The 144,179-nt window shown below is 32.8% G+C and overlaps 3 protein-coding genes and 1 long non-coding RNA gene across 6 annotated transcripts in view; 2 read left to right on the top strand and 2 right to left on the bottom strand.

Annotated features, from left to right (window-relative positions):
• LOC148309312 (uncharacterized) overlaps positions 1-10,337 on the bottom strand; it is a 46,963-nt gene extending 36,626 nt beyond the window's left edge. The window contains exons 1-2 of the mRNA XM_088260350.1: positions 9,997-10,337; positions 6,619-6,777 (exon numbers count right to left, since the gene is read on the bottom strand). The gene's annotated coding sequence lies outside the window, so the exon portion shown is untranslated. The remainder of the gene's footprint in view (positions 1-6,618; positions 6,778-9,996) is intronic.
• LOC148309310 (uncharacterized) overlaps positions 1-35,428 on the top strand; it is a 39,715-nt gene extending 4,287 nt beyond the window's left edge. Inside the window, exons 2-17 of the mRNA XM_088260352.1 lie at positions 5,333-5,497; positions 6,208-6,386; positions 7,268-7,368; positions 7,868-7,939; positions 22,648-22,807; positions 23,240-23,334; positions 23,943-24,118; positions 24,719-24,776; positions 25,495-25,650; positions 26,338-26,447; positions 27,509-27,667; positions 28,967-29,132; positions 30,408-30,577; positions 31,033-31,181; positions 32,169-32,253; positions 33,373-35,428. Coding sequence (XP_088116478.1) covers positions 5,351-5,497; positions 6,208-6,386; positions 7,268-7,368; positions 7,868-7,939; positions 22,648-22,807; positions 23,240-23,334; positions 23,943-24,118; positions 24,719-24,776; positions 25,495-25,650; positions 26,338-26,447; positions 27,509-27,667; positions 28,967-29,132; positions 30,408-30,577; positions 31,033-31,181; positions 32,169-32,253; positions 33,373-33,375 — 1,986 coding nt within the window. The 5' untranslated portion in view covers positions 5,333-5,350 and the 3' untranslated portion in view covers positions 33,376-35,428. The remainder of the gene's footprint in view (positions 1-5,332; positions 5,498-6,207; positions 6,387-7,267; positions 7,369-7,867; positions 7,940-22,647; positions 22,808-23,239; positions 23,335-23,942; positions 24,119-24,718; positions 24,777-25,494; positions 25,651-26,337; positions 26,448-27,508; positions 27,668-28,966; positions 29,133-30,407; positions 30,578-31,032; positions 31,182-32,168; positions 32,254-33,372) is intronic.
• Positions 10,389-22,047, bottom strand: LOC148309311 (uncharacterized). The gene is made up of 4 exons (XR_015837566.1): positions 21,924-22,047; positions 19,000-20,086; positions 16,938-18,766; positions 10,389-16,009 (listed from the first exon to the last, which is right to left on the bottom strand). It is a non-coding gene; the product is annotated as an uncharacterized LOC148309311 (long non-coding RNA).
• A 15,046-nt stretch (positions 35,429-50,474) lies between the features above and the next one.
• On the top strand, positions 50,475-128,779 carry LOC148309309 (solute carrier family 41 member 1). Of its 3 annotated transcripts, XM_088260274.1 has the most exons (12): positions 50,475-51,000; positions 69,393-69,497; positions 92,066-92,187; positions 103,494-103,598; positions 105,575-105,641; positions 114,973-115,085; positions 119,774-119,918; positions 120,600-120,746; positions 121,972-122,119; positions 125,054-125,259; positions 126,715-126,863; positions 127,030-128,779. In XM_088260274.1, exons 1-12 carry the CDS (start codon positions 50,979-50,981, stop codon positions 127,216-127,218), a joined length of 1,518 nt encoding a protein of 505 aa, XP_088116400.1. In that variant the 5' UTR covers positions 50,475-50,978; the 3' UTR covers positions 127,219-128,779. The 3 variants fall into 3 exon arrangements, with proteins under 3 accessions (XP_088116400.1, XP_088116402.1, XP_088116401.1); XM_088260276.1 differs by lacking the exons at positions 50,475-51,000; positions 92,066-92,187 and having other exon boundaries at positions 69,401-69,497; XM_088260275.1 differs by lacking the exons at positions 50,475-51,000; positions 69,393-69,497; positions 92,066-92,187 and adding an exon at positions 97,870-98,015.
• The last annotated feature ends 15,400 nt before the right edge of the window (positions 128,780-144,179 follow it).

Raw genomic sequence — 144,179 nt, 5'->3', positions numbered from 1 at the left:
GAAATACACAGTACGTTACCAAATTTGTGCACTGATTGGCATGATTAGTTTTAAAGGAAGGAATTCAAAAAATATATATATTTGATTTCTTGTGTCTACTTTGTACCTTATTAAAATTTATGAAAAAGGTGCTAATAAATATGATAATAAAAAAATATGCATTTCGGAAAAGGAGTACTAAGAAGAAAGGTAAGAATAAAGAAAAATGTTAATGAACAATAAGAAAATAATCATCATTCATCATAACCCTTATCTGCACCCAATGGTGCATAGGGCACTACATCGAATTGACGCAGTGTTATCTTGATCATTATTTACATGAAGGCAAGGTGATCACTCTTGCCCTTCAGGAACCAGTCCAGGGTAATATTAAATAAATATTACAGTGTAAAATCACTAATATTTGTTTTCACCTCCCCTGGGAATCGAACCCGGGACCTCCAGCACGGTAGCTAAACACGCTGACTGTTACACCACGGAGGCGGACATGAAGGACCAAAGGAAGTAATAGGAAAATAGTAATTGAGAGATTTAAAATCAATATTAGTTCATGGAATGGTTAGTTCATTCCATACTTATGGACAACAACAGTGCACATATTGCAAATTGACATTAAATTTATAATGGTGACATTCTTTCTTCTACCTCTGACACTTCCGAGCAGTGCATAGGGCACCGCGACATATAAATATGTTGTTAACTTGACAGCTCATATTAATTGAGAGCAAGGTGATTAATCCTGAGCTCCAGACTAAGTGGAGTTCCGGATGAAGAACAAGACTGGTTTATGGGAAATAAAATCTAATCTGGGACTCGAACCTGGGATCTCTAGCATGGTGGCCTTACGTGCTTACCGCTACACTACAGAGTTGAATATAGAAGAAGGTATACGGATACACCCAGTGATGGGATTCAAAATTTTCAAGAACCGGTTCACCCTTTAGGTACTACCCCTACCCTATAAAAAAATTGTTTTTACATTTATTCATTTACTTGTTTTTTATTTTGCACATAAACGGAACATTCACATAACAACTGAGAATGCTCCTATTATAATAGTAAGTATAGATTTAAAGTAATGTAACAATGTTGTAGAACATAAATCATAATATATATATCGTAGTCATACAGGAGAAAGTGACCAAGCGCATTTTTGACAGAAACGTGATAATTGATTATTTGATATCTTACTAGCTTAATATTGCCCTGAAAAAAATCCCAAAGAATTTTAAACTTGGATGCATAATATATTGACTTATTAAAAATGAGCAACTACATTGCCGTTTATTTTCTTGCCAAGCAAAAGTGACTTAAATGGCTCTCCTGGACATTTTAAGTTTTGTTAGTTGGTCACTTTCTCCTGTACGCCAACAATATACAAGCTCTATAACAAAGTAGGTATCTACATCCTACATGAAATACCAAAAAAAGAAAATTATGAACAGAGTATATAAAAGAAAGTAACTAAAAATAATTCAGTCAGTTTTATTTAAATACTTCCAAATTGACTTTTGGTTGTCGTCTAAATGCTTTGATTTTCCTTTTAATCCTAGTGTCATCAGCTGTGTGGTTACATTTTTTTAAACCAAGTTTGTACTGATGGAACTGGGTCCCTGGTCTCTCGTTGGAGACCTATCAAATCAATTGTCATCAAATTAGCTACATTATTAATATTAAGGCGACTTCTTTTACCTGTATAAATAATATTCATTGCAGAAAATCCTCTTTCTGCCTCTGCAGAATTAACCGCAACAGTACTGATTATATTTTTTTTGGATAGATCTTGGAATCTCGTGATAATGTTGATTTCTTTCACAATATTCTTTTTACTAAGTGCAATAACTTAACTGAATTTTCCCACTATTTTTCTCTGATCTCAATCGGAATATAGTGTGACAGCAAAGGGTTAAGAACCGGTTCGGCAAACTCTAAAAATTTTAGACACCCACCATGGTGAATCCCACCACTGGATACACCCACGACTGCGTCCTGATTAATAGTGAAAAATGTACTCCAGCGTTTAGTCAATATTTAAAAATAAAACTGAATCCGAATAAAACAATGTTCTGCGAGGAAGCAGACGATATCACAAACTAATAGATACATTGTTGTGCTTCTTCCTCAATATACATTTCGCTCACTCCTTTCAAGAACGCCATAAATAAAAAATTGTCAATTTTCAGTTGTGCATGTTTTCGGGATGCCCAAGAAATGTACTATATTCTAGCAAAAGAGACATATTTTTAACTTAATATTCACCCGCTACAGGGCAGAAAGTGTTGTTTTTGCATTTTGAAGAAAAAGTATCGTTTAATTATTATTATTTTTTTAAAACCCTTATCCGCACCCGAATGGTGCATAGGGCACTGTCATATAAACGCAGTGTTATCTTGATCGTTTATACATGAAGGAAAGGTGATCAGCCCTCCGCTTCAGGTACCAGTCCATGGTAATTTTGAATAAATATTGCAGTGAAAAAATCACTAATATTTATTTTACCCCCCTTGGGAATCGAACCTGGAACCTCCAGAACGGTAGCCGAGCATGCTGACCATTACACTACGGAGGCGGACTTTTTTATTTTTTTTTTTAATTATTAATTAAAAATAAACTAGTTATTTTTCAAATGGAGAAAAAACCTTCAAGTTTAACCTAAAAAGATCTGTTGTACAGTAAAAAGTTCAATAAGTGGCTTGATATTCATTTTTAATACATTTTATTATATTTTTAAACATTAAAAATGTTCTCCTGAAAAATCAGGTTTTTTGATTTATGACGTTCTTGAAAGGAGTGAGCGATATGCTTCATTCTGCTGCAGTGGGTTATTTTTGACCCGGATAATTTCTAGTGCTAAGAGCTAAAGGTGTAAATGTGAACTATGTCGATTTGGCTAGCAGAGTTAATTTAGACCGGTAACCGAGTGAATGAAAATATAATAAACTTGTGGTTTTGTTTTTAAACTAACTGAACATGCTACTGCAACCCTTTATGAAAATGGATGTGTTCATTTTGCCGTGAATGATGGAATATTGTGATGACAATTTTTAATGAATGGTAAGTACTTATGGGTGTGCAATAAATATTTATTAATATAACTAAAAACACTAACTGTTATTAACCTTTTAACTGCCGGCAGGTACATGTATGGCGGTACCCAGCACGCCGCAAATTTCACGATAAAAATAAAACCTTCTTAACATATCATAATTGAAAGTGTAATAATGTTTATTTATAAAACTTACCAAATAAATGAAGAGCGCGTCAGTCATGCAGTCATTTATCCATAATCATAAAATTAATTGTTCATGGTGCAGGGTTGTCACAAAATTTGTCATAGAAAATATGAAAAGTAAATTTTATGTCAAAAGTAATTGCTTATGTTAGTTTAATATTAAAAGTATACACACACACACTGTTTTTAAAAAATTAAAAATCATCAGAATTGACGCTAAAATCACCATCAACAGATTCGGCAGTGACGGCAGCTCGGGGATTATTGGACAACCCTGAGCGCCATCAGTTGTTCGGACGACAAAGCTCTCTTTAATTTAGGTCTAAAATGGTGAAAACAAGTTCTGTTTCAATTCTAAGTAGGTATGCAAAGATATTCTCAATAGATACTATGCGTTATATATATTTCTACATTTTGAATAATTGATTTTCTTTACTAAAAGCCCATATAAAACGACGCGTCTTAAGATGTAATTTTTGTATGAGCGGCGCTCCGTTCACAGAAAATTATGCGTCTTAAGACGCTTTTGGCAGTTAACCGGTCAACAGATGATAAGGATATTTATTTTTTAAAAATACCATTATGTGTGTTTCTTAAATGAAACATAAAAATAGTTATATTTTTTTTTTCCACGATGTTAAATTAATTTTCTAAACGCTTTGTGGATATTTCAAATTGTCTATCAATTATTTTTCAAGTATGCGAGTTATTATTATTATATTATTAAACCATATCCGCTCCCTAGGTGGAGCATATGGAGTCCACAAACTGTTTCCAGACTTTTCTGTCGGCTGCCAGCTCCCTTGCATCCTCCCAAGTCCGTTCCGCGTCCCGAAGTTCCGACGAAAACTGAATTGTCAGCAGTGGCCGTCCTGGGCGGCGCGAACCTGATGCCTTTTAAGAGAAGAAAGCTTGATTAAGGCTCTCAAGAGGCATGCGGAGTACATGGCCAAGCCAACTGAATCGCCTTTTCTTGACGACAGTTGTGACCAAGATTTGCTGCGTCCTACGCCTTATCTCTTCACTCCTCACAAAGTCAAACCACCGCACGCCTAAAATTCTCTGCAGGCACTTATTCTCAAAGCTCAGTACACGGCTCGGCTGTCCAAATTTAAAACACAGTAAGGGACATTTTTTTTGTAGTACGTTTTTTTTGCATTTATGGACTAAGTAGACTCTACTTAGTCCAAAAATGCAAAAAAAACCTACTACAAAAAAAAATGTCCCTTACTGTGTTTTAAATTTGGACAGCCGGGCTGCTCTGGGCCCTTGTAAGGTGCCATGTTTTACAGCCGTAAAAGAGAACAGGAGCAATGCAGGCATTGTATAGGCGGCATTTGGTCTCCACCAAGTATAAATCCGATCTCCAGACAGCCTTCATACTGTTATTTTTACAGTATATTTTCCTGTTTTTGTGGAAGGAGAAATAACATTACAAAAGCAAATATTCTTAAACATGGACCACATTGACATGACTAAAAATAAATCAACAAATTTAGATGCATTTTACACATTCACAAATATAGTGAATGATTTTTTATTATTTAAGTTTTACTTGGTAAATACAACTGTTTCTTAAAATCGAATGTAATGCGTGTTTCGATACATTCTGCATCATTTTCAAACACCATACAGTCTTTGAAAATGATGCGGAATGCATAGAAATACGTGTCACATTAGATTTTATGAAATAATAGTATTTACCAAGTAAAATTTAAATTAAAAATGGATAGATATTACCACAAAGTGACTGCCGAATCTATTAATGAATGAAAGAATTTTAAGCATTGCCTCTTTTAAGGCAAATTTTAGAAATGAATACATTTCGGATTGGTATTTTTTACACCTGCGGACTGCTGGCGATGGGATTTGATAATTATGTACATATAGTCAAGACAAAGAGATTGGTACATAATATTCAAATAAAAACATTGGATAATTCCTTCTTTTCTGTCTTTGAAATGAGGTCAGTGCAGAAGATAAAAATACTCTTCCCATCCCCAAGCATCAATCAAACAAATGGGTAGAAATACCTTTCCCGCCCGAAGTGTGTTAAGTTACATTTTATGATTTTAAAATATATCCCTGTATGGTTTGTAGCATAGCCAAGAGTAAGAAATGGAGTCTACCCAGATGGTAATGGAGTCATCAGCCATGAGGATGGAGACCTTCACGGAAGTGAAGACCAGCTCTTCCGTGTCGGTGAAGAAGTCACACTCGCTGCATCGCAAGAAGTCCAAGAGAGATGATAAAAACATCTCTGTTGTGAGTATATTCCACTTTTTTCATCATACACATATTTGCAATTTTTAATTTAAAACAAGTCATTCAAAAACTAAAGTATTTATGCTAAGAACTATTAACCCTTACCAGTCCAATGTCAAATGTCAGTCCACATTTTTTTCATCATACTAATGACGCATTTGTTAAGACACATACCTACTTTACACATTCCATTGATAATACTAATTATCAATGGAATGTGTAACTGTCTATTTGGAATTTTTACATTTTTTGGGGACCAGAAAGGAAATGCATACCATTCGTTTGATAATGCCCTAACAAGGCGAAACAATTGTCACAATATAATTTTTTTATGTGCTTTTGTTAATAAAATACAACTTAGTAGACTCAAAAAATCTGTTTGATTTAAAATTAACCTGTTAACCGGGCGGTCCGCTGTCCAATTACGCAACTTGTAACGGGTGCGAATACTGATTCACTCCGTGTCTTAAATTCATGTCGAGATATGTATGGATGACTAATACCTTTGTTGTTCAATAAATATACGTCCATATAAATAATATAATAAACATATATTTCAAGGACGTATTCATATGTCCTACCCGTACCCGATATTGTTTACGTTTAACGTATTTATAGGTCCCGCCCGGTTAACAGGTCAATACATAAATTAAAATGGAGTTCTACAAATTAAACGCCAAATCAATAAATAAATGAATATTTTCTTGCAGAAATCCAGCAGCGAGAAGGTCCAGAAGAAGATCAAGAACGAGGGTACGGTTAGCAATGACAGCAACCCTAACTGCCAGTCCTGCGGAAAGGCCGTGTACGCCATGGAGCGTATCAAGGCCGAGAAGCTATCATGGCATCGCGACTGCTTCCGTTGCAAAGAGTGCAACAAACCGCTGAGGTAAAACAACACAATCTCTCTCTCTTGCTAATTTCATTGCTGTGGAAGTAGACTCTAGAATGGTTCAGTTGATAAATCCATTTGTATTACCTAGAGTTGATCAGTACTAACCCGGAATGTATTATGTAGTATGCTGCCTCGATGGACCATGATTTTTTTTTCAAAAATAAAAAGTATAACATACATCAAAAAACACAACTTTTTCGCAAAATAAATAATAATATCAACTTACAATGCATGGAGAGATATTGATCTGTTCCATGTGTCTGAGGGGGTATTCCGAACCCGGATTCTTCCAAATCTTTAACAAAAGTGTTCTTGCTTACTTTATAATTTTTGTGTTAATATATACGCTTTAAATTTTGGTTCATAATGTATATGTTAATTATCACTGAAAAAAGTTAATTGAATTGAATTAATGACTGAAGTACAAAAAATAAAACCTTATCCGCACCCGATGGTGCATAGAGCACTGCATCGTACTGACGCAGTGTTTTCTTGATCATAACTTACATGAAGGCAAGGTGATCACTCTTGCGCTTCAGTGACCAGTCCAGGGTAATATTAAATACATATTAGAGTGTAAAATCACCAATGTTTATTTTTACCCCCCTGGGAATGAAACCCGGGACCTCCAGCACGGTAGCTAAACACGCTGACCATTACACCACTAATTTATTAAACTGGCTGCAAACAGTGATGGAAGGATACGGAAGGGGCCTATATCCAGCAATGGAGGACACAAGGCTAGAAGAAGAAGAAGAGCATTCAGTGGGTGACTTGATCCACAAGTCCGGCCAGACAGTCACTATCACCCATTGCCTTCTGACAATCCTCGTATGCTTCATACACTCATTGATTTTTTTCTATGCCATTTACAGTGTGGAGTCTTTCCAAAGCCACTCCAGCAGCTTGTATTGCAAACCGCATTTCAAGCTGCTGTTCGCTCCCAAGGCGGTCGAAGAGGATGAACAAGAAAAAAGTTAGTCGAATCTTTTAGTATTTTTTTTTTAAACTGCACAAAATAAAACTAGAACCTTGTTTTTAACCACTTTTTTATTGTCCGCCTCCATAGTGTAGTGGTTTGCGCGCTAGGCTACCATGCTGGAGGTCCCGGGTTCGAATTCCAAGAGGGTCAAAATAAATATTAGTGATTTTTCAGTCTAATATTTATTTAATATGACCCTGGACTGGTTGGTACCTGAAGCGGAAGGCTGATCACCTTCCTTTGTGTATTTAACAATCAAGATAACACTGCTTCTTTATGATGCAGTGCCCTATGCACCATTGGGGTGCAGATAAGGGTTAGAAGATTTTGTTGGCACTTTTCTCCAACTGGTTGTGACGAGAACCTCGTCATCTTCAGGGATAAACATGTACACGTTCTAGTTTTGTTTTATAAAATGTGCCACAAAGTATCCGCGAAAAATATCAAGATTTTTTTTTAAGTTAGTGGCTCATAATCTTTTTTTTTTATACAGGAAGACCGAAAAAACATCAGATGATCATCTGTGAGAGCAACCCCAAGGAACTTCCCCCGGATGTAGTGAGAGGTAAGATTTTATAAATATACCTATAGCATATTATTTTTTGACATTTCATCGAAGATGAAGAAAAATAAGTTTTTATTTCTATTTTTTTCTCTCTTTTTTGTGTGTATATTAGGTTAAAATATACACACAAAACTATAAACTATTAACTATTCATATTATTTTTTGACATCTCATTAAAGATGAAGTAGAATATGGAAGTCTGGGCATTTACGGGGCTGACGACCGTCATAGGCTGGTTTAAGTGATCACTTTACACACGTGTAACATTCACCAATTCTACCCATTATTGACAACCACACTACTCAAATTCTTGGAAGTTCTATATATATGAACCAATTTAGAAACCTTGTTCTTGAATCACTAGAACTTCACTAGACATCTATTGGTGAGATGTAAAGAAGCTTTTTTATTAAGCAGAAACTCTTATATTATACTCTGTAATTGGAGATAATCCAGATTTTGTGAACAAGTATTTGGACACACTCAAAATGTTGTAAATACCTATAGCATTTGAAATTTGAACTACCGATTAATTTGTTTGAAAAGTATAATGACATTTAAAGATTAGACAGAAAATTAGTTGACACATTGTTGGCGGGCCATTTTTCTTCAACCCCACACTAATTATGTAGTATACCGTAGAACGGGGCTACTTGAACTTTGGTATGTTACTTGAGCCCAATACAAAAAAAAAATATTTAGATCTGTATTTGGTCTACAATAATGAACATATCGACATGATTCATTGTTTCCCTGACAGGTGACACTTATTGTCACGATATTGTAGACAAAAAACAGATTTAATTTTTTTTGGTACTGGGCTCAAGTAATACATCTAAGTTCAATTAGCCCCATTCTACGGTATACTAATTAGTATGGGGTTGAAGAAAAATCTCCCGCCAACAATATGTCAACTAATTTTCTGTCTTATTTGTGAATGTCATTTTACCTTTCAAGATTTAAATCTGTTTTTTGTCTACAATAATGAATGTATCATGATAATAAGTGTCACCTGTCAGGGACACAATGAATCATATCGATATGTTCATTATTGTAGACCAAATACAGATCTAAATAAATAAAAAATTGTATTGGGCTCAAGTAACACATCAAAGTCCAAGTAGCCCCGTTCTATGGTACTAATTACGACCCTAATTAGGGTCATATACTAATCACCATAAACTGCAAACCCAACTCTGATCCGTAGTTTTTTGACGTCTCTGTACTGAAAGAAAACAAATCGAACACTTGTGAGTCTCCCGTTCTCAACTATCAGTATGTTAAAGACCCATAACACATTGTTTGTTTCCCGCAAACAATGTGTTGATAAAAATATAGCATGTTGATTTTCATTTGCTCGCGTCTTCAATCAACAATGTTATCAAGACTCTGTAAATGATCAATTAATTTTGATATATCGCTCACTCCTTTCAAGAACGTCATAAATCAAAATTCGTCAATTTTCAGTTGTGCATGTTTTCGGAATGCCCAGAAAATGTACTTTATCCCAGCAAAAGTGGCATATTTTTAACTTAATATTTACTCGCTACAGGGCAGAAAGTGTTGTTTTTGCATTTTGAAGAAAAGGTTTTGTTTAATTATTTTTTTAAATAAACTAAATATTTTTCAAATGGAGAAAAAACCTTCAGGTCTTACCTAAAAAGATTTGTTGCACAGTAAAAAGTTCAAGAAGTGGCTTGATATTTATTTTTTATACATTGTATTATATTTTTAAACTTAAAAAACGTTCTCCTGAGAAATCAAGTTTTTTGATTTATGACGTTCTTGAAAGGAGTGAGCGATATATACTTGCATTTTTTACTTTTATTTTTAAAAAGAGAAATACATAAATATTTAAATTTCATACTTTTTGTGAGCCTAAATGGCTCATTATAAAAAATATATATCAAATTGTGATTCAGTGGGTTCGAACCGAAAAACTCTGACTCAGAGACTGCGACACTAACCACAGGACCACAACCTAACAAAAATGTATAATATTTAAAACAGATAACTATTTAAAAATATATTTTTTTGATTGTTGCATTAAAACATACCAAACGGATACTCCCATTGTAAAAACTCACACGGAAACAGTTTTACATCGTAAGTTTCAAATTCTCTAGTTGAACCACATTTTCAGGAATTTAGTCATTTTTATATCAGAGATTTACTTTTATTCTCAAGTTATGTGACAACTTAAAAAAAATATGTCTTACAATATTAGTCTTAAAATACTCGTGCCACTCTGTAAAACAAAGAAACCATATTTAAGTTTTTCAAGTCCTTCTCAAAACGGACGTGATGTCGCCATATTGTTTTTCTCTATTGCACACTGTTTTATCAGCAGAACACTTTGTAAATTAATATATTTCTTTACATATACATACATTATGTTGCATATTAAATAAATTAATAATAGTATGGGCACAGACAACAACAAAATAAATTTCTTTTGGATTTTTTTTATTGTAACAAAATGAATTTATATAATTCAAAAAATTCAGTTCACCGGCTATTAAATAACTCAACCAAAACACAAAATATCCTGAAATATCTTTAGCAACATGCTCCATTATTTAATTAATTGCAATAGAATAAGATAACAAAATTATTGACAGAGAGATGCAAGAATAATGCTGTACAAAACTTTCAAATATTCCAGATTAGGTAATCCATACGATCAAACTGTCAAATACTGAGACCAAAAAATGTAACAACAAATATCACATTGAGATCGATCAATGCAGAAGACAAAAGAAAAAATTGTTTGTATGACCAATTTTATAGAGGACGCAATAAATCACCAGTCCAAAATATATGGAATATTGTATTTTCTGCCCCAATACATAGTTGTTCTCATAAAAAAATATCTATTAATTTGATACTTTCTAGTTCTGTACTTATCGTAACAATACTTTTGCATTGTAGTGATCAAATTAATGTATTTGATCATACACAACTTTTTAAAAATGAACTGACTTTGATAAATTTTCATGTGCAGTGGGTATTTTTTTTCTCAATTCATACTACACTGAACGAAAAAAAGAGATAGTTGCCTACCAGGTGCGTGTATAAAGAAGATGGCACGATGATTAGTATGTCGTATATCAGAAAAATAATCCCTTACGGAAGCAAATGCGGGAAATTGTTTTTTGCGACGATATGAGGGGTGCATTCGGGGAAGTCACAGTTAATTACGATTATTTAATTTATGATAGTTTTCGTTTCGGTGAAATCTTATCTTTCAAACTTGATGTTTAAAATTTTCGATAAAGTGGTAACGTCGGTAAATGATAGAGGCGGGTCTAGAAAAATCTTTCATGACTGGGAGTATTTGTATAAAATCTTTGCCTAATAAAGTGGTTTTACTTTAAAAAGGAAGTTCTGGTGATTATCGGAAAATAAAGACAGATTTTCAAAAACAAAGAAGTTCCCATAAATCTTAAGACAAAAGTGTATGCAACATGTATTCTTCCTGTGATGACATATGGGTTTTTGAAACACGTCATATTGACAGTCAAGATCATACATAAACTGAGGTGTGGCAAATGTCGGGTCTAAAATAACTCCACAGTGTATGTAGCCTTCGGTGTTCCAAATATGTATATGTAATTCTTTTAATTATTAGTCTGATTTTAAACTAAAAGAGCGTATCAAGGAGCTATCTGAAAGAGGCTGCTAGGCAAAGACGCTGTAATAATGTATGAGGTCATGTTATGATTAAATCCGGCATAATAAATTCGATTCTATTAACGATGCATCTTGTAATTGTTTCTTAAAATATCTACTTCCTTCTGCGTATGTGGGTGGAAGTATGAATGATTTGATTGTGTTGCTAATGGGCAGGTCATGTGGCTAGGGAGGGAACTGACAGATGGACCATCCAGAATCTTAAAATGGAGAGCGTATCAAGGAGCTATGTGAAAGAGGCTGCTAGGCAAAGACGCTGTAATAATGTATGAGGTCATGTTATGATTAAATCCGGCATAATAAATTCGATTCTATTAACGATGCATCTTGTAATTGTTTCTAAAAATATCTACTTTCTTCTGCGTATATGGATGGAAGTATGAATGATTTGATTGTGTTGCTAATGGGCAGGTCATGTGGCTAGGGAGGGAACTAGATGGACATCCAGAATCCTAAAAATGGAGAGCGTATCAAGGAGCTAATAGTTAATTACGATTATTTAATTAATGATAGTTTTCATTTCGGTGAAATTTTATATTTTCAAAAGGGAGGAAGTCCTGGTGAATATCTTTACAAAAAAGTACGGAAAATAAAGACAGATTTTCAAAAACAAAGAAGTCCCCATAAATCTTAAGACAAAAGTCTATAAAACACGTATTCGTTCTGTGATGACATATGGGTTTGAAATACATCATACTGACAGTCAAGATCATACATAAACTGAGATATGAATGGCAAATGTCGGGTCTAAAATAACTAACAGAGCATGTAGCAGACCTCTTTTTTTCGGAACTTCTATTTGTGTAAAAGCAGAGTACAACAAATGGAGTACAGGAGCAATTTTTAAACCCCAAAACACACCAAGTTGTTGGGAATGCCCATCAATGCCTCCAGTGACAACAAGAAGACCAGCATCACCCCCGTCATCTGCAGTTGAATATCCATAATGACGGGACCTTAATAACGATGCATCTTGTAATTGTTTCTAAAAATATCTACTTTCTTCTGCGTATATGGATGGAAGTATAAATGATTTGATTGTGTTGCTAATGGGCAGGTCATGTGGCTAGGGAGGGAACTAGATGGGACATCCAGAATCCTAAAAATGGAGAGCGTATCAAGGAGCTATCTGTAAGAGGCTGACTAGGCAAAGACGCTGTAATAATGTATGAGGTCATGTTATCAATGTTATAAATCCGGAATGATAAATTCGATTCTATTAACGATGCATCTTGTAATTGTTTCTAAAAATATCTACTTCCTACTGCTTATGTGCGTGGAAGTATGAATGATTTGATTGTGTTACAAAGTCAATGTGCCAATGGGCAGGTCATGTGGCTAGGGAGGGAACTGACAGATAGACCATGCAGAATCTTAAAATAGAGACCTTGAAAAAAAAGAGCAGATCAACCTCAAAAAAGATGGGGGGATGACATAATTCTACAAACTTAGTTAGTCATGGTTATAATTAAATTCGGCATAATAAATTTGATTCTACCAAAGTTAGTTAGTTAGTCATGGTTATAATTAAATCCGGCATAATAAATTCGATTCTACTAAAGTTAGTTAGTTAGTCATGGTTATAATTAAATCCGGCATAATAAATTCGATTCTATCAACGATGCATCTTGTAATTGTTTCTAAAAATATCTACTTTCTTCTGCGTATGTGGATGGAAGTATGAATGATTTGATTGTGTTGCTAATGGACAGGTCATGTGGCTAGGGAGGGAACTAGATGGACATCCAGAATCCTAAAATGGAGAGCGTATTAAGGAGCTACCTAAAAGAGGCTGACTAGGCAACGATGTTGTAATAATGTATGAGGTCATGGTTATAATTAAATCCGGGATAATAAATTCGATTCTATCAAGGATGCATCTTGTAACTGTTTCTACAAATAACTACTGCCTTCTGCGTATGTGGGTGGAAGAACGAATGATTTGATTGTGTTGCTAATGGGCAGGTCATGTGGCTAGGGAGGGAACTAGATGGACATCCAGAATCCTAAAAATGGAGAGCATATCAAGGAGCTATATGAAAGGGCTGACTAGGTAAAGACGCTGTAATAATGTATGAGGTCATGGTTATAATTAAATCCGGCATAATAAATTTGATTCTATTAACGATGCATCTTGTAATTGTTTCTTAAAATATCTACTTCCTTCTGCGTATGTGGGTGGAAGTATGAATGATTTGATTGTGTTGCTAATGGGCAGGTCATGTGGCTAGGGAGGGAACTAGATGGACATCCAGAATCCTAAAATAGAGAGCGTATCAAGGAGCTAATAGTTAATTACGATTATTTAATTAATGATAGTTTTCATTTCGGTGAATTTTTAAATATAAAACTTGACGTTTAAAATTTTCGATATAGTGATAACGTCGGTAAATGATAGAGACGGGTCTAGAAAAATCTTTCATGACTGGGAGTATTTGTATAAAATCTTTGCCTAAAAAAGTGGTTTAACTTCCAAAAGGGAAGAAGTTCTGGTGAATATCTTTACAAAAAAGTACGGAAAAGAAAGACAGATTTTCAAAAACAAAGAAGTTCCCATAAATCTTAAGACAAAAGTCTATGAAACACGTATTCTTTCTGTGATGACATATGGGTTTGAAACAGATCATATTAAGAGTCAAGATCATACATAAACTGAGATATGAATGGCAAATGTCGGGTCTAAAATAACAGAGTATGTGGCAGACCTCTTTTTTTTGGAACTCCACAGTGTATGTAGCCTCCGGCGTTCCAAATACAATATATGTAGTTCTTTTAATTATTAGTCTGATTTTAAACTAAAAGAGGCAAAGACGCTGTAAGAATGTATGAAGTCATGTATAAATTTGATTCTATCAACGATGCATCTTGTAATTGTTTCTACAAATATCTACTTCCTTCTGCGTATGTGGATGGAAGTATGAATGATTTGATTGTGTTACAAAGTCAATGTGCTAGGGAGGGAACTGACAGATGGACCATCCAGAATCTTAAAATGGAAACCCCGAAAAAAAGGGCAGATCAACCTCAAAAAAGATGGGGGGGATGACATAATTCCTGTCGCCACCAAAAATTGGACAAGAGCGGCCATAAGAAAGAGAAGCGTGGAAAATATGGAAGAAGCCAGCAGTGAAGAGATGGCTGAAGAGAATCTTTATAAAGTCTATCTACAACATCAATGGCATGCTGATGCTCCATCGGAGATTCGTCCCAATAATTATAAACAATTCTTTAATGCTGCAGCCAGTACGCTTTGTACATGAAGTTGTGATGACAATTATGAACTTATTTCTATAGGTATCTTAATGCCGAGTGTGCTGTTTGTTAATTTTTTTACTTCTTCCACTAAGACGTCGGCAGTTCTCGTCAGAACTCCGGGACGCGGATCTGACTTGAGAGGATGCAAGGGACAGAAAAGCCTGGAGACAGTTTGCGGACTCCATATGCTCCACCTAGGGAGCGGATATGGTTTAATAACAATATACTAAGATGTCAATCAAAAGATTGTACAAAAAAGTTTTTCCCGTTCCAATGGGGTACATTGGGGAAGCTGACGCAGTTCTCACTGGCGTCAATACGACTCCCATGGCAGCATGTTTAAGGGCATTGAGAGAAGTCTGGATATTGGAAACTACTACCAGTCTCGGTTAGTTCTCCATTTCCATATCGATTTGGCAGTCCGAAACCCGCATTACAGCTCTGGCGTTCTTCTGATTGGTGAATAATTATTATCAATGCCATATTAGAGACTGCTTCGATTAGACAGAAATCTTGTGTAAAAAAAAAAAGACTTTAAAATTCCCCCACTTACTGATTGCCGAAAAAGTTAAAATAAAAGGTTCCCGTAATTATTTCGGCATTTGAAAATTTTACACTTTTATAGTCAATTGTCAATTCTCAGTTTTCTAAGTATGTATTCTGATAGGGAATTCATGGGATATGCTTCATACATCGTATTGGATCATTTGAGAAGATGGTCTTTATTTTGGAAGTTTTGCACAGACAATATTATTGATATCATTACCACCATCTCGAATTTCACCACATTATCTAAAATAACTAAGAAATGAGCATGTGGCAGACCTCTTTTTTAGAAGCCCACAGTATGTAAAGGCTTTTATTGTTCCAAATATATGTTTATTATATTAATTACTAGTCTAATTTGAAACTAAAGGAGCGTATCAAAGAGCTGTCTGAAGGAAACTGACTAGGCAACAAGGCTGTAATGATTTCAGGTGACTTTGTATGGGGTCATGGTTACAAATAGATCCGGCTTACCGAATCCCATTCTATTAACGATGCATCTTGTAATTGTTTCTGAAAATATCTACTTCCTTCTAAGTATGTGGATGGAAGTATCGTCAGCTTTGCATGAGGTCTCTGAAAACAAAACAAATAAGTAGATTGCTAAAAAAAATCTAGATGTAGACAATTGAAATGTACACGTTATTTTCAATTCAATTCAATTCAATTTATTTAATAAAAAAATAATATATACATAACAAACAATATTCAAGGCGTATATATTATAATATAAGTAAGCAATAAGACTTAAAGGTGTAGAAGAATCCCGCTTCGGAAAACTCCTTCAGACACGTGGAACAGATCAATATCCAATGTGATATTGTTCAACATAGCGGTAGCTCTTCCTACAGGCATAACTGTTAGAGTGCAGAGAATCAATATTGACGCTATTGAGGTTGCTGAGAGGTTCTTCAAGCTGAGAGGTTAGGTAGTCGATAATATTCACAAATAAACAAATTCAACAAATTTTTTGTGAAAAATATAAATACATATTTTTTATAAAAACTTATTGTTTTCGCCCTTATAATATCTACCGAATTTGAAGTCTTTTAGCAAACATTTAAGAAAAAATCTCAGCACTAAAATGGTCTAATTGCATCATATTTATTTTAATTAACCCTTGGAGTGCGAACCGTCTATAGATCGACTCTCTCGACTACGTATAAAGTGCGGAGCGTCGGAATACCGACTTCGGAGTACGGACGTGTCTTAGCGCGCGCATGTATAACGTTTTTAATAAGTTAATAATATTTATAAATAACCATTTCACATTATTTTGCTGTGAATTTAACATTGATTTTTGTATTTTTTTTAAGTAAAAGTTTTTTATTTCTACCTACAAAATGTCAAATTCGTCAAGTAGTGATGATGAAAAGCAATTAGCAAGTTATGCGAAATATGTGAAAATAAGCTCAGCACTATAAGGGTTAAGAAAGGTTTTAATGTATGTAAACTTAGTTGACGTATTGTACAAAAAATAAGAAAAATGTCAAGTAAATCTTACCTCGCTGTATCCATTGAGGCTTTTCATCTTCATCTCTCCAGGCATCTCTATCTTGCAGGCCCAAGTAGTGGTCGACCCGAAGTTCATTTTAATAAAATTTTGTCAATTTTTCTACTTTTCAATAAATATCAAACAAATTTTGTTGTAAGTCGTGAGCCTCGCGGTAATATATTATCTGTATAGGGACGGAACGCTAGCGGTATGCGTAATATTCTCTTGTGGAAATATAGGTACGCTTCAGCCCCCACCAGTTGTTAAATGGCATACGAAATGTGTCTGTGCGGAAACTAAAGAGGATAAAGAAGAGGTATGATAGAAGGATAATGAACGATAATGCCCCTAGAAGAAAAGGACTTCACCGCCATGCGTTTCTAAGTGCAATCGCAATAGTTGGTAAATTGTGGATACCCAAATAGGCAGTGCTTGTCCAGCAACCCTGAGATTCTTATTCTGCATGCTGGCGGAGAATGCATTCGTAAATAAATGAGAGCAAATTAATTATTCTTCTGAAGGAATGTGAAAAACTACCGTATGAATGTGGGTGAGAGGTCACTCGGCTTTCCAAACTCAAAACACAGTAAGGGACATTTTTTTTGCAGTACGTTTTTTTGCATTAGACTAAGTAGATTCTACTTAGTCCAAAAATGCAAAAAAAAAGTCCCTTACTGTGTTTTAAGTTTGGACAGCTGCACTATGTCTGGGAAAATTTATTAGCTCTCTGCGTACGAGGTTTTCGTCTAAAATGTAGTCAAGCGAATGCCGGACAATAGTTTAGTGACTAGAAGACAGATTATGAGAAACATTTCCATGGATCTCGCAAAGCATAAGGTACATCTGCCGATTCGGCAGATCCTTATATTTTTGCGTGTATGGCTCGGTACATCAGCTAATTGTGCATCCCTATATTTTTTTGTCCATGGCATGGTACATTAGCTGATAGAAAATCCTTATATTTTTGTGTCCATGGCTTCGTACATCAGTTGATTGTACACCCACTGTATTTTATATTTATTTAAAAACATTTTTAATCCAGGGGTGTCGCCAGCAAACAGAACTTTTGAGGAAATCCAGTTGGGTTCATACATATGGGGGCTGAGTTTTACTTTTGCCGCAGCGTTCCGTCCCTTTGGATTATCCTTGAAAGCGCCTTTTCAATAGTTATAGAAATTTACTTACTACGCGCTTTCTACACGATGAGAAATCCTCCCAACTTTATACGTTCTAGAGGCTCAAGTTATATCTGCTGTTGACGAGAGATACTTCTACAAATTCATTCTTAAGGAGTTTCAAACGGATCAATATTGGAAATAAGATTGGGAGTTTGAAGGGAAATAGCAGAAATTTGTTGGAAAAGATAGCCAGTGCAGAATGGCATATTTCCGGTGAAGTGAAGGTCTGGGAGGAGAGAATTTGATAGAAAATGCCCGTGGACGTAGATGGTTGGAGAGAAGGAATTTGATGGTGTGAAGAGAATACGTATGAGAATAAAAATAAAATATCAGAGAGAGATATTCCAGAGAGATAGAGAGATGCATCTGGGAGATTTGAGATGAGATCAATGATTTGAGATGAGATCAATGATCAAGAGGCTGAAGTTATGATGATGTTGTTGGATGGCGCAGGATGTTGAAGAATTTTATTTTCGAGTAATGCTTAATGTTTTCTCTTTTTTCAAAAATGCGGTATTTTAAGTTTAGTTTCTTCAAATAAGCTTGTTTGTCAAGACATCTCTATTTTGCCTTTCTCCGTCAATAACTATTTCTTCTTCGGTACTGTTATGCTTAACTAATTTTCTTTCTGCCAATTTTTTTAATAAGTTTTCCATTTCACTGAAATATATGTGCGAATTAATAAATTTATATAAAATAAAATAAATTATAATTATAATAAATGGAGGATTAAATATAACTCTATCGTTTATTTTTCTATTTGATATAATTTATACTTTGTAATTAAAATATAACATTGTTTTAAAATCACTATAAATCTATAGTGATTTCAATTATAATTTTATATTTTCTATATGAATTTAACAAAATATTTAATATATGGATTTACTTACATCCGTTTTAAGTTTGAAGTTCTTTTAAAATTTTCTTTCTGCTTGGATTCCAAAAACATTCCCTCCGAGTCTTTTATTCCTTGGAAAAAATATCTGTAAATTTTCATATTATAAATGGTGGTCCAACCATAATGCATGAAGAAGTATGGCCCAATGATGTCAGACCCTTCTCGGACTTCAGGAAGAGTTTTGAAGCGGTTGGTGGTTTCTGTAAGTGCACAGCGGAATGGCGTTTGTCTGCACATCCTGGAGATGTTCCCCTTGTCTGATATAACTTCTTGGTGCATCATTATAAATTCATACGGAATCACGAAGAAGCGGTTGTCCGTAGTGGTGAGAATACCCCGGTGGGTTTGTTCCACGGTAAGCAGAGGAGATTTGGGCCAAGTTTGTGGTTTCACTTATTATATTAAAAAGTATTCCTGAAAAGGACCTTTTTTATTTGGGATCAGCAATGAACCGACTCAAATCGCTGTTTACTGCGCACACTGCAAGGGACGAGTACGGAGCAGACGTCCGTATGCGAACACTCGCAAACGAGAGCTCCCGTCTTCTTGTCTGAGCAATGCTTGTTAACAAATCCACTGAGATGAAATTGTGCTTCATCGCTGAAGATGATTTCATTCCTAAAGTCACTATTCACTTCTGTGTGTTGAACCAACCTTTCAGCATATTGACGACGCTTGAAATGGTTATCAGGCTTCAGCTCTCGATTCAATTGGACCTTGCAAGCTTGTAAATTCAAGTCTTTATTCAAAATTCGCATCAGTGATGTCCGTGTGATGTTCAATTGTTGAACACGACGGCGAGTTGAGGTTAACGGCTCTTCTACCACACTGCGAACACTAGCAATGTTTGCCGCAGAACGAACTGGGCAAGCAAGCACAGGTGTTCTCACATCTCCTACAGATGCGGCTCGCTGAAATTTGCGCAAATTTCTCTTGATTTTGGACATATTTGGTCGATTATGCTGACCAAAAAATTCAACAAGTGCATTTTGATTTGAATATCCATTTTTATAAAATGCTGTAACAGTCTTTACGCGCTGCTCAATTGTGTAGCTCTCCATGGTTGAATTTGTCAAAGACTGTAACAAAGAAATGTCCAATAAAGTCGGGCAAAAAACTCAACATTAAGGCGTGACTCACAATTAAGTAGTCTACTTGCAAAACACGTGATGTTAAAACATTGTACTTTGATAATAATACAATATTAATAAATAATAAATGCAGCATTTCCAAGGGCACAATTGTGTAGAATGTACATTACAATACAATAGGCTATCAGTGATTCACGATTTGTGCAGTACAAAAATATATGGTCAATTTAGTAGTCCTCTTGCAAACCACGTTATGTTTTAGTTTTTTTAGCCAATAGCGACAACCGGTAGAATATCGGATCTTCTACCGATTTGAGAGATTTTATAACGTGAACTGTTGATCGGCATAGCGAGTTTTGCAAGAGTATTGATTTTTCTATCCCATTTTATTCCTAACTGAACGAGATTTGGCAGATTATTATATGGATGTTAATATTTTTAATTTTTATGATTGGAGCCAAAAAACTGAATTTTTTTACACAACGTGATTTGCATGTCGACTACTCAATTAACATCGTGCGTTAAGTTTGGACCACCTTTATATGGGAAAAAAATATCTTAGGGTGAAGACTGACCGGAGCATTTCGTCGTAACGTAACATGTTACGATCCGAGCATTCAGGCAGTCAGTACAGCGAGCTGAGCGCTCTATCCCTAGTTTCTAATGCTCGCCGCGAGCGATGTTAGGACGAAATGCTCCGGTCAGTCTCCACCTTTACAGAAGACACTAAAAGAACGCTTGTGCACCTTTTTTGATAAAAAGGATGATTGGCTCGGATTAGCTTATGCTTTTGTCCATCATTCTACGGATCTTGATCGGTACGTAAACATGTTGCGCGTAAATTCGATCACGCTAAACTGTCATAGTCGCTTTCATCATTCAAAACCGGACTGCCGGACAGTGAAATTCCAAGTAGTGCATAAGTGGCTTTACACTGCTATTTTTTTTTTAAATATCTAATTTTTCATGCTTACCGACGAAAATTTAATATAAGAAAGTGCCAACATCATACAGATAGATTTTTTTAAATTGAAATTATTTGAAGGAACATAAGTAACATTTTATTTAAATTATTAAAAATCAAAATAATGGTTTAACTTCCATAAGTTATTACGAAAATTCTGTATAAGATTTTTCCATAGATTCTTAAAATTCTCTTACAAGAATCTTCCAATAGCTCAAGAAATTATATGGAAACTATAAATATTTTAGTTAAAACTCCATTACATAGAATATTCTTATAGAGAAAATACTGAATTGTATCATTGAATGAGATTACATTTGATTGTATACGTAAGAAATATATTCAAACATATTCTGCTACTTCTTTGTTTTCTTCATTTCCAAGAGCAAACGAAGTACTAAAACTTAACACGTGTGTGACGCCTTTATTTTTACCCATTTAGAATTCGAGAATCGAATCAGAAAAAAAACATGTAAAACAGAAATGATTTTTGTTATAATACGCATAATTGTAAGGCATAAAAATTGAATAAACTTCATAAAAAATCATCATAAACCATTCTTACGATGTACTAAAATTAAACACGTGCGTGACGCCTTAATTTTTACCCATCTAGAATCCGAGAAACAAATCATAAAAAACGTGTAAAACAGAAATAATTTTTGTTATAATACATGTGTCAGGCATAATAATTTAATAAACTTCATAAAAAAATCATCATAAACCATTCTTCATAAAGAATCAGAATGAAAATTGTATGTGATATTGCAATTTGTATTTGTCGTTAGATACAAAAATAACAAAAACGGGTATTAGTAAACATTGATCCATAGAATAGGTTATAATAATACATATCCTCACCTTTATGTCACGCTGAATTTTCCTCTAGCATTTGACGAACGCCAATTTACGATTTTTAATTTAAATTTCACTTAAACGACAAAAAAAAACATACGGATTGACATGGCGATGCAAAATTCATGACGATGCGCAAATTTTCGTTTATTTGGAGGTAAATTCGTACATTGCAAGAGTCGCCAATTCTCGCTATTTTTCAACGTATCCGCGGCTCGCATTCGGTGTTAGTGCTACCACTCGAAGAAATTTGCATATAAAATAAATCGTGAATAAGTACCTACTTTTATTGTAAGTATTTATTTGATGCATATAAGATCGTTTTTCTTCTCGCATTTCACAATTTAATAATTATAATAATAAATTAATTAATATGCCGACTTAAAATTATTTTTCAAATTTATACTTTATGTTGTTAGAACTAAGTTATTTTTATTGCCATCCTGATTGTACTCTTGCAGAGGTCTTCCATCTTCCTCATACAGATACATAATTTACTACAATTTTTTTTTATTTATTTAGAAAAAACACCTTCATATAATATTTCAGGGAAAAAAAAAAAACTTTATACAATTTATAATATACTATTGTTAATCCAAAATCAAGTCCCTGCGAGCAGGCTTCTAAGAATGGATGAGATATGAAAAAATACCCTAAGTAGAAAAAAACAAACGTTTTTATAGCTGAATAAGATGAATACATACAAAGTTTTATATTTAAATAATTGTAGCTTCTGAGAAGCCAGATTTGGGTCTAGAAGAACTGGCTTCTCTGGATGTCAAGTCCCGCTTCCAAATGTTCGAGCAAAGGCGCCAGGAGCCCGAACTGAAGCCCCTGGAACACCCGCTATCCAGGGACAAGAGCTCCACCCTTCTCTCTAAGCTAGCCAAGTAAGTGAATCAATTCTTTTTTTTTTCTATATGTGCCAGAAATTGGCATCCAACATCCCTGACTAAAGCCTTCTGGAACTGCTTCTTATCTCCAATCACACACATTTCCACACCAAGATATTTGGCTTTTGCAAATGCCACATATTCACCCTATTTCGCTGCTGAGAATTCAAAAGAGTACAGTACGACCCCGCTCAACACTACTCCACTTAATGCTGTTTCAGAACTACACAGTATTTGTATTCCCCGAACACAAACACAATATGTTGCTTTGATATCCTCAAACAGTTTTACATCTTTATAAATATTTTATTGAACAAATACTATGAGATGATATTGTAATTCCTATTTTTTTTCTCAATATTAAAATTAAGAACATATTTTCAGTGCCAGTGTCACTTTGATAAATATATTTTTATTACTGAATTACAGGTTCAAAGCAAAGGGAATGGATATTGGAGTCACTGATGAATACCTGAATGGGATTCCCATCGAACCTAGTTCCAGTGAAGGAGAGGATAATGATGGTATGATATTAAAAATATCACTTTCTATAATGCTACAATCACTCAAATTAGGTTGTTAGATTCTTCACGATTCCGGTGGTCCAAATATCTTTCTGAGAACATTATCATACCATCTTCTCACACATCTGATAACCTTTGAGATACATCTGGAACATTATTAGTATTATTATAACCCTAATTGTCTACCACATCACTTATACCTTTTTGGATTTTCTTCCTGTCAACTCATTATATTATCCTGCTTCTTGTGCCTTCCTTATTCTATAATATTAAAAGGCCACTATAAATTTCTTTAATTAATAAATTTCTTTAAAAATAAATAAATTGTCAGTGATTTCCCACTCATGGTAGACGACTCCCGGGCAGACCACCAAAGAGATGGGTCGATAGCTGGGAATCGACATCGCAGGAGGCTATCCCTCTTAAAAATAGGCCGCAAGGCCTACAATAAGAAGAAAATTTTTCACTGCTATATATATTTAATAAAATGCTGGACCAATCAGCTTAGCTTCAAGCTTTTAACGATCAAGATAATAGAATGTCGCTATGATGCAGAGCCCAACAAAACTGAAAAAGAATCAGTTTAAAAATTACAATTAACTATGCAGAAGATGGAGATGCCACTCTCCGCAAGGCCCAGAAGGCCACCGCCCAGAAGGAGCAGCCAGTTTCCTTCTGCAACATGTCGGAGATACTTGGCAAGTTTGAGTCCGGGGATGTGCAGAAGGACAGAAACAGCGAGAGGAAGCAGGAGATACAGTCCATCAGGAGCCGACTCTTCATGGTGGGTGATCTTTGTTCTTTTAGTGTATAACATATTATTGTCAACACTTTCTATTGTAGAAACCTCTTCCATGGCCGTGTATTGTCTTCCAGACACTCAAGAATGTCTATATTAACTGCATCTTTCTTTCCTTATTTAGTCTACTTCATTGTTTTACAAAGTGTAGAAATTTCAGAGGTGCATATTTACCAAAATATGGTAAATATGCACCTCTGAAATTTTTAAATTTGCTATGGTTTACCTTGAATAGAAAAAGTTTGCGGAACACTGGTCTACTTCAAGGTCTGGCACAAAGAGGCTTCTGACACAATGCTATTTGTGGAATGCCTTTGTATAAACATCGTAATCGGCTAATTTTCAGAGTGGAACCTATATCTAGTTCATTGTGTAAGATCTACAGCTGCCACATGACTCTCTAATGAGTATACTAAGATATTGGTCAAGAGATTAATTTTGCTGTGTGGATATTTTTAATTTTCATCTCATATAATCAATTATTTAATAATTGATCTCTAGGGACTGATGTGGTGCCCTATGGGTCATCTGGGTGCGGACAAGGCTCAAAGAAATATATTATATGTATTTAAATATCTTTTTCAGGGAAAGCAAGCTAAGATCAAGGAAATGTACCAGCAATCCGTGGCACAGAGTGAACAAAGTAAGTTCCACTATTTACCTTAGATTATGGGACATTTGTAAAATTGAGCACCAAAGCAACAAATGTTAATTGTTATAAAGAATTTATCGACACCTTGCATGTTACTTAATTTAAAAAAAAAATTTTTATCTATGTATTGTATTTAACATTCTCAAAAAATATGCTGCAATTATTTTAAATTATTTTTGGTAAAATGTGAGATTTTCTTATCTTCATACATTATACGATAGTCCCGTATTAAGGTGCATTGAAACAAATCCTATGACCTGGGGCTAAAATAAAAATAAAAGATGTTAATTATTTTTTTATAATTAAATACTTGTGAAACCAATTAATGATTAACTGGTTATCCAAGTGTTTAATTATTAAAAAAATACATGTCATTTCATTTCATGTCAACATGTCATTTCACAAAGTTAATGCTGAATTAATAAATAAAATAAAAGATGTAATTGCACGGCATTGTGGAAATGTCTCAACTGGTTTAAAATGCAGTGTTTTGGTTAAAAATGCAAATATTGTTTATGGTTTCATCACTTACTTCTTGCTTCTACTTTTCCTCTCATTTATCATCAGTGACACATTATCAAATATGAACTGTGATATGGTAAAGTTGTTACCATGTCGGTAACAACTTTAATAATAAAGATAGGTTAAATTGTACTTCACTCTATTATATATCAATGTACAATTCATTAAAAATATTGTTTTTTTTCAGGCGTAACTTCTGCAGAGAAGATAGCCAAGGAACTCCAACTGGATAGTGAGAAGGCCAGCTCCATCAAAGAGAAGTTTGAGAATGGCAAGATCTTCAAGGAAGATGATGGGCATCAGAAGTCCAGGGACATTCATGACGAGGGTTTGTTCAATGCAGGTGAGAAGTTTTCCTTCATTCAAATATTCGGTAGTTGCTTTGTAGCACACACCGGTAATCTATTACTTTTTGATATTAGATATATTGTTATAATTTTCTTCATTCCTACCTCTTTTCCTCTAACTCAACTAATACAGATAGAATGAGAGAGAATACAGATAGAAGGATATTTCAAAGAGAAATCCTTCACTCAAACCCTTGTCCGCAGCCCAATGGTGCAAAAGGCACTGCATCATGTAAATGCAGTGTTATCTTGATTGTTAACACACGAAGGAAAGGTGATCAGCCCTCCGCTTCAGGTACCAGTCTAGGGTAATAATATTGAATAAATATTAGAGTGAAATAATCACTCTAATATTTGTCCCCTGGGAATTGAACCTGGGACCTCCAGAACGGTAGCAGAGCGTGCTGACCTTATTACACTACAGAGAGGCGGACAATTTCCAAAGAGAAATAGTACATTAAATACAAATTTTTCTGTAATGTAAATAATACAGATAAAATGAGACGGAACGCAGATAGAAAGACACCTCAAAGAAAAATAAAATAGACAATAAAGATAGCGGCTGTCATATGTAAAATCTTTTTTCATATTTATCCACCTGGACCCAAATGGTGCGTAGGGCAGCTCATTGTATCAATGCAGTTTTGACTCTATGATTAATTTAAAAAACAATGTATTTCCAGGAATCAGTAAGCAGTCCAGGTCCATATTTGAAGAAATAGATGCCAACATCATGAACGCCGGCCCACAGTCTCCTCCACCTAAAAATATTGAGCCAAAACGCAAGGAGAAGGTATTAAATTAAAATATTTGAAAATGCCGTAAGAAATTATTACCTTCTACTACTAATACTACCATCACACTGTTTCACCACAGGGTTAGGCAGAGACGATGGAACACCGCACTTTTCTGCCCTGACATTCACTCCTAGCTTCTTGCACATCTATAGAGCATGAATGATACATGCTCTACGAGTACGCAGACTTTTGACACCACCAGATTTTAGGTTCTCATTAATCTGATCATACCTTACGTCTTTTTCGACCGTCCTCGTTCTGTTCTCCCGCTCACATTTGCCAAATATACTTTGTTAGTCATTCTATTACTATCACATTTTCAAACCACCTTAAAGCATTCTTCTTAATCTTTTCAATTATCGCTACTTCAGCCTTAAATTCCTGTCTTCATTTTTTATTCTGTCACACAACAATTTTCCACACGCTGAGGGAACGTATTTCAACTGCATTCTTTCTGCTTTCATCCTTCCTTTGCCAGTTCCATGTTTCGCTTCTATATAACAAGTATATAATATAATATCGTGGGAATACTGGCAAAAAAACGTTAACTCTAAAATCCCTGTTTGAATAATCCCTGTTATTTAAAGCTTTTAGCCTGAATAAAATCTTCTTCTAACCCTTATCCGCACCCAATGGTGCATAGGGCACTGCATCATATAAACGCAGTATTATCTTGATTGTTAACGCATGAAGGAAAGGTGATCAGCCCTCCGCTTCAGGTACCAGTCCAAGGTAATATGTATTGAATAAATATAAGAGTGAGAAAATCACTTATATTTATTTGACCCCCCCTGGGAATCGAACCCGGGACCTCCAGTACGGTAGTCGAGCGTACTGACCATTACACTACAGAGGCGGACAAACTACCCTCTTTTTAACTAAAAGTTGAAGTATATATGACATTTCAAACTACTTAGTGTATTTTGCCAGTTTATAGAACGTTGAAAAGTTTATACATAATATGCATCACTATGTTAAAATTGCATATTTTCAAGTTAATGTTTTTTGCCAGTACACCCACGATATAATATAACCAAATACTGTTCCTCTGTTTCAGCCGTTTGTTCCGAAAGATGTAGTTCGTTCGGCTGATCGTGTCGATGACGTGAAGATCGAGACGAGCGACATATCCAACAAGTTCAAGTTCTTCGAGACCTACAAACCCAAAGAAGAGAAGAAGCAGTTCCGGATGACTCCGCCGCGCTCCACCGACAAGGTATTTTACACACTTCGACGTCAGACAGGCGCCGTGGCATAGTTGGGTAGACGCTCGACTGCGAAACTGACGCCCCGGGTTCGATTCCTGCCAAGTGCAAAATAAATTTAAGAAAGATTTATTTTCAATTGGTCTGGGTGTTTGTAATGTATCTTTCACATTTACCATCCCTATTCTTACTATCCTACCTGCAGACAAGCTTCTAATTGAGGTTTTGCAGGTTATTCTTTTTTTTTTAAAAGACACTTTTCTTTTTCCATAAAATTATTAAATATATTAGATATTTTTCTTCATCCGCCTCCATAGTGTAATGGTCAGCGAGCTTGGCTACCGTACTGGATGTCCCGGGTTCGATTCTCAGGGTGAGGTCAACTAAATATGAGTGATTTTTCACTACAATATTTATTCAATATTACCCTGGACTGGTGATTCACAGTAAAATCAGGATACAATTTTATATTGTTTCACATTTTCAATAAATTTCGCAACTAAGTTTGAAAAAAAAATTGCTTAGCAAGAGCAGATCTGTCAGAAAGCCTAGAAGTATCAGATCTGGGCATGCGGTGGGACAGATTTCAAATACCCTGGACTGGTACCTGAAGAGGAGGGCTGATCACCTTTCCTTCATGTGTCTAGATATGTGTGGTCACATGTCGCTCACTCCTTTCAAGAACGTCTTAAAAAAAAAATCGTCAATTTTCAGTTATGCACGTTTTCGGAATGCCCAGAAAATGTACTATATCCCAGCAAAAGCGGCATATTTTTAACTTAATATTTACCCGCTACAGGGCAGACAGTGTTGTTTCTGCATTTTGAAGAAAAGGTATTGTTTAGTTATTTTTTAAACATACTAAATATTTTTCAAATGGAGAAAAAACCTTCAGGTTTAACCTAGAAAGATCTGTTGCACAGTAAAAACTTCAATAAGCGGCTTGATATTTATTTTTAATACATTGTATGTATTTTATTTTTGAACTTTAAAAACGCTCTCCTGAAAAATCAAGTTTTTTGATTTATGACGTTCTTGAAAGGAGTGAGCGGTGTGTGGTCTAGATAACACTGCATTTATATTATGCAGTGCCCAAGCATACCGACAATTACACTACCGAGGCGGATAAAATAATTTAAGGAATAGGCTTGCAAAATCATATCTATAAGTTTGATTAAAGCACCCTTATAGTATTTTATATTATTTATTTTATTTTGATAGTATTTTATGAATACTACCCATCAAATGTAGCAGTATGTTTAAAATGTGAGGTAATGTTGTCAGTTGGTAATGTAATATTTTGGCTACAGCGCGACTCTCCAGAGATGGAGGTCTACCGCGATCCGACTATCGTCCGGGAGGAAGACGACACCGGACTGAGCGATTCCACCATCGCCCAGCAGCGCCACACCGCGTCTCGCATGATCTCCGTCTTCAAGCAGATGGAGTCGGAGTCGCAGAAGGACCAGAACCAGGGTCAGTAGCACCCTCATCCTTCTCTCCATCTTTCTAATGTTTTCTATGTCTAATTCATAATTCTAAATTCTAAATCTCCGTAGTGTAATGGTCAGCACGCTCGGCTACCATTCCCGGGTTCGATTCCCAGTGGGGGGTAACATAAAAATTAGTAATTTTTTCACTGTACTATTTATTCAATATTACCATGGACTGGTACCTGAAGCGGAGGGCTAATCACCTTTCCTTCATGTGTAAACGATCAAAATTACACTGCGTTTGTATTACGCAGTGCCCTATGCACCATTGGGGTGCAGATAGGGTTTTATTATTATTAATTCATAATTATTGGAAAAGTGGAAAATTTTAGGTTTCTTCTCTTTGAGCAGCCATTATATTGCACATACTATGACTACAAAATATAAAATCGTCTTTCGAATATGTTATTTTTGCCACAATCGCGGATATATCACTCACTCCTTTCAAGAACGTCATATATCAAAAATCGTCAATTTTCAGTTGTGCATGTTTTCGGAATGCCCAGAAAATGTACTAAATCCCAGCAAAAGCAGCATCTTTTTAACTTAATATTTACCCGCTACAGGGCAGAAAGTGTTGTTTTTGCATTTTGAAGAAAAGGTATTGTTTAATTATTTTTTTAAATATGTATACTAAATACTTTTCAGATGGAGAAAAACATTAAGGTTTTACCTAAAAAGATCTGTTGCACAGTAAAAAGTTCAATAAGTGGCTTGATATTCACTTTTATTACATTTATTATATTTTTAAACTTTAAAAACGATCTCCGGAATTTTTTTTTTAAATATGACGTTGTTGAAAGGAGTGAGCGATATATTGTACTATACCTATCATGATGAAATTCAATCTGCTTTCTGAGACTTCTTCAAACCCTTATCTGTACCCCAATGGTGCATAGGGCACTGCATCATATAAACACAGTGCTATGTTGATTGTTAACACATGAAGGAAAGGTGATCAGCCCTCCACTTCAGGTATCAGTCCAGGTTGATATTGAATAAATATAAGAGAGTACTTATTTGACCCCCCTGGGAATCGAACCTGGGACCTCCAGATCGGTAGCCGAGCTGAGTGCTGACCGTTAAACTACGGAGGTGGACTTAAACTATGGAAGTGGAGATTAAACTTATATTATTAGATTTAAAAATATGAGATTTCTTATTGAATTCTATTCTTGCTTGTTTTATCCAGCTGACAATTTGAATATCTTAAAAATATGAGCTGATGAAATATCAACTAATTTTTTTATTCTTCCAGGTCCCAAGCCCTTGAAATGCTTCACACCTCCGCCCCCAGGAGCGGACTATCACGCCCCGTCATCTTCAGAGGGAGAAGACTACACCAGCGGCGAGGAGTACTCTGATGAGGAAGAAGAGGAAGAGGAACAGCCACGGAGATACAGCAATGAGGATGAGGTCCTCAAACAGGTATAAATATATTTCTGCACATTTTCTAAGCAGTAAATGGATAAGGAAAAAAGCTAAAGTTGGTGACATCACCCAGACATATGCCAGGGAAATATGCCAGGATATGCCAGACATATGTCAGGGAAATATGCCAGGATCAGGGATATGTAGGGAAGGCAACGAAGGAGACAATGGTATACGCATGTGGGGAGAATGGAACCATCCAGACTCCCCCACATCGCTCTATACAGCCAACTTCATGGTAGACGACTCCCGGAAAGACCACTAAAGAGATAGATTGACACTTGGGAAACGACATCACAGGAGGCTAATCCCTCTTAAAAACAGACCAAAAGGCCTACACCAAGCAGAAGAAGAAGATTATTTAGATTCAAATGTACCACTGCCAGGAAACTTTTAATAAGTCTTTAAAAACATATATATTACTCAATTATTTGGTGGTCTTTGTTTTCCAGACGCAAGCGGCTGCCAGGGCCAAGAGTCTTCGCAGCAGATTTGAGAACTGGGCCGACCACGAACCCAAAATCAACCAGTCTTCCTCTGTCATTTTCGAGCACCAGTCCAACGGGCAAGATGACGAATCACAAATCGAATCTGCCAAGAGGTCTTTATGCTTTGATTCCTTCTTCTGTCTCTTATCCTGATTCGTCAAGATCAACATGTCTGAATTTTATATTGCAGTTTTTGCCAACTATTTTTTTTTAATTGATTTGGCAGTCACCCAGTGAAAGAATGTTTCTGCCAATGTAAAAGTATTATTTTAATTTACATTAATTAATTATAGTAGACAGATTATAATAGAAAATAATAATAACACTTGATACAAAATTTCACAGTTTAAATGCATTTAGCTTTATCGTTTTAGAAATTATGACTGCAACTTAGGATTAGGTTTAGAAAGAAGGATGGATACTTGGGTGGGGAGTTTACATGTTAAAATTAGACATGCTGATCTTCACAACTCCCATACTTCAACAAAATATGTAGGTACCTATATCAGCATCACTCATGCCATGTACCATGATAGGACTAATAGAATTTTGATTCTTTTGCTTGAAAATGAGAGAGACCTATAGACAAAATGCTTATTTTGTAGTTGTAATAAATATCTAATCACATAGTAGCAGGTAGACTAGTTTAAATAATGTAAATGATTTAAATAATAAATTATTAAATAAATTCCTCGATGCGGGCTGATTTCAGTGAAGATTTCATATTGTAAAAACAAAAACAATTTGTAAAATATGAAGTAAATAAATAAGTAATATTAAAAAAAGAACAAAAAGTCCCTCTTCAAGCACAAGAGATTATTCTCTTATTTGGAGAGGCTCATCGCAACTAAAATTATACAATTTAATTATGTTGAAATGTACAGAAATTGTACAATAAAATATAACTATAATAAATAAATAAATTTTCTATGTTGTTTATAAATATCCCATAACCATGGATAGCTTACTATTTAAATAGTTTGGTACTTGACAACAGTTTTTATAGTAGGAAAAAATATAGTTTTCTAGAAAATAAGTGTTTAATATTAATTATGGGACATTCACAATACTATTAAAGTTATTCTTTTTTTTTTTTACAGCCTGCGGAACAAGTTTGAGTCGATGCGTACTACGACGAGTAGCATGGTTAAAAATCTAACTCAAGCTAAAGTCAACAGATTTGTTGTAAGTATTTAGTTTATATTAAAAAAGAACTTAAATTACAATATTTAGTTTTATGAATTTGTCATTTATCAAGATTTTTGTTCAAATATCATCGAAGATGAACAAGTATGTATATTGCACATTGTAAGATAATATCACTTTTTACACTGTAAAATTCTCCATTCTACCCATGATTGACATTTTGCTAAATTTGGAACATTTATGCTAGATAAAGTTTTTCGCAAAAATATGAATTGTCGTAAATTTAAGTATACATACTAATTTTTTAAAATTTTATTAATTATACCTAAGTAGAGCATAATCATGGCACTACTTAGGCTTCAACTTTTTGAGTTTTATGGTCTATTCCTTCTTGTGAATGGATTTACTCTTTATAATAGAAATGTTATAATAGACTCATAGTTGACTGTTATATGCGTTGGTATCCTATTGGGGTGGTATTTGTTACTTTTTTGCGGTACATATATTTTTGTTTTCAGCTTAAGTTTTTAATGTCAAATGTATTAGTAGCAAGAAATATGAAGTAAGAACCAAATTTGGGCTGATTGGCGTGATTAACTTTAAGTGATTAAATCCAAAAACCGAGTCAAGTGATGAGTTATTTTAGAGAAATCAATATTTAATTGTTTTTTCATTCGATCGCCCATTTTTTTTTGTATGAAAAAATCACTAAAAAACCAGTGACTAGTTGTAAGCCCTGTTAATTTTCGGACCTCTACATTCCCATCCATATAAAAACTTCTTCATTTACCACATCGCACATTTGGTGCAACAATGGCATAATTACACTTTTAGAAATATTACAGGAGATGCCATTCAGACGTTGTAGCAATAGAAATTGCGCCATTTTACTTAATTCCACAATGACACTCACGCCATCTCGTAGCATTTCACCATGAAATCAATTCTGTTGATGTTTCTCCCGATGTAAATAGTCTTTGTGGACATTTTGACATATTTAATTTGTTATTAAAAAAAAGTGTAATTACGTGGTTGTTGCATCAATTACAATAAATATTAAATGGATAAAACACTTAAAAATACCGTGAAATAACTAAAAGTTCTTACCTGAAATTTTTCCAAAATAGTAATATTTATTTATGTTTTTTCTTCTTCCAGTAATCCAACCAAACAACTCAGCAACAGTCAACCAATTGAAAGTCTGAATATTAGACCAAAAATATGATTTTTTTACTACTCAACCCTTTAATGGACATAGATTTCTATTTGGAATAATCTATATATCTGGTTAAATTATTATTCTAGTATATTTAACTTCTTCTTCTTCTTCTTCAACCCTTATCCGCACCCAATGATGTATAGGGCACTGCGGCATAGAGACACAGTGTTATCTTGTTGTTAACATACGAAGGAAAGGTGATCAGCCCTCCACTTTAGTACCAGTCCAGAGTAATATTTAATAAATATTAAAGTGAAATAATCACTTATATTTGTTTAACCCCCCCCTCCTGTGGATCGAACCCAGGATCTCCAGTAAGGTAACCGGAATGCTGACCATTACACTACGGTGGCGGACATTTAACTGGTTAAGGATGATTTACTTACCACCCATGATTTGTTTCTTTCTTTTTAGTATCTATGACAAAATTTATATTAGAATACATTTAGAAAAATTGTCATATAAGTTCAAAGGTAAATAACGCTTAGTCTCTATAAGGAGCCCATTCTACGGCTCTCATTTTTTAATTGAATAGCTACAAACATAATATGTATATTTCATTCATATAACTGACTCTACGTATTCATGACAACAATTTTTTAAAAGCATAAACCTTATTAAAAGCAAACTGAGAAATCGTCTTTTTATTTTCAGTACATTACTAACAATATGTATCGCTCACTCCTTTCAACAACGTCATAAATCAAAAAACTTGATTTTTCAGGAGAATGTTTTTAAAGTTTAAAAATATTATACAATGTATTAAAAATTAATATCAAGCCACTTATTGAACTGTTTACTGTGCAACAGATCTTTTTAGGTAAAACCTGAAGGTTATTTCTCCATTTGAAAAATATTTAGTATATTTAGAAAAATAATTAAACAATACCTTTTCTTCAAAAATGCAAAAACAACACTTTGTGCCCTGTAGCGGGTAAATATTAAGTTGAAAATATGCCGCTTTTGCTGGGTTATAGTACATTTTCTGGACATTCCGAAAACATGCACAACTGAACATTGATGATTTTTGATTTTTGATGTTCTTGAAAGGAGTGAGCGGTATGTACATTTCATCCAAGCGTTTTATTAATATAAGCATCAGAATTTGTACTGAAGGCTTATTTTTCTAATTTTTTGTATAAATAAGTACAATATACATTTCATCCAAACATTTTATTCACATAACCTTCAGAACTCGTACTGGACAAAAAATGTCTAAAAGCCATATTTCGACATGATGGAAAGAAAAAATTAAACATCAATTTACTGATCTAAAAATTGCCAAAGATTTTCTAGTCTGTAATATACATATTGCTATGCCAATGCCAACTTCTTCTTTTAACCCTTATCCACACCCAACGGTCCATAGGGCACTGCATTGTATTGACGCAGTCTTATCTTGATTGTTACTTACATGAAGGCAAAGTGATCACTCCTGCCCTTCAGGGACCAGTCCAGGGTGATATGTATCAAATAAATATTAGCGTGTAAAATCACTGATATATATTTTCAAACACCCCCCCCTGAGAATCGAACCCAGGACCTCCAGCACCGTAGATAACTATGCTAACCATTACATCACTGAGGCGGAATAAGATTAACATTGTGATAAAATAAACAAAAAAATACTTTTGAATTAGCCACGTTTGTTTACTACAGTATGTTAAATAAAAATATATTTTCCAAACTCCAAACATTTGGCGTTGATCTGACAATATGACAAAAATGGCTTTAGTTTCTAAGCAGTATTTTAAAAAGTCTTTTTTTTCTTTTTTTATACTCGGAATGTATTTTTAATGCCACTGTTATACAATTTAAAATGACTAAATGCTTGTTATGTTGGTAAAAATGTTTTATACATGTTTTTTAATGTCATGTTGCAATATTTTATGACATTTTATGGTCATATTTATATTTTTAAATATATATCTTTGGTGTTTTGTATACTTTGTATGAAATGTGTTTTATAATGGACAAATAAATATATACAAGATTGTACTTTGTTTTAATTATTTTATTCCATGCCTATTTTTTCTATTTTGGTGATATCAAAACCTCTATAACCTCTTCTTTTGCCAAGACTACAGGGTGACCCATCATATTTTAGCAGTTTCAAAGTGATACAAGAAAATTATGTATGTATAAATGTATGTTTATGTTAGTATATATTCAACAAATAAATTAAATAAAAAAAAATTGATATCAATGAATGCACCTTTTTTCTATACATTAAAATGAATTAATATCACGATGTGTGATTATTAGCTAGTAAATTAATTTAAAAAATCACAAGACTATCGGTAGCATTCTTATTAAAATATGGAGAGAAATAAGGGATATATGAAGGTCAAACATTAGATATTTTTATAAAACGAAAAACATGCGTTCGCATACGTCATCAAATTTCCGTCATCGTCAGCTGTAATAGTAGTAGTGTGTAGTACAGGGGGGGGAGTGGGACGGTGGACCATAGACATCAACAAATAGAGCCGCCAATAATTTAGCATTTAGTTTCTGTGATGTCATTCATTGCCAACTTACAAAAATAACGTTTATTCGAAGGCGAATTTTCCAAAAGAAAATGATGAATGAAAATATTAATTATATCGGCTGTTAGAAACACTTCACGAGTCTAATACAATCCTTTATAGGTTGAGTATGTTAAATTATATATTCCTCCCGTCTGACAAAGACCCATTGTAAATAGTTAGTAACATTTTTAGTGATTGCGAGAAAAGTTACTAAAAATATTATAAAATTTAAATTATTTGTCATAAAAATGTCTACTTGATTTGGGTCCCGAGAACTGCATTGAAATGGTCACCCCACCAAAGAAGTAGGCCAGTTTGAATAATGTAAATGATTTAAATAATAAAAAAATGTCAAGCTTTCATATTGCAAAAAAAAACACTTTGCAAAATATGAAATAAATAAATACGAGAGCAGATTATTTATCAAAGAAATTATTTGTCTAATAATTTACATACATATCGTAGTCGTATAGGAGAGAGTGACCAACTAACAAAACGTAAAATGTTCAGGAGGGCCATTTAAAACACTTTTGCTTGGCAAGAAAATAAACATCAATGTAGTTAGTCATAATTAATAAGTCAATATATACTTCCAAGTTTAGTCAATATATACTTCCAAGTTTATTCCATATTATACTTCCAAGTTTAAAATCGCTTTGGGATTTTTTCAGGGCAATATTAAGCTAGGAAGATATCAAATAGTCAATAATCACGTTTTTGTATGACTACGATATATTGAACAATGTAAACGACATAAAATTAACAAAACTTTAGACGAAGATAATTAATTTTTATAAAGAAATACTTCTTCTTCTTCTTTTTAATGGCTTTTCACCCATCTTGGGTGTTCCTGCCAGTTCCTGGGAGTTATTTATAAAAAATATATAATATTTCTTCAAACCCTTATCCGCACCCCAAATGGTGCATAGGGCACTGCATATAAACGCAGTGTTATCTTGATCGTTAACACATGAAGGAAATGTGATCAGCCCTCCGCTTCAGGTACCAGTCCAGGGTGATATTGAATAAATATTAGAGTGAAAAAATCACTTATATTTATTTGAACCCCCCCTGGGAATCGAAACCGGGACCTCCAGAATGATAGTCGAGCGTGCTGACCATTACACTATGAAGGCGGACATAATATTTAGCAAGAATATTTTTCCTTCATTTTTTTGACAATCTCAAAACAAGAATAGATTTGAAATTAAGTACCCACTCAGAAGAAATCTTAAATGAAATAATAATCGTTTTTTAAACGTACTTTGTTTCGTATGTAATCCCAGATTATTATTTCAAATAAAAGACGTTAGATGATGAATCATGAATTAATTTTTTATCTTGGCATAATTAAAAATTACAAATATTTTGATTGATTTGTTTTCCAACTATGTACGTAGATGCCAAACAACTTTTAAAAAATATTTTATTTTTTTATTTATTTTTCAATATTGAAAAACAAACATTTCGATTCAATTTCAATTTCAATTTAATTTTTTTATTATTTACAATTAACATACACATTACAAACTAAAATTGAATGCGTATACGTTAAGAAAAATCGCAAATAACTTCTACACTGATTCAATAATTAGTTTTATGTCCAAACAACACATCAGTTTTCTGTAAAACTATGAATCTGATTTAAATTTCAGTTTAAATTTCAATTTATTTTTTTTATAACATATAACATATACATTACAAACTAAAAAAATTCAATGGTATACATTAAAATACATACAGAAATCGAAAATATGTAAGAAGTATTGCTAAAGGTGTAGAAGAATCCCGCTTCGGAAAACTCCTTCAGACACGTGGAACAGATCAATATCCAATGAGATATTGTTCAACATAGCGGTAGCTCTTCCTACAGGCATAACCATCGGCAGGTTGGTCCTGTGTATAGGAATGTGAAACAATCTATGCCGACGCTGTCTTACAATAAGTAAACATGTACAAGCCATTATAACGCATGGCAAGGTATAACAACGTAAAGGTAACGCAACGCATAGCTAGAAGGCTACCAAGTTATGATAGTTTTTTAAAGTTTTATATGTAGCATGGTAATCTAATAAAAACTGACTTTAAACCATTAAGCCGCTTGTGCACTTACAGGATTTTACCGTCCGGCAGTCCGGTTTTGAAAAATGAAAGCAAATACGACAGTTTAGCGTGCGAATTTACGCGCAACGTGTTCACGCACCGATCAAGAGCACCGATCCGAAGAAAGATAGACAAAAGCAAGCCAATCATCGTTTTAAAACGCTAACTGACGTGCCGAACGGTAAAACTCCGTGTAATTCCATGTAGTGCACAAACGCCCTTACTGTTTGAATTTACTTTGCATTTCGTTAAACGTCTGCAGATAAAGTTGTATCACATTGCCTTCATGTAATTGATGATCAAGTTAACACCGCATAATTTCAAAATGGTACCCTATGCACCATTGATTTCGAAGAAACATGTATAGAGCCTTACATGACAGAATTATATTTATCGTCCCTTTTTTGCCTGTCGCTTTAATGTTTATAATGCGCAGTTATCAAACTTGCGTTGCAGCACAAAATTATTTTTTTCTTTCGAGGAGGCACTGGAAAAAGTTCGTTCATAAATGATATTATTATACATGTTTGTATACGGATAGTTATGTGAAAATCGAATAGCCGAACGAACAGCTGAAAATCAACCCCTGAGCGTTTTCTGCGCAGTCGCATTTCTATTCTCGGCGTAACAGTGTGCAGCCTTCAAATTTGCCAATATCTGTCATTTGTGGTTTGAAATATTGTGTTTTTTGGTGACCGAATAGTGAATTAACTACAACAAATATGTGGTAAGTGGATTTTTAAGTAAAAATGTGATAAATTTCATTACGTATTCGTTTGAAAATTGCCATGTCGTCGCTAGAGTATTGGGGGTTAAAACCGTTTTAAAGACCTTCATAAACGTGGTCCTTGAAGTCTTAAATGTCATAGGTTATTTTCGAATATTAAAGCTGTTCTTTCTCATAATTACTATAATAAATTCATAACTTGTTCTAAGCTATAGGTTGAATTTTAAAATATATTTTTCAAACCGTTTTTTCGAGTGCTGCAAAATGTATTCACGTTTTAAAAATGTCATTTTTCTGACGTAATTTATGAGTTTCTCTGTCGTTTAAATGTGTTTTTAATAATATTACGTGGATTATCTATTGTAATTACGGATTTAATTAGAATTTAGTCAGAATTTTAAGGCGTCATCGATTGCGTAATGGTTTTGCAATAAACGAAAAATACCACGTTTTTTATTTAAAACGTTATTGCGACGACATAATTTATTGTCACAAAATTCCATTATATTATACCCGCAATTTATAATTGTTATCTTACTAGCAAGTAGTTTTACATAATAAAATCGAGATATTAAAACGGATTTAAAAAAAAAATCTGCTGAATCGTTAGTTTTTCAGGAGGTTCGTACACCTTTGTAAAAGCTTTCATAAGCCCTCACGAGTACGGGTATGCAACCCTGATGGCCGTAGGAACTGATTCCATTCTAACTTAATTCTCTACTTTTTTTCCTCCATTTCCTTTCCCATCTTTTAGTAATATCATTCGCCTTAAACGCTAACATCACTATTTCATTCCAAAAATTTTCTATATACATTTCTTCATATAATCAACGATCGAGTCTTTGCTACTCTGAGGGTAGAACGTTGATAGTCAATGGTAGAACACAACACCAGTCTGTCTTTGCAAACAACCTTCGCCTCTTCCACATTCCACTTTTACATACCCGCCAATTATTCCGACTCCTAACCTGACTATGCCACAAGTATTTGAAAAACTTGATCTTGCCAAGTTCCTCTCGGTCTACCTCTGCTTCTATTACCAACCGTATTTACCTCATAAATTTGTTTTACTATTCTTTATATACGTGTACAAAATTAACGATCAAGATAACACTGTGTCGATTGGATGCGGTAACCTTTGCATCTTTAATGCAGACGAGGCTCAGAATATGAAAAAAAGCACAGAGGTTCATAGGGCACTGTTTTAAATATGCAGTATTATCTTGCTCACTTCTTTCATGACTATAAATAATCAGTCTTGCGCTTCAGGTGTCAGTTAGAGGCACAGTGATAAATTATTATTCTTCCTTTTAAACTTCACTTTGTGGTAATATCTATTCATTTTTAATTTAATTTTTACTTAGTAAATACCACTTTTTCTTAAAATCTGTCGAGACACGTGTTTCGATGCACTTCGCATCATTTTCTAACACCGTACTCGATGTTTAAAAATGACACGGAATGCATAGAAACACGTGTCACAATAGATTTTAGAAAAAGCGGATTTTACGAAATAAATTTAAATTTTAAAAAATTACTTATCAATAAATCTGTGTTACGTATTAAAAATTATGTATTAATAACTCCTGAGAGCGATATATGGAAATATATTAGGTGCCTTAAGAGATATGAAGCGTATTCTTTTCATCGTTAAACAGTGTATGCATAAAATGATAATTTTTTGTATTATTTTTCCTGAAACTGGCATTACAAGCTAACGTGTTTACGAAGAAACACCTACCGTTAGGCAATCTTCATAGCATTTAAACATTGACTTTTTATTTATTGTTTCGGCATTCACTTTGTGGTAAGACATGCTGAAATTGGAAATAAAAACACTTGTTTTTTTTTTACCAATTGTGTGATTATTTGATTTATTTTAACGACTAATTTTGGAGGCTACAGATGCTTCCAAAACGATTGAAGTCGTTAAAATAAATATAACTCATGTGATAAAAAAGTGTTTTTATTGACTTGTAATTTGAATCAATTTTCTTTATAAAAATACTTCCAGTTTCGAGGGAGCAGTACGTTTATTTAGTCTTTTTTCGATCAATAATTGAAGTATTTCCTATGGTTTTATTTTGAGTGTGTCCAAATACTTGTCCACAAATCTGGATTATCTCCAATGATAGGAGTTATTTTTCAAATTATCATCATGACATCTCAACAAAATCATCTGGCCCTGTAAATGCCCATTCTTCCATATTCTTCTTCATCTATGTTGAGATGTCAAAAAATAATTTGGTATATTATTATTATTTATCACTTTTTTTTATTTGCGTAATATATATTGCTCACTCCTTTCAACAACGTCACGTTTTGAAAAACTTGATTTTCAGGAGATCGTTTTTAAAGTTTAAAAATATAAAGAAATGTATTGAAAATAAATGTCATACCAATTATTGAACTTTTTACTGTGCAACAAATATTTTTAGGTAAAACCTGAATGTTTTTTTTTCCATTTGCAAAATACAAAGTTTATTTATAAAAATTATTAAACAATACCTTTTCTTCAAAATGCAACAACAACACTTTCTGCCCTGTAGCGGGTAAATATTAAGTTAAAAATATGCCACTTTTGCTGGGATATAGCACATTTTCTGGGCATTCCGAAAACATGCACAGCTGAAAATTGTCGATTTTTGATATATGACGTTCTTGAAAGAAGTGAGTGATATATCCGTTAAGTTTGCGACAGTAAATATTTAAAATATGTAAAGGAACCGTTACCCGTATAAATAATAACATTTAAAGAACAACTTTTTTGCCATGCACAAAATTAGTTTAATACGTATTTTTTAAAATGTAATTTCGCGAATTATCAAGCTAATTACGCGGAATTCATGATATTCCGCATTTCAAAGTATGATTCATGACGATAATTGATTTGAAGTACGATTTTATCTTATACAACTCTGTGTCGAGTTATGCAAGAGATTTATTTATTTATTTTGTTTTTATTTATTTAAACTTCATGTACAGAAAAGAAAAAAAGTACATTGGGTGGTTGGAAGATATTGCTAAAAAGCTATTTCTTCCAACCAACCAAAAACAGTCTAGTGATATTGATCAAAACGTTTGATACCATATATAGCTGTTTGCAATCAGAGGGTAGATAGTACTTGAACATTAAAAAAAAATATAAATTACAAATTGACATTTAAAATCAGTCAAACGATTAAAAAATGTATTTTTTTAATTTTTTTTATTGAAACATTTACTCGTTAACTTTATACGAGTATATACATATAACTTATATAAAACCCTTATCCGCACCCCAACGGTGCATAGGGCACTGCGTCATATAAACGCAGTGTTATCTTGATCGTTTACACACGAAGGAAAGGTGATGAGCCCTCCGCTTCAGGTACCAGTCCAGGGTAATATTGAATAAATATTTTAGTGGAAAAATTACTTGTATTTATTTTACCCCCCTTGGGAATCGAACCCGGGACCTCCAGAACGGTAGCCGAGCGTGCTGACCATTACACTACGGAGGCGAACATATAACTACATATATAAATTCATTTAAAAAATTCAAAAACATAAATACCAAATATATATATATATATATTTTACCCACCTTATGTGTCTTGTTGGTGGTGTTCATTTTACATACGCTTTAAAAAAAAAATTATCAATATTATTTTTTAAATATATACTTTTTTTACAATTTTCATAGTATTAACTGTAGTTCGTTTACCCATTTATTTATTTTGCCTTTATTACATATTTTATTTTGACCTCTCACCTCCGTCGGTAACAAATTAAAAATGTTTGGAACGATACATTGAAGTGTTCTACTCCCATATTATTTGCTAACACTCAAAATGTTGTTTAGAAAAATTAAATTCGAATAAAATATTAATTTTCTTTTTGACGGTCAGGAAAATCGAAGAAAACTGTATTTTCTTAATGAAGTAAACAATTAACGATAACAATAATTAGAATTGATAGTGAGATCATTAAAAAATGTTGTCGTCATTTCCTGTCAACAAAACGCCTGTGTAATTAATTTCTAGACCAAAATAATTATATTAATCATTATTTTTTGTCATGATAATTTCGATTATTTTATTTTTCAAACATGTACGATAAATAATATCGCGGACATTGAGAACCTTATAAGTCTATTATATGTACAGGGTGGCACAAAATTAGTCACCCTATCAAAAAAGAAATTTTTTGTGTCGGGTTGTGGTCCCGTGAACGTTGATACCTATTTTTAATAATGAGCCGCTTAGCCTCACAGAAATAGTATAAAATTGAAGTATTTTTGTAAATAATAAAAACACAAATATTCCTCTTTTTCTATATAAAAAGATGGCGTCGTACGTCAATCATATTGACATTTCGCTCACTCCTTTCAAGAACGTCATAAATCAAAAATCGTCAATTTTCAGTTGTGCATGTTTTCGGAATGCCCAGAAAATGTACTACATCCCAGCAAAAGATGCATATTTTTAACTTAATATTTACCCGCTACAGGGCAGAAAATGTTGTTTTTGCATTTTGAAGAAAATGTATTGTTTAATTATTTTTTTAATACATTAAATATTTTTCAAATGGAGAAAAAACCTTCAGGTTTTACCTAAAAAGATCTGTTGCACATTAAAAAGTTCAATAATAGGCTTGATATCTATTTTTAATACACTGCGTTATATTTTAAAACATTGAAAACTTTCTCCTGAAAAATCGAGTTTTTTATTTATGACGTTCTTGAAAGGAGTGAGTGATTTGTGAACTAGACAGCTGTAGTATGCAAACAGATTTTGGGTGGCGCAAAATTAATCATCCAATTTAGTTTTTGAATAACTTTTTTTTCTAAAAAAAATAAAAGATTTTGAGTGATGTTAATCTTTATTTGGACCTTCATAATATTTTTTGTAAAGTAAAAAATATGATATCCGTCAAGTTGCTGCCACTAATATGTATTGATACATATTTGTTGACGTACGACGCCATTTACAAAAATTATAATATCTTCCTATAGGGTGAGAATTGTGCCCTACCCTGTATGACTCTTGGGATTCGGGACACAGTCATATATGTATGTAGGTATATACATTGTAAAAAAATAAATAATTACCGTATAAATTTTATGTGTTTTTTCCACATATATTTTATTTGACCAGTGACCGGATTTTGTCGTTACCGACATCATCAAACTGGTGGGAGGCTAGACAAAATTTTGTAATATACACAACAAGGCAGGGTTAAGACATGAAAACCATGATTAAACATAAGTTTTTAAATTGACTGAATTGAAGTATTGTATGTTTTATAATAAAAGTTACATATTAGTTATGGTAAGGGTGTCGTCAAGTATTATTTTATTTCATTTTGTTATACAAATGGAAGTTTGTTATACATGAAGTCTTCTGTGTGAATAAAAAGAAGGAGTTACTTATTATCGATATGATATCTATGTATATAGGTACATATATAAACACACATATATATATATATATATATATATATATATATATATATATATATATATAAACCTTCGTATTCCTTTTAAGGGGTGTTAGGCCAGCTTATTACTCACCAAAAAAAGAGAATAAGACCTCAGTAAAAGTTACTTAGTTTTCCAGTTTTTAAAATGACATTAACTGAATAAACTTTTAAAATAAATTGCCAGGTTAGCGTGTTATATATTTTTTTCAGGTTGAAGAGTCAAAGTCACTTAAATACTTATTTTTAAATCATTGACCGGGCATTAATTTTTTTTCCCGCCAAGGCAAGCCAGTATTGGTAATATTTTGGACTGTGATCAATTGAATACTTATTCAGTATTATGAAACAAAAATTAGAATTTGAAAATATGAAAAATTGAAAAAGTGGCACTCAAAAAACTGATCTTAGGCATAGATGTTTGGGAAATTCATAAAAGTGGATATATCTGGAAAACTAAGGCAATTTTACTGAGGTCATATTTTCATTTTTTGGTGAGTCATAAGCTGGCCTAACACCCCTTGAAAGGAATACGTTGGATTATGAGACACCCTGTATAACACAAAAGAAGAGGTGGGTAGATATGAATCTAAATAACAGGTGTCCTCTTACGATGAAATCGATTTAAAAATACATTTAATCTTCGCATTTGATCGAACAAATTGCCTTCTATTACTACATATACGTGCTTCGCAGAAAGTACTATCCCTACACGTATAGCATGTAGATCTGTATCGCCTAAATTGCCATATTAATGGATACGAGCGATATCAAATTACGTGTAATGTTTCTAGACACTCCAGATCTAGTTAAAGATCACTTCTATCGCTCACTCCTTTCAACAACGTCATGTATCAAAAATCTTGATTTTTCAGGAGATCGTTTTTAAAGTTTAAGAATATAATAAAATGTTTTCAAAATAAATATCAAACCACTTTTTGAACTTTTTACTGTGCAACAGATCTTTTAGGCTAAAACCTGAAAGTTTTTTTCCATGTGAAAAATATTTAGTATATTAAAAAAAATAATAATAAATATGCCGCTTTTCCTGGGATATAGTAAATGTTTTGGGCATTCCGAAAACATGCACAACTGAAAATTGACGATTTTTAATAAATGACGTTGTTGAAAGGAGTGAGATATATATGTAGTATATACGTTTACAACATTTTGAGTATGTTCAAATACTTGTTCACAAATCTGGAGATATATGTTATGCATTTAAAGAAAAGCTGCTTTGATACTTTTGCTAATTCAGATATACCAAACTCGCATTAATAAAATCAATTGTCTTCCGGCAACGCATAGAGCCGGTTATGCCAATTTTTTTTTTGGAATACATGTATTTTATTAGTTTTTTTTTTTTAAATATGTATCAAAAATATTCTTATATTTTTTTTTAATAACTTATTACCTTTCAATAACTCTTTTTCTTTTAAAAACCAATTTATTTAGAAAAAAACTATTTTTTTTCAGTACAAAAACGTTGTAAAAAAATAATAATCACGTCAAATGTTACCTGGGTTTAAAGATAATTTACTTGCTGTTAAACAAATACTAGGTCTTACGATAAAAAGTAAGGAATATCATCCCAATCAGATCACTGAAAAATGAACAGTTACCTAGTTACACCTTTACGACGCACAGTGTGCAATATGACCGATCTAGCATTACTTTAATCGTTTTTTCATATTTTAATTTTACATATTTGAATATCAAAACTTGCTTTGTTTGGTTATACCATATACTTTTTTTTTAATTAAAAAAAATGTGTTTGATTTTTTTATTCAACAAATTCAAAGGTGTTTTTCACACACTTTTCTCGGCTTTCCTAGGCACTTTTTCCTAATTTTCACTACACGTAATCAAAGCCTACTGTATGGACTGACTTGTAACCAAATATAATTTAAATTGCTCAGTAAATCATTTTTTACGCCAATAATGATCTTATCAATATTAAAGTAAAACCAGATCGGTCATATCGGTCATCACTGTGCGACGAAGGCAGTGATGGGATTCAAAAATTTCAAGAACCGGTTCGCCCTTACTACCCCAACCCCCCGTATTAAAAATTAGTTTTTACATTTATTCATTTATTTGTTTTTTATTCTGCACATAAACAGCACATTCACATAACAACTGAGAATGCTCCAATTATTTTAGTAGGTACAGATTTTAAAGTCAATTAAAAATAATGTAACTATGTTGTAGTGATTTTCTATTGTATTTTTTTTATGTATTAAATATTTCTATCTCCTTCTAGCCCTGTTGTCGACTGGCAAGTTATAGAAAGGAAAACATTATTTACTTGTACATTTTTTGAAGCGTATATCTTTCGCGATACTCTTTTTACTAAGTGCAATAACTTAACCGAATTTTTCCACTAATTTTTTTTTCATCTTTCCAATATTTTTTTCCCTTCGTGAGGTTCAAATATTTTTACAACGTGCTGGACCTAGTAAACCGAGCGTGCTCCGATACATGATCTCAATCTGAATATTGTGCGACAACAAAGGGTTAAGGGCCGGCTTACTAAAAATTCTAAAAATTCCTTACTGGCCGGCCGGAAATTCTTGGCCGAAACTCTAAAAATTTTAGGCATCGAACCGGTTCGCACTGGATATATAGAACCGGTTCGCAACGGCCCTATCGAACCGGTTGAATGCCTAAAATTTTTAGAGTTTCGGCCAAGAATTTCCGGCCGGCCAGTAAGGAATTTTACCACTGCACGAAGGTAAAGAAATAGTAAACGGGAAAGGCCTGGTGAAGGAGAGGGGTGTATTGAAGGACTGATAAGGACTTTATGGACAGACAGCTACGTCTCACGCGTTATCTATAGTTAAAATGTTTACACCTCCGTTAGTTTCTCACTAAACCTTGTTTATTAGCCTTTGCTGGAGTTTGTTTATCAGCCTTAGAGCGTCGTGAAATTTAAATCCCGGTATTTACTCAACACTTAAATTGGCTTTTAATTCCGTAACAACGATTGTTACAATACAATTTCATCGCAAACAATGATTATGATTAAATAATAAAAATAAAAATAATAACAATAATATAAAAACCTCTCCGTTTTCATGGTCGAGTACCGCAGAGAAGTAATGACTATATTTATTTTAAATAATATCACACTGTAGTACCTAGGACATGAAAAAATTGTTAGAAAAAGATACATACACACACATAGGAAGCATGTTTAGAGGAAAAAAATGAGAAAATAAAACTAATCACTAACACAAATATCTTTCCATGAAGTATTTTTTTAATTTATTTTGGATGAAATAAAGAAAAAATTAAGAAAGGTATGTTGAGATGGTTTGGACATGTGAAACGTATGAGTGTGGAAAGAACGGTTAAACAAATTTATAACGCAAATGTAGTTTGAAAAAGAAGCAGAGGAAGACCGAGGAAAACTTGGCACAATCAGGTATTTCAAATACTTGAAAGCGGCCGGGTCAGGAGTCGTAATAATCGTCGGGTATGTATGAGGAGTTGCATGAATGTGGAAGAGGCGAAGAATGTTTGTAAAGACAGAGTGGTGTGGCGACTCTCTCTGCCTACCCCTGCGGGGAAGCGGCGTGATGGTTATTTAGTAAGTTTCATTTTGGATCCCTGACTGGGTTCTATTTTATGTCAGGCAGCTGGTCAATTTAAATATGGGCAAAGTTTTTACCTCAAACTTAGTTGTGTTTATCGGCTTCGCATGTATTTTATTTTATTTTTTGATATCCCATCAAAGATGAAGAAGAATATGGAAGTCTGGGCATTTACGGGGCTGACGACCGTCATATGCTGGTTTAAATGATCACTTTACACCAGCCTATGACGGTCGTCAGCCCCGTAAATGGCCAGACTTCCATATTCTTCTTCATCTTTGATGAGATGTTAAAAAAATTATATTAAAATAACTCCTGTAATTGGAGATAATCCAAATTTCGTGAACAAGTATTTGGACACACTCAAAATGTCGTATTTTATTATGTCCTCGTGTATTATAATGATAAATATCTCGGTTAAAATTGATTTGGTATTGCTGTATTATATTTTGTTGCTTACGCATATTTCGTTTCTTATTGTTTCCACAGTTAGTAGGAACCATGACTGATATTTTTTTTAAATGGCAAAATTTAAAACAAGACGATGTTTAAACAATTCCTGAAATTCATTCTATCACAATTTTTCTTCGAACGCTTTTCTCCGTGTGACTTGCGTATCGACCGACCCATTTTTCAGTCCTATTGTTAAAATTTTCTTTGTAACATCCAGTGGAGATTTCCCTACACGTCAGACTAGCCGAGATTGGAGTTAGCAGGAAAGTATGAAGTAATTAGTATTTCTCATTATCTCTGAGAATGACAATGAGTGCTGGCTGTGTATCAACGCGAATATACATACATGTGTTATTAATCTCCTTACAAATTATATCGCGTGCAAAACGATCCACTTACAGATGTATTGACGTATTCGAAGACAGTATTACAGTGTTTTATATACATATATATATATATATATATATATATATATATATATATATATATATATATATATATATATATATATATATATATATATATATATATATATATATATATATATATATATATATATATATATATATATATATATATATATATATATATATATATATATATGCCAAATACTTGAAAGTGGTCAGGTTAGGAGTCGTAACAATCGGCGGGTATGTATGAGGAGATGCATGAACGTGGAAGAGGCGAAGGTTTGCAAGGACAGAGTGGTGTGGCGCTCTATTCTCTCTGCCTACCCCTGCGGGGAAGCGGCGTGATGCGTGGTTAGTTAGTTAGTTAGTTTTATATATATATATATATATATATATATATATATATATATATATATATATATATATATATATATATATATATACATATATATAATATATATATATATATATATATATATATATATATATATATATATATATATATATATATATATATATATATATATATATATTCTTCTAACTATAATCCGCACCCAACTAGCTTCCTTCACATCCATAGAGCTATGGATGTGAAAGTCAGGACAGAAAAGTATGGCGTTCTATCGTCTCTGCCTACCCCTGCGGCTAAACAGCGGAATGGGAGTATAAGTAGTCTTCTTCTTCTTCTTCGAACCCTTATCCGCACCCAATGGTGCATAGGGCACTGCACTGTATAGAGGCTGTAATATGTTGATCAGATTAAATACACGAAGGAAAGGTGATCAGCCTTCCGCTTTATGTACCAGTTCGGGGTTATATTAAATAAGTATTAGACAGAAGAATCACTAATATTCATTTTGACCCTCTTGGGAATCGAACCCGGGACCTCTTTTAATTTTTAAGTTATCCTAATTATCAAAGAGGTTTTATAAAATGGGAAATAATCTACTGAAATACGTTTGAAGTAGCTTCGTATACGTAGTTAACTTTTATTTATGAAAATTTTTAAGTGCTGAAATTATATAATAAAGCTATATATTGTTATATTCAGTCCATTCTCTGTTCCTGGCATATTTTTTAGAAGTTTCATGTATATTTATGTAAATGTATATGATGAGAAATTAATTTATGAGGCGAACGTGGTTGGTAATAGAAGCAGAGGGAAACTTGGCATGGTCAAATATTTCAAATGCTGGAAAGTGATCAGGTGAGGAGATGTATGAATGTGGAAGAGGCAAAGACTGTTTGAAAAGACAGATTGATGTGGCGTTCCATTATCTCTGCCAACCCTTGAGGGAAGGCAGCGAGGTAGTTAGTTAATTTTAGTAAAAAAAAAATACTGGTGTTTTTTACAATTTTTTTATGGTATATCTTTTTCATATTATTTTTTCATTGAAATGAAATTAATGAAACGAATGAAACAAATGAAATGAGTGAAATTAGTGAAATTAGTGAAATTAGTGAAATTAGTGAAATGAGTGATATGAGTGAAATGAGTGAAATGAGCGAAATGAGCGAAATGAGTGAAATTAGTGAAATTAGTGAAATTAGTGAAATGAGTAAAATGAGTGATTTGAGTGATTTGAATGAAATGAATGAAATGAATATCTTTTTACAAAAAAAAACACGTTTTTAAAATGATGACAAAAATGTCGCGTCGTGTAATACGGGCTCGGGCGTCACGGCGCGCGGGAAGACCTGTCAAACACTTCGAGACCTGATCACTAAGTATATAATTTTCCACTTGACTGTTTTCCAATCAGTTCGCCGCCAATCAGCGCCACCGACGGACGGCCACACTCCGCGTCCCCCGTCCAAATCGAACCTGTCAAATTTCAAATTCGAACCTGGAACTTGGAACTTTCTCCGCGCGTTCCGAAACAGCGCAAAGCGCAACAGAACCCAGTACTTACTTGCCATTTGATGCGCTTAAATAATACACTGTGCGTTAAAACGGAAAAATGTGTAAAAATATATGAAAAAAAAACGCTATTAGGAGTTTTTTATTGAATCAATAAAAATAAATAATAATAGTATTTATAAATAATTCATCTCAATGATAAAATTTATGATTTGAACTACATTTTTTTACAATATTTGTATATATAAGTGTTAGCTTAAATTAATTTAAATTAATAAATATACAGTTAACATATTTTTGTTCAGTTCAGTTGTTTTTTAAAATAATTTTTTTAATTAGTGATGTTCTCAGTGTGATCAAAAACATATATTTTCTAAAATTATTGTATATATTCCGTTCTCAATATGAGGTTCAACATATTTTCGAGTAAGTATTTTTATTTATTTATTTATGTTAACTTCATGTACAGAAAAATATATATTTACATTGGCAGGCTTATTGCTGAGAAGCAATGTCTTCCAACCAACCAAAAACAGACTGGTGATATTGGTCAAAACGTTTGAAACCATATATTGCTGTTTGCAATCAGAGGGTGGATAGTGCTTGAACGTAAAGTATAAATGATAAAGAAAAATGTCATATATTACAAGTTTTAGCTGTATTAATGAAGCAAGTACTTTATATTAAGTATTTATGACAAATTGATGATAGTAAGGAAGGTAAAGGAAAAAGGGAGTTTAGGGAAGGAGGTAGAAGAAAAACTAAGGAATGAGTATATTATTTCGAGAAATAAAAATACTTTGTGTTTTGATCCACTCACATTTTTATTAACCAACTAGATCGGCAACAACCTGTTGCCCTCTTCAGGGTTTAATTTATGACTGAAGAGGGCAACAGGTTGTTGCCGAAACTAGTTGGTTAATAAAAATGTGAGTGGATCAGAACACAAAGTATTTTTATTTCTCGAAATGATATATCAATATGATCCACAAAGTTAATGCTTTCAATATTCAAAACATAAGGAATGAGTGTTTAAGTCACTTAAAAATTAAATCAAGTATTTTGTATTTTTACAGATGTACACAGTCGATTCTGAAGTTTAATTGGGTTTATTTGATGAATTTTCTTTGGTGACTTTAGATTACGGCGTTATTTTGAACAAAAAAAAACGAAAACATGTTGACACTTATCATGAATTGAATTTTATGTTGCAATAAAATAATATGTAATATATCGCTCACTTCTTTCAAGAACGTCATAAATCAAAAATCGTCAATTTTTAGTTGTGCATGTTTTCGGAATGCCCAGAAAATGTACCATATCCCAGCAAAAGGGGCATATTTTTAACTAAATATTTAAAAAAATTCAAATGGAGAAAAAACCTTCAGGTTTTACCAGATCTATTGCACAGTAAAAAGTTCAATAAGTGGCTTGATATTTATTTTTAATACATTATGTTATAATTTTAAACTTTAAAAACGTTCTCCTGAAAAATCAAGTTTTTTGATTTATGACGTTCTTGAAAGGACTGAACGATATATTATAGAATATGAATGATAACAATAGAATAGAAAATATTACAATACTTTAAAAATGCCTAATATGCGTGAATACGTTAAAAAATATGCAAAGACTGTATTACATCCTCCTTCTTCTTCTTCTTCTTCATGAGCCCTCTGATCTCCACTGCTGGATATAGGCCTCTTCCCCTTCTTTCCATTTCCTCCGGTCGGTTGCTGCTTGCAGCCAGATTCTACCCCCCACAGCGACTATGTCGTCAGACCATCTCTTTTGGGGTCTTCCGACACCTTTTTTGTTCTCCCAAGGTCTCCATCGTAGAATTCTTAGGGTCCATCTTGTGGGGTCCTGTCTTGCAATATGTCCTGCCCATTGCCATTTGAGTTTTGCCATGCGAGCCATGATATCCTCTACTTTGGTTCTTTTCCTGGTATCTACTTTTTTGTTTTATCCCTCAGGCTAAAACCAAGCATGGAACGCTGTGTGCACTAGAGCTTCTCTGCATTACATCCTTAATAAAGTAAAGTAAATAAATATTGAGTGCAAAAGCCCTAGTCTAAGTCTCTCAAGAGCTTAGTATTTTTTTTGGAGAGGCACAGAGGAACTTGTCATGCATTTTTATAAGTAAATATGCGTTGCTAACGAAATATTTTATTGATTCTTTATAACTTACGAATTTAATTCGTTCCGTGATATTTTTCGTAACTCGAGACAATTTTTCCAGTAAGAATCAATGTAAAATAGATTTAACATTTTTGGTCCTCTAGATTCTGATTCTAGATTTTCTTATAAAAGGTAGTTTTCTGTACTCTAGAAAACTACCCTTTTAAAAAAAAAATCCTTTCAAAAAGTTGTTGATAGATGACTGTTACATTTGTATTTGTTGATAGAAGTTAAAGAATTGGTTAAAAAAAACTGCATTATCTTAAAAAAAGCCTTTTTTATTTTATGAATTAAATATTAAAATGAAACACTTATTTTTTGAGTCTACTATGTTGTATTTTATTGTAATAAACACATAAAAAATAATTTTGTGACAATTGTTTTGCATAGTTATAGCATAATTCGACATTAACATTCATTTGCAAATACCATAACGAAGGCGAACTAGGCGAAAAATTTTTCATAAATTGATTTTTTATGTGTTTTATAACAAAAAAATACCACTTAATAGACTCAAACAATCAGTGTTTGATTTAAACATTCAATATAAAAAAAACTGTAATAAGATAATGCTGATTTTTTAACTTAACTTGTATTCTTTTAACTTAGATCTCCCCGAGATGTCGGCCTTCTAAAAAGAAAGAAAAAATTTAAAGTAAAAACTGTTTTACTATTCTCATAGAATTACACTTGCTCATTTACCCATTCCTTTATTTTGCCTTTGTTCCATATTTTACTTTGACCTCTTACCTCGGTCGGCAACAAATTAAAAAAGTTTCGAACGATGTATTGAAGTTTTCCACTCCCATATTTATTGCTAATTCTTGGGACTATCAAGCTTTCGTTGTGGGTAAATCGTGTATCATGGTTGTGTACTAGAAAGCATATAAAATATTATTATATAAAAATACCATATATCGCTCACTCCTTTCAACAACGTCATATATCAAAAATCGTAAATTTTCAGTAATTCGGAATGCCCAGAAAATATACTTTATCCCAGCAAAAGCGGCATATTATAACTTAATATTTACCCGCTACAGGGCAAAAAGTTTTTGCATTTTGAAGAAAAGGTATTGTTTAATTATTTTTTCAAATAAACTAAATATTTTTCAAATGGAAAAAAAACATTCAGGTTTTACCTAAAAAGATCTGTTGCATGGTAAAAAGTTCAATAAGTGGCTTGATATTTGTTTTTAATACACTGTATTATATTTTTAAACTTTAAAAACGTTTTCCTGAAAAATCTAGTTTTTTTTTTTATTCAAGACGTTCTTGAAAGGAGTGAGCGATATAACAAAGGCTGCAAATAGGAATATGAATTTTCATCGCTTACTCTTCAACATAGATCTCCCCGACATGTCGGTCGACTTTCTTCCTAGTTTTGTTCGTATCTCGGGGTTCCAATGTATTTATACTGGCATCTCGCGTCGCTGGAGCCTCAGCAGCACTTGTGTCGTATGAATACGTGTGTGTACAGCCTAAATCCGGCGGATATCGACACGTAACCCAGGTAGACATTAATATGTATGAATATTGTGTACACATGCCATTTTTCTTTGTGGAAATCTCGCTCGTGTGTGCAAAATTCTAATTTGTAATTAGTTTGCCGAGTAAATATAGCCGCATAATGTTTGGTAACGCCATTTCCGTCGCGCTTCCTCCTCCAAATCTGGTACCGTCTGATAATCGTTACGTAATCTCTATTGAAAAGTGCTAAATAAGTTTATGGGATGAGTTGGAGAATGGGATGATATCGGGGAGTAAGTGAAAGATGGGTGAAGGTAGACTGAATACAGTGGAAAGCAGTCACTCGGTGAATAAGAGGAAAAACGAGCCATGATATATCGCTCACTCCTTTCAAGAACGTCATAAATAAAAAATCGTCAATTTTCAGTTGTGCGTGTTTTCGGAATGCCCAGAAAATGTACTATATCCCAGAAAAAGAGTCATATTTTTTACTTAATATTTACCCGCTGCAGGGCAGAAAATGTTGTTTTTACATTTTGAAGAAAAGGTATTGTTTAATTATTTTTTTTAATATACTAAATATTTTTCGAATGGAGAAATTACCTTCAGGTTTTACCTAAAAAGATCTGTTGCACAGTTAAAAGTTCAGTAAGTGGCTTGATATTTATTTTTAATACATTGTGTTATATTTTTAAACATTAAAAACGTTCTCCTGAAAAATCAAGTTTTTTGATTTATGACGTTCTTGAAAGGAGTGAGCGATATGTTCGATTGGTGAAATAACTTTTTTAAATTTTTATTGACATTAATTGTGTGCATTTATTTAAAGAACATTAACATACTTAAAATATTTTGTAATATAGTGTAACATTCGCCAATTCTACCCATGATTGGCAACCACACTATTCAAATTCTTGGAACTTCTATATACTCGTATATATGATAATTTTTTTAAACACAGTGCTTGAATCACTAGAATTTTGGAATGGAAAAATGAGAGATGTTCGAATGGTGAAATAAGGTAAGTTAGAATATAACATCCATTGAAAATATGTGAAAAATAAAAATATTGCATTCTAATAAAAAAAACGTAAACTCAATAAAATTTTTAAGAAAACATTTGTTTTTTACCACTCCAGTTTTATTAATTTTATTTTAACGACTAGTTTCGAAAGCCATGCTTCCATCTTCAGGTCGAAATATAAACAGTTTTTATTTATACCTGAAGGTGGAAGCATAGCTTCCGAAACTAGTCGCTAAAGTAAAATACATATAACTCAAGTGGTAAAAAACTAGGGTTTCCTTTCTTTTAAATTTCATCGCGTCTTACAACAAAGTGAATGCCGAAAAAAGCAGTAAACTCATTGTATAAAAAATAAAGATTTTGGAAATTAAAATAAGCAGGAAAACAAAACTTAAATATAATTAAGGTGGGATAATCAATAGCCTGCAACTTAGTTTTCTTTGAACCCGGGTAACATTTTTAATAATTGCATTTTTTGCTTATAACGCCGTTTTTGCATTTGAGAAGTTTTTCTTCGAAATAAATGCATGATTTTGAAAAGAAAAGAGTTATTGAAATGTAAGGAGTTAAAAAAATGAAAATAAAATATTTATTAGCTAAATTCCAATGCAAATCTAAAAAAACTAAAAAGATCTAAATGTAAAAAAAAATACACGATATATCGCTCACTCCTTTCAACAACGTCATATATCAAAAAACGTAATTTTTCAGTTGTGCATGTTTTCGGAATGCCCAGAAAATGTACTATATCCCAGCAAAAGCAGCATATTTTTAACTAAATATTTATCAGCTGCAGGGCAGAAAGTGTTGTTTTGGCATTTTGGAAAAAAAAGTATTGTTTAATTATTTTTTGAAATATACTTAATATTTTTCAAATGGAGAAAAAACCTTCTGGTTCTACCTAAAAAGATCTATTGCACAGTAAAAAGTTCAATAAGTGGCTTGATATTTATTTTGAATACATTTTATTGTATTCTTAAACTTTAAAAACGATCTCCTGAAAAATCAAGATTTTTGATAGGTGACGTTGTTGAAAGAAGTGAGCGATATGTCGAGTTATCGATGAAAAATCTTCAAATTTTATTATTGTCTTATCTTATTGGTTTGGCCATGTGAATCGAATGGGTGATGAAAGAACAGTAAAACAAATTTATGAGGCGAATGTAGTTGAATATGGAAGCAGAGAAAATAGGAAAACTTGGCATTATCAGTTATTTCAAATACTTGAGAGTGGTTTGGTCAGGTGTGGGAATAATTCCCAAGTTTGTATGAAGAGATGTTTGAATGTGGAAAAGGCGAAAATTGTTTGCAAAGACAGATTGGTTTGGTCGTTATATTCTCTCTGCCTACCCCTGCGGGAAAGCAGCGTTATGGTTAGTTAATTTAAGTTGGTTAGTTAGTCTTATCTCAATAACAGTACATACGATATTTCTTATATAGCAGAAGAAGACCGAGAAAAACATGGCACGATCAGGTATGCCAAATACTTGAAAGTGGTCAGGTTAGGAGTCGTAACAATCGGCGGGTATGTATGAGGATATGCATGAACGTGGAAGAGGCGAAGAATGTTCGCAAGGACAGAGTGGTGTGGCGCTCTATTCTCTCTGCCAACCCCTGCGGGGAAGCGGCGTGATGGTTAGTTAGTTTTTTTTTTTACGATATTTCTTCTTTAAAAAGTTCATTGTCTATGTCGAGTATCTAAGAGCGTTTTGTCTATGATTTCTTATAAATATTACGTCAGATTTCATTACATTTTGTCTATGGCTTGTGCGTTGATTGAATAAACATTTTTTCCCACTAAAGGAAGTCTTACGAGTTGGAGACAACGCGACTATAAATAATACGATATGATAATGGCCTTAGCCTTGGAATTGAAGCAAGGTCATTTAAATTTTGTTTTGAAAATCCCAAAAAAAAACTTACGTAACATACCTTTTTATTTTGAAATAAATATCCAGAAATATTGACAGTATAGCTTATAACTTGTAAAGTATAGCTTGTAAAATACCTTCGTTAAAAATCACTCTATATCTTATTACATTTGAATTATAATATAGCCCGATTTCAAAGCAAACAGCTTATTCTTCAAAACTTATTATGTTAGAAACTATCTACTTCAACAAATACATAAAATAAGAATTTAGTACGCGATCAGCCACGCGAAAGGCCAGACGTCTCTCCACGCAATATGTATTTTTTTTTTATTTTTTTATTTTTTTTTTATTATTTTTTTAATCAAAGATACATTGTATGGCAAAATAATCAACATAGTTACATATACATAGTTTTTTTTACGTGCTACCTCACAAAGAGAGCAGATTGCTCGTGTTTACAGATCCCTGTAAGCGAACTCTCGTTCGCTTACAGGGTTTGTACATATAAATAAGAAGTAAAGATAAACTTACAGGGTTTGTACAAAAGTAAAAATAAGAAATAATAAATGGTAATCAAACGGGAGTTTGCCTTATATGTTTTTGTAAATCATTTTTGAAAGATTTTAAATTGATTATATTTTTTATTCTTGCAGGTAGTTTATTAAAATGTTTTATTCCTATAAAAGAATAGTGGTTTTGAGCTGCACTAGTATTATATTTTGGGGTCTTTAAGATATTTTGTGATCTTGTATTTCTAAAATTATGTGTCAATAATGTTTCCCTTTCTTTAAATATTTGTAAAATTGATGCTCTTTTAAAAATCGATTCTACAGTAGGTGCGCTAAATTCTTGGAAATTTTAAAAATATTAAAAAAATATTATCTTTTTTTAAATTCCTCCCCTTTCAATCACTCTTTTTTCAAAACCATATATTTATTTCCAATTTTTATTTTATTATTTGTAATACAAAAACGGCGTTTTAAGCAATGTTTTTATTACTTTAAACGTTACCTGGGTTAAAAGAAAATTAAGTTGCGGCATTTCGATTATCCCGCCTTAATTTATTTGGCAGTCACTTTGTGGTAAAATCTATCCATGTTTTTATTTGAATTTTACTTGGTAAATACCACTATTTCATTAAATCTATTGTGGCTCGTGTTTCGATGCATTCCACATTTATACATCTCCTTTCTTACACTCCAGTCCACTTGATCATGCCAAGTTTCCTCAGTCTTCCTCTGCTCCTATTTTCAACTACATTCGCTTCATGAATTTGTTTTACCGTTCTTTCCTCACTCATTCGTTCCACATGTCCCAAAATGTTATTATTTAAGTATCTTTTTTTGATGCATTGATATTTTTTTACCAAACGGTATATAAGTAGATGGTTTCGGTGGCCTTTCTGCACCAGAAAGTCATAACTTTACAATTGTCTGAGATTTCATACCATTAGTGTAAATCTTTTGGCGAAACGCTCATTATCAGTATTCTTCACGGCTTTATGGAGATTCGACTCCAAATTCGCTTCAAGGTAAAAATCGTTACCTTACATACGTAAAATTGTCACAATTTTACTAAACTAAACGTGCAAATAATTTACACCTACCTAGAAAAAATATTAATTTATCAAAATAATATGAGAATATACTCTAGGCAACTGAAAACTGCTGAAATGCGAATGCTTAGATGGTCAGCTGGAATGTCTATTAGAGACAAAATAACGAGTTCACGCATTCGTGGAAGCCTGCCTGTAACAGGCATCAGTAGTATGGTAATTGAGATGGTATGGGCACATAGGACGCTGAGCACCTGATCATATTGTGAACCAGGCAATCCATAACATGAATTTTCCTCGAAAGACATCTAGAGGAAGATCAAAAAATTCATAGATGCTGCAGCAAGATAACGTGATTCGATGGCATGGCCTATGTGACGTTGTATATGATAGAAGGACCTACAGCGTGAGGACAAAGAGAGCTGACCCCAACAGTCTACAAAGACTTTAAGTTGGGATTGGAACCAGGAAGAATAAATATAAATTCAGCATTATAAAACAAAAGTTAGAATCCTAGAATATGAAAAACTGAAAAAATGACACTCAAAAAACTGATCTAAGGCGAAGATGTTCCGGAAATTCATAAAAGTGGAAAAATCTGGAAAACTAAGGCACTTTTACTGAGGTCATATTTTCATTTTTTGGTGAGTAATAAGCTGGCCTTACACCCCTTAAAAGGAATACGTAGGATTATGGGACATCCTGTATATATATCTCGCTGGGGTTTTAGGTATTCTCAGAAGACTAAAAATGAATATCAGTGATTTTTTAGTCTTAAATTGGTTTTATACCACTCTGTTTGTTCAATAACGGGCAGATTGGCGTACGTCAGACATGTATATAAGCCAGCCAAATGCCAGTTATATAATAATCATTAAAAATCTTGCTGAACACAACGAAAGGCGGCTGCGACTGCTGTCTGTTTTGGACGCAATGGGTATAAAGCACCGTTAAATATGACCATTTTAACTGAATTGTGGTGAAGAATACAGACAATAGGGTGTGTGTTATAAATATTTTTATTGTATGGACTTTACGTTACATGGGTTAAATTTCAGAGGCAATCGCGAATACACGCATATCGCTCACTCCTTTCAAGAAGTCAGTCAACGTAAATCAAAAATCGTCAATTTTCTGTTGTGCATGTTTTCGGGATGCCCAGAAAATGTACTATATCCCAGCAAAAGAGGCATATTTTAAACTTAATATTTACCCGCTACAGGGCAGAAAGTGTTGTTTTTGCATTTTGAAGAAAAGGTATTTAATATTTAAAAATATATATTGAATATTTTTCAAATGGAGAAAAAACCTTCAGGTTTTACCTAAAAAGATCTGTTGCACAGTAAAAAGTTCAAAAAGTGGCTTGATATGTGTTTTTAATACATTGTATTATATTTTTGAACTTTTAAAACGTTCTCCTGAAAAATCAAGTTTTTTTTATTTATGACGTTCTTGAAAGGAGTGAGCGATATGTTATCTTACAAATTCCCTTTTAATTGTGTCCCCGTGAAATATGAAGCACTTATCCGGATGGCATGTAGCGGCAGGAGGTATGTCCGTATTTCTCCTGACCTTGCACTTGATGGAGGTAAATTGGAAGACTTCCTTTATGCCAACTATTGTTGGAATTAAGCGATAGCGCTATTACCCGCATTCTGTCTATTCCGTATTCGCATATCATGAATATGTATGCGAGTACGTGAGAGTTCCGATAAGTTCGTAGAAGCGACATCCATATTGATCCAAGCGTTGAAGCATCAAACGTGACATAGAAGCGACATCTATATGGCATCAAGTGTAGAAGCCTTAAAGCATTAAAAATAGCATATAGGCGACATCTTTAGAGCATCAAGCGTGGAACCTCGAAGCATCAATTATAGCATTGAAGCGACATCTATAGGGTCCGCCATCTAAAGTTTTTTTTTTTAACTAGTGCTTATTTCGTGAATGGTAACACTTAGCTCATGTCTGATTTGACAGATAATTAGTTTTATCCTTCCGCTGAGCGAATATGGTTGTGTATACGCTTGAACAACGCTGGAAAATATTGCGACATTACTTTGAAAATCATGGTAATGTTGCAGAATGTGTGCGAAAATTGCGTACGGTTTTTGGAAGAAGAGAAGCACCGTCAGCTCCGTATGTTCGTTATCTTGTGAAAAAAGTGAAAGAAACTGGCATCCTCATCGATAAACCAAAGCGTGAAAAGCCAAAAACAGTGCGTACACCCGAGAATATCGATGTTGTGGCAGAAAGTGTGCGTGAAGCGCCATCAACATCAATTCACCGTCGTTCTCAACAATTGAACATTTCGGAGACATCATTGAGACGAATTTTGCATAAAGACCTTGGTATGACGCCATACAAAGTCCAATTGGTTCAGGAGTTGAAGCCAACTGACCATCCAATGCGTTTTCGCTTCGCTGAGTGGGCCTGCGATCGACTTACAGAAGATGCCGATTTTGCCAAAAAAATCATCTTTTCGGATGAAGCTCATTTTGATCTTGGCGGGTATGTAAACAAGCAAAATTGTCGTATTTGGGGCACAGAAAACCCGCACGCATACATTGAAAAGCCGGTACACCCAAAACGAGTCACTGTTTGGTGCGGATTTTGGTCCAGAGGCATAATTGGGCCATTTTTCTTTGAAAATGAGCAAGGAGTGGCCGTTACAGTCAATGGCGATCGTTATCGGGCCATGTTGAACGGATTTTTGTTCACAAAAATTGAAGAGGAGGATATTGGCAACATTTGGTTTCAACAGGACGGCGCTACGTGCCACACAGCCGAAGCTACACTCGATAGCACTTATAGCATTTTCAAAAAAAAAAAGTTATTTGGCGGACCCTTTATATAACATCACGAGTAGAAGCGTTGAAGCCCCAATAAAAGCATGTAAGCGACATCTATATAGCATCACGCGTAGAAGCGTTAAAGCATCAAGCATAGGATAGAAGTTGTAAAAGCGTTGAAGCATCAAGTACATCATATAAGCGACATGGATATAGCATCACGCGTAGAAGCGTTAAAGCATCAAGCATAGCATAGAAGTTGTAAAAGCGTTGAAGCATCAAGTACATCATATAAGCGACATGTATATAGCATCACGCGTAGAAGCGTTAAAGCATCAAGCATAGCATAGAAGTTGTAAAAGCGTTGAAGCATCAAGTACATCATATAAGCGACATGTATACAGCATCACGCGTAGAAGCGTTAAAGCATCAAGCATAGCATAGAAGTTGTAAAAGCGTTGAAGCATCAAGTACATCATATAAGCGACATGTATATAGATCACGCTTAGAAGCGTTAAAGCATCAAGCATAGCATAGAAGTTGTAAAAGCGTTGAAGCATCAAGTACATCATATAGGCGACATCTATATAGTATAACGCGTAGAAGCGTTAAACTACTTTAAATAAATTTAAAAACATTTCTCTCGGTCATCATTGGCCGCGCGAATGACAATAAGGACACTTATTCGAGATCTGTATATTGATCGCGGATTCGTACGAGTAAAATTTGCGAGAACCTATGTAATCGCGTTGTATAAGGACGACGCCTAAATCTTCTATACCACACAAATATCGCTTCTAATAATTTTCTGAACCCCCCTCGGCGTAGATATTACGTAGGTACTACACTATCATTCCTTTCAAACTTCCGGACTCTAATCGCACTTAACCTTTCATAGGGCGTACGAATGGTACTTGAAATTTACAAATTAATTTCTTTGTTCTTAAAAACAATAAAAATATTTTTTTAGTGCTCAAATTTTTACGGGTCATGGAGCATTTCGAGAATACCTAAATATGGGTAAATAGCAAATAAAATAAATAAATATCTAAATTACTAAATAGCAAATAATACATGAATGCAGTCGAAATGCGATCTCTCAGAAGAATGTGCGAAAAAACGATGTATGATAGATGTACGAATGGTGAAATAAGGAAGGAATGCAAAGCTGAGATAAGCATTATCGATAAAATTAAGAAAGGTGTGTTGAGATGGTTTGGACATGTGGAGCGAATGAGTGAGGAAAGAACGGTAAAACAAATTTATGAGGCGAATGTTAGCGGGAAAAGAAGCAGAGGAAGACCGATAAAAACATGGCACGATCAGGTATGCCAAATACTTGAAAGCGGTCAGGTTAGGAGTCGTAATAATCGGCGGGTATGTATGAGGAGATGCATGAACGTGGAAGAGGCGAAGAATGTTTGCAAGGACAGAGTGGTGTGGCGCTCTATTCTCTCTGCCTACCCCTGCGGGGAAGCGGCGCGATGGTTAGTTAGTTAGTTAGTTAGTTACATGAATGAGGTTGATCCCTAGAAACAATACAACGGATTCAATATCTGGCATCAATCAAAATTTGTCATAGTTCTTTTATTTGTGGAGGTCCTCACCACGTTACATTTCCAATATAAATGATTTTAAGTAATCAGGAATTCTAGCTTGTATAATTGCTAACGTTTTGGGGCGATTTAATGATTTCATATTGGTTTAACATTGGATCGTTCACGTTTTGTCGCAACGTTAATTGAGATTTCGATTTGCATTAAAAGGATTTTTGTGCAATATTGAAAATTAAGCTTTTTGGTCCGTGAAAATTAAGCTTTTTGGTGTTTTTTGTCCGCCTCCGTAGTGTAATGGTCGGCACGCTCGGCTACCGTTCTGGAGGTCCCGGGTTCGATTCCAAAGGGGGGTAAAATAAATATAAGTGATTTTTTCACTGTCATATTTATTCAATTACCCTGGACTGGTACCTGAAGCGGAGGGCTGATCACCTTTCCTTCATGTGTAAACCATCAAGATGACACTGCGTTTATATGACGCAGTACCCTATGCACCATTTGGGTGCGGATAAGGGTTTTATTATTATTATTTTTATTAAGCTTTTTGGTAAACACCTTCACAATTTAGTTATGGAACTGTCAATATACGAACTAAAAATCTCGATATAAACGTCAAGGGTGAAATAATCAGCAAAGCAAAGGGTCAGCACGCTCGGCTACCGTTCTGGAGGTCTCAGGTTTGATTCCCAAAAGGGGGGAGTCAAATAAATATAAGTGTTTTTTTCACTCTAATATTTATTCAATGTCACCCTGGACTGGTACCTGATGCGGAGGGCTGATCACCTTTCCTTCGTGTGTAAAACCACGTTTATATGATGCAGTGCCCTATGCACCATTGGGTATAGATGAGGGTGTGAAGAAGAAGAAGGTTAAGCGGGGTCGTCCTCTGTAGTTTGTGCTTTCACACATGCCTTCCGCAATTGTAAGAAGCAGGCCTGGGTGCCTTATATTATGGTCTATCAATTTGGATCGCTATTGTGTTACTTTATTAAGTAAGCATCTAGACTCCTCAGCCCTGCTTGATACCTCATTGTTCTCCACATGTTCCGACCGATGAATCCCCAACATGCCCCTGTAGCACCACATTACAAAATCCTCCAGCCGCCCCCGTTCTGCCTGCCCGATAGTCCACGTTTCGCTTCCGTACAACAGTACGCTCCAGACTAGAGTTTCAATTCAGGTCTTTCTATGCTACAGGTTCTTCACTTCAAATTTGCCGTTTTGAAAACCAAATTGGACGCTTTAAAAATGATATTTACCTTAAAAAATTCGAATTGGACGTTATATTGTATTTTACTCAAGTTTACAGACATGAATAAATATTATAGTGAAAAAATCACTTATATTTATTTGACCCCCCCTGGGAATCGAACCCGGGACCTCCAGAACGGTAGCCGAGCGTGCTGACCATTACACTGCGGAGGCAGGCAAAATTATCCTGGACTGGTACCTGAAGCGGAGGGCTGATCACCTTTCCTTCATGTGTAAACGATCAAGATAACACTGCGTTTATATGAAGCAGTGCCCTTTGCACCATTGGGGTGGGGATAAGGTTTTTTTTCAGACATATTACTTTGAATCATGAGTACCTACTTATGATAATATATATATATAAAAAAAATAACTTTTTTCTTAATATACGTACAATTAACGTCCAATTTGATTTTCAATTTGTAAAATTTGATTTTTAGAACGTTTATTTGATGTAAACACCTATACACTCAGACCTCGATTTGCGTCGTTTCGCTTTGCGTTTTTTCGAAGTTGCGTCGTTACTGAATTAAGACTCATTTTCGCTATCTTTGATGTTTATATGATTTCCAATGGAAAATAGCAATTCACTTCGCGTTGTTTCAATTTGCGTCGCGATATTTTGGAACGTATCTACGACGCAAAGTGAGGCCTTAGTGTTTATTCATACTAAAATAGATCTCAGTACATTTTTGTCCAAATTTTTAAAAGTACCTAAACGGCGCTGCATTAAGCGAAATAATAAAAGAAGTCTGCGGTTAGGTTAGGTTAGGTTAGGTACTTAAAGCTAATCGCAGACTTCTTTTATTATTTCGCGTTACCTACCTAAGTAGGTACTTAAAACATAGAATTTCACTCGTTTAACGGCTATTTTATTTTGCAAAGTCGTTTGTTCATTACGCAACCGCGCAGCGCTCCGTTCGCCAGGTTTACAAATAAATTATACAATAAAATCGACCCGCGCAGTGAAAAAAAACTTTCCGTATCAATACTACAGGTTGATCTTGAATTTTGTACTCTATTAATTTCCGTTTTTTTTTGTTTTAATTTACCTTTTGAGTTTTTTTCATTTATTTAATTGAATATACACATTTTATTTTTTGACATCTCATCAAAGATGAATAAGAATATAGGATGTCTGGGCATTTACGGGGCTGACGACCGTTATGGGCTGGTTTAAGTTATCACTTTACACACGTGTAACATTCATCAACTCTATCCATTATTGAACCACACTATTCAAATTCTTGGAAGTTCTATATTTATATGAACCAATTTTGAAACATTGTTCTTGAATCACAAGTACTTCACTAGAGACATCTATTGGTGAGATGAAAAGAAGCTTTTAGTATTAGTATGTGAGGTCCGAATCCTGGATTATAATCACACACATGAGAAACGCCAGAAAATATGTTTTTTTATTTTTTTTATTTAAGATTATAATTTGACCAGATAATTTATTAATATGTAACACATTATAACTCAAAATTATTAACTCTAAATGTTGTTAATAAACATTTTATATGAATTTAAGACTACAACTCCAATGCATGCGAGTGAAGCAAAGACTTGTCAAAAGAAGAATGAAAGTGGACTGAATGCAGTCGGAAGTCGATTTCTCGGACGAATGTACGGCAAAACGGTGTATGATATTCAAATGGTGATAAAAGGAAATAATGCAAGGCATTATCGATAAATTTAACAAAGGTCTGTTGAGATCGTTTGGGCATGTGATTCGAATGAGGGAAAAAAACAGTAAAAGAAATTTAAGAGGCGAATGAAGTTGGAAGAAGAAGCAAAAGAAGACCGAGGAAAACTTGGTACGTATTTCAAATACTTGAAAGTGGTCTGGTCAGGAGACGGAACAATCGATGGGTATGTATGAGGAGTGTATCGCCACTCAAACATCTATCATACATCGTTTTGTCGCACATTCGTTTGAGAGATCGATAGTTATCTTCTATAGTAATGTAAATTTATTAGAGACATAATTTTACCCATTTTTTTTTAGAGTATTTTTTTCATTTATTCAAACCCTTATCCGCACCCCAATGGTGCATAGGGCACTGCATCATATAAACGCAGTGTCATCTTGATCGTTAACACATGAAGGAAAGGTTATCAGCCCTCTGCTTCCAGTATCAGTCCAAAAATATAAGAGTGAAAAAATCACTTATATTTATTTGACCCCCCTGGGAATCGAACTCGGTACTGTAGACGAGCGTGCTGACCAGAACACTACGGAGGTGGACATAACAGCATAAGTGTTGTTTTATAAATAACACCACACAATAAAACAACAACTTTATAGCTTTTTCCCCCATATTTGTTTTATTTGACCATCGATCGGGTTTCGACGTTACCGACATCCCAGACTGGTCAGATTTTCTATATAAGAGTTGTTGTTTTATTTAATAAAACCCAGTTCACCAAGAAATGCCAGTACAAAACTTAAATAAAATATTATGTTAATTAAAAAATATATATTTTTAAAACTTGTTCGCAAACACCCTGTAGTTGAGAAAGAAATCTGTCAAAAGTAAAGTTTTTCAACGCTGATTACGTCCGGAGTGATAATTCCGTTCTGTAGCTGTTTAACGACAAGTTTTAACCACTGCCTACTTTATGTGGGTCTGAATTTACGGTTTTGGTGAAAATGGACCATTTTAACCTTCGTCTAAATAGGCGAGTCCGAATACTCAAGTTCACGTTTATGTATTGTTTGTTGTATGGCAAATTTTCCGAGAAAATTGTGAAAATGACAGAGAAGGGAATAAAGTGCGTGAAAGTTTAAAGTTATAATGTATAAAAATTGTGTTTTATCCTTAATTCTTCTTCTCCTAACCCTTATCCGCACCCAGCGGTGCATAGGGCACTGCATCGTATTGATGCAGTGTTATCTTGATCGTTACTTACATGAAGGCAAGGTGATCAACCCTCCGCTTCAGGTACCAGTCCAGGGTAATATTAAATAAATATTGGAGTGTAAAATCACTTTATAATAATTTTTTCACCTCCCCCTCCTGGGAATCGAACCCGGGACCTGCAACACGGTAGCTAAACACGCTAACCATAACACAACAAAGGCGTTCAAATTAAGTAATTCTTAATTTAGTACAATAAATAAATATTCAGTGTGATTCCCTCTCCAAACACAAGAGCTTAGTCTCTTTTTTGGGAGGCACAGCGTAACTAGAGTAAAATATTATACAAGGAAAAATGTTTAGTTTCAATCAAAGTGTTATGATTTTTGTAACATTTGCTTTTCGATGTTCTCTGTTTATGATTAAAGAAAACACTTTTTTTTTACCACTTGCGTTTTATTATAGACTCCATGTTTCAGAAGTTAAACTTCCATCATTCAGGTCTGTATAATAACTGTATAGTTATTATACAGACCTGAATGATGGAAGTTTAACTTCTGAAACATGGAGTCTATAATAAAACTCAAGTGGTAAAAAACGAAGTGTTTTCTTTAATCATTGTAACATGTCTTACCACAAAGTTAATGCCGAAACAATAAATAAAATTCTCTGTTTATGTTTGAACAGTGATCATTTTTTAGTTTAATTTGATTTAATATAGTTTTTTTAAATTCAATTAACTTTTTACACATTTCTAATTAACAAACTTAAAATTAATAACGCAGTTCTTTCCAATAAAGAGACTAACCTCTGGTGCTTGGACTTATTATTTGGACTTGCACTTATTATTTATTGTTAATGTTTGTAAGTGATATTATTTATTTCATTTTTTTGTATTTATCTTACATATTATACGTGTTTATTTGCTACATCTACACTAAATATTTTGTACTTATCTTTATGTTTCTGTGGTTAACTATAATTGGCTTGTTTAATGTATATCTTTTAATGTTTTGTTTTACATATCGCTCACTCCTTTCAAGAACATCATAGATCAAAAAACTTGATTTTTCAGGAGAACGTTTTTAAAGTTTAAAAATATAATACAATATATTAAAAATAAATATCAAGCCTCTTACTGAACTTTTTACTGTGCAACAGATCTTTCAAGGTAAACCTGAAGGTTTTTTCTCCATTTGAAAAATATTTTGTATATTTAAAAAAATTATTAAACAATACCTTTTCTTAAAAATGCAAAAACAATACTTTCTGCCCTGTAGCGGGTAAATATATAAGTTAAAAATATGCGTCTTTTGCTGGGACATAGTACATTTTCTGGGCATTCCGAAAACATGCACAACTGAAAATTTTCGATTTTTGATTTATGACGTTCTTAAAAGGAGTGAGTGATATGTTGCTGTTGTTAACCCAAATAAATAATAATAAAAAAGATGTATTTTCGTCGTTTTTTCACTGTAAAAACAGTGTTATCCCATTCAATTTTATTACATAAATCTTTATTTGTTCTTGATAAAATGGTAAATGATCTTCATTCATTGCTCTTAAATATTTGGTTTATAAATTACACACATATCAGGAAATCATTTTGAATATCTGTTGATAAATGAAAAAAAGAAACTGATGCCAAAGAATTCACTTTAAAACGGTACAGCGAAATGTGGACCATCGTATATAAAGCGATAATTCGAATAAAAAGGCATTACTCAAACACCAACAAATCCACTCCGGTACCTTCCGTTTTTTTATTATCAGTGATTTTAATGACACAGTAAACTATTTATACCAGGCATGGGCAACCTTTCCTGGGTCTTAAGGAATAAAAAAATGTTGATAACTATATTAGGGGTTAAGCGTGTTTTTCATGATTAAAATTTAACTAACTAAACTAATCATCACGCCGCTTCCCGTATGGTAGGCAGAGAGAATATAACGATATACCACGCTGTCTTTGTACCACATTACATCACAACCTTACATTTGACGATTTCGACATTAAATAAACGTATAAAATGACGTAAAAAGTATTATTTTGGAAGCTACCCTTTAACACTAAAGTGGTACCTACCTTAGATCTCTAAAAGCTCCCGCCACATTCCCAGGTCCGGTATAGAAACTCTTGTTTTCCATTTGGACCCATCCAATAAAAAAAACTTATTTTTCCTTTTTGTGAATCTCATATCGGTATTTAACCCCAGATCTCTGTTTGAAATTATTTTCTTTTTTGTTACAGGAATGGTCGGAAAGTCCAATAAGTGTAAGGAAGTAACGCTAGCGGAAAAACCGTGCCCCCTGCCAGTCGACAGGGTGGGCCACAAAGAAATTTACATCATAAATGGTGAGTTTTACTAATATTTTGCAGTCATGGTATAGATTTTTTATCCAACCTTTCATTACCGTGACTACGTAACTACGTTTAGTGCAACTACGTTATGCAACTACGATTAGTTCTCATTGCTTCTTAAAACCTTAAAATATCTATATTTTCTACCATCTCAACTTACCTACCGTCTTTGTAGACTGCTGGGGTCGGCTCTCCTCGTCCTCAGGTTGTAGGTCCTTCTTACATGGGCAACGTCACCTAGGCCATGCCTTCGAATCAGGTTTTCTTTCTGCGGCATCCGTGAATCCTTTGGTTTTCCTTTAGATTTATTTTGAGGAAGATCCATGGCGATTGCCTGGATCACAATAAGATAGGGTTTTCTGCGTACTATATGTCTAAACCATCTCAATTGCCATTGAGCTGAGAAAATAATGGATAATTACGTTTTATTCTCGATTAATGTAATACACAGTGCCTACCTACCAGGAATAAAAAATAATTAAGTGATTTATATTTAATTATGTGAAAAAAATACATGTACGTGTCTATTTATAAAACTAAACGTGGATTTCCCTCTTGACTCTCACGTACTCCAAAAGTTCCCACTAGATGATTCATTTCTCTAACGAATGCAAATTACGGACAAGACATTCATTGAACTAAGATGTCCGTACGTGCGTAACACGGTTCAAATATCCATTGTAATAAAGCGTGCCGTGTTTTTTAAGTACGCGAATCGCTTTATCCTGTTCGATTCGCATTTTTCAAGACGAGAATGGTATATTTTCGCCATTTATCAGATCCTTTCATTGCCAGAGAGATGCAGCTGTCAAAAGTCCCGCGGATTTTTGTCTATGGCGCGCGCGTGCTAAGAGCGGGGCGTGTTCCGAATTCAAAAGCACATCCTGATCCCAAATGGTATAAAATACATTTAATATGTTTTGGAATCGCCGTTTTCGATCGTGTAGAATGAACGAAGGACAGGCTTGTGACGTGCTTCGAGTGTAATTTAAATTTTAAATGGATTTATATACGATTAATCCGGGGTTTCTTTCAACAGGACGTGTGATACATTCTCGGAATCCCTCTCGTTGTTATAAATATATGATTTGAATTTTAAATAAATTTGATGATCCTGTTTAGTTTGGGACAGTAGGTCGAAAAAAAAAACAACCCATAAAATACTCGTAAAAACATTTTTCAAATAGCAAATTCATATTGCCGATGTTCGCCGCCGTGGTGTAATGGTAAGCATATTTATCTACCATGCATTGTGTACTGTACCCCCTGGGAATAGAGCCCGGGACCTGGAGGTCCAAAGAGAATAAATAGAATTTCGTTTGTGTTTTGTTTTGTTTATTTATATCTAAGTACAGTATATTATTAGATTAAAACCAATATTTTTAGCTTTTCCACTTTATTTTTATTTGACCGGCGACCGGGTTTCGTCGTTACCGACATCATAAGACTGGTCGGAAACCCGGTCGCTGGTCAAATAAAAATAAAGTGGAAAAGCTAAAAAAAAAATTTAATCTAATAATATATTAAAATGCAAATCCATCACGAAGTGTCAGTGGATAATATAAATCTATCTAAATACAGTGTTTTTTATATTTTTTTAACCTATTTTTATAAAACGTTAGCTACTACTACAACTAGTTCGTTATATCGAGGTTTTACTGTAATTACATTTAGCACGGGTTTGCTCACTGATGGAGTGTTGATAAAACACAATGCTGTAACATGGATGTAATTGCTAGCCTAATTGATGTACTTATTGTCATCTAAAACATTTCTAAGGAAATTGTTTCCTGTCGTCCACATACGTTTTGAAACATATATTCAAACATATGGAGGCGAACAATGTTTGCAAGGCAGAGTGGCGTGGCGTTCTTTTCTCTCTTCCTACTTTCCGGGGAAGCGGCGTGATGGTTAGGTAGTTAATATACTTGAAGTGTTGTCCTTTTTTATTTTTAGCGTAGTATTGAATATTATTATGATATGGTTTTTAACCTACCCTACGTGTTAGATTAAAAGATTTTTTTCATATCACCATAGATATCTCTAGTGAAATTCTAGTGATCAAGCAATATGTTTCGAATTTAAACTATTTATAAATATATATATATATATATATATATATATATATATATATATATATATATATATATATATATATATATATATATATATATATATATATATATATATATATATATATATATATATATATATATATATATATATATATATATATATATATATATATATATATATATATATATATATATATATATATATATATATATATATATATATATATATATATATATATATATATATATATATATATATATATATATATATATATATATATATATATATATATATATATATATATATATTTATATATATATATTTATATATATATATTTATATATATATATATATTTATATATATGTATATATATATATATATATATATATATATATATATATATATATATATATATATATATATATATATATATATATATATATACATGTAGTGTGGTTGTCAATCAGGGGTAGAATTGGTGAATGTTACAGGTGTGTAAAGTCATCACTTAAACCAGCCTAAGACGGTCGTAAGCCCCGTAAATGCCCTGACATCCATATTCTTCTTCATATATGTTGAGATGTCAAAAAATAATTAAAGTATATATAAGGAAAGTGTTATATAACCATACCACAAAGTTAACAATCCTGTTATTATACAAAAATATAATAAGTCATATTGAAGTTATCGCTGACAGAACTATACGTAGTTATGGTCAAGGTCCGTTGAGTAATCTTCGGAATTATACCGTTGCGACTTGTAATGATAAACAATTAAAATTTAATATTTATTTTTCCTTTATATCGTAGTGAAAAACGTTTTCAGCACTTTCTGGTGGATGTTTGCGTTATTTTTGCTATTATTTAATTTAAAACATATGTGCACACTGCTAATTACAGTATACAAACATGGCTAATTATTTAAAAATGTACAAAGAAATCCCCAAAATAAATTTAATTCACATTAAAACAAAAAATTACTTTTTTGTTCGGCAAATATAATATTACAAATATAACGGTTCGGCAGTCACTTTATGGTAACATCTATTCATTTTAAATTGAAGTATTTCCTCATAAATTTAGTCTTAGAATTAAAATTTTAACTTAAACTTAAATAACTTACAATTTAAACTTAGCTTCTAATGCAGTATTTGAAAATGATCCGGAATGCATCGAAACACGTGTCACAATGGATTTTAAGAAAAACTGCAGTAGTATTGTTGGGTAATTTATCCAAAATAAAACAAGGTTTTTGTTGGATTGAATACTACATTTATTTATGTATATGTTAATACGTGACACGTTTCGTCTTCTCAGGACATTATCAAACACCCGTGTTATATATATAAGATATATATAACACTGGTGTCAATCCAATCCAACCAAAATGGATTGACACCAAGTACTAAATTCAATCCAACAAAAACCTCGTTTCATTTTGGATATATTACCCAAAAATTCAATTTGGAATTCTACCAACTGTCTGCAGTTACAATAAATATGTAGTAGTATTTACCGCCAAAACTTTTTGAAATATTGACAAGGCAAATAGAAACCTCCAATATATGTCATGTCAACTTAAAAAGGAATTAAAGAGGAATTTTCTAAATCCGTAAATTTTCTAAATCTATTTTTACTTCTAACAATATCTTTTGTATTCTTGCCAGTGCCTTTTACTATGACCTAAAATAAAATGTATACCCACAAACAGGCCATGCCTATGTGGGATCTTTATATTAGTTATATTATATATATATATATATATATATATATATATATATATATATATATATATATATATATATATATATATATATATATATATATATATATATATATATTTATATATATATTTATATATATATATATATATATATATATATATATATATATATATATATATATATATATATATATATATATATATATATATATATATATATATATATATATATATGTATATATATATTTGTATTTGTATTTATATTATGTTGTGAAATACTAAATTATTAAAATAAAATAAAAAGTAAAGTAAAAAGAGGTCATCTTCCTATGGCCCAACAGAAGGCAAGATCTTGCAACTAAGAAGATAAGATTCCGGACACGTACTGATGAGTTGTGTATGCTTGCACACTAAACGTTACAACCCCATTTGATTATGCAGTGGTGGGTGGTGCCATCCTTGTGCCGGGAGTTCCCCGAATGCAAACCGTTACCGGGAAATATCCCGGATTTAGCGCTGCTGAGCGAGACACCTTGACGATTATCCGGGTGGCGACAATGAATTTGCACGTAGCTCGTAAAATTCGAAGCTTGTACTTATTTATACATGAACGAAATCGGTAGTTAAGTCAGAAAATTTCGTAAGGCGTAGTCCAATTTGTATGTTTTTTTTGACATCTCATCAAAGATGAGGAAGAATATGGAAGTCTGGTCATTTACGGGGCTGACGACCGTCATAGGCTGGTTTAATTGATCGCTTTACACGCGTGTAACGTTTACCAATTCTACCCATGATTGGCAACCACACTACTCAAATTCTTGAAAGTTCTATATATATGATCCGATTTCGAAACCTTGTTCTTGAATCACTAGAACTTCACCAGAGACAGCGGTGAGATGAAAAGGAGCTTTTTATCGAGCAGAAGCTCTTTTATGAGTGTGTGAGGTCCGAATCATGGATTATAATTACATACATGAGAAACGCCTGAAAATATCATTTTCATTTTTATTATTTTAGCTTAATAACCCCTATTAATGGAGAACTTCAGATTTGTGAACAAGTATTTGGACACACACCAAATGTTGTGCAATTATATTTCTTTAGTTAGCTTATATTACATTTTATACAAACTATTATTTACACTTCATTTACATCAAATATATATTTAAATCTTTTTACAGTAAACAAAACATTTATTTTGAAATTATTTCAGACTCTTTTCATTCTTCATACATTCAGGCATCTCATCATACATTTTCATACCCTTATACATTAAACAATTTTGCAAATCTGTTTTTTTCAAAAATGGCACTCTTATTTTATCCTTTTTTCTAGTACTGTTTTCAAGAAATTTTTTGCTTAAAACTATTTGGGTAATTTATCATTAAAAAATTTATAAATAAAGAAAAGCACATTATATTTTAGTCTATGTTTTATAGGTAACCAGTTGAAATAATCTCATGGACTTTTCATTACATTTCATAAATTCGGGCATCTGGGATTGGAACCGCCGATCTCGTATTCTATCATTTAAGTACGTTAACCTTACAGAGCCTTACCACTAGATGAATAGTTTAATTAATTTCAAACGATTATTTGATTCGTGACTTTTTTTCAAATGACCAATTAGCCCTTCGTCAAAGTGCCTCAATTTAAATATTTATTTAATTATTATGCAATTGGACATCTTCCTACTGGCAACACTAATTACGTACTGTCGCACGTAATACATAGACAAAAATATCCGCGCACACTCCAAGAATTTTTGACTATCATTAACTAACACATAAAAAAATAAATCCTTTATTTTTTGTAAGTAGGTACTTATATGTAAATAAAACTAACTAACTAACTAACCATCACGCTGCTTCCCCGCAAGGGTAGGCAGAGAGAATAGAGCGCCACACCACTCTGTCCTTGCAAACATTCTTCGCCTCTTCCGCGTTCATGCATCTCCTCATACATACCCGCCGATTGTTACGACTCCTACCTTGACCACTTTCGAGTATTTGGCATACCTGATGGTGCCATGTTTTTCTCGGTCCTGCTCTGCTTCTTTTCCCAATAACATTCGCCTCATAAATTTGTTTTACCGTTCTTTCCTCACTCATTCGTTCATTTATATGTAAATATATACATGGATTCCAATGTACATAAGTATAACAATATAATATTATAACTTACATTTCTTTATCAAATAATCAAATATTCGAATAGACATCAACAATATTTATCTAAAAAGTTTTAAAAGAAACATTAAACAAAGATTACATTGCACATATCGCAGGCTCGATTTAAAAATAAATTTTGGTAGGACTTGGTTGGCATTTTAATGATAATAATAAAACCCTTACCCGCACCCCAATGGTGCATAGGGCACTTGAGAGTTATCTTGATCGTTTGACACATGAAGGAAAGGTGATCAGCATTACATAGAACAGATCGCAGACTCGATTTAAAAATTAATTTTGGTATGACTTGGTATGCATTTTAAGGATTTTGAATAATGTTTTGTTTCTGATATGTGCTACCGGGATAGAAGAGATAAAAGCTCTGGGCAATCTACATAATTATTTTTAAAAAATTATGAAGGAAAATAAGGTCAGCCAGTTAGAAAATAAGGTTAACTGAAAATTATGCTATGGCTACGCGGCTGTCCAAATTTAAAACACAGTAAGGGAAATTTTTTTTGTCGTACGTTTTTTAGCATTTTTGGACTAAGTAGAGTCTACTTAGTCCATAAATGCAAAAAAAACGTACTACAAAAAAATGTTCCTTACTGTGTTTTAAATTTGGACAGCCGTACGGGCTATTGGATCTCCTGAAGAAACGTGCTCGTCTGAATTAGGCCTAAGCTTGTCACGATTAGTCGAGAATCTGCTGTGTATTGAATATGTCTCATATAAATGACCTTAATTTGAACTATGCAAATTTAGTTAAAATTCGGTCATTGCAATGGTAGCGTTTGTGATTTCCCTTTTTTTGTATTTAATTCATCGTGAAAAAACATGGTAAAGGTACTTATCTTCGTAATTATTATTCAATAAACCATATTATCAAGTTCAAGATGGGTAATTATATGAAGTAATGGCATATTTCAAGCGTAAATTCCAAGGTAAATTATTATACATGAAATAAAAAACGGTCAAAATAACTTGAATTAAAACGTAAATGCGTCACATTGGTTATTGCTGTCGTGTTGTGGTGTCGTGGTTAGTGTTGCGGACTCTCGAGTCAGAGTTTCTGGGTTCGAACCCACTCTAGCACAATTTGATACCTATTTCTAATAATGAGCCGCTTAGGCTAACAGAAATAGTATGAAGTATTTTTGTAATAAAACACATTTCACTTTTTATAATGGATAAATAAACGTTTTTTTTTATTTATAAATTATGGAGCGTTTTATTATTATTAAATTGGATATCGTCTCCCGAAATAAAAAACATTTTTTCTGCTAAAAAAAAAAAATAATAATAATAAAACCATTATCCGCACCCCAATGGTGCATAGGGCACTGCGTCATATAAACGCAGTGTTTTCTTGATCGTTTACACATGAAGGAAAGGTGATCAGCCCTCCGCTTCAGGTACCAGTCCAGGGTAATAAATACAAGTGAAAAAATCACTTGTATTTATTTTACCCCATTTGGGAATCGAACCCAGAACCTCCAGAACGGTAGCCGAGCGTGCTGACCATTACACTACGGAGGCGGACATACTATAATTACATACTATATATATATATATTTATATATATATATATATATATATATATATATATATATATATATATATATATATATATATATATATATATATATATATATATATATATATGTATGTATATATATATATATATATATATATATATAAATATATATATATATATATATATATATATATATATATATATATATATATATATATATATATATATATATATATATTATACATACACTATAATTACAATAATATTCTGTGCTTCAAAACACTGACAATTTTATAGATACCATATTCATTTTACTCTACCATAAAGTTTTTTTACAAATAAATTAAGTACTTATGAAATTTAATACAAAAATACAAGCCACAGCAACGCGTAACCGGGTACAGCTAGTAATTAATAATTACCACTCTCCGTATCATTCATCGTTCACTTTGTATAATACCACTTTATTGAACACTAATTCGTGACTACCGGTTTCGGGATAATCATTCCATCATCAGGTCAAATGTAGATTAAAATCGAATTGTTACGGTCCGACACTTATACAAAAATAAAATTTTAAATCAAAGATAACAGTGAGAATATTTTTAAAAGTGTATTTGTAGTTAAATTCAGTTGGTAATTTATTATGGGTTTTTATTAACAAAATTTTGAGTGTGTCCAAATACTTATTATCTCCAATTACAGGAGTTATTTTCATATTATTTTTTGACATGTCATCAAAGATGAAGAAGAATATGGAAGTCTGGGCATTTACGGGGCTGACGACCGTCATAGGCCGTCTTTTCATTTCACCAATAGATGTCTCTAGTGAAGTTCTAGTGATTCAAGAACAATGTTTAAAAATTGGTTCATATATATATATATATATATATATATATATATATATATATATATATATATATATATATATATATATATATATATATATATATATATATATATATATATATATATATATATATATATATATATATATATATATATATATATATATATATATATGTATATATATATATATATATATATATTACACATGAAGGAAAGGTGATCAGCCTTCCGCTTCAGGTACCAGTCCAGGGTAATAAATACAAGTGAAAAAATCACTTGTATTTATTTTACCCCATTTGGGAATCGAACCCAGAACCTCCAGAACGGTAGCCGAGCGTGCTGACCATTACACTACGGAGGCGGACATACTATAATTACATACTATATATATATATATATATATTATATATATATATATATATATATATATATATATATATATATATATATATATATATATATATATATATATATATATATATATATATATATATATATATATATATATATATATATATTTATATATATATTTATACATACACTATAATTACAATAATATTCTGTGCTTCAAAACACTGACAATTTTATAGATACCATATTCATTTTACTATATATATATATATATATATATATATATATATATATATATATATATATATATATATATATATATATATATATATATATATATATATATATATATATATATATATATATATATATATATATATATATATATATGTATATATATATATATATATATATATATATATATATATATATATATATATGTATATATATATATATATATATATATATATATATATATATATATATATATATGTAATAAAATAACTAGGTACCTACCTATACATTTTATTAAGTACTTACAAAAAGTACCTACATAAAACAGTTCTACCACCAGATGCCGCATGCGTCGCTCAGAATAAAACAAAAGACTTCCGATAATATTATTAACTGTCAGAATCAAATAGATAGATAGATAGATAGATATATTATAAAGATAAATTAAGAATAAACTTTAATTACAAAGCAACACATTGTTTATTTTATTATTATACACCCACTTTACATATTATTTACACTTAATTTTCAAAAGGAAAATATTACCACGTTATAAAACGACAATTTTGTTAATTGGAAATGGATTATGAAACATTAGATGTATTAAAACAATTACTACAATATGTTCGGAGTGAGAGAGAAAAATTAGAAAATGATCAAAGAAAACGATTAGAAGATAATCAAAGAAGACGTGGAAATTTAAGGATTAGTGATAAAATTAAAAATAAAAATCATGTGAAAAAAAAATCTACAAAATATAAAATAAAATATACTCCAGAAAAGAAGAATTTCGAAGCAGATTGTGTGAGCAGGAATCCAGTATTAGAATCGAAGGAAAATGCAAATGAACAATTAAAAGTTGTAAATTTGGTTAAATTAGAAGATATTTTAAAAGATCAGAATAAAAATGAAGACATACAAATAACACAGAAACAGTGCTTGAAGAATGAAAATAAAAATAAAGTAGAAAAAAATACTACAAAATATAAAATAAAATATACTCCAGAAAAGAAGAATTTAGAAACAGATTGTCTAAAAAGGAATCCAGTATTAGAATCGAACGAAAATGCAGATGAACAATTAAAAGTTGTTAATTTGGTTAAATTAGAAGATATTTTCAAAGATCAGAATAAAAATGAAGACATACAAATAACACAGAAACAGTGCTTGAAGAATGAAAATAAAAATAAAGTAGAAAAAAATACTACAAAATATAAAACAAAATATACTCCAGGAAAGAAGAATTTAGAAGTAGATTGTCTAAGCAGGAATCCAGTTTTAGAATCGAATGAAAATGCAGATGAACAATTAAAAGTTGTACATTTGGTTATATTAGAAGATACTTTAAAAGATCTGAATAAAAATGAAGGAATTCAAAAGAAAAAAACAAATGGATTGAAAAAAACTGTGTCCACTTTAAAAGGGTCAAGAAGAAAAAAAAATACAAAAAAAAGAAAGAAAAAAAAGAATAGAAAAAAGAAAAAAAAATAAAGAAAGAAAAAAAAAAACAAGAAAGAAAAAAAAAGAAAGAAAAAAAAGAAGGAAAAAAGAAAGAAAGAAAAAAAAAAAAAAAACTTTATCATATCACTAAACTTATACCAGTCCCTTCACTACAAAGAGATGATCCGGAGGACGAGTGAAAATTTTACTATGAATTTTCTTCCCCAAGGGGGGAGATGTAATAAAATAACTAGGTACCTACCTATACATTTTATTAAGTACTTACAAAAAGTACCTACATAAAACAGTTCTACCACCAGATGCCGCATGCGTCGCTCAGAATAAAACAAAAGACTTCCGATAATATTATTAATATTATTATTAAGAATAAACTTTAATTACAAAGCAACACATTGTTTATTTTATTATTATACACCCACTTTACATATTATTTACACTTAATTTTCAAAAGGAAAATATTACCACGTTATATATATATATATATATATATATATATATATATATATATATATATATATATATATATATATATATATATATATATATATATATATATATATATGTATACATATATATATATATATATATATATATATATATATATATATATATGTATACATATATATATATATATATATATATATATATATATATATATATATATATAAGTATATATACACTTCCATGAATTTGAGTAGTGTGGTTATCAATAATGGGTAGAATTGGTGAATATTACACGTGTGTAAAGTGATCACTTAAACCAGCCTCTGACGGTCGTCAGCCCCGTAAATGCCCAGACTTCCATATTCTTCTTCATCTTTGATGAGATGTCAAAAAATAATTTTTTGATAATTGCTTTACTTATTTCTAATTTTTCTAGATTATATAAATATTTATATATTTTTCTAGAATGTTTTATTAACTTAGGTACCACAAAGTTAACAATGCTTTTAAAATACAAAACATATTAATAAATAAATTAATACATTTCATAGAGCGAAATGTTTTTTTTAACAATATATTTTTTTTAAATAAACTGTTTATTTGTCTGGCAGGACACTGCTTCCAACCTCATCTGAATGGCTTCTAATATTATTATGATGGTTAATTATTGTGTTGACATGTTGGAGAACACATGTTTGTTTTGAAATGTTTATAAATGCATCAGCTGCGTAAGTACGAACCATGGCAATTTGCGGTCGATACACGCTCGCAGTACAATCGTCCCACAACATACTCGTGTGATCGTCAAGATGTGTATGTTTATGTCGCTATAGATGTGGAGGTCCTCAGCAAAAAGTTACATTTCCAATATTGCACAAAAAATCCTTCAAATGCAAATCTGTTCTGTTTACTGTATTCTATCAAAATCTTAACTAAAGTTGCGACAAATCGTGACCAATCCTGTGTTAAACCCTTATGAAATCTTATGATTAAAATGTAACTTTGTTTTAAAATCACTATAAATATTTTATTTAACTTAATTATATTTTTTTTATTAAAATTAAACACTTGAATATACATTTATATTATCCGCTGACACTTCGTGATGGAATTGCATTTTTAATATGTTATTAGATTAAAACCAATATTTTTAGCTAATCATGGTTATCAACTCCTGCCTTGTTTTATATATAACATAACAATTTGTATAGCCTCCCACCAGTCTGATGATGTCGGTAACGATGAAACCCGGTCGCTGGTCAAATAAAAATAAAGTGGAATAGCTAAAAATATTGGTTTTAATCTAATAACATATTACTTGAATATACCACTTTAATGAGTTTTTTTATTTATTTACAAAGTTAATGCCGAATCAATAAACAATTTAATTATAATGTCTACCGGTTTCGAAGCCAACCGCTTCTTTGTCAAGACTGATTAATTCTAAAACACTATCTACAAATACAAAATATTTTGACGGCTATGCTAAGGAGCTTGGATAGATCTCAAGTGGCTTTATTATTTTTTTGTTGATTGGCAGTCACAGTCAAAAGGGATCAGGGATGATGAGTGATTGGAAACATATTTAATAACGGACTTTTACAAAAATCATTTACTTGTGTATTTATTACTTGTAAATTGTAAATTATTATTAATTGCCTTTTTAATTTCTAATATTTCTAAGTAATCTAATTTAAGTTCTCTATTGCATATGTCGCTCACTCCTTTCAAGAACGTCATAAATCAAAATTCGTCAATTTTCAGTTGTGCATGTTATCGGAATGCCTAGAAAATGTACTATATCCCAGCAAAAGCGGCATATTTTAAACTTAATATTTACCCGCTACAGGGCAGAAAGTGTTGTTTTTGCATTTTGAAGAAGAGGTAAGTATTGTTAAATTACTTTTTTTAAATAAAATAAATATTTTTCAAATGGAGAAAAAACCTTTAGGTTTCATCTCAAAAGATCTGTTGCACAGTAAAAAGTTTAATAAGTGGCTTGATATTTATTTTTAATACATTGCATTATATTTTTAAACTTTAAAAACGTTTTCCTGAAAAATCAACATGTTCACGCACCGATCAAGAGCACCGATCCGAAAAAATATGGACAAAGGCACAAGCAATCGTCGTTTTAAAACGCTAACTGACGTGCCGGACGGTAAAATTCCGTGTAATTCCGTGTAGTGGACAAACGCCCTAAGTCCAGGAACACACAGGCAGCTAGGAGATGCCGCAGTCGTTCTCAGTTTCGATATAAAAATCCTTATTATATTTTCTTGCGTTTCAAAATGAATTATTGTATTACTATTTAGACTGAGTATATTTTCATACAATTACGACAAATATTGACTGGATTACGTCGGCTATTTACGTTATTTGCCATTCGCTCCGCAAGCTGCTCGGAATCGGCTTGTGTCTGTATTGTATTAGTATGTTAGAATGTGTTGGAAAGATGCCTTCTGATATACGTATCGAAAAATCGACCATATTTGTAACTGGCAAATAAAATTCCTCTTTATTAATAACATCCAGCGTTTTCTGCAAGTTCTAACCCAGTAGTCGGCAAACTTATTAACTAAAGAGGCTGCAGTGTCCTATGCACCATTGGGTGCAGTTAAGGGTCAAAAGAAGATTGTCGTATTGATCTTTTTTAATAATAAAACAGGTTTAGTGCTATTTATTACTATGATTTTAATGTAAATAATAAATAATAAAATAATAAAACCCTTATCCGCACCCCAATGGTGCATAGGGCACTGCTTCATATAAACGCAGTGTTATCTCGATCGTTTACACATGAAGGAAAGGTGATCAGCCCTCCGCTTCAGGTACCAGTCCAGGATAATTTTGTCTGCCTCCGCAGTGTAATGGTCAGCACGCTCGGAACAAGGTTTCTAAATTGGTTCATATAAATAGAACTTCCAAGAATTTGAGTAGTGTGGTTGTCAATAATGGGTAGAATTGGTGAATGTTACACGTGTGTAAAGTGATCACTTAAACCAGCCTATGACGGTCGTAAGCCCCGTAAACGCCCAGACTTCCATATTCTTCTTCATCTTTGATGAGATGTCAAAAAATAATATGAAAATAACTCCTGTTGAAAAATAATTGGAGATAATCCAGATTTTGTGAACAAGTATTTGGACACACTCAAAATGTTGTAAATCACTTATATTTATTTGACCCCCCCTGGGAATCGAACCCGGGACCTCCAGAACGGTAGCCGAGCGTGCTGTCCATTACACTACGGAGGCGGACATTTAATGTAAATACGGCGACTTATTAGCCCTATGGCTTAGTAATCTCTACTGAAGCATTTTATTGTAATCAATTATTCTCTGCCTGGTTATTTTTACTGTAATCAGTAATCCTCTACTAAAGTATTTTACTGTAATCACTAATCTCCACTATTCTATTCTCTACTGAGGCATTTTCCTATGACCAGTAATCCTCAACTAGAACTATCGCTTTAGAGACCTCCAATCTTGGTTTTTAGCACCATGCGTGGAATTCGATATCCATCATATTACTGAGTATATATCTTATTAGTAAAATTATTATAAATAGTTTATTTCCTGTTATAATTACCCCGCGATCGGATGTTCAAGATGTTGTGTTTTTGTATTTTACGTACGCGCAAACGGCTGATCAAACATTTACTAGTTATTTGATTCACGCGATATGAAAATCCTCTGCGCGAAAATGCCATTTTCTCCACATCGGTGTGTCGGGTCATTTTTAGAATTTTCAGCATGATTAATGCCTCGGCATCCAAATATATGGATCACTCGTTGATGTCGTTCTGACTCCTTGCTCGTTCGCGCTCAAAATACCATATGGGTTTTTATTTTTTTTAATTATTTTTTTTATAGGAATTGCATTTATTATTTACCTTGCTTATTATGTACAAGGTTTATAGAACAAATTAATGAGGCGAATGTTAGTGGGAAAAGAAGCAGAGGAAGACCGAGAAAAACATGGCACGATCAGGTATGCCAAATACTTGAAAGCGGTCAGGTTAGGAGTCGTAACAATCGGCGGGTATGTATGAGGAGATGCATGAACGTGGAAGAGGCGAAGAATGTTTGCAAGGACAGAGTGGTGTGGCGCTCTATTCTCTCTGCCTACCCCTGCGGGGAAGCGGCGTGATGGTTAGTTAGTTAGTTAGTTAGTTTAGGTTTATAGATCATTTAGTGGATTTTTGTTTCTTCTAGCTTATCAAACATGTTTTATTTGAATCTGAAACACACTAGATTATGAAATAATCTAGTGTGGGCTAATCAGGAACTTCTCGGCAAAATATATAAACTTATTATTTTCTTCTTACACAGGAACTTCTCAGCAAAATCATATAGGTAAAAGTGTAACTAGAGATTGAGTTTACAAAAACAAGTATTTGGACACGCTCAAAATGTTGTAAATAAATTGACTGGTCAAATTATAAGCTAAAATAATAAAAATAAAAATGATATTTTCAGACGTTTCTCATGTGTGTGATTATAATCCAGGATTCGGACCTCACACACAAATGAAAGAGTTTCTGCTCAATAAAAAGATTCTTTTCATCTCACCAATAGATGTCTCTAGTGAAATTCCAGTGATTCAGGAACAATATTTTTAATGTGTCCAAATATTTTTTCACAAATCTAGATTATATCCAATTATTGGAGTTATTTTTCATATTATTTTTTGAAATTCCGACAATTTTTTTGTCAAAAAATAATATGAAAAATAACTCGCTAATAATTGGAGATAATCCAGATTTATGAACAATTATTTGGACACACTTCAAATGTTAATAAATTAACCGGTAAATTTATAAGCTCTAAAATAATAAAAATGAAAAGGTCATTTTCTGGCAGTTTTCATGTATGTGATTATAATCCAGGATTCAGACCTCGCATACTAATGAAAGGGTTTCTTTTCAATAAAAAGCTTCTTCATCTCACCAATATACGTCCCTCGTAAAAATTCTAGTGATTCTTGTACAGTGTTTCGAAATTCGATCATATATATAGAAGTTCCGAGAATTTGAGTAGTAGTGTCAATCATGGGTAGAATTAGTGAATGTTACACGTGTGTAAAGTGATCACTTTAACCAGCCTATGACGGTCCTAAGCCCCGTAAATGCCCAGACTTCCATATTCTTCTTCATTTTTGTTGAGATATTCAATATAAAGGTAACGCGTTTTTTTTCGCTGTCATTCGAGCCCTACGTAGGGTAAACGCGCATATTATTGACACCGCTTCCAGTTATTGACACTAATCATTTTAAACGTTAATTTCAACAATTAAAAATAATTTTAAAAAAAACTGTAACTTAAAAAAAAAAAAGTATAATGTACATGCTCGCTATATTTTCCCAAATGTAGATAGCGTTCGTCTCTTAATCTCTTGAAAAATGTTTATCAAATGTCTAGGTACATATTTTTTTTTAAATGACGCTTCCGTTGATTTTGATTTTTTTTATGACATGGATTAAATTCTTAGTTTGGTGGGCCCAACGTCTATATACGCTATAGTCATGACGATGCATTGTCACGAAAGGTGTAGGTATACAGGTACTCGACTTACGACGGTTTGACTTGCGACCTTGTGTTTGTCTCTCTCTCTATATATATATATATATATATATATATATATATATATATATATATATATATATATATATATATATATATATATATATATATATATATATATATATATATATATATATATAAAACCCTTATCCGCACCCCAATGGTGCATAAGGCACTGTGTCATATAAACGCAGTGTTATCTTGATCGTTTACACATGAAGGAAAGGTGATCAGCCCTCCGCTTCAGGTACCAGTCCATGGTAATATTGAATATATATTACAGTGAAAAAATCACTTATATTTAATTTACCCCCCTTGGGAATCGAGCCCGGGACCTCCAGAACGGTAGCCGAGCGTGCTGACCATTACACTACGGAGGCGGACTCTCTACTACGGCTCTATATTTAAGGTGTTTTTTATATATAGGGTCAATTTGACAGTAGACAGTTGATTGGTAGTAAGTTTGTTTTATTTCACCATGAATAGGCTGAATGACCATTATGCGCGTCGTAGGTTCGGCGAATGGGCCGAAAACAATATTTAGCCTGATCCTCTTTCAACGCTAAATATTGTGCACCGATGAGGCGCATTTTCGGTTAAATGGCTGTCAATAAGCAGAATTGCCGAATATGGAGTGGAGAAAACCCAGAAGTCTTTGTCGAGACGCTCTTACACCCATTAAATGTCACTCTTTGGTGTGCTTTGTGGACAGGTAGAATCATTGGCACATATTTTTTTAAAGACGGTCATAATGTTACGGTAAATGGAGAGCGCCACAGAACCATGATTACTGACTTCTTCGTACCTCAGTTGAATGGCATTGATGTGACAGAGCTGTGGTTTCAACAAGATGGCGCAATTTGCCACACGGTGGGTGCCACCATCAATTTATTGCGGAAAATTTTAATTTGTATATATCTAAAAAAAAACATGAAAAAACATATACATAGGTATATTACATAAATGAAACAAACAGTTACTTCGTCAATTTAAGGCGTTTTAACTTGATACGAAACGTGTATCGTTCTTCCCTTAATATGAATGAAAATGGATGTCTAAGCATTCCAGGGCTAAACACCTGGCATTCGGCTGGCTTAAGCGATCACTTAATACACTTGTGTAACGTTCACCATTCTGCCCGCTATTGAGCATCCATATTGCAAAAACAATGTTTTTTTATAGAAAAAAAAATATAATTTTGGACAATTTGTTTATACCGCAGTGATCATATTATATAATTTGTCCGCTCCTGTAGGGTAATGATCAGCACGCTCGGCTACCGTACTGGAGGTCCCGGGTTCGATTCTCAAGGGGGGGGGGGTTAAATAAATATGAGTGATGGTTTCACTCTAATATTTATTCGATACTATCCTGGACTGGTACCTGAAGCGGAGGGCTGATCACCTTTCTTTCACGTGTTAACAACGATCAAGATAACACTGCGTTTATATGATGCAGTGCCCTATGCACCATAGGGTGCGGATAAGGGTTAGAAGAAGAAACAAAAAGATCATATAACGCGGTTAACCTGCGTTATAACTGGCTTCCACTGTATACATATAATATAGAATTTAACGGATTACTCGTTAGTATTTATCTGCCTACCCCTGCGGGTAAACGGCATTTTGGTAAGTATGTCTATTAGTTTCACGTTCGCCTTCGTTCTTATCGTACAGCAATTCGCTAGAAAAAATCTATGCTGAGCAACACACTTTTCATAGCTAGTAAAAATAATTGTTTTAGCCTTCGTATGTTATAGACATACATACTTCTATAATTTTAAAATTATCGTATGTACGATAAAAATTATTTTTATTTTTATTTTATGCCTAACTCAGCCTTATATTCCATTCCCGCAAAACTATGGGAGCGGACATATCGCTCACTCCTTTCAAGAACGTCATAAATAAAAAATCGTCAATTTTCAGTTGTGCATGTTTTCGGAATGCCCAGAAAATGTACTATATCCCAGCAAAAGCGGCATTTTTTAATTTAAAATTTACCCGCTACAGGGCAGAAAGTGTTGTTTTTGCATTTTGAAGAAAAGGTATTGTTTAATTATTTTTTTAAAATACTAAATATTTTTCAAATAGAGAAACCTTCAGGTTATACCTAAAAAGATCTGTTGCTCAGTAAAAAGTTCAATAAGTGGCTTGATATTTATTTTTAATACATTAAGTTATATTTTCAAACTTTAAAAACGTTCTCCTGAAAAATCAAGTTTTTTGATTTGTGACGTTCTTGAAAGGAGTGAACGATATGGTGAAACTAAACTGAATTTTTAACGAGATTATTTATATTCTTATTATTAATGAATGGAATTTTCATCCTGCGGATGATACATGTACATATATGTATGATAAATGTATGTATATTATAAGTGCCTCAACTGAGACAAAGCAAATATTTTTTTTTATACGAAAAAAGATAGACGTTTGAGCATTCCAGGGCTAACGACCTGACATTTGGCTGGCTTGAGTAATCACTTTATACACTTGTATGACGTTCACCATTCTGCCTATTATAGTTGTTGAACATCCTTATTACATTCTTGTTTGGAAAAATGTATATTTATATAGATTCGTTTGAAATAAGGTCTAATTCATTGTCGTTGTTCTTTTATAGCTAGCTATTAATCTGTTTTTTTTATGTTTTGATGCCAGTCAATATTTCAGGAATTTAGGAAGTACAGAGCTGGAACTACAGTGAAAAGTTAACGAGTTAACTCCGTTATGTAGGTAAAGTTAACATTACTTCTTATTTCTTACGACATCGACATTTTGAAACGGGCCATAATTATTTTCAGAAAGTTAGTAATACCGTAAACGAAAGTTATCTACACTTTGTAGTCAAATTCTAAGTTATCTACAAAATGTAGATAAAATTGAAGTTGTCTAAACTATGTAGTTAAGGTCGAAGCTATATACAGGATGTAGATAAAATTGAAGTTATCTAAACTATGTAGTTAAAATTGAAGTTTTCTACACTATGCAGCCATGCACTATGTGGTTTAAGTTGAAATTATCTACAAGATGTAGATCAAATTGAAGTTATCTTAACCATATAGTTAAAGTCGAAGTTATCTACACGATGTAGATAAAATTGAAGTTATCGAAACTATGTAGTTAAAGTCGAAGTTATGTACAGGATGTAGATAAAATTAAAGTTATCTAATATATGTAGTTTAAATTGAAGTTTTGTACACCATGCAGCCATGCACAATGTGGTTTGAGTTGAAATTATCAACACATGAAGCTAAAATGTTTACTTTTGTATGCATTCGATGTCCAAGAGTGGAATTTCATACAAAAGTTACCGATTTAACTATGTAGTGTTGACAACTAATTGGCTTGATGACTTTGGCCTTTTTTTATAACGATCGTCGACCCGCATTGTCAGAAAGCATAAGTTACCATTTTTATTTTATTCATTATTTGTTATTATTTTTACCGAATGCCAGTAAAACTTATAGTTATCTACGCTACGTCGCGCGTCGTTAAAACAACAACTTGCACGTGGAATGCCGGCCCAGTTGACAAGAAGACGCGTGCTGTGTATCTAATCAGTTGATGTTTCCACAGAAACAGGCGATACGATATCACTCTTGGTTTTTCAATTGTTTTAAATAAGATAACACCCAGTACCTGCGATTAAATGTACGTGTACAGGGTGGCGCAAAATTAATCACCATACCGGAAGATGTTATAATTTCTGTAAATGGCGTCGTACGTCAATCACTTTTGACTTTTGTGAACTAGACAGCTGCAGTATACAAACAAATTTAGAGTGGTGCAATATTAACCATCCAATTTTATTTATTTTTTAATCTTCATGTACAGTAAAGAAATAAGTACATTGGCGGGCTTATTGCTACAAAGCAATATCTTCCAAAACAACCAAAAACAGACCAGTGATATTGGTTAAAACGTTTGATAGCATATATAGCTGTTTGCAATCAGAGAGTAGGTAGTACTTGAACATAAAAAAAATTATAAGCTTTAAGTAATAAAAATGAAAATTGTATTTTCTGGCGTTTCTCATGCGTGTGATTGAAATCCAGGATTTGGACCTCACATACTAATATAAGAGTTTCTGCTTAATAAAGAGCTTCTTTACATCTCACCAATAGATGTCTCCAGTGAAGTTCTAGTGATTCAAGAACAAGGTTTCTAAATTGGTTCATATATATAGAACTTCCAAGAATTTGAGTAGTGTGGTTGTCAATAATGGGTAGAATTGGTGAATGTTACACGTGTGTAAAGTGACCACTTAAACCAGCCTATGACGGTCGTCAGCCCCGTAAATGCCCAGACTTCTACATTCTTCTTCATCTTTGATGAGATGTCAAAAAATAATATTTAAAAAAAAAAAATTGTAATGATAATAAGGAAGGCAAAGGAAAAAAGGAGTTTAGGAAAGGATGTAGAGGGAAAAATAAGGGAGGAGTTTTGATGGACAGTTGGGATTCTAATGATTGATAGAAATGTTTTTTTTTTACGAATAATTTTTTTACTAAATAAATTATAAAAAGCTTTTTTTTCTGTCAAGTGGAAAAGATGATATCCGTCAAGTGGCTGCCGCCAGTGTTGATACACATTTGTGCCCGTTTTATCAGTGTCTTTGTATACTGCAGTTGTCTAGTTCACAAATCTCAAATATGATTGACGTACGACGCCATTTGCAAATATTATAACACCTTCCGGTAAGGTGATTTGTTTTGCGCCACCCTATATAACAGTGCAGGTAAACATTCAATTAATCCATGGCTTTATATTTGAAGATTTTTTTACGACTCCAAATAAAAATATTGACGCGTTCGCGTATCCTAATTGGTACACATATATTGCGTTTTATTATGAACTCCTGTCTACCGAACGTCTGCTGACACAGAGTTTTCGAGATAAGAAATTTGGCTTATTATATTATATATGGCGAGCCATTCCGCCTCCGTAGAGTAGCGGTTAGTGCGTTTTGCCACCGTGAGAAGTGAGGTTCGATTCCCAGGGGGGGTCAAATTAAATATTGGTGATTTATTAGTCTAGTATTTTTCATATTATTTTTGACATCTCAATATAGATGAAGAAGAATATGGAAGTCTGGGCATTTACGGGGCTTACAACCGTCAAAGGTTGGTTTAAGTGATTACTTTACACACGTGTAACGTTCACCAATTCTACCCATTATTGACAACCACACTACTCAAATTCTTGGAGGTTCTATATATAATATGATCCAATTTCGAAACATAGTGCATGAATCACTAGAATTTCACTAGAGACATCTATTTGTGAGATGAAATATACTTTTTTGGCATCTCGTGTCAATAAATAATATGAAAAATAACTCCTATAATTGGAGATAATCCAGATGTGTGAACAAGAATTTGGACACACTCAAAATGTTGTAGTTTAATATTTATTTAATTCCTTTTCGGTATAAGCGGACAAACTACGCAATTCGTAAAGTACCTCTCGTCCCAAAAATTAAGTACCATTTTTGATGACATTCAAGAATGCTTGAAACATTACTTTCCCTTCTAGGAACCCTTACTGTCTATCTTTCCTTCCTTGGTTCAACTCCTAAGTAGTGCTGATCTTGAGGGTCCACGATTCAACTCCACGTAAAAGTACTCTGAAAGGTCCCAATACATTCAAAGGTCTGTGATAAAAACTCTCGGTTTCCATTCGGACTCATCCATTAAAAAAAAAACTTTTATTTCTTTTTTAAAAATCTTATATCGGTATACAGCTTCTCTTTTAATTTCCTCAGTGTCAAAACTTTCTTAAATAAGCTATTGACCTTATAAGACTGAATACTAAATCTTTTAAAGCCACTATTTTCTAAAATAACCATTATCACCGTTTTGTTACCTTTACAATCGATCGCGCAAAGTTTTTCGCGATCAAAGATAAAAAAGATAACTAATGCTTTCAAAGACCCTATCACTGTCAGCGGGGCATGTAAGTCATTACTAACTAGTGTGTACAATCCACCAGCATGTCCTTATGGCAAGGGCGACAGCAGCAGGAAGGTTAGTAACATTAACTGGGGGTACCCACCACCGACCGACCAACCTCCCGCGCTCCATACTGAAAAAATAGCGTATTTTATAAATTTGTCGTTTTTTTCAGATGACAAAAGTAACAGCTGTTCCACCCTCGACATGGTGTCGCTAAGTTCCGCTTCCAACAGCGGCATCGGTGACAGCACTGTCGGAGACACCAAGCTGCCCATAGACCACAAACTAGCTCCGGTAAATACAGCTATTTTGTTTCCTTTATACTATGTCTTTTTTATACCAGTCCAAATACCAGTTTTATTATTTTGTTTAATTTTTCCTTCGTGTATTTTTTTTTGCATTTCACAATATATTGTAATTACAAATACAAAAATATTAACTAACTAACTAAGTAACCATCACGCCGCTTCCCCGTAGGGGTAGGCAAAGAGAATAGAACGCCACACCACTCTGTCTTTGCAAACATTCTTCGCCACTTCCACGTTCATGCATCTCATCATACATACCCGCCGATTGTTACGTCTCCTAACCTGACCACTTTCAAGTATTTGGCATACCTGATGGTGCCATGTTTTTCTCGGTCTCCCTCTGCTCCTTTTTCCAATTACATTCGTCTCATAAATTTGTTTTACCGTTCTTTCCTCACTCATTCGTTGTCCAAATGTCCAAACCAAATGTCCAAACCAAATGTCCAAACCATCTCAACACACCTTTCTTAATTTTATCGATAATGCTTATCTCAGACTCTTTACTTATTTCATCTTTCGAACATCTATCAAACATTGTTTTGGAACACATTCGTCTGAGGGATCCCATTTCGACTGTAAAAAATCTTAATTTTGTATAGCTTGTATTTAAAACTACCTTGTTGATAAAACATTTGGGCCTCTTTTATTAAAATATAAAAACATGCATATCATATAACATTTTCTTTTTTATTGGTATCCAATTAAATTCCTTTCGCATTTTTTTTATGTTACCGTGGAACGGGGCTACTTGAACTTTGATGTATTACTTGAGCCCAGTACAAAAAATATTAAGATCTGTATTTGGTTTACAATAATGAACGTATCGACATGATTCATTGTTTCCCTGATAGGTGACACTTCGCTCACTCCTTTCAAGAACGTCATAAATCAAAAAACTTCATTTTTCAGGAGATCGTTTTTAAAGTTTAAAAATATAATACAATGTATTAAAAATAAATATCAAGCCACTTATTGAACTTTTTACCGTGCAACAGATCTTTTTAGGTAAAACCTGAAGGTTTTTTCTCCATTTGAAAATATTAAGTATATTTAAAAAAAATTATTAAACAATATCTTTTCTTCAAAATGCAAAAACAACACTTTCTGCCCTGTAGCGGGTAAATATTGAGTTAAAAATATGCCACTTTTGCTGGGATATAGTACATTTTCTGGGCATTCCGAAAACATGCACAACTGAAAATTTATGAATTTTGATTTATGACGTTCTTGAAAGGAGTGAGCGACTTATTGTCACGATACGTTCATTATTGTAGACCAAACACAGATTTAAATCTCTTTTTTGTACAGGGCTCAGTAACACATCAAAGTTCAAGTAGCCTCGTTCTACGGTACTTTTCTTTACTTCTATTCTTATTTATGGCTTTATTTTGAAGTATTTCTAATTTATTTAAATATCCTTCATTGGCTAAATGTAAAACTGTGGAGTAGTAATTTGTATGTTGAATATATTTTTATATAAATATAAGTTTTGGAGTATTTCTATTAATTATTTTTTTACAACATTTTGAGTGTATCCAAATACTTCACAAAATCTGGATTATCTCCAATTACAGGAGTTATTTTCTCATTATTTTTTGACATCTCATCAAAGATGAGGAAGAACATGGAATTTATTGACTTGGCGTTTAATTTGTAGAACTCCATTTTAATTTATGTATTAATTTTAAATCAAACACAGATTTTTTGAGTCTACTAAGTTGTATTTTATTAACAAAAAACACATAAAAAATTATATTGTGACAATTGTTTCGCCTTGTTAGGGCATTATCAAACGAATGTGAAGATCAAATGGACTACGGTCCTTATATAGCTATACAATTCTAAGAGACAGTTTTAACATGTGCAGCAATAAATTATGGGAGACAACAGTAGCAGAAAACAAATATAAGGGTACATACCTACATCCCCCATTAGCTACTGTTGTCTCCCATTATTTATTGCTGCACATGTTAAAACTGTCTCTTAGAATTGTATAGCTACATAAGGACCGTAGTCCATTTGATCTTCACATTCGTTTGATAATGCCCTAACAAGGCGAAACAATTGTCACAATATAATTTTTTATGTGTTTTTTGTTAATAAAATACAACTTAGTAGACTCAAAAAATCTGTGTTTGATTTAAAATTAATACATAAAAGAATATGGAAGTCTGGGCATTCACGGGGCTGACGACCGTCACAGGCTGGTTTAAGTCATCACTTTACACACGTGTAACATTCACCAATTCTACTATTAAAAATTGCTTTGCAGAGAAGGTCTGTCAGGAAGCCTAGATGCTTCTGTATCAGACCTGGGAATGCGGTGGGACAGCTTTCAAAAAAAGCGTTTCGGTGCTATATATTTTTTTAAATGTCTACATTATTTTTCGATGGCCCTGTAAACATTCATCATTAGGCATATTGAAAATAAGATGAAATGTAAATTCCACGTTGCTATGTCCGATATTTTTGGCGAACGACTCTCAATTGTGTGTTGAAAACTGGTCTCGGGTCTGCGAGAGATTTGAATGACAAAGCGTCCGATTCGCCGCGGCGAGGCGTCCCCGAATACTCGACATTTACTGCAACTTGTTTACTACTCACTGTTATTCCACATATTCAAGTTCACACACTTGTTGTTCGAGTTGACAAACTCGATAATGTCTCTCACCATCGTCAATGACGCGCTCCTTGCGTCCCCTCGCGTACTCGGACTCGTCACTGCGTAGCTGTACGACTAGATGGCTATCGCGACCCTTATTAGAGTGTAAAATAATATAAATACATTATAATTAATATTTATTTTCACCCTCCCCTGGGAATCGGCCTCCTCACGGTAACCATTACACTAAGGAGGCGGACACATATATTTTCTTAGTCAATCTCTCGTTATCCATTCGCTCCACATGTCCATACCACCGCAAAGAACTCTTCCTAATCTTTTCAATTATTCCTCGTTCAGCCTTACATTCCTTTCTTATATCTTCATTTTTAATTCTGTCATACAATGATTTTCCACACATTCTACTGAGGGAGCGCATTTCAACAGCGTTCACTCTGCTTTAATTTATAGTGCTGCAAAATATTTATAGTGATTTTGAAAATCACAAAGTTAGTGCCTCAAATATAAAAGGATGAACATATTATAAAACAAGGAATTACGCATTAGCCTGAAATATTGTAATTATTATCGTTTTATAGTTAGGAAGTTACATATTCCAGATATCGGTACGGTCCGCGAAATCATTGCCGAGGTTTTGCATTCGGTGTATGGGAGTATTGGATCCAGATACTGTCCGGCCGTTATTGCAATAAAATATTTGACGGTTTCTCGTGTTTCTGGTTGGGGCATAAATATAATATGTAGACATCAATTGCAATAACAAGGGGCAGTCTAAAATATTGTTTAAAATTTTGTATATCAGATCAAATAGCTGTCTCCTATCACTCAACTTTATTAAATTTAGTAAAGAAAGCAATAGATTATAATGCAAACATAAGTTCAGTTACAATGATTAAAGAAAACACTTTGTTTTTTACCACTTGAGTTTAATTATAGACTACATGTTTCAGAAGTTAAACTTCCATCATTCAGGTCTGTATAATAACTAAAATATAAAATATAAAATTGTTCTATAAATAAGGAGAGGGGAAAGTAAGGGTAAGGGGTAAGTCAAGGGACGCAATTTGAAAACAAAGGAAAAATGGAAAGCAATGGCGAAGAATCTTGAAACAATATATTATTTAATAAATTATTATTAGAATACAGTTTTTTTGTATTTCTAAATTTTCAAGATAATTCATAATTTGGCCTTTATATGGAACAAGGTGTAATAATTTTAATTTATGAGAGTGAAATGAGTGATTAGTATCTATTATATGATTATAAATTTAGAAATACAAAAACACCTGAATTCTAATAATAATTTATTAAATAATATATTGTTTCAAAATTCTTCGCCATTGCTTTCCATTTTTCCTTTGTTTTCAAATTCCGTCCCTTGACTAACCCCTTTCCCTTACTTTCCCCTCTCCTTATTTATAGAACAATTTTATATTTTATATTTTATTTATTATCCAGACCTGAATGATGGAAGTTTAACTTCTGAAACATGTAGTCTCTAATAAAACTCAAGTGGTAAGAAACGAAGTGTTTTCTTTAATCATTGTAACATGTCTTACCACAAAGTTAATGCCGAAACAATAAATAAAATAATTACAGTTATTGACAGTTCCATAGTTAAATTATTATAAATTTTTTAAAGTCTTTTTCCCAGTATGTACTGTAATATGAACAAACAGGCCGCCAATGATTCAAGTAGTACACAAACAAAAATACATTTTTCGAAGTATGGCACGTATTTTGTATCAAATCGATCGGTAAATAAAGGCGACAACATGTGTTTCCATATATGGAAGCCTCGGGGGTCGAGTAGTGTAAGTCACATTTTTCCCAACAACTAGAAAAATTAACTGTCTTTCGTGCCGTAAAGGGAAAATTAGTGAAACGTGTTAAAAATAAAATTAATTGCTTTTATTATTATTCTACTACTACTACTGCCATAACGCCGTTTCCCTGAAGGGGTAGCCAGAGAAGATGGAATGCCATGCTCCTCTGTCCTGAGATACACTAGTAGCTTTCTTCGCATCCATACATCTAGTCATACATGGCCTCCGATTACGTAGACTTTTGACTTTTTGTAACTCAATATAAAATATAGAAATATTGACTACACATTTAACAACAGTAAATAATAAATGTAACTCAATATATGAAAAAACATATTAACAACACATTTAGCAAAATTAAATAATGTAACTCAATATGTAAAAATATTGACGACTCATTTATTTAAAGGAATAACCCGCAAAGCTTCATTTAAAAAAAGTAAATGTTACCACAACTCAATTTATAAAAATATTGACAACTTATTTAGTAAAAGTAAATGTTACTCAATATATAAAAATATTTACAACACATCTAGCAAAAGTAACTGTAATATATAAAAAAATTACAACACTTTAGAAATAGTACTACAATTCTTTATTTATTGTTTCGGCTTTTACTTTGTGGTAAGACATGTTGAAATTATTAAAGAAAACACTTGTTTTTTTACCACTTGAGTTTATTTATGACAACAGTCTGGCGATTACATTTAGACCTGAAGAAGGAAGCTTAGCTTACGAAACTAGTTATCATAAATAAACTCAAGTGGGTTTTTTTAAACCTAACGTCCAAGTGACTCTGAAATATAGCTTCGGCTTATACAACACCGCTAATCATGACCCTACTCAGGCTTCAACTTTTTAAGTTTCATAGCCTATGCCTACTCGTGAGTGGATTTACTCTTGACGTTTAAAGTTAGTATAATTGTATGTAATTCATGAGTGAAAATTCTAGGGAAAAACACTCGCGAAGTGGGAAAAAACTAATGTTTTCTTCAATTGTAGTACTTATTATTCAATACATAAAAATGTAGCTAAAGTATGACTTGCACTGATGGGCCGCTGAGACCAGATATTACGTTCGCGCACATGTGAGCGTGGCATGTAGGTACTTCGCAAATTTATGAGCCAATTTCATGAAGACACACTCATTAATTCTCCGTCGGTTTGTTTTGTTCGTATCGTGAATTATTGAAGGACGTTTCCAGACACAAGTTACCGCGAAACGGATCAATCACTCGCTCGTAAACCAACAATAAACAGTTAGTTTACCTGGCGATAAGGAGTACATGTCGTATGACGTATTGACTGCCTCGGAGACGGATTTTAATGAAACTAATTTGGAGATTTGCGCGGCATTGCAAGCAGGTATCATCATTTTTTAAAGCGTTTTTTTATGCCTTGATATGTTGGATTATTCGCAGTCTTCGGACGTCTATCTGGCACCCGAACTCTAGCGGAAATGCCCGAAGAGCAATGCAAAATCTAAACTTACTTGTACTCTATACCAGTGGTCCCCAACCTTTTTATCGCCGCGAACCAGTCGACGTTTGGTAATTTTACCGTGGCTTGCCAAGGGGGAGGAGGAGACGTCGTTTATTTTTATATTTCAGATAGTTTTATCTTAAAAATTTCAATTTGATTTAATTTAAATTCGCCCCCTTCGCCATGATTTAGTCCCCTGATCTTGCAGTCGGAATAACTTTAGAACACTTACACATTATACACACACTCAAAAAATACATAAGGTGTATTTATAATATATCAAGGGTGTACTGGCAAAATACGTTAACTCAGAAATATGAAATTTTGACTTAATGACGCAGTATTATAAAGTTTTCAACGATCTATAAACTGGCAAAATAAACTAATTAGTTTGAAATGTCATATTTATGTGCCTTTCAAAGTAAATTTAACTTTAAATTTAATAGCGGGTATTTAATTCAGGCTAAAAGCTTTAAATAACAGGGATCATTCAAATAGGGATTTTAGAGTAAACGTTTTTTGCCAGTTTACCCATGACATGAATTACAATACTTTAGTATTATTTTGTTTTACATGCTGTATGAAATATGTATTTATATGTTTATTTATCTCTTTTTCCTTTCCCAGGATAGACCCTTCTCCACCTCCTACCATCCCTCCTGATCAAGAACTAACTCCAAATCCCTTTTCAAGCAAATATATAATCAAGTCCAAAATGAAATCCCAGATCCAATCGAAACATCTCATTTAGATCGTTATCCAATCCCAAGATCATTAAATGAAGCCAATTCGAAATAATACAAGAAATCAGAACCAGGGTCAACATGTTACAACAGATCCCAACACAGATCAACGTCACTCGCAATATCCCACCTTAGATCATAGCCCAAATCAATATCATAGATTAAATCCGCAAAACATACTAAATCACAATCCAATACGACATCGTACTCTAAATAATAGCTCACGAAATCACCGCTTAGACTCACATCACACACTAGTTCACAGATCAGATCTTCATCACAACTTGCATACACATCACGTATTAGATCACGGCATATATCGAAATCACAACACAGATTCACACCACGCGCCAGATCAAAGCCCAGAACGACATCACAGCCCAAATAGAAAAAGCCAGAAAAGCCACAACCCATATCGACAAGACGCACCAAACCACATCCCAGATCACAATCGAACCCAGCATCTCACCCCAGACCAACATCACATACAAGATAACAATCAGAAACTCAAAATAGAGAAACAAACCACAGACCCGACGGAAATTCACACCCAAAATGACGAAAATAAGGATTTAGATGAGAAGGCAGATGAAATTCCGGATATATATAGTCGCCATCGCCCAGACTCAGACAGGCCAGAAAGACACGGAGAATCACCTTGCAAATGGTTCATCATAATACTGATATTTTTGCTCCGAGATCCAGTTTGTAATATTTATTTTTACGTAGTTTTGATTGGTTGTTTTAGAAGTTTACAAACTTACAAAAAGCTTTTTTTCATCTCACCAATAGACGTCTCTAGTGAAGTTCTAGTGATTCAAGAACAATGTTTCGAAATTGGATCATATATATAGAACTTACAAGAATTTGAGTGTCGGATTGTGGTCCCGCGGTAAGTGTTGAGGACTCTTGAGTCTGAGTTTCTCGACTCGAACCCACTCTACCACAGTTCGATACCTATTTCTAATAATGAACCGCTTAGGCTCACAGAAGCAGTGTGAAATTGAAGTATTTTTGTAAATAGTAAAAACACAAATATTTCTCATGTTTTGAAAAAAAAAGTAGCTGTTATTTTGAAATTTGTATTTGTATAATGCGAGTCATTCCTTGTGTCAAAGTAGTCAGTTCTGAGTTATTTTACCTCTAGTTTTTAAAAAAAAATTATTAATACTGCCAAATAAATAATTAAAAAAAACTCGAGGTAAAATAACTGTGAACTGACTGTATGTATAATTTCCGCATTATTTGTACATTTTGTTTTATGTCGTCAGTCTATGTATTAGTCCTATAAACATTAGTGTTTATCCCCATATAACATTCGTGGTAGCGAAGGCGGCTGATAGAGACGCAGAGCACTGAAAATGTGATTTCTGAACATGGAAATTATCACAGCCATGGTCAGAAAGCACGCGCAGCACTGCGCGGAATACACGTGTGGTTTCTCGCGCAGACGGTCGCGTACTGAATTGTATATTTAAAAATAAACCCTTAATCTTGAGTGTTCGTTAATTTAACCGCCCTACACATACGAGCGTACGTGATACGCGTCTTTTTCGCACCATTGCGCTAACCCTGTGCCAAAAATATTTCATGCGAGACAGAGAGAGGGAACACGCTAGCGAAAAAGTACATCAGTTCCGTCCTAAAATTAAATTTCAATTTCAATTTCAATTCAATTCAATTTATTTAATAATTAATAGATACATTACAAACAAACATTTAAGGCATATACATTAAAAAAAAAAAAAAAAAAACAAATTAAAAATTACGCAAGAAGACTCTTGTTAAATGTGTAGAAGAATCTCGCTTCGGAAAACTCCTTCGGACACATGGAACAGATCAATATCCAATGTGATATTGTTCAACATAGCGGTAGCTCTTCCTACAGGCATAACCATCGGCAGGTTGGTCCTGTGTATAGGAATGTGAAACAATCTATGCCGACGCTGTCTTAGGTAACTATCGGGGACATACAGACCAATGCTCCGGATAATTTCAGGATTATCGATCATACCGCGCAACAATGGATAAAAATGCGTAATCAAATACACATTCCTTCTAGTCTCTAAAAGCACCTATTATGGCAAAAAAAAAACAGAAAAAAAAAACAAAAAAAAACAGTATGAATACAACAAACATTACAACATTTTGAGTGTGTCCACATACTTGTTCACAGAATCATTATCTCCAACTACAGGAGTTAATTTCATATTATTTTTTGACATCTCATCAAAGATGAATAAGAATATAGAAATCTGGGCATTTACGGGGCGGACGACCGTCATAGGCTGGTTTAAGTGATCACTTTACACACGTGTAACATTCACCAATTCGATCCATTATTGACAACCACACTACCTAATTTTTTTTTTTTTTTTTTTTTGAATTACCTAACGTCCAAGTGACTCTGAAATCTAGCTACGGCTTATGCAACACCGTTTATCATGTCCCTACTCAGGCTTCAAATTTAAAAGTTTCATAGCCTATGCCTACTTGTGAGTGGATTTACTCTTTATGTTTAAAGTTACTATAATTTCATGTAATTCATGAGTGAAAATTCTAGGCAAAAACACTCGCTGCACACACACTACTCAAATTCTTGCAAGTTCTATATATATGAACCAATTTTGACACATTATTCTTGAATCACTAGATTTTTCACTAGAGACATCTAGTGGTGAGATGAAAAGAACCTTCCATATTCTTCTTTATTTTTTATATTCTTCTTCATCTTTGAAAAGAAAAATAATACAACAAACATTGTTTTCATAATTCTGTAGATTTTTTTACAGAATTAACTCAGAAGATAACCTGAGAGTAGGGTGGTTAAGGCGTGTTTTAAACGTCTAGAAGCAAAATAACAGGACTATAACACGCCAAGGAAAAACCACCAATCAATAATCTTGTACGATATGTGACATTTCTGATTGATCGCTAATTAAACAATAGATTTTTTACTATCAAATAATTCCATTAAAAATTATTGACGCGATCGCTCGACGTCATTTAATTCGCCCTCAGTTTCAAACTATCACAAAACAAAACGCATGATATTCGGGTATTTTTTTTATATCATAAAAAAAAACAAAGTATAGATTTATGATGACGATAGTTTCTTTTTTTAAGAGTTTTTGAAACGCGTATAGCGAGGTACTCGCAAACACACAATTCAGTAAGTGATCTGCTGCGCAAGAAGCCAGACGTGTCTGCGCATGTTTTTTTAGATTTTTTTTTTAATGTTTATTATTTTTAAAAAATAACTTTTTTCAACTCCATTCAATGACCTTTTCAATGAGTCTTTTATTTTCAAAACTATATTTTTATTTATTAAGAAAACTTTATTTTATCAATACAAAAACGCTGTTTTAAGAAGAAAATAAAAACAATTATGTTAAATGTTACCTGAGTTTATGATATATTCAATTCAATTTGATTCAATTCAATTCAATTCAATTCAATTCAATTTATTTAATAACTAATATATACATTACAAACTAACATTTAAGACGTATACATTAAAAAAAACAAGCAAGTTAAAAAGTAAATTAAAAAGTAATTAAATAAATTAAGTAAATTAAAAAGTAAATTAAAAAGTAATTAAATAAATTAAGTAAATTAAAAAGTAAATTAAAAAGTAAGCAAGAAGACTCTTGTTAAATGTGTAGAAGAATCCCGCTTCGGAAAACTTTTCGGACACATGGAACAGATCAATATCCGATGTGATATTGTTCAACATAGCTGTAGCTCTTCCTACAGGCATAACCATCGGCAGGTTGGTCCTGTGTATAGGAATGTGAAACAATCTATGCCGACGCTGTCTTAGGTAACTATCGAGAACATACAGACCAATGCTCCGGATAATTTCAGGATTATCGATCATACCGCGCAACAATGGATAAAAATGCGTAATCAAATACATATTCCTTCTAGTCTCTAAACTATTGTAGCCAAGCATACCCTGGAGAAACTGGGTCGGGTAGAGCCAAGGATAATAGCCGTACTCTCTCATGTAGAGATACCTCAAAAACTTCTTTTGGACTTTCTCTACCATAAGAGAGTACTTAAGCTCGTGTGGCCCCCAGATCATCGAGCCACTCTCGAGTCTACTTCGCACCAAGGAGTTATAAAGAGTTCTCAGCACGCGGGTATTTTCGAAAACCCTGGCAGTACGCAGAACAAATATGATAATTGATATATCGTAGTCATACAGGAGAAAGTGACCAAGTCTATTTTTTACAAAAACGTGATTATTGACTATTTGATATCTTACTAGCTTAATATTGCCCTGAAAAAATCTCAAAGCGATTTTAAACTTGGAGGTATAATATATTGACTTGTTAAAAATGACAAACTGCATTGATGTTTATTTTCTTGCTAAGAAAATGTGACTCTCCTGAACATTTTACGTTTTGTTAGTTGGTCACTTTCTCCTGTACTACTACGATATATAAACTATGTTTTTTTCGTGTTTATTTATATTGGATAATGATTTAGTAAATCAGAGTTGAAACCAGGACTTGTTATAACTGAATTCAGTGTGCCTTTCACTCTGTTCTTGTTGGTATTTTTTTTAAATAATTAATTATATACATACCTAATTGAAGTTTGTGTTGTTTAGGGGAAAGAAGAAAAATGGTGGAGCACATTGATGCAAGTTGCAGTGCCCTTCTTTGTAGCGGGCATCGGCACCATCGGAGCTGGTCTCGTCTTGGGACACGTCCAAGTAAGGAATCTTAATTGAAAAATATTTTTAAAAATTATGTTACGTAGAATTTATTCCTGGAATAATAATTGATTGACAAAGATTTATTTCTCAACTAGAATTCATGCATTATATTTAAATTAAAATTAATTTAAAAAAATATATATATACAATATATAAATATATGTTTCAACACATAAAATTTTCATCAAGATTTTATTTACACACAAATCTCAACAAAGACATAAAGTTTTTTATTCTTTGGGAAGGCCCTGATCATTGGACGCCGAAAACAAGTAAATAATTCGCTAGCCTTTTTTGACTTAGTGTTTTGCCCGAATACAATAATATAACGTTGCGCACATAAACGTTATGAAATATGGCTTTCCCAAAAAGGAGGAGTATTTAACCCGTTAGGGTTCGCCCCTTGTGCAGCCTTCATCAGAAGGGACCCAGATAGGAAGTCATTTGACAAAAGATATTCTGTTTTATTGCTTTTGAGCGTGAAGAGGTTAAATTATTTCCTTTGTCAGTATAATATTCTTTATCTTTTATTACATTAGTTAGTTTGTACGTATTCATATGGAATAATTATCATAATTTTGTGTCACACCATGGCTTCCTTAATTAAGAATAAGATTGAATTGGAATTTACTTTATTTTATTTGTCCGCCACCGTAGTGTAATGGTCAGCACGCTCGGCTACCGTTCTGGAGGACCCGGGTTCGATTCGGGGGTCTAATAAATATAAATGATTTTTTCACTCTAATATTTATTCCATATTACCCTGGACTGGTAGCTGAACCGGAGGGCTGGTCACCTTCCCTTTGTGTGTTAACGATTTTATCTTTATCTATGTTGACATGTCAAAATATGCTGTAAAAAATGCTCAAAATATAATGGGATTTGATAGTTCCAAACTGTTTTAACGTGTTAAAAGCCAATACTAGCCTTATATTCCATTCCCGCAAAACTATGGGAGCGGACATATCGCTCACTGCATTCAACAACGTCATGTATAAAAAATTGACAATTTTCAGTTGTGCATGCTTTTGAAATGCCCAGAAAATGTACTGCATATCGCTCACTCCTTTCAAGAACGTCATAAATCAAAAAACTTGATTTTTCAGGAGAATGTTTTTAATGTTTAAAAATATAACACATTATATTAAAAATAAATATCAAGCCATTCATTGAATTTTTTACTATGCAACAGATCTTTTAAGGTAAAATCTGAAGGTTTTTTCTCCACTTGAAAAATATTTAATATGTAAAATAATTGAACAATACCTTTTCTTCAAAATGCAAGAACGACATTTTCTGCCCTGTAGCGGGTAAATATCAAGTTAAAAATATGCCTCTTTTGCTGGGATATAGTACATTTTCTGGGCATTCCGAAAACATGCACAACTAAAAATTGTCAATTTTTGATTTATGACGTTCTTGAAAGGAGTGAGCGATATATCCCAGCAAAAGCGGCATATTTTGAACTAAATATTTACCCACTACAGGGTATAAATTGTTGTTTTTGCATTTTGAAGAATAGGTATCGTTTGATTATTTTTTTAAATATACTAAATATTTTTCAAATGGAGAAAAAACATTCAGGTTTTACCTAAAAAGATCTGTTGCACAGTAAAAACTTCAATAAGTGGCTTGATATTTATTTTTAATACATTTTATTATATTTTTAAACATTAAAAACGATCTCCTGAAAAATCTTTTTTGATATATGACGTTGAAAGGAGTGAGCAATATGCAATACGCAACCAAGTGTATGATGACCCTGATTAGAATAATTTAGGTTTAGCGATTGAATCCAAGTACCGAATTAACGACTCCTTGTTAATATTTTGTTATTCGGTTCTCAAACTCGGTGGCCTATCTCCAGTTTTTGCACATTCCCATTTTTATATATTTCAGTTGTGTTTTTTTTTAACTTTCTGTCTTTTTTGCATTTCATTAGTGTCAACATTAAGTTATTTGTTTTTTTTCAGACTTGGGCAGTATTTGTAGAAGTGTCATCCATTTTTGTACTTGTTCCATCATTATCAGGCCTAAAAGGTAAGAAATTCTATTATTTTATATATGTATGTGTGGTAAATACACAAATGATTAGTTATCTTGTCCTCTGTTGTATATAGCTGAAAGCTGGTCACTAATAGAATTAAGTTTTGTGGTGATATTTTTTCAGTGGAACTGCATTTTATATAATAAAATTATAACTCTATACCTTTACCACTTTTATTTTATCTAAGCAGTGACTGTGTTTCATCGCTACCAATATCATCAGACTAGGGATTTAAATGGTCTTTTTTTAAAACAATTTATTCTGTTAGACACTAGATTATGCAACCTACTGATGATATATCAGCTATACCCTCAGACGAATGTGTGGCAAAACGATGTTTGATAGATGTTCGAATGATGAAATAAGGAAAGAATGCAAGGCTGAGATAAGCATTATAGATAAAATTAAAAAAGGTGTGTTGAGATGGTTTGGACATGTGGAACATATGAGTGAGGAAAGAACGATTAAACAAATTTATGAGGAGAATGTAGTTGGAAAAAGAAGCAGAGGACCGAGGAAAACTTGGCACAAGCGGCCGGGTCAGGAGTCGTAAGAATCGTCGGGTATGTATGACGAGATGCATGAATGTTGAAGAGGCGAAGAATGTTTGCAATGACAGAGTGGTATGTCGTTCGATTCTCTCTGCCAACCCCTGTGGAAAAAGGCGTGATGGTTAGTTAGTTAGTTAGTTATGTTAATACGTGACGCGTTTCGTCTTCTTAGGACGTTATCAAACACTTAGTGTTTGATAATGTCCTAAGATGACGAAACACGTCACGTATTAACCTATTCATAAATAAATGTAGAATTCAATCCAAGAAACCTTGTTTTATTTTGGATATACTACCCAACAATTCAATTTGGAATTCTACCAACTGTCTGCAGTTACAATAAATAAGCCTGGATATATTTCTTCTTCCTTTGCTGCGTTTACCTTCCACTTTGCTTTGTAGTATGATACATATTATTTCATATTTTTCTCCACTCACGCAATGACCGAGCTGTCGTTAATTTGTGGTGTCTAAAACTCCTCTCTTTTCTATCTCGTGTCTTGAAAAATCTTGGTTTGGAACTCTCTTATACTCCCTCTTCTATATCAAATGTGAAATGTTCCAATCTTCTCTAGAATTTTCCCAAGTTTATTAATTAAAGGGGAAATGACGCATCGTGTTTTATCAATAAGTAATTTACAATGTTGACAGCATGAATAATTATATTTTAATATGTTAATAACATGTTATTGATTATTTCTGTTTCTTATTCACTTGTTAGAGATATTGTCTTTTTAGGCACAAGGTTCCTCCTTCAATCTTTGAATTCGAGTGGTAGTGATAAGAACTGATTGATATTTGTCTGGAACCTAGATAAGAAAATAATTATACATGTTTTACAAACAGTATTGCGTTCCTCCTATTGTTTTATAATCTTTGATCGTGCATTTATCTAAAATTCCTAATCCGACATTCTTCAGAATTCTTCAATTCAAAATTCTTCTTCTTCTTACCTTTATAAGTACTAAATGATGCATCAGAAAGCACTGCATCAAATTGACACAGTGTTATTTTGATATTTATTTGCAAAAAGACATGGATATCAGTCCTATGTTATGGGTACCTACCCAGGATAATACTAAATAAATATTAAAGTGAAATTTTACTGTCAATATTTATTTTAGCACCCTTCGGATGGATAGCCAAACGTTCCCCTGGATTGACCTATTGAAGAGTTTAGGTTGTACATAAGGTGTGCAAAATGGCATCAAAAGGTTCTTGTTAAATGAAAAAATTACATAACTATAAATTGATAAAATGTTTTGTAATGACCAAAATGGTGAATGTTACACGAGTATACAAAGCGATCACTAAAGCCAGTTAAAGCCCAAATCGTTGGCCCTGGAATGTTCTGACTTGCGTCTTCTTGTTATATAAAAATCTATAGATACTCTGTCTCTGTTGAGACACCTGTAATATATGGTATACATACATATCGTAGTCATACAGGAGAAAGTAACAAAGTGCATTTTTTACAAAAACATGATCATTGACTATTTGATATCTTACTAGCTTAATATTGCCCTGGAAAAAATACCAAGGATTTTAAGCTTGTAAGTATAATATATTGACTCGGTAAAAATGACTATACTGCATTGACGTTTATTTTGTTGCCAAGCAAAAGTGACTTTAATGGCCCTCCTGAACATTTTACGTTTTAATAGTTGGTCACTTTCTCCTGTACGACTACGATATATTGATAATAAAATGCGAAATATATTCTAAATGATAATCTCAATGTGAAACTTTGACAATGAATTGAATGGTTAGGTTCTGTTTATGTTTGGTTATGTTTGGTCAGTTCTTTTATACGGAGTTGAGTTGTGGACCCTCAATATCAGCACTATGAACCGGTTAGAGGCATTCCAAATGTGGCTGCATCATAAGAATGCTACGCATTCCATGGACCGATATGGTCAGCAATGCAATTGTGCTCCAAAAAGCACAAGTAGAAAGACAGTTGCTGACTGATATCAAAGTCCGGAAAGCGTCCATCTGGAACATTTGCTTAGCAAAGAGAAGTATGATCTATTGCACCGAATAGAGGGTTGATGAGGTGTGGGCGGAAGGCAGATCTCCTGACTCAGAATTAGAACAGTTAAGGCGCTGTTTAGAACTGCCTGAGACAGTGATAGTCTACGTTGGGGGGACCTGACATGACACGATAAAGAAGATATATTTTATATTATTTATTGATTCGGCATCAACTTTGTAGAATGACATGTTGGTTATTTTTTTTAATTAAACACTTGAATATACCACATTAATGAGTTTTATTTATATATATATATATATACGACTAGTTACGAAAACTTACAGATGTTTTCATCTTCTGGTACAAATTAAATCCAGAAATTAAACCAGTTTTAATTTAAACTGGTTTAATTTCTGATTTTAATTTGTACCAGAAGATGAAAACCTCTGTAAGTTTTCGAAACTAGTCGTATATATAAATAAAACTCATTAAAGTGGTATATTCAAGTGTTTAATTTAATAAAAAGATATATATTGATTTATCTTGCTTAGGGCAAAAAAATCCAGAGTCTGATTGAATTAATAATTAAAAGAATACACAGTGAATGCCCCCCATTGCTTTCTTACCAAAAGGCATTCAAATATGCTAAATACACAGATTTAAATAATAATATAAGCTAAAAATTAATTTGTACTTGTGTCATTATTGACTTTGGAAACATGTCGCTGACACTTCTCTGAGAAAAATCATATATTGACACATTTTTACAATTCTGATGAACGCACGTCAGACCAACATTAATATATTCCCCGGCGACTGTCCAAATGTATGTCTTTATTCGCTGGGAATCTTATTATAATACGCTTTTCTCGACTTGTGTTTATTGTTACGCTGATTCACTGTCACATTGTGTACGGCCATTGTGATTTATTAGTTGTTGCACATGTCAGCCACTCTGTGGAACGACTTTATTTCACTTTGAGGAAATTGGTCATGACGAATATATTATTTAAAAGAAAACAAAACATCTGTGTCCTCCAAAATAACACACCGATCGTCAGACAACCTTCCTAGATCTTGGAAATTAGGCATCACTCATTCATTCGTACTCGATTCTGGATATTATTTTAAAAAATGAGATGCCGTTTGTGAAAATCTCCGAATATCAAAAGTACCTAAGGTAAAGACCCCGGTGAATGTCACCCTAACCCAAATGGTCCAGTCGATATTGATTTGCTACTAACCATTCATCATTCAATTCAATTCAATTCAATTTCAATTCAATTCAATTTATTCAACAAAAAAATAATATATACATAACAAACAATATTCAAGGCGTATATATTAAAAGTAAGCAAGAAGACTTAAAGGTGTAGAAGAATCCCGCTTCGGAAAACTCCTTCGGACACATTGAACAGATCAATATCCAATGTGATATTGTTCAACATAGCGGTAGCTCTTCCTACAGGCATAACCATCGGCAGGTTGGTCCTGTGTATAGGAATGTGAAACAATCTATGTCGACGCTGTCTTAGGTTACTATCCGGAACATACAGACCAATGTTCCGGATAATTTCAGGATTATCGATCATGCCGCGCAACAATGGATAAAATGCGTAATCAAATACACATTCCTTCTAGTCTCTTGAATATGACTATAATTAAAGCTCCAAAGCAGACTTCCACTCAGGAGATATTCAATAAATCACAACTCGTGACAGTCAAACAACTATATAGTTTGCGTTTATATAAACTTTACTTAATAAAAATTGCTTTAGTTGCATTCATAAATTCAAAATATTATTTCCACAGATGTCAGTAGTATATAAAATTTATTTTGTTTAAGAATTTTGCGGACGATTTGGCAAACATAAAGGGGATAATTTGGTCCATATAGTTAAAGCAGGGTACTCTGTAGTTTGTGCCTTCGCATATGCCATCCACAATCGTAAGAAGTAGGCCTGGCTGTCTTATATTATGGCCTATCCATTTATAAGACAGATCGCTGTTGTACTACTTTATTAAGTAAGCATCTAGACTCCCCAGCCCTGCTTTATACCTTGTTGTTTACTACGTGTTCCATCCGATGAATCCCCAACATGCGCCTGTAGAACCACATCTCAGCCGCCCCCTTTCTGGCTGCCACGACAGCCCACTTTTTACTTCCATATGACAGTATGCTCCAGACCAGATTTTTTATTAAGTTTTGTCTTGTTTCTAAACTTAAAATTTTTAGATTTCTTGAATGCTATTCTTCCTCGTTTTATCCAGCTGACTATTTCTGATTTTGGTTGACCATCCTGAGTAATTTTGCCGCCCAAATAAAAATTCCTTTACTGGTTGAATATTTTTACTATCTAGTACAATATTTGTCTTTGATTCCTCTATTCTTACGGCCATATATTTAGCTTTTTATTTGTTTATGGTCATGTTAAGGTGGGGACTGACCGGAGCATTTTAACGTCGTAACGTAACATTGGCGGCGAGCATCCGAACATCGAATGGAGCCTCGGCTCGCTGTACTGGCTATACGAATGCTCGCATCGTAACTTGTTACATTACGACCAAATGACTCCGGTCAGTCCCCACCATAAAATTTTGCTGTCAACATGGTTTCTATTTTACTTACGCTTCATTAAGTCCATTTTCAGTGTCGGCAATTAGTGCTTTATTTTTAATTTTTTTATTTATTTTAAAGGGAAAATAACAAACACATTTAGACATATAGAAAGTACAGGTTAGAGAAAAAAAAATGAACAGTGAGACTAAATGATTCAGAAACAATTTTCCACTAAAAGCACAAAAAGAATTATAATAATCAGAAAAAAAGAATAGAAATTGATAAGTATAGATAGATTTGAATAAGTAGAATTATAATTAGAGATTAGTTAATTAGAAAAGTTTTTTATATGAAATAATAGTAGTATGGAAGATATCAGCATGGCTGCACACATGTTTATTATAGAAATTGCAAGCCCTAAAGATAAAGCTGTTTTTCAGACAATTAGTCCTGGGGGTGGTCAAATAGAAGGTGGTCTGTAATCTTGTTCTGTTGGGAACAATATAGCCTAGAGAGCTGGTTAATTCGGGACAATCTACAATATTATTTACAATTTTAAATAGTAACAGTTGGTCAGCAACAAATCTTCTACATTCGAGTGATTGGGGTGACCATGAGCTGTCATTAAATTTGAATGTTAAGTGTTTTTTTTATATATCCTGAACTCTTTCTATTTTATTAATATAGGTTTTATAAAGTGGATTCCAAACAGGGGAAGCATATTCGAGCTGAGTCCTTACATATCGCTCACTCCTTTCAAGAACGTCATAAATCAAAAAACTTGATTTTTCAGGAGAACGTTTTTAAAGTTTAAAGATATCATACAATATATTAAAAATAAATATCAAGCCACTTCTTGAACTTTTTACTGTGCAACAGATATTTTTAGGTAAAACCTGAAGGGTTTTTCACCATTTGAAAAATATTTAGTATATTTAAAATAATAATTAAACAATACCTTTTCTTCAAAATGCAAAAACAACACTTTCTGCCCTGTGGCGGGTAAATATTAAGTTAAAAATATGCCTCTTTTGCTGGGATATAGTACATTTTCTGGGGATTCCGAAAACATGCACAAGTGAAAATTTAAGATTTTTGATTTATGACGTTCTTGAAAGGAGTGAGCGATATGTGTTAAATAACAATTTAATAGTATCTAAATTCTTGAACTCGTTGGACATTCTTAGCACAAAACCGAGCATTTTAAAGGCTTTGTTGGTTATGTTGCGTATATGGGTATCAAACCGAAGTTTTGAATCCAGAACAATTCCCAAGTCCTTAACTGAGACTTTCCTAGGTATCTGTTGATTATTAAGGGAATAATTAAAACTTATAGTATTTTTACTTATTTATTTTTTTACAAAAATGTTAATAAAATAAGTATATAACCACTCACCGAGATTTTTACGTCTACCGGTTTCGAGACGTACCCGTCTCTTCGTCAGGACAATCACTAACACAGCATGCAAACAATACTACCCTTCACCACCATAGCACCATTTACACACTCAAAACTTCACAAAATGTCTAACACATGCGATTTTTGGTCGACCCGAAGACCAACATGCACTATAGTTTTCAATACAGACATGCGTTACTAGCCGAGGTTAAACGTATATTAGTACGTATTAGTAGTAGTATTAGTAGTAGTAGTAATATACGTTTAACCTCGGCTCGTAACGCATGTCTGTATTGAAAACTATAGTGCATGTTGGTATTCGGGTCGACCAAAAATCGCATGTGTTAGACATTTTGTGTAGTTTTGAGTGTGTAAATGGTGCTATGGTGGTGAAGGGTAGTATTGTTTGCATGCTGTGTTAGTGATTGTCCTGACGAAGAGACGGGTACGTCTCGAAACCGGTAGACGTAAAAATCTCGGTGAGTGGTTATATACAAATTTTATTAACATTTTTGTAAAAAAATAAATAATTAAAAATGACTAACCACAAAGTAAATGCTTTAAATATTAATAATATTGAGAATATTATAGTATTTTGTTTCCTAGAGAAAGAGATACAGATACATTTTGAAATATTTAGGCTCAGAAAATTAGTGCGACAATAGTTAGAATTGTTATCATCTGCATACCTTACCATGTCAATCTCCTGTCCTCATATTGTCCCCTGCCAATTCAACATATTGTCTTATTACCTTTATTCAATTCAATTCAATTGAATTCAATTCAATTCAATTTATTCAATAATTAATATTTACATTACAAACAAACATTTAAGGCATATACATTAAAAAAACAAATTAAAAATTACACAAGAAGACTCTTGTTAAATGTGTAGAAGAATCTCGCTTCGGAAAACTCCTTCGGACACATGGAACAGATCAATATCCAATGTGATATTGTTCAACATAGCGGTAGCTCTTCCTACAGGCATAACCATCGGCAGGTTGGTCCTGTGTATAGGAATGTGAAACAATCTATGCCGACGCTGTCTTAGGTAACTATCGGGAACATACAGACCAATGCTCTGGATAATTTCAGGATTATCGATCACACCGCGCAACAATGGATAAAAATGCGTAATCAAATACACATTCCTTCTAGTCTCTAAACTATTGTAGCCAAGCATACCCTGGAGAAACTGGGTCGGGTAGAGCCAAGGATAATAGCCGTACTCTCTCATGTAGAGATACCTCAAAAACTTCTTTTGGACTTTCTCTACCATAAGAGAGTACTTAAGCTCGTGTGGCCCCTAAATGTGGTTCTAAATTTAGAAAAGGAATCAATATGTTTTGTTTTGTTTTTAATTGTTGTAGTGAACAATGAAAAGATTTATAAGATTAAAGCAATAATTTATCAATAATATTCATTACTTTAAGAGCATTTCATTTATCATCAGCTTTAAAAGGGATCAATCATAACTCTATTGGCTACATCGTAAATATGTATATTGATTGTTTTTTAAATAACAAATAATTTGTCATTGATCAGACTCCCGACATAATACCTTCATGTACCTTTGTACGTGTTTACATTACTAGCAATTATTTTATCTCGAGAAACTCTTGTAATTTCCCAACTAATTGTACTTGTATTATCAACTTACACGTGCTTATAGGATTGTGCGTTTAATAAAAATCTCTAACCCTTATCCGCAACCCAATGGTGCATAGGGCACTGCATCATATAAACGCAGTGTTATCTTGATCGTAAACACATGAAGGAAGGGTGATCAGTCCTCCGCTTCAGGTACCAGTCCAGGGTAATATTGAATAAATGTTTAGAGTGAAAAAATCACTTTTATTTATTTGACCCCCCCTGGGGATGGAACCCGGGACCTCGAGAACGGTAGCCGAGCGTGCTGGCCATTACGCTACGGAGGTGGACAAATAATAATTGTTGATAAATTTTATAACGCCATTTTTGTGGAATACTATGATGAGGGCGCTTTGCCGTGATCAAATTATGTGGAAAAGAAAATTAAGGATCATCTCACTCTCACATTCCTTCTAGCCTGCCACGATAAAGGGTAAGGGTATGCAACCTCGAATCCCTAGCCATTGCATTGCTGTTCTTCTCGATTTCCTTTCCCATCTAGATGGTAAGTGAATGGGATTTCCTTGGGATTTCCTTGGAAATCCCATTCACTTACCATCTAGATGAACCACTTACCATTCACTTACCATCTAGAATGGAATTTCCTAGGAAATCCCATTCACTTACGTTATCTTTATTATCTACCAATGTTCTTTCAACAAGGGATATCATTTATCTCCCACAATTGACCCAAGATCTCTGGGTTTGAATCTACGGGTTTGAATTTAAACTAAATAATTAATAAGGATAATGCTTCAGTTAATATTCAAACCCATAGATGGAAGCATCTGTAGCTTCCGAAACTAGCCGTTAAAATATAATATTTAAGTGGTAAAAAACAAGTGTCTGTCTACCTCCGTAGTGTAATAATCAGCATGCTTGACTATCATTCTAGAGGTCCCGGGTTCGATTACCAAAGGGGGGTCAAATAAATAAAAGTGATTTTTTCACTCTAATATTACCCTGGACTGGTATGTGAAGGGGAGGGCTGATCCTCTTTCCTTCGTGTGTTTACGATCAAGATAACACTGCGTTTATATGATGCAGTGCCCTATGCACCATTGGGGTGCGGATAAGGGTTGGAGAGAGAGAGAGAGAGAAAATAAAAAATAAGTGTTTTATGTATTATTTGATTGTTAATTGTTTTAGTTAGGTATTTTATAGATATGCAAATTGGTTTTTGCAGGTAACCTGGACATGTGCCTCGCGTCCCGACTGTCCACGCAAGCCAACCTCGGGAACATGAGCTGTGTGAAGGAGGTGCTCACCATGGTCATAGGAAACATCTCTCTAGTTCAGGTAACTTCTGCGCCTTCATAATATTTCCAACCTCATCCTTAATTCCATATGACAAATATCCTTGTATCAAGGTCAGGTTGGTCAACTTTCTAGTTTCTATTAAGACACAATTCAGTCTCTATTTTAAAATAGAAGCCTTCTTTTCTTCTTCTTCTTGGTTTAGGTTTGTGGCCGGTTTTTAACACATTGTTGTCAGGAAGTTTTTTCATTAACAAAGCCCAATTATACTCTGATAATTAGATGGTCTGCCGCCCGACCCTCAGTCAACTAACTGGTCAAATTATTAGCTTCTTCATTCTTCAAACCCTTATCCACACCCCAACGGTGCATAGGACACTGCATCATATAAATTCAGTGTTATATTGATCATTAACACGTGAAGGAAAGGTGATCAGCCCTCCGATTCAGGTACCTGTCCATGGTAATATTGAACAAATATCATGGATAGAATCGGTGAATGTCACACGTGTATAAAGTGATCATTTAAAACCAGCCTAAGACGGTGTTAAGCCCTGTAAATGCCCAGACTTCCATATTCTTCTTCATCTATGAATGTTGAGATGTCAAAAAAAATGTAAAAACCGAACTTAATCAGCTAGCATTGTGAAATGTCAATAGTGATGTAGTCAGTCATTCCCGTATCATGCGCTTGAATGTATCACGTACTCACATCTCATATTGTTATCTCAGGTGGATTATCCACTGCATAATTTATGGCTTGACTGCACTTTACTGCACTGGTTCAACGCCCGAGGTGATTTGCAATTATGAATATAAAAATATTTATCTTTTAATAGTCTCTAACACGGGCAGAATTAATCTGATCTCTTCAATGAATTATGTATTTAATTTATACTGTTAAGCTTCATAAAAAAATTATACATCATGCTCCCAGTGTGTAACGATTATTCGGGAAGGATCTTGCATATATTTGAAAATAAGGGTCTCTTCTAAATAAAATGGTTATTAAAATAAACCATAGATACTGCCGCAAACTCACACATGAATTGTCGTGAAATTTATATGATATACGTATATCTAGGATTTCCAAAAATTGGAGTTGTGTGGTTGTCAATCATGGATAGAATGGTGAATGTTACACGTGTGTAAAGTAATGCTTAACCAGCCTATGGACAGGTCACAAGCCCTGCAAATACCCAGACTTCCATATTCTTCTTCATCTGTGTTGAGATATAAGTAAATGGAAAATATTAGAGAAGAACTAAACAGGTTACCTTTAATAGAGACTAACATATCGCTCACTCCTTTCAAGAACGTCATAAATCAAAAATCGTAAATTTTCAGTTGTGCATGTTTTCGGAATGCCCACAAAATGTACTATATCCCAGCAAGAGGCATATTTTTACTTAATATTTACCTGCTACAGGGCAGAAAGTGTTGTTTTCGCATTTTGAAAAAAGGTATTGTTTAATTATTTTTTAAATATAAATATATAATATACTAAATATTTTTCAAATGGAGAAAAAACCTTCAGGTTTTACCTAAAAATATCTGTTGCACAGTAAAAAGTTCAATAAGTGGCTTGATGTTTATTTTTAATACATTGTATTATATTTTTAAACTTTAAAAACGTTCTCCTGAAAAATCAAGTTTTTTGATTTATGACGTTCTTGAAAGGAGTTAGCGATATAATAAAGTAGTTTTATTTTTTTTAAAAAGATAAACATGTTACTAGAAAAAAAGATAAAATATGACACACTTAAAAAAAAACAATCGCAAAATTTTATTATGTATAAGGGTATAAAATGTATGATAAGATGCCTGAATGTATGAAGAATGAAAAGAGTCTAAAAGAATTTTAAATGATATGGTTTGTTTATTGTAAGAAGATGTAAATTAAGAGTAAATAATAGTTTGCATCAAATTGATACGTGCTGACTGAAGAATTTATATATTTTTAAATGATAAAATGTATATAATAAAAACCTAAATGTTTTGATTGATTGGAATGCTCACAGACACGTTTTGAATATGGGTCAAGTTACGTTTTATGAACTCTACGATATCAAATCTGTGCTTTTTCCTTTAAGGAACAATGTGGCACTCATAGCCCAATTCTCCAAATGTGCTATTGTTTAAGTGAGATTACAAGATTGACGCAAGCAATTGCATTAAAGGATTTGTAGCATTATTAGTAGAACACTCATTATCTTTCCCAGCGCTAATCTCTGCAAAATAAATTATTATTGTATTATGATACTGCATCAATTTTCTGAGAATAACTTGTTTATTTGTATCTGGTGTAAGCGATGGCTGAGCTAATTAGTGATTAAAACATTTCAAGTTTGCATATCTCTGCTTAACGCCGTTCAGTTCTTAGTTTCCAATTCTGGCATAAGAAACACCGATATCCGGACCATGTTTAAGACGGAAGATATCGTGAGGTGGGGACGACAACGAAGGCGATACTGGAATGAGCATTTAAACGGAATGTCAGAAGACAGACTTCCACGTATCTCCCTTCGAGGAAACGCCGAAGAACGCAGACACCCAGGCAGACCTCCAAAAAGGTGGAAAGATAGCTGGGAGTCGACATCTCAAGAGCGACAAGTGGAGGCACAAACAGATCCTTAGGATCTACAAAAAGAAGAAGAATAAGAAGTTTGCATGTCATTTATTTGCATAGATTCTCAGAGAGAGCGATACCAACCCCCAGTGAAAGCTAAAAAGATAATCTACAGCACAGGTTTCCAAGCGTTTTTTAATCTGGCGCCCCGCTATCAACATTTTTCATCAAAGGAAAAAAATAAAATCGCCAGAATGTCCCATCACAGAAAGAGGGAAGGAATGAAAATATATTTGTCACTTCTTAGCTCTTCTATCTGTCTCTTTGGGCTTCTTGTGCCCTGTGAAAGTATTCTAGAATGCCCACAAGGGGGCGTTATCGCCCACTTTGAGAAATACTGATCTACAGGATACTAGAGATCCTAGGACACAGAATGGAGGACTGGGAAGTGAGCAATATATCAACATTCCTCTCCTCTCTCTATAAGGGTGCATTCTGGCAATTTCGTTTCCTGAATCAATGAAATATTTTAGTAGGGCTGCTAAACTAAAAAATATTGAGAACCTAGGACTTAAAGTAACTAACTATCATGTTGCTTCCATGCAGGGGTAGGCAGAGAGAATAGAATGCCACACCAATCTATTTTTGCAAACAACCTACAGCATACATGCCAATTATTCTGACTCCTGATAAAACCATGCCCAAGTGTTTGAAATTTGACCATCATAGGCTTGGTTAAGTGATCACTTTTTACTCGTGTAACATTCCCCAATTCTACCCACAATTGACAACTATAATTCCTCAAATTTTTGGAACTCCTAGATATATTGATCAAACTCGTTACACAGCACATGTGAGTTCACAACAGCCATCTATGTTGGAATACGGAAAGCTTTTATTAAGCAGAGACTCTTTTTATTTGTATGCAAAGTCCTAAATCCTGGATTAAATTCACATACTTGAGACCCGCCTGAAAACATGATTTAATTTTTTTATGTAGCTTATATGGTAATTTGACCAGTTATTCTACTCTTCATTTATGTTGAGATGTCAATAATGTAAAAAATAAACCCTAAACGGATATAAATCCAGATTTGTGAAGTATTTGGACGCACTCAAAATGCTCTGCGTCTTTGTTGAAATATTAATAAAAATCTTTCATTGAAAAATTATAAAATCGATTGTCACTCATATAAAGTTATTAATGATAATAATAAAACCCTTATCCGCACCCCAATGGTGCATAGGGCACTGTGTCATATTAACGCAGTGCTATCTTAATCGGTTACACATGAAGGAAAGGTGATCAGCCCTCCGCTTCAGGTACCAGTCCAGGGTGATATTGAATAAATAATACAGTGAAAAAATCACTTATACTTATACTTTTACCCCCCTTGGGAATCGAACCCGGGACCTCCAGAACGGTAGCCGAGCGTGCTGACTACTTAAGTTATTACTCGGCAATATTATTATCAACATTTTAAAATCTCGAAATTCCACAAATGGCTAATGTAGCGATAATCGCATGTAAATGATTGAAAACTCTATAGATATACACAAAACACTTGTATGCTGTATTGTGCGTGGAAAGTACTTGAATATAAGACATTACATTTTGTTCTTATCAACAAAAATATTCATATATATTATATTTACTAAGTCAATAAATTTCCTTAAGGCCCAACATATATTAAATCGCAACTTAATTTTATTTAAACCGAGGTAATATTTGACATAATCCAATTTTGTTCTTAAAACACTGTTTTTGTATTGAAAAAAGTTTTTCTTAGAAATGAATAAACGGTTTTGAAAAGAAAAGATTTATTGAAAGGTAAAAAGTTTAAAAAAAATATTACAATATTTTTTTTTCAATATGTATTCCAAAAACCAAAAAAAAATCCAAGATTTTTTCTAAAAAAAATCGGGCGTGAAGTAATGACCGCTCTCAGCGCAGCCGGATGCTTAATAAATTCTATTATTGCGAGTAAGGCCTTAAAGTACTTCGTCCTTCCCTTCATACTTCATCATGAGCAATGTTTATTTTGTGTGTTGCTGTTATAACAGGTGGCACTGCCATTGCGGTGAAAAAGCTATTTTAATTTTTTTTACGTTTTTAGTTGTTTTTTTTTTCTATGGTGATTAATAATGTTGATTTTTGCAGGTCCAAGCCATAGTAGCCGCCATCGTGGTGGCACTATTTGCCATCATAGTTAGCGCGGTGGTGGACCAAGAAATCAACCTCGCAGATGCGTTACTTCTCACGTCTTCGGCTGTCTTCACAGCCACAACGACGTGCTTTGTTCTAGGTACGTTTTTCTGTGACCTCTATCGATGTAATGTTACATTACATGACATTAATTCAAATACAAAAAATATGAATAAAACATAAATATAAATACTAAAAAATATCCCACAAAGGCATGGCCTGTGTGTGGGTTTACAATATAATTTAGGTCATAGTAAGGGGTCATTATAAAATACAAAAAATACTTGATTATCAGAAAACAAAATTTATTATTATTATTTTTTTTTTAAATAAAATTAAAAACGAAAAGATGAAAAAGTAAAAAGTTAGCAAGCTGTACTACAAGAAAAAGAGCTTAAATCTGTCTCTTCAATTAACAATCTAAGCAAGATTTTAAATGTACACAAACTTAGGTAATTAACATCTAACAAATAGTCTTTGTGGAATAAGTTGAACAGTTTTGGAGCTATGAAAAATGAGTATCTTTGCGCGAGTCTAGATTTACAAAAAGGGATTTCTAATAAATTATTCATTCTTTGGCTATATCTGTTATTATTTTTAGGAAATAAATGTTGACGCATAAAAACATATTTTAGACACTGTTGGCAATAGATTTCTCGTAGCTCCAAAAGTTCAGCTTCCTGAAATAATTGGTTGGATGGAAAAGTTGATTTTTTTTAAAGCATGATTTCAGTAATAAGTTTTTGGACTGTTTCTTAAGTATTTGTATACGTGTTTGCAGATTTTGTCCTGGTTTCTGTGATCATAGCCTCGCACAAGTTCAAGATGAATCCGGACAACTTGGCCACCCCTCTCGCTGCGTCCATAGGCGATGTGGTCTCCATCACCGTCTTGTCCATAACAGCATCGTACCTGTACAGAAATATTGGTTAGTTAATTTTTATAATTTATTTTCAATGTTTCTACAATATTTTGTAATGCCGTCCATACAAAACTTTCCTCAAAAGAGTATGGGCGTACTAAAATAAACTCAAGTAACTAAATTAGAATTTACTTGTTTATTGAAAGGTGTCCCACCGCATTCCCAGATCTCATACAGAAGCATCTAGGCTTCCTGACAGACCTTCTAGATGTATAGTTAACAATAGTTATTGTACATATTGAAAGCTGTCCCACCGCATTCCCAGATCTGATACAGAAGCATCTAGACTTCCTGACAGACCTTCTAGATGTATAGTTAACAATAGTTATTGTACATATTGAAAGCTGTCCCACCGCATTCCCAGATCTGATACAGAAGCATCTAGACTTCCTGACAGACCTTCTAGATGTATAGTTAACAATAGTTATTGTACATATTGAAAGCTGTCCCACCGCATTCCCAGATCTGATACAGAAGCATCTAGACTTCCTGACAGACCTTCTAGATGTATAGTTAACAATAGTTATTGTACATATTGAAAGCTGTCCCACCGCATTCCCAGATCTGATACAGAAGCATCTAGACTTCCTGACAGACCTTCTGTTACTTTGTAGCACTTGTTTGGTAAATTATTTATTAGTTGCTAGTCTTGAGTCATGCAATAATGAATTATGTGGCTGAATGACACCATCTATATCCTTTCTAGCTACCTCCATTATCCAACATTGATAGTTTTTTTTTATTATTTATAAATGCTATCTTTATTTAATGACTATGGATAATGGAAGCGAGTTATGAAGCTTTATTGTGTTATACCTTTTAGTTCCTAACTAATTAACTAAGTAAACATCACGCAGGGGTAGGCAGAGAGAATAGAACGCCATACCACTCTGTCTTTGTAAAAATTTATTTTCTCTTCCCTTCCACACTAATACATCTTCTCATACATACCCGCTAATTATTTTGACTCCTGACCCTGTAGTTCTTCTAGTGTAAATTCCTTTGATCGAATATGGTATATGTCTGATTTGTTTGCGCATTTTGATCTTGTGGCTCTATGAGTGTTCTCATGTAACGTGTTACTATTTTGAGACCATATGGATCACTTATATGGGGGGCAAGTAAATCTCAGAGGATAAACTCACATTTAAAGGAGTATTTTATTGTGTTATTAGGGCGTGGGGTTTGTCGATCTTTAGTACATTGTTTGTAACTCTTTATCTTTTTGCAGAAGAGAGCATCTGGCTGCCGTGCGTGGTGATAGGCATCTACTTGCTCATCCTGCCTATGTGGGTGTACATCGTGTTCCACAACAAGTACACGCGGCCTGTGCTCACCACCGGCTGGACTCCCGTCATCTCCGCACTCTTCATCAGCGGGTAAGAGACAGTTCAAAGTATGTTTTGTGATGGGACGTGTCCAACTATCGATCCGAGATCGAACAATGGAATATAGCTAACGTATTGGGAATGCTTTCCTGGCACTTTATGAAGACTGCAATTTATTGTAATATACACTCCTTTTCTCCTGAGTACTAAATAATCAAATGGGTAATGAATGGATTGGCCACGTGCTAAGACAAGAGGGTTTCCTGCACCAAATAATAGAGGGGACGATGGAAGGAATAAACGCCAGAGGACGCCCATACCTAAGCGACTTATACCAAGACATGGGCTGCTCCACGTATGAGGAGCTGAAGAGGACTTCCCAAAATAGGCGAGAATGGCGAAAGAGATGTCATCTGTTGCTACAGATCAATCCGCAGGATTGAGACCAAAGAAGAAGACTAATTAATCTAAAAATTTTACATGAGATACCGTACTTTACGGACTTTAGAACGCTACGAATTATAAGACACACCTTGATTTATAAGCATTTTTTTTTAAATATAATTTTAACAAAAATTGTGTTACCACCAAATTTTGAGGCTCTCGTGGAATCCTTGTAGGAGTGGGGGGGGGGTGTTCATTTCTGCATTACACAATTGTAGTATGTTTTTATATACTACAAATGCATGTTTGGTGTTGTGTGGTGGAGTGACTACATTTTTTATTGTGCGAATCCCATCACTGCAATGTTGCCAGATAGGGATAGTTTTCCCGTATCATCTAATATATTACCATTTTTGAGACTGATGGAAATTTTAATTCAAACACAACATTTGTATACTTCTTCTTCTTCTTTTTGTAGACCTTAGGGATCTATTTGTGCCTCCGCATGTCGCTCTTGGGATGTTGACTCCCAGCTGTCTTTCCATCTTTTCGAAGGTCTGCCTGGGGGTCTGCGTCCTTCAGGGTTGCCTTGAAGGGCGATACGTGGAAGTCTGTCTTCTGACATTTGTATACTGATTTTTGAATATTGGAGGCAATTTTTTATGAAAATAGTCCGTAAAATAAAGTAGTTGATGAGTTACGAATCATTTGCACAACACAGAAGAAATTTAACTGACTTTCCCTTTTTTTAAATAGCAGCCCTATTTTATTGCTTTGTTCAAAATATATGTGATGTTATCATTCAACTTTAATTGTTTCTTATTATTAGTCAATCATGTAAGGTAGATTGTTGCGATAGTTCTGATTGAATTAGTACGTGCGAGATACAGGGTAATAACTGTATCTAAGATCTCAATTATATTGACTTGTGATACACATCTAAATGAATAACATTGTTAATGTGACCGGAATCAGTAAATTGATAATGTTGTAGTCTCACAATTTTATATCTTTGTTTATGTACCTGTTCAGGGGGGTCACACAATGAAAATAACTTGATAATTGTCTTATTCACCTTCAAAATGAAAGTGGATTGGATATCATTGTATTCCTTAACACGTTGACTGCCAACTACTAGATAATTTGTAGATTGCGTTCTTTGCTATGACGCCGAGTAGGAGTTATCTTGTACTGTGTTAACTTGCCATATTCATGCAGCTAGGATGATATTCCTAGTATATCAGTGCTAATATGGATAGATGGCGCATGGAAAGAGAACAAAAATCTATGCTGGCTTACATGAACAGAAAATGTATAAATAAATTAACGTAAAATATAATTATAAAGAATTTATTCAAAATCAAGAAGAAAAAAATATTTTTATTGAATATGATTAAACGCAATTGGCTTTTTAGACCGGAATTCTGAAAATTTCCGTGGCAGTCAACGTGTTAATAGAAATGCTATCTTTTTTATCATGGATCTTGACCCAATCACCGCATTTCAAATCAGTTGTAGCACTTAAACCACGCGCGATATGTATGTAAGTGACAAACAATTAGATAACCAACTAACCATAATGCAAAAAATCGTCAATTTTCTGTTGTGTATGTTTTCGGAATGCCCAGAAAATGTACTTTATCCCAGCAAAAGCGGCATATTTTTAACTTAATATTTACCCGCTACATACAGGGTAGAAAGTGTTGTTTTTGCATTTTGAAGAAAATGTATTGTTTAATTATTTTTTTTAATATACTAAATGTTTTTCAAATGGAGAAAAAACATTCAGGTTTTACCTAAAAAGATCTGTTCCACTATTAAAAGTTCAATAAGCGGCTTGATATTTATTTTTAATACATTGTATTATATTTTTAAACTTTAAAAACCATCTCCTGAAAAATCAAGTATTTTGAAATATAACGTTGTTGAAAGGAGTGAGCGATGTGTATATATACATACATACATGCACGCATATGGACAGGGAAATAAGATATTTTACTCTAATAACAGCCGGACAGTGTCTGGATTTAATACTGCCATTCACCGAATGCAAAACCTCGGCAATGATTTTGCGGACCTTATCGATATCTGGAACATGTAACATGCTAACTACAAAGCAAGAATAATTACAATCCTTCAGGCTGATGTATAATTCCTTGTCTAATATGTTCATTCTTGTTTAACCCTTATTAGTCCAATGTAGAATCTCATTAGACATTGATTTTTTGGTCTTAGGTCCCATGTCGGATGTTATTCCACATTTTTTTCATCATTAGTATTATGTATTTAAATTCCAAGCTTACATTTTTGTCACTCGTATCTATTACAACAGTATGTGGAGCAGAGGACAAAAGATTTTTTTCCAATTGGAATGTAACTGTCTACCTATTTGTATTTTTTTAATTTTGGGGGACCAGAAAGAGTTAATATACTCAAAAAGAGATTATTATTTTATACAACAATTATTACATGTATTTTATTTATTATGTACAAATTGGCTACGAGCGTAAATAAAGGAATAAAATAAAATAAGTGGACATAACCGAGATCATATTTACAAGTTATGTGAATCAATATGTTTGGTCTTGGTCTTTCTCCCAGGCTGGGAGGGCTGGTGCTGGACCAGGCGGTGGACCGCTTCGAGGGCTTCGTGGTGTTCCAGCCGATAGTGAACGGCATCGGGGGCAACCTGGTCTCCGTGCTGGCTTCGCGCGTGTCCACCATGCTGCACCGCGGCTCCCTGCCCGGCATGCTGCCCGAGGGCTCCAAGATCATCGAGTGGCCCTGGAAGGTGCTCTTCTACGGAAGTAAGACCCCATCAATCATATCAATCAATCTTATCTGCACCCAGCGGTGTATAGGACACTGAATCTAATTGGCGCAATGTTATGTTGTTTATCATGCAGGTAAGATGAGTCTAGAGCCTCACGTACCAGTCCGAGATGATCCCGTAGAACAGGGCTACTTGAACTTTGATGTGTTACTTGAGCCCAGTAATCTATTATTACTATATTAAATCTGTATTTGGTCTACAATAATGAACGTATCGTGACAATAAGTGTCACCTGTCAGGGAAACAGTGAATCGTGTCGATACTTTCATTATTGTAGACCAAATACAGATGTAAAATATTTTTTTTTGTACTGGGCTCAAGTAACCACATCAAAGTTCAAGTAGTCCTATTCTACAGTACCTTAAAAAATATTTTTGTTAAAAGTTGCTTGTATTTATTTTTTCCGCCTCCATAGTGTAATGGTTGTTAGTACACACGGCTACCATTCTGGAGGTCCCAGGTTCGATTCTCAGGGGGGGTCAAGTAAATAAAAGTGATTTTTTCACTCTAATATTTATTCAATATTACTTACCCTGGACTGGTACCTGAAGCGGAGGGCTGATCACCTTTCCTTCATGTGTTAACGATCAAGATAACACTGGGTTTATATGATGCAGTACTCTATGCACCATTGGGGTGCGGATAAAAATTTGAAGAAGAAGAAGAAGTCATGAGATGGACCATATATGTATGAGTTCCAAAAATTTGAGTATTGTGGTTGTCAATCATGGATAGAATGGTAAATGTTGCCCGAGTGTAAAGTGATAACTTAACCTCACCCATAATAATGGTCATAATGTTGAGATATCAGATGTTGATATATCATAGCGCTCACTTCTTTCAACAACGTCATATATCAAAAAACTTGATTTTTCAGGAGATCGTTTTTAAAGCTTAAAAATATAATAAAATGTATTAAATATTATAATTGATAAATATCAAGCCACTTATTGAACTTTTTACTGTCAAACTGATCTTTTTAGGTAAAACCTGAATATTTTCTCTTCATTTGAAAAATATTTAATATATTTAAAAAAAATATTTAAACAATACCTTTTCATCAAAATGCAAAAACAACACTTCCTGCCTTGTAGTATGTAAATATTAAGCTTAAAATATGCCTCTTTTGCTGGGATACAGTACATTTTCTGGGCATTCTGAAAACATGAACAACTGAAAATTGACAATTTTTGATATGTGACGTTGTTGAAAGGAGTGAGCGATATCCTCGGTCATAATGTTGAGATATCAAAAAATTATATAATAACTCAACTCAACTGTGTGTAGAGAAAACCCAAATTTGTGAACAAATATTTGGAAACATTCATAATTTTGTGAAGAATCTCTCTTCAGTTGAAAATCTCATTAATAAATACTATGTTTGTATTTCTCGTGCATACATATAGTAATGATTTAATTGTTTTGGCAGCATACACGGCCAAGACGGCGCGGATCCTGATATTCCTGGCCGTCGTGGGGCAAGTGGTGTTCATGTTCGCGGCCGACTACATGTTCATGTCCAAGGTCACCATCACCCTGGCCTTCAGTCTGGCGTACCTCATCTGCTCCACATTACAGGTAAGGAACTCCGCATTCACACTGCATACTAGGTCAGTGAAATGGGCCAATGTGGAATGGTAGCAGTTTTTTCATAGATTCAACCATAACTCTTAATCATTAAATCACTATATGTTTGATTAACGATTCAATCAACTTAAATTTGAAATATATTGTCTTCTTTCAGGTAATGGTGTTGTTGTACATCGCCCACGTGATAGTCCACAAGATGTGGAAGTCCAAGATGGATCCCGACAACTCGGCCATCCCGTACCTGACCTCTCTGGGCGACCTCCTCGGCTCCGTGTTCCTGGGACTCTCCTTCTTCGTGCTGCTGGCCCTCGGCAAGGAGTACGGTAACGGCGGGGAGATCTAACCCGCCGGGACTCGGCTCAGGACGTGTCATGACTTCCCACACAAAGACTTTCCCCGGTATGTTGTCACCGGTGCCTAGTTCAATTATTATCCTTGATATTAATAGTTATATGTTTTTTTTTTAAATTGGATGTTGCAATATTTACGTTAAAGTACATTTTAACACACATAGCTTTCTTCAAATGTCGCTTTTCCGGTGATTATTCTAAGTGATGATATATCTAACCTTAAACAAAATGACAACTAGCTTATGATCAAAACCATAGCCATACAAATTTGACATGTCATATTATAGTTAAAATATAACTTTGTTTTAAGATCACTATAAAACAAAGTTATTTTTTAAATATAACATGGAGAATCATGAAGTTATATACTTGTCATATTCTTTGAGGTTCGGTCATCATACTGCCAAAAGAGTCGTTTAATAAGTGACATTTTAAGATTTATTATGTTGTGTTGGTTACCGAGATTCTCTATAATCTATTGTACCCTATTCTATCATGAATAGATACAGAATGTGAACAAATCACTCATCAATAAGCTCATTAGGAACTGAGTTGACAAAGTGTATCTCTTTTTAATAGAATATAGTATATGTTTTTTACTATATGTCATTTTTGAAGATGCTGTTTAGACTAGATAATATAATGCACGAAACTCTCAAATGTCTGTTTAGATCAGATCCAATGAATTTTTTCTTCAAATTTGTTTGTTATTAAGCTCAAAAAAAAGGTTCAACAAAACCTAAGGAATTATATCTTTACTCATCCATTACCCTTTTGAGGCCTTATCGTATTGAGATTTTGGATACTGGATTCCATTGAATTCATTCCATTGATTCAATTCCATTGAATTTAAAAAATATAAAATTACTCATAAAAATATTTAGATAAAAATATGATCAATTATGTTTTACAATTATTTCCTTTGTCAATGAGAGAATTAAATTGTAATTACATCATAATTATGAATACAAGAATTAAATTGAAATAGTATTTATCATAAATTCTGATAAAAATCTGTGAAAACAAATCTAATAATATTTTCATTAGTAAATATACAATGGATGTTCTAATATTGTTAAACTTCAAACAAAATAATTTCTGAGATTTAACGCTATTGTTGCCGTATTATAGGAAAATTTCTTTGACAGTTCAAAATACTAATGGGTAGTTATTTTCTCTCCATCTTTTCCAATAAAAAAAAAATTGTTTTATTTTGAATACAAAAATGAAATTATTTGTTATTTTAATAACGCTTAATTCAAACAGGTGAACATATATTTTTCTGTTCGATACTTATATTAAATAAATTTATTTTAAAATCCTGGTTTAAAAAAAAAAATTAAAAAATTCCAATAGTTAATTATTATTATTAAATTATTTACATGTTTCCTTCTGTTATTTTTTTTGTATTAGTACAATCACAACGTTACAACTGTGTTGTGCTGTACATTCCCAACTTAGTATCCAAATATTATTAAAAATAATATACATGTCAAAAAACTGTTTATATAATATGGTAACTTTTGCTAAAAGATAGTCAAGTTTTAAAAAAAAGCATTTCGATTCAACCAAATATTATTTAATAAATGAGTAACGGTGTAATAAATTATTCAATAATTTGTATTATCCAGTCTTGACGTGTTTTCTGCTGATCATTACAATATTTAAGTACAATAAAATTCAGCATTTTGCGAATATCACAGTAAGTAAAATTATTTCAATTTACGTAAGCTGTGATATTGACAAAACAAACATCACTTGTCTTAGCCAGCAATTTATTTGCGACATTTTAGCTTAATGATATCCATTTATCGTCGAAGTCTGGTACTAATAAGTGGAATATCAAAAAAAAATCCTAGATGAAAATGTGAAAGAGGAAAAACAGTATTTTTGCCATTTAATGGAATTAATATATGATATAAAGTAAAATAATACACATGTAGTTAGTGTTTATAGTATTATAATAAAGAATCGAGAGTTACACATATTGATATGAGTATATTAATTGTATGGTGTATGTTGTTATACTACTTGTATTATGTATGTTGTTAAACTAGCCCATTAGATATAGTATTTTCTTGGCTGTGCTCAGAGTGAATGAAATGAAGGTATTTTTGTAAAAATATTTATATTACTCGAGATTTTTAGATAGAATTCTATTTTTTTAATAGAAGTGAAATGTTATTGAAGGAATTTCCATTACATACTATTTCATGTAAAATATGTGTAGTAAAAAAATTCTTTAGCATGTTCAAATTGGGGGTAAATTACAGCTTCGATTCACTATCCGGCCTCTTGTGCTCACATTTATATGATTATCCCTTGCGTGTGGTGCAATGTACCATATCTATGCACACCACACACTACACTTGAACAGCATCCGACAATTTTGCCGATCTTTTGCATACCCTTGCGTAAAAATTTTGCTTTTAAATAATTTCATATATTCACGATATTTTCTGCTTTATCTGCAGCCACTCTAAACAGCTACCTACTTAGTGCTACGGTGAAACCACTCTCTCAAGTTGTCAAGTGAGAGTATACACCTTTTTTCTATGCTGTGTTCACCTTCCACTTTGCCTTGTAATATATTACTTATTACCACATATTTTTCTCCCCTCATCAAATGGTCTAAGTACTACGGCTTTCTTTTTTCCACAGTGGTCTATAACTTTAGTCTCTTTTGCCATGCGTTTTGAAACATCTTTGTTTGAAACTCTGTCACAACCCGTGATATTTAGAGAACTCGAAAAAGTACCACAATTTGAATGCTTCGATCTTCTTTGTGGTAGCTTGAGTGATGGTCCATAGTTTCTTTCAATGGCATAGAGAAGCACTGAAAAGATCTAGCATCATACGAGTTTCATGCGCAGAACTTCTACCAATTCATACTGTTACACCGAGTGAAAATTATGCACTGTCATATATGTATAGTGAAATTTGTGAGAATTATTTTAAATGATTTTAATCGCTACTGTTTTTAACTTTTTTAGTGCCGGTCTATTTTACTTTATTCACGGATCAAAAAATGTTTTTATATTATTCACATTCAATGTTTAGAATTGAATATTAGGTACAAGACACTCGTTAATTCAAACACAAGGATTATGCACTTAATAAAATCTGTTTGACTCGTAATCTCACAACTTTAAAAGCATTATTAGCTGCAGATCACCCATTATTTTAACTATTGATTTTTATATTGAAAACACAATAATTTAATAATTGTATTGTCGGGTAAACCTTTTATGGTCAGATTTTAAAAACAATACTATTCTCAATATGGAAAATCCTTTTTTGAAATTGGGATTTGCTTTGTAGACTTCTATAGTTTATTATTCATATAAATCAAAGCAAGATTTATGATTCTACTGAATCAATTTACTTTTTGTGAGGACATTATCAAACTGTATTGAAAAAATCACATGGAAGTATGTATACAAAATGTCTAACAGCAGTAATAAAGATAAATTCTCTTATACAGATTTATAGAAAGTTACTTTAAACATCTGTATAATATGTTTGGGTGGCTGGTGTGAGAATACCATCTTTAGAGTGTAAAGTAGTGTTTATTACGCTAATCTTGTCAGTCTATACTGAACGTTTTTATATCATACGCTTAATAAGTTTGTGATTTTAGTGTCAGAATCTACGCAATGGTGTTTGAAATCATTTACACAAATCTTTTTAATTATTTTTTTTGGATTATTTATCTGAAAAAATTATATATATATATATATATATATATATATATATATATATATATATATATATATATATATATATATATATATACATATATATATATATATATATATATATATATATATATATATATATATATATATATATATATATATATATATATTTGTAATTAAATTATGTTGTAATTAAATTGGTATTTCACAATACATTTCCATTGTTGTATATAACAATTTCATTGCCATTATGTACTTGTTGATTATACACAAGTCTTTAAAGGATTAATTTTCAATTCCTCAAACAAATCTTTATATCTGTACATTTTTTAGCACGGCCCAAACGGATGAATTATTCTATTGTATTGTTGGAATAATTAATAAACGTCACTCGATTATTTGCTGTAATCATATAATTTTAGCGGTGAGATGTATTATTTCAAAATCAATGTATGATAAATAATATGATTATCTGTAACTATGATATGTTACGTTGCAAGATGACGTCGTAAATTAGACAATAAATCTGTAAATAATTAGGTTATCAAATTATGTATGTAAATTTAAATATGTGGTTATATTGTTGCACGTGTTTGTAAATAGATATTGAATGCTAATACTATCCATCCGAGGTGAGGAATAACACCTTCTAATGCTACACTAAAATAATTGTCTTAAACCAGAAAAGAATTGCTTTTTTTTCAACGTTCACAGTTGATCAGAGACTTGTGCACCTTCAAGGTAGCTTTCAAAAACTTGTACAAGTGCAATTGGAGTGTCCTAGCCATCGCTACTATTCTTATTCCATGTGATATGATCTCTATTCCTTTCTCACATAGCAGTGATATCATTCGCTTCAAGGTCCTTCACTTTTATCATCTGCTTTGTATTGATCCAAGAATCTGTAGCAACTAATCACCTTGCCTTCAGATAGTCAGTGATTGATCATCACCGTATCACCAGTGCCCTATACACCAGTGTTCTGCAAACTTTTCTGTTCAAGGTGCACCTGCCAAATTAAGAAATTTCAGAGGTACACCAAAGAAAAAAAAAACAAATTTTGTTTAATATTTTTATAAAACTAGACTTTTTTTGTGGCACACCGACTAATCACCACGGTAAACCAGTGTGTCGCGGCACACACTTTGCAGAAATATGCTATATGCCACTGAGGTGTAAATAAGGCCAGAAGAAGTTATTTTGAATAAAATAAAATATGATACTTGTATTTGATAAAACATTACCCATTATAAAGAATATTTGAGTCTGTACTTTACATATTTAACTTTTTTTTTAAACTTTCTAAAATTTTGCATTGAAGTTACAATCATACTTTGTAACTTAAATTTTATTCAAATTTTAAACAAATGAACGCTTCATATCCAGTAAATTGTGACAGAATAAAATTAAAAAACATTTTATATGATTTTAAACCAAAAAGATGTTTATTGGTTTATTGATTTAAAAATATATCTCCTCTGAAGCAAATCCTATAATTCTCTTAATTAAAATGTATCTGTATTAAAAAAAGTAAAGTTATTTAATTTACAATAAGAATTTTTGGATCTAATTTTACTAATATATCATTTGAAAGTACAGAGTTTATGGGAAAAGAAATATGTATGAAAGTACAATGTTTGGATATCCCTTGAACAGATATATGTATTAAGAAATTTTTTAAAAGAAATGTGTCAACATGGTTGTATTTTTGTTTTTTTTTTACGCAAAATAGTTGCCGTATTTGATTCTATAAAATTAATTTCTTGAAATGAATAACTAAATGTGAGTTTATAATAATTTTATTAAAGGGCTTATGGAATGATCTTACGCTATACATAATCATATAAGTATGTCATCATTTGATGTATATGATTAAATCTGAAACATTGCACAATTAATTATTGTGATAACAATAAAGTATTATGTTGTATTTTGCTATTATCTTGATCCAATACTGATTATTTAAGATTCACATACATTTTTTTTTGATGATTGCTTCACTGAGTAAAATCTGTGACGAGTATATCTAGGAATTCCAAGTAATACAACATAAAATAAAGTAATAGAAACAAGATGAATTACATGAATAAATGCAGTGAGAAATTTCTAAGTAAAGTGGTTTATAAAAACTAAAGAAACATTCCCACTTTTTATTTTAGTGGGGTGGCCAACTTTAAACACTTTTCGTGCCAGGAAACCAGTTTTTAACTTGCATTTCAATATATCATTTTTAGTTGTACATACTTTTATGTCAAATGAGGCAACATTATACATTTTGCTTAACAGATATATGTAACTTCTCTGGCCGAATACACTTGACATTTTGTTACATTACATATTACATATATATTTCAAATCTTGTGCTTAAAATTTTTTGATTGTTACATAATTCTACATGAATAAGAAATGAGTCAATACATTTTTATAACCTATAATAATATTATACTTGTCAATGAAATCGATATTTTCTTAATTTTTTATTGTAGAAAAAATAATTGACATGACAATAAAGTCAGGGTCCAGAGACCGTAATGAGGACCCTTTTGCTAGTAATTTTATCCAGTTTAATATTTAAAAATGAAATGAGAGAAATGATTCAAAGATAAACGAACCATTGCCCTAAAAGATTATTTTGTAGAAAAATCAATATTCAATGCTTAAAATAAAATATTGAAATGAGTTCAATAACTAGTGTTAATTATTTCAAATTTCAACACTAAAACTAATTAATTAAAATATTTGAAAAAAAACCTCTGGCGTCTCCCCTTTACTTTGGAGAGATTTTACAGTGGACAGCCCACAGAATGATTTGGGTCAATGTGATGTACAAGAATATGTAGAAGACCAGTGATGATATTTCAAATCAATAATTTTCAGCTTACTTTAAACAAAATTAAAAAAAAAACATATAGTTACTAAAATGACTGCTTGATGGTTGTCAGTAGAATAAAAAAGAAAAATTTATAATTAACCTTTTCTCATTAAAATTATCCTTTGCAAATTTTAGTGAATTACAAATTTCACCTCCAAAAATCCACTTATAATAAAATCACTTATCTTCATTTCAATTTTTTTTTTAAAGAAATAACTCACAAAATGTCTATTTTAGAATCTTGTCTGCAGGTAGGATAGTAAGGATAGGGAAGGTAAATTGGAAAAATACATCACAAACACCCAGACCAATTGAAAATAAATCTTTCTTGAATTCATTTTGCAATTGGCGGAAATAAAACACGCGTCGCCAGTTTCGCAGTCAAGCGTCTACCCAACTACGCCACGGCGCCTGTCATTATTATTATAAGCATTAAGTTATATTATTACAATATTAAAAGCATTAAGTTTTTTTCAATATTAAGATTGTGGTAATTTTTTAGGGCAAATGGTAATTTGAAATGGATATATCGGAGAGAATGAAATATAAAAATGAGAGAATGAAATAGAAATATTGTTATTAAGTCAATTACTTGAGAGATACTTTAAACTTATTTTGAGTGTCTGAATTCTCGCGGCAGTGTTAAGTGTTTGAATGGTGCTCTTGGAATTGTGTCTTCTAGAAATCTGCTGTAAATATTATCCTACTATTATTTAAACAACGATTAATGTACATTTATCATTTTGTTGATATTCCAATAGTTAATATAGTGTGTAAAATATTGTTGTATAAGCCGGAAAATGTATGTAATTACTAGTCAGTGTACATATATATGCGTCATTTTCATCAGAGTGTAAATTCTACTAAATGTTTACATTTACCAGGCGACATATAAATAAAATAAAATGCCTGTGCATTAAAAGCTCGTTATATCAAGTAACTGTTACTCAAATTATGTTATTATTCCAAAAATATTTCTAAATTCCGTTATCTCCAATGATTTTTTGTTTATAAAACTTATATTTCTATCCAAAATAGGAATATTTTGGATAGAAATATAAGGTATATAATATCTAAAAATAATTGAAATTACAGATTTTCTTTGCTGTTATTGTTGATTTTTTTTAGAAAAAATACTGATTACTTTGGAAACATTGGGTGCATTACTTTGTATATGAAAATTTGGGGTTTTTTTTAAACTTGCTTTTTCAAAATTTGTTTCTACAACTTTGAATAAACGAGCTTTTACTGTAATATTTTAAGTAAATAATGTATATGTGTTCTCTAACACACACTTTATTTTTTGAATAATTTCTCTGTTGAATGCTCATCCATCTATGGACAATACTTTTTGTCCGGACTATAATTTCAATACACAAATGTAACATTATTTTGGTCCCATATTTGCCGGATCGACATGTTGCAAATTTAGCAACCATGTTGCCACATGAACGCAATACGAAAGGTTGCCAAAGTGTCGCGGGATTAACATATGTAAGTATATTTATAATTAAGATATTATTTTAAGATTTATGAAAAATTACACACCTTTTGTTGTATTATAAATTAATATAATTGTTAAATAACACGAATATAGAATGATTTTTTTACATAGTATATTTGAAGTTCAAACTTGAAGCTCTGTTGGAGAAGTTTGTTGAATTTCAAATGATCTGTGTAATCAAATATTTGGGGTATGTTGTTTTACAAGGATGGAGCTTGTTTTAGTTGAATCTCATGCCAATTGTGAAGCTAACACACGGATATGTTCTAAAAACATATTGCATTCCAGATTATGTAAATGTATATTATTGATATTTGTCATTTAGTAACTCGAAGCAAAATAATTGCCTTTATCACTATACTGTGTGCAATATTGATATTTTGCATTGATTTGTGATATTAATAAGGAATTTTTGTGAAAAATCAATTTGAAATAAGTCATAAAATCAAATAACAATGGTGTGTTTAAAAAAATTATAACATGTGTAATAAAATTATGTATATATTTACTTGTTAGTTTAAGGGCCTTGCTATATAATAGAATCCTTGTTCTTAGGGAGCAGTTAAGGTCAACTATTTACCTTGAACTAACTGTATATTTCAACCATGTACCTCACCTGAATTAAACTTTTATATTTTACACTTATCACTTAGAAAACTGTTATATTGCCCAAAAACCAGTGTAATCCAGAAATTAATTTTGACAAAATAAGGTTCCTACAACATCCTACAAAATAATAACATAAAATATTAGCTTCTTTATGTACCACACCATTCTGTTAAATAATGAAATAACAAAAGCAGTAAAGCTCTTTCTTAGCCTGAAACACAAGACAGAAAATGTGTGATATTGTTTTCTAACTGTAAAAATAAAGAAAATTATACATTTTCATAATTTCATTAATACTATTTTATGTTATAAAAATGAAATGTCATTGTTGCATAAATAAGTCAGTGATTTTTGCCTCAACAAGGATGGTTTATGTAAAATGTTTTTTTGAACCTTACCTAACCAAATGCAATATGATATAGGTTATGGTATTTATTCATGACTGCTTATTGAGTAACTATTGTAAACCAGAATGAATATTTTAGGTAAGGCCCTGGAATAAGTTTATTAAAAGTTACTACAGCCTTTTCTAACTTAATGACCATTGATGTACCTCCTCGCCAGAAATACGAAATCACTGCATCCCATCGTTAGCAACATAAAAGATATTAGATGTTTTGAGATGTGTGATGGTAATTTTCTTTAGCGCCAAATGAGGAGATATCCAGCTTGATTGGTGATCTTTTTCTAATAGTTATGATTGAGGATGGTGATAGCTTTGGTTGTCACATTAGCGGCGGATGGCTCCCTCTATTGGGGAAGATCCTTCCACTATAGCAGTCATCACAACTTCTTTTTATCATAGTTTGCTTTACAGCCAGTTTTGCAAAACAGAATCTGGACTGTGATTCCATGTGAATAAATGTATTTTATGTTATAAAATTTAACATCAGTCAGACCGACTTTACAAAAATTAAACATTACCCATGCGTAAACATTATTTCAAACAAACATGACTTCAAATCTTTGGCACTTGTTATTGTACACCAAGGTGGTAGGTACCTTTTTTATTCACCCGGTCTCATTCCGAGACCATATATGAAATCATTCTAATTTTACATCTTAACTACACGGATATAGAATAGCATCCACCCAAAGCTCTGGTCATTGAGTTGAGACTAGCTGTATCCTTATTATGTTTTGAGTTAATATAACGGATGTAAAGGATAAGGTCACACACGAGAAAGACCACAATTTCCTGCCAGTTTATTACAATTGCCAATAATATAATTATACTACCTCAGTTAAATTTATGTCAATTTCATCAAGGTACCATTTTTATTTTGTAAAAACCATGAAAATTTATGATAAACTGAGTCAATTTGTCTTTTTTAGCTGTAAAATATTCTGTATTATTAGTTTAATTATTCCATTATGTTAATTATTTATCAAGGAGCTAAGATTAATTTATCGAAAATTCACGTGATGTTTAAAAGGAGAATACTTCGTGGAGGCATATATCAAGTTTTTATAAGGAATACTTGAATCTAATATGTATTTTTAGATTCCATAACCTTTGTATAAGTGCGTGGTTGTTTTTAAGCCTGAACAGAGGTTCAAAGCAATGATAATGCTTGGATAGTTTGTTTTACGATAGGTACTATCGTTGAACAAACTATCTGCATATTGTATTAGATGGGTCGCCTACATCTTACATCTACAGTGACATATTAAATCTTTACTTTTAAAACACCTACTGAGTTTTTTAATTGTTATTTAGAACACTTTTTAAAGATATTGTGAATTGTCTTCATCAATGATTCTTTTTCTTTTTCTATGTTATTTAAATCATAAGAAATAATAAGTGTTACAAAGTCAATACACCCTAAAGTTTTAAAATACACTCTTAGTCAAATTTCAATTATTTTCAAAAAATTGTAGCACTATGGATTTGATATTTTTTTTATATATTGATATTGAGAATGCATTTTTTACACTGTCATTTTATAAACTGAAATTTGTTAATGAAAAATTGCGAATTTTATTAGTAGTTCACACTGGGCAATACAATGGAACTAAGCAATAACTAACATACTGTTTTAGGACACTAATACTAATTATTGTATTCCTGTGTAAAACCTACATAATTTATTTTCGGAATTAAGTTTTATTTTAAATTATGTAATTAAAACATAATAAGATAAATAATTATGTATAAATATTTTTCATTTTAATGCCTGCTACACACGATCCAATAAATTCACTTTAATATGACAGGTTATCCATTTGTATTTGCCAAGTTGATAATTTTTTTGTTACTGGATGACCCGCCATTTTGATTCAAAAATTTATTCGATCGTGTATGGTAGACATAAACCAATATGTCTCAAAGTTTTATTTTTTAATTCTTAGTTTTAAGTATTTAATAATTTCTGAAAACCTAATTATTAAAAAGCAAGTTTTGTATTATTTTAAATACGCTTAGCTAATAATTTTAAAATGAGTGCAATATAAAATAGAAAATTAATAGCCATTAATACGTTCTCTACATTTAGTATTTTCAGTTGCTTTAATTGAAATAATAATTACGTATTTTATTGTATATTTTCTAGGTTTAGTGATTTAATAATTTCCTGTATATAAAAAGCAATTTGTATACATATTAAATTATTTAATTTTTAATATACATTCTTGTAAATATGTAGATAAATGTAAGATAATAAATTATTTATTAAAAATGAAAAGTTTATTATTTTACTAATAAAATACACACCTGCAATTTCTTCTTATTGAAACGCTTATCTGCACCTGATGGTGCATAGGGCACTGCATCATATAAACGCAGTGTTGTCTTGATGGTTAATACATGAGGGAAAGGTGATCAGCCCTCTGCTTCAGGTACCAGTTCAGGGTAACATCAAATAAATATTAGAGTTAATCACAAATATTTATTTTTACCCTCCCCTGGGAATCGAACCCGGGACCACCAGAATGGTAGCCGAACGTGCTGACCATTTCACTACGGAGGCGGATGTGTATATATATAAATATATATATATATATATATATATATATATATATATATATATATATATATATATATATGTATATATATATATATATATATATATATATATACATGTATATATATATATATATATATATATATATATATATATATATATATATGTATATATATATATATATATATATATATATATATATTTATATTATATATATATATATATATATATATATATATATATAAAAAGAAGACCTACAAGACAAAAATACAAATCTAAAATAAAAAGCGAGTCGTTTTTTAAATTATTTTATTGTTATTACGTACATACAAATCTTTACATTTTTTAGTGCCACCAATTACTAAAACACCCGGCCTTTAAGATTAAACAGAAACACGACTAAATCTGGAGGCGATATGTCCAATTTTAATTATCGATAGCTGCTGTGACTTTAAAACAAAACAAAATTGAATTACAAACAGACGACGAGTCAATTCCAAATTGTTTGAAAAGTGACAGAAGATGGCCGAAGGAACAAAATGGCGGCGTGGTAAAAAAGGTCAAAAAACCCAATTATTATTATCTACCACAACTTTAAGTGCATTAGTTATCAACTCCAAATATTATTTTTTTATTATTTGATCACTTCTAGATATATAATATATATATACTTAAACTTATCTTACTTACATGGACAGAATTCTTAAATTAAAAAAACTATTTTTCTATGTTTACATAAATAACATATGTAGATATTTATTCCTGCAGCTCCATTTACAAGTTACCAACTGAGAGTTCTGTATATTTTCAAACGCTGAATCTGACAGGAAAGAATTTAAATAATTGTAGAGAAAATATATATATTCTTTACATTTTGATTTTTATATTTAGGGCGGTAAAGCAAAATCGTGTTAAAAATGCACAAGCCAAGTTGCATAAATAAACAATTAATTAAAATCAATTGCTTTTTTTAACTGTTTTCACATAAATATATATTTAAAAAATTACTAGCATAAAAGAAGATTTTAAAAATGTTGAAATATTTCCTTCAGATCTGGAGCACAGTTCTTAAATTAACTTAAAACATATTTTTAAAAAATGGCAAATTAAATTATAATATTAAAAATTTAATTTTTAACACTGGTAATTAATTACGTTCAAGAAATCATTAATTAATAAAGATTATGGCAACATTTCTAAAGGTACTTTCCTTCTTTTAAAACATCATAGTCAAAATAATTGTTTAAAATTTTTTCAGAGCGGGATAAAACATGTTTTTAAAAAAAAATTAAGATACAGTAAAATAATAGTAAAAGTTAGTCTTAAGAATTAAAAGTAGAAATACTGATATACGCATGATAAATTTTCAATACCTTTTTAAATGTAAATAGGTAAAATAAAAATTAATTAAAAGCACCATAAAATAAAACACACTTTCCATAAAGATTTTTTTGTGGTAAGTAAATGAATGGTCAATACTGTAAAAGGTGACGATGTGGAAAAATGGTACACTTTAAATTGATACAAGGACACTCGCGAGTATACCATTTTTTACTCAAAATCAAGCGTATATTTATTTTTAGCCAAGCGATCTTTGCCTCCGTGAAAATGGATCGATAAATTATTTTTCTTTTTTTAAATGAAAAAATATAATTGAAGCCCAGAAACACACATTCAAAATAATAATAATAATATACTTAGCTGTAAAACAAAGTTTTTTTTATTACATAAAAATGTTTTTTTTTAAATAATGTTTATTTTTTTCAAAACTATTAGTAATTTTTAGCATTTGTTTTATTTGATTCCAAGTGGCGAAAAAACAAAATGAAGCATTTTAAGATGTTACCCTGAACTGGTGATTGGGGCGTAAGGCTGATTCGGTGCCTCGGAGAGAAGTCAGCAGCGGAAACTAACTACCGTATGCGATACATTGTCGCAATAATAATAAAGGACTTGTCCGATTTTGGAACTGAACGATTGCATGTTCGAAAATGGAGTTTAAAAAAAAACAAGAAAATAATTAGCATTAGAGGTTGATCGAGATAACTACTGAACAAAAGTTGACTGCTCGATAGAGTAATGGATGCGATATCTGAAGGTTCCAGGTTTGAATCCCAGAGTAGGCAGTTATTCTTTCTGAGTCATTTCATATCGTTGCGTTACATCAAGGGACTTGCACGAGTGCGGGTATGCAATCCCGAGCACTCTAGTCGTCGGTGCTTGTACCTACTGTTATCTTACCCATGAAGCAGAGATATCTTCAAGAATCACGGGTGTTGTGGATCATCCTGCCTACGTATAATTAGATCTGACGCAGTGCCTTGTGCACCATTGAAATTTGTCGACAACAAAAAAAACTTTGTCAAACCACATTATTGCAATTGTATATGTTTATAGAGTTATATATTTAAATATACATAGATACATCATTACACATACAAAGGTAGATACGTCTAATTATTCACTTCAATACGCACTTACACATATAGTTTAATAGAAACTATTAGATGATTATGTTATTATGATCATTTAGAAATTGTTTCCAATAGATATATATGTATATATATAATATTAAATCTAGTCAAAATTTAAACACACCAAATCTAATGTTTTAATCTCAAATGTAAATGAAAATATTTCACGGCCAAGTAAACGATGAAAAAAAGCTGCAGTCAAATTATAAAATAAAATGATAAACGATAGCCTTAACCTTTCCAGGAGTATGGTCGTATATATACGACCAATACAAAACATGATTTATGATGTGATTTATATCAAAACATGTTTAAAACATGATTTATGTCAAAATTGCCAATGTTGCGATAAATCACGTTTACTGATGTAAATGTTTTTTTTTTATCATTCAAGAAAATATGTTGCTTATAGCATCGACTATGATATAAATTTTAAAGAGTAAAATTGTATTTTAAAAAAAAACTCACTCTTGGTTAGGTTAAAACCCGTAAAAGCTGCCAAAAAAATCATTTTATAATCTCAAAATAAGCATAAAAAATGGCTCACGTTAATCAAATATATTTCACACCCATGGTAAACTAATATAATCCAATTGTTGCAAAAATTCAAATGCATGTTGTTCAATTTGTTGCGTCAAATTTTGGATTACCTCAGTATGCTACTAAGCGCGTGGTGCATCTTTATTACAGTACTAACGAATTTCGTTAATCCTCTGTAGCGCAGTAGTTAGGGTGCTTGGCTATCATGTATAAGTTCCCAGGTTCGATACCCAGTAGAGCCAAGATTAAAATTTAATCATTCGTTAACGGTTGAACTTAATTTTACAAACCAAAAGCTTGCTCGTAATATTTTCAATATATTGCCACCCAAGCATTTTGCCTTTATATAATTTGAAATCAAGAGTGCCGAATACGTTCTGACGCAGTGCCCTTTGCACCATCAGGTCCACATTAGGGGACAAACAAGTTCTCCGTAATGAAACAGGTAAGATTTCAATATACATGAAGCATATATGAATATATTTGATCGGCACGTTGCGCTATGCATGACTTGCAGAAATTGTGAAGCCACTCCATTTTATATGGCAGATGTCCAAAATAAACAATTATGAAATAAGGATTTTTATAATCCATCTGGTAAATGATTAACGATACATATATATATAAATATAATACTTTAAAAATACTGCAATTAACGTGTATAATAAGTTAATAAATTTTAAAAATATATTCAATACTGAATTTTTAATAGAAAGCGTGTGCGATTTGTGAATATAAAAAAATATTTGATCATTAGTTTCTTTACACATGAGTTTTTATTAATTTTTATTATTAGATTATTTCTACATGTATTTTACGTACAATTTAGCAGAAATCACTACGTCAAACAAAATGACACATCTAATAATACAAGATTATTGCAATATTATCCGTCGTAATGTGGTTAGCACATTTGGCTACCGTTCTGGAGGTCCCGGGTTCGATTCCCAGGGGAAACAAAATAAATTAAAGTGATTTTTCATTCAAGTATTTATTTAATTTTACCCTAGGCTACTGCAGGACTGATCGCCTTGCCCTTACGTAATTAACAATCAATATAACACCGCATTGATGTGATGCGGTGCCCTATGCGGCATTGGGTCTGGATAGGAGTCGGAGAAAAATATGTTGCTATATCGACACTCCTGTCAGAGAAATAGATGTTTGAATTACTGCGCCATTATTCTTAAAGTATTCTTGGGTATTTGTCCGCCTCCGTGGTGTAATGGTCAGCGTGTTTAGCTACCGCGCTGGAGGACCCGGGTTCGATTCCCAGGGGGGGTGAAAATAAATATTAGTGATTTTACACTGTAATATTTATTTAATATTGATCACCTTGCCTTCATGTAAGTAATGATCAAGATAACACTGCGTCAATTCGATGCAGTGCCCTATGCACCATTGGATGCGGATAAGGGTTATAATTCTTGGAACTTCTATATTTATATATGGTTCAAGTTCGAAAAACAGTGCTTGAATCGTTAGAACTTCACTAGAGACATCTATGGCGAAATGAAAGACAATCGGATAATATTGCAAGAATCCCGCCGGGTGACACAACGTATACGTACACATTATGCTTTAAATGGTAGAAAATTTTACCTCAAACTTATTTTATTATTACACGATACATCGGCATATCGTTCTCGTGATAAAAAGTTGATATGAAATTGGAATTGTCAAGTGTCGATATCTATTTTTAAGTTTTTTTTATACCATTATGATGTTTTTTTTATTAGACTTACGAAGCTCTGGTTTTTTTGTTGGTAAAATACTAAATACTTGCTTTCGCCAACGCAAAAATAAAATAAAACGATACATAAATCCGTCATATTTTCCTGTGAAATGCGTATTTTTGAATTTATCATGTCATTTATACGTTTATCCGGGACGATGTTATGTAGTGCTGTATGATCACTGCATGCATGATATGTAGTGCCCTATACACCACTTAGCATAAGGATTTTAACAGTGGATACTTTGAAACACCGAAATCACAAGAAATATGCGGATTAAAAAATATTACATTATATAAAATATTACATATAATATATGCTACAAAGGTATTTAAATAATTGCATAGTTTTTACAGATGTTAGAACAATTTCCTCCCTGATTCAAGCCTCAAATGGTATTTCAAAACTCATTCCTGGAATCAAATTTTCCAAAATTTCGCCACAATTTCTCAACTTAACGCAGATCAGCCCCGCTATACACAAACGACTTTACAATTCCAATACCAATGACACAAATCAACATAATTTGGCGTAGCGAGTGTAAAAATTGGTTATAGT

This window comes from Brachycentrus maculatus, unplaced genomic scaffold, assembly GCF_059751285.1.
Source record: "Brachycentrus maculatus isolate JH-2025_06_01 unplaced genomic scaffold, ASM5975128v1 h1tg000131l, whole genome shotgun sequence".
In the NCBI taxonomy this organism is placed as follows: domain Eukaryota; kingdom Metazoa; phylum Arthropoda; class Insecta; order Trichoptera; family Brachycentridae; genus Brachycentrus; species Brachycentrus maculatus.
Note: the sequence above shows the minus strand (reverse complement) of the source record. Positions and strands in the feature narration are given on the sequence as shown.

Coding starts and splice junctions, on each gene's coding strand:
- LOC148309309 (XM_088260274.1), top strand. CDS start 50,979: ATGAGGTTCAACATATTTTCGA. Junction 103,599..105,574: donor TCGTCTTGGGACACGTCCAA/GTAAGGAATCTT, acceptor GTTTTTTTTCAG/ACTTGGGCAGTATTTGTAGA. Junction 115,086..119,773: donor GAAACATCTCTCTAGTTCAG/GTAACTTCTGCG, acceptor TGATTTTTGCAG/GTCCAAGCCATAGTAGCCGC.